Source organism: Balaenoptera musculus, chromosome 12 (assembly GCF_009873245.2).
Source record: "Balaenoptera musculus isolate JJ_BM4_2016_0621 chromosome 12, mBalMus1.pri.v3, whole genome shotgun sequence".
NCBI classification, from domain to species: Eukaryota; Metazoa; Chordata; class Mammalia; order Artiodactyla; family Balaenopteridae; genus Balaenoptera; species Balaenoptera musculus.
In genome coordinates this window covers 25,110,965-25,255,143 of record NC_045796.1, presented here as the reverse complement: position 1 = coordinate 25,255,143, position 144,179 = coordinate 25,110,965, and the positions used below count along the sequence as shown (strand labels likewise).

Below are 144,179 nucleotides of genomic sequence, written 5' to 3'. Positions count from 1 at the left end.
AGAGAGAGAATTGCTTCCTGTGCCTTCCTCATAGTTCTAGGGATCCACACACACTCTCTCTGTGGCCCAGATTGGGTTGCTGTGCCCAGCCCATCCTTCAGCCAGTCACTGCTGATGAGGAGTGGTGAGGGGTAGGGTGGGGGAATAGTAGCAAAACAAGCAGTTTGGCCTAGGTCCCACTCCTGAGTAAAGTGGAGAGAGTTTTCCTGCACACGTGGAGAGGGGGTGAGATGGTTCACTCACAGGAAAATTGGGATACTGTTTCCACCATAAGGGAGAGTGAATGCTCTCGGCAAAAGAACAAATATCCACTGTAAGTTAGAACGTGGATGTTCCAGTGGCAGAGCTGGCCAGAGCTCGAGGTCAATGGGCTTGAAAGCCTCTTTATGAACCCCTTCTTCTGATCTAGGTCTTTAGGAATGAAGGGTATACAAATTCATTGAGAGATTAAATATTGTTGTATCATGTTCAGGAAATGAATGAGTGAAAGAACTTCTCTTAATAGCCCAAATATTCTTGTGGAGTACAGTTATCCTGGAAAAGGTCATCCAGTGTTTCTATGGTGAAAACTTTCATATGTAAACTTTCCTTCAGCGCTTTAACATGTTTTTTCACATCATCTGACAATGGTATTGCACAACCCAATCTGTAACTTGCGGACAACCACAAAGCATCTTGATTTAGAAGTATATACACCACATGTTTATATTGACAGCACTATCTAATCATTTAGAATTATATTTTATGAGAAAACTAAAGGTCTCACATTTTGGCCGTTTTGCCAACAGTCTCTGTCTGAAGCAGTTCACTGATGGGGAGAGAGATTTATTTTTCAGTATCAAGTTTGTGACATGAAGCATTTGTTTTACAGACAATATTTACCAGTTATTTTTCTGTCTTTAATTCTCGGACCCCAGATACCAAGGACAAATTGAATAACACAGTTAAATCAGCTGATTCTGCATAAGCCCAGAAAGAAGAGTTCTATTTTAGAAAAATAACTGAATTCTAAATCTGTGTCTGAAGAAATGTCATGTATAGGTTTTAGCTGTGAAACTGTTCTAAGAATGTAGAGCGGTATTCCCTATGGTTTTGATTGTGTTTGTCCTGAAAAGTTTCAATTTAATCGTAGAAAGGTTTGGGTCTTTTGAAAACAGCAAGAAAATCAATTATCAGGGTTTCAATTTTCTCCAGGCAATTTTCACCATTTCAGCATGCCCAAGAGGGAAACGGCCTATAATTTTGTTATGCTGAAGAATTTGGCAAGCTGGCTAATGGTCTTACTAAAAGTAAAGAAATCCCTTCGGTGGCATATGCAGGAAGTTATGTCTGAATCATTTAGAACCGTTGTAGAGAAGCTTTTGTTCCTGAAGAGATCCGTGGGGGATTTTCCTGGGAAGAAAAGGTGTCTGAATATTCTTAAACCTTGGACAGATTTATCAAACTCGCTGTTTCACTTAAACCTTTGCCAAATGTGACTCATCTTCCATCAAGTAGACCTCTCCCCAGGCATCTTCATCTTCAAAAAATCAACACCCAACACCACCTTATATTTCTTTCACTGATGCAATGATGAAATCTGTCTCAAAAGAAAAATATTTGTATTGATTTTATAATCTTAGAGGCTCTAACATTCGAGTGAGGCTGTTATTTAGAAGCATACTCCAAAAACTTTTTTGAAGAGTTTTTGTTTGTTTGTTTGTTTTGGCTGTGGGGGACATGGAGGGGAGGGAAGCTGGATGATAAGTGAAATGGCCTGAAAGCATGAGTCAAGGTGAAAAACAAGAATAAGTCAAAGGGAAATCATTGAACACTGGTGAATATAAAAAAAGAAATTAGATCAGACTACAGAGGAAAATGCATAAATTTAGTACCCAGAAATATTCTTCACGGGGGGGTCTATTTGTCTCCCAGCAGAGGTCGGTGAAGTGATAGTCTCCAAAAGGTGGGGCCGTTAGCTCTGTACGCATTTAGAACTGGTCCGAACAAAGCACCTTCGAGCTTTAGGTGGGGAATGACACACTGTAGACAGGAGCTGGATAAGCAGGTATAAAGACTCTTTGACTCCCTCTGACTTCCAGCTAATCATGTATAGGCAGTTCAAAAATTCTACTGCCTCTTTCCTGCCAATTTGGATGCAAATTCTCCTTGGCCAGAAAACTGATCATTAGGTATGAAAGCCTCTCTTTTTGTTGGCTCCTCAGGTTCTTCACATTATCACCTGGCATTCTGCTCAATAAATAGTTATAACTTTAAATGCAATGTGTAATGTCAGAGATTTACAGACGCTATATCATACTTCAAGGTCACTGCACTCTCCTCTCTTGCATAAGAGGCAGTGATGCCCAGACACCAAGCTGGTGAGCTGGATTTCTAGCCCTGGGCTACCTCTTCAGAGAAGGAAAGAGAGCCTGGGTTTAGATGCAAACAAACTTAGGTGGGAATTCTGGCTTAGATTCCCATTTCTGTCCCAAAGCCTTCAACCGGTTTGTACCATAACCTCCTTTATCCTTGCAGTGGAATTATTTGAAATTCTAGTTTGAATCTCTGTCTAGGAGCTTGTACAATTCACTCCGTCATTGTCTGAGTGAGATCATCCAGAGCCTGGTTCCTCCTCCTACTAGGAATTAATGCTTTTTAGTGGATGTAATATATCTGTGACCTAACTGTGCATTAAAATTGAACTTAAAAAATTTTTTATAACCAAATTTGCTTTCTATTATAAATGTTACTTTCTACCTGGTAATGAAAAATTTAATTTTTCTAATTCAGAATAAACCTCATCAAATCAGGATTTAAAAAATATCACTTCAAAGTAAACTCATTCATTTTAGACTTCTTCCCTTAAATTTCAATTTTACTTAAGTGGCATCTAACTTTAGGGAGGTGTTGTGGATTATGTAACCCCAGGTTGTGTGCATGTTTCCCTCATCTGAGAAAGGAAGCAGCAAGGTATAGTGTTAGAACAATAGCTAGTAATTTACAAAGTAAATTACAAATAGTTTTACTTACTATCTTACAGGATGTAAGCCAGTTGAAGTGCCAAAACTGTATAGCATTACCTCCAAGAAAGAGCCTGAAACTGTGCCAGCAAAAGGCACTGGGAATTTGGCAGTGACTGCTATAGCCTTGAGGCAAGGTAGGTCTGCCTCTAGATCAAAAGAGAGACTGTAATAAGCTATGGTTTTTTGGTGCTTTCCTTATAATTAAAGCTTTTATAGAATCAGAATTTTGCTTAGAAACTTCTCTATACCAATCAAAAAAGAGAGTACATTTGACATTAGGAAATTGACTGCCCATTTGCTCTAAGATGACTCTAAGATGGACAATTTTGGAAATACCTAGAGTTCATCTAAAGTGGCCACTGTGATTCCAAATTACCCTGGGTGAAATAGCGCCATTTTGTGAGATGTGTGCAAGAATTCGAGAAACAATGATACTACACATAAGAAGCAGGTGTCTGGCTTCACAGAAGTGCAAACTTGGATTGAATGGACTGCATCTGGAGAAATGATCATGGTCAATCTAATGTGTTGATTCTATAGCTCATATCTTGAGCCCCTAGCCAGTGGTTGGCTATCTTTGACAACAGACTCGATAATTTTTGGCCCTCACCAGATAGAGTTTGTGGAGATTTGTTTCCCAAATTAAACTCTCAGGGTTGTAAACACAGAAAAGAGTTAAAATAGGCCTTGTAAGGTTTTTGGGTGGTGACCCAAAGTACATTTCATCCAGTGAGGAACAGTAGCTTGTAAGATTTTTATTAACAACTTTTTGGAGGTTAAGCTCATATACAATAAAATGCACATAATTAAAGCATGAGATTTGAGAAGTTTTGACATGTGTATACACTCATAAACCAATCCACAATCAAGATAATGAAAATACCCATCACTTCCAGAAGGTTCCTCATGCCCCTTGGTAATACCTCCTTTCTGCTTTTTTCCAGTTTCTCTCCACCACTGGGTCTGCAGGCAACCTCTGATCTGTTTCTTCTAACTATAGATTAGTTGATGTTTTCTAGAACTTAATATACGTGGAATATAGTATGTATTCTTTTCTCTCTGGATTCGTTCATTCAGCGTGAGTATTTTGAGATTCATCCGTGTTGTTGTGCGTCAATAGTTCATTTGTTTTTAATCGTTGATGTGTATTCTATTACATGGGTATACCACCAGTTGTTTATCCATCACCTGTGCTTCAACATTGGAGTGTTTTCCAGGTTTTTGTTATTACAAATACAGCTGCTGTGTACATTCATGTATCAATCTTTATGCGGACATATGCTTTGTTTTCCATTGAGTAAATATCTAAGTGTGGAAGAGTTGCATCATCTGTTAGGTATATGCTCGGCTTTTTAAGAAACTGCCAAACTGTTTTCCAAAGTGTTTGTACCACTTCATATTTTCTTCAGCAGTGTATGAGAGTTCTAATTCCTCCATATACTCACCAACACTTGTATGGTCGATGTTTTTGATTTTAGCCACTTCATTAGGTGTGCGGTGGTACCTCATTGCGGTTTTAATTTGCATTTTCCTAATGACTAATGATATTGAACATCCTTTGTGCTTACTTACCATCTGTGTATTTTTTGTTGTTGTTGTTTTGGGTTTTTGGGTTTTTCTGGTGCTGTGTCTGTTCAGTCAAGTCTTTTGCCCATTTTTAAATTGGGTTGTTAGAGTTCTTTATATAACCTGAATGTAGGTTCTTTTTCAGATATACAATTTGCAAATATTTTTTCTCAGTCTGTGGCTTCTCATTCACTTAGTGTTTTTCAAAGAGCAGAATTTCTTAACTAGTTTTTAAAAAAATATTGCACTTTTGTAGTTATGGCTAAGAAATTTTTGCCTAACCTAAGGTCGCAAATATTTTGCTATGTTTTCTTCTAGAAGTCACACGCTTGTTAAGATTTACATTTAGATCTATGATCCCATTAGGGTTAATTTATTATCTTTTTAATTATTTTTTAATTTTTAAATTTTTTAAAATTTAATTTTTTTTGGCTGCATTGGGTCTTCATTGCTGCGCGCAGGGGCTACTCTAGTTGCGGCGAGCAGGAGCTACTCTTCGTTGTGGTATGCAGGCTTCTCAATGAGGTGGCTCCTCTTCTTGCAGAGCATGAGCTCTAGGCACATGGGCTCAGTAGTTGCGGCACATGGGCCCTAGAGTGCAGGCTCAGCAGTTGTGGCGCATGGGCTTAGTTGCTCCACGGCATGTGAGATCTTCCTGGACCAGGGATCGAACCCGTGTCCCCTGCATTGGCAGGCGCATTCTTAACCACTGTGCCACCAGGGAAGTCCCGAGTTAATTTTTGTATATGGTGAGATATATGGGTCAAAGTTCATATTTTTGTATATGGGTATCCAATTATTTCAGCATATTTGTTGAAAAGATTATACTTTCTCCTTTGTATCTGTGTTGAAATCAGTTTTCCATATATTTGCAGGTCTATTTCTGGACTCCATTCTGTTCCATTAATGTAGTTGTCTGTCTTTGTGCCAAACACATACCATCTTGATTACTGTAGCTTTATACTAGGTCTTAAAATATGGTTGTGAGAGTCCTCCAACTTCATGCTTTTTTTCAAACTCGTTTTGGCTGTTCTGGTTCCTTTATACTTCCTCTAAACTTTGTATTTGAACTTTAAAATCAACTTGTCAATTTCCACAAAAATGCCTGCTGGGATTTTGATAGGAGTTGCATTGACTCTATAGATCAATTTAAGAAGAATTGGCATCTTAACAATATTGAGTCTTCCAACCCAAGAACATGATATTATCCTTTCATGTATTTAGTTCTATTATTTATCTCTCAGCAATGTTTTGTAGTTTTCATTGTGTCTTTCACATCTTTTGCCAGACTTATCCCTATTTCACATTTTTGGTGCTATTGTAAATGGTATTGCTTTTTAAAAATTCAGATTGCTTGTTACTAATAAATAGAACTTCAGTTGATTTTTGTATATTGACCATGTGTCCTGAACCTTGTTAAACTCATTTATTTGTTCTAGTAGCTTTTAAATCAATTCTATAGGATTTTCTATATAGATAATCATGTCATCTGCAAATAAGAGTTTTACTTCCTCTCTAATCTGGGTGTCTTTTATTTATTCATTTTCCTCTTTACCCTTTGCACTGGCTAGAGTGCTGGTAAAGTGGTAAAGTGGTGGATAAAACTGGTGAGGGTGGATACCCTTGTCTTGTTTCTGATCTTAGGGGGAAAGCATTTGTTTTTCATTAAGAATGATGTTAGCCGTAGGTATTTCATAGATGAACTTTTTCCCTTTCTTTGGATGAGAAAGTTCCCTTGCTGAGAATTTTTATCAGGAATGGAAGTTGGATTTTTGTTAAATGCTTTTTCTGCATTTATTTAGATTACCATGTGTTTTTTTCTTTTTCGTTTGTTGATATGGTTACATTAATTGATTTTTGAATGTTAAATAATTGTTGCATTCATGGGATAAACCCCCTCTTGGTCACGATGGCCTTTTATGTGTTTTTGTTTGTTTTTAATAAGCAATTTATTTTATTTTTAAAAAAATATTTATTTACTTATTTGTTTACTCATTTGGGCTGCTCTGGGTCTCAGTTGCGGCACGTGGGATCTTCGTTGCGGCATGTGTGTGGGATCTAGTTCCCTGACCAGGGATTGAACCTGGGCACCCTGCATTGGGAGGGCAGATTCTTACCCACTGGACGGACCACCAGGGAAGTCCCCCTTTTACATATTTTTGGATTCAATTTGCTAAAATTTGTGTTTAGGGCTTCCCTGGTGGCTCAGTGGTCAAGAATCTGCCTGCCAATGCAGGGGACACGGGTTCGAGCCCTGGTCCAGGAAGATCCCATATGCCGCGGAGCAACTAAGCCCTCCAGCCACAACTACTGAAGCCCTAGAGCCCGTGCTCCACAACAAGAGAAGCCACCGCAATGAGAAGCCTGCGCACCGCAACAAAGAGTAGGCCCCGCTCGCTGCAACCAGAGAAAACCCGTATGCAGCAACAAAGACCTTGCGCAGCCAAAAATAAATAAATAAATAAATTTATTAAAAAAGAAAAAATCTGTGTTTAGTAATTTTACATCTATGTCATGAGAGGTATTGATCTGTAGTGTTCTTTTCTTGTACTATTTCATATTGGTATAGGATAATGCTTGTCTCACTGAATGACTTGGGAAGTACTCCTTTAATTTGCTGCAATGTTTTGTGTATAATTGGCATAATTTCTTTCTTAGATGTTTGGTAAAATTTACCGGTAAAAATATCTGGGCCTGAAGTTTTCTCTATGGGAAAGTTTTTAACTCCAAGTTCAATTTCTTTGAGAGATATAGGGCTATTCAGGTTATCTATTTCTTGAAGTTTATGTGTCTCAAGGATTTGTTTCCATTTCATCTAAGTTGTCAACTTTATTGGCATAAAATTTTTAATAATATTCCTTTATTTTCCTTTTAATATCTGTAGAATTTGGACTGTTATCACTTCTCATTGTGGATATTGATAGTTTGTGAACGCTTTCTTTCTTTTTTTTTTCCTGACTAATCTGGCTAGAGATTTTGCCAGTCTTTTGATCTTCTCAAAGCTTTTGGTTTCATTGATTTTTCTCTATTGGTTTTGTGTTTCTATTTTATTGCTTTCTGATCTGATCTTTATTATTTTCTTCCTCTGCTACTTGGATTTCACTTTGTAATACTATCAATTTTCCCTAAATGCTGTTTTAGACACATCCCACAAATTTGGAAATAGTTTCTTTTTATTTTTACTCAGTTTAAACTACTTTGAAATTTTCCTATTGATTTATTATTTGATTCATGGGTTATTTAGAAATGTGTCATTTAGTTTCCGAATATTTGAAGCTTTTCTAGTGATCTTCCAGTAATCTTCTAATTTCTAATAACTCTATTATGGTCGGAGATAATCTTTGGTATGACTTAATTCTTTTAAATTTATTGAGACATTTTTTATAGCCCAGAATATGGTCTATCTTGGGTAAATTTTTCATGCACACTTAAAGAGAATGCATATTCTGCTTTTGTTAGATGGAGTGTTCTATAAGTATCAATTAAGTTGGTTGATTATGTTAATTCTTCTATGTCTTTACAGACTTTCTGTATATTCTATCAACTATTGAGTGTGGAATATTTAAATCTCTAACTATTATGGATTTATCTACTACTCCTGTACTTCTATCAGTTTATACTTTATGTATTTTGTTATTGGGTACATAAATTTAGATATTTAATGCCTTCTTGATGAGTTAGCCCCTTTATTATTACGAAATAACCTTTAAAAAGTTCCTGATAATATTCTTTGCTTTGAAATCTATTGTGTCTTATACTAATACAGTCACTTCAACTTTCTTTTAATTAGGGTTAACATGGTACATATTTTTCTCTCCTTTTATTTCATTATAAATATAAGTATGGGTTGGCCAAAAAGTGCATTCAGGTCTTCCATAACATCTTACAGAAAAACCCAAAAGAACTTTTTGGCCAACCCAATACATGCACACACATGCACTAGATAGACAGATAGATAGATAGGTATCATATAGTTGGGCCTTACATTTAAAAAATCTAATTTGACAGTCTCTGCCTTTTAATTGGGATGTTTTAGCAGTTAATATTTAAGTGATTATTGACATAGTTAGGTTTAAGTCTATCATTTTGCCATTTGTCATAGTTAGGTTTAAGTCTATCATTTTGCCATTTGTTTTCTATTTGTTCCATGTTTCTTTTTATCCCTTTTTTCCTCACTTGTTTGCCCGAAGAACTTCCTTTAACATTTCTTCTAGAGCAGGTCTGTTGGTGATGAATTTTTTTTCAGCCTTTGTACATCTTAAAGAGTCTTTATTTCACCTTAGTTCTTAAAAGACATTTTGCTTGGTATAGAATTCTAGGTTGGCAGATTTTTGGAGTTTAAGATATTGCTTCACTGTTTTCTCACTTGCATTTTTCTTATAAGAAATCTGCCATCATCCTTATCTTTGCTCTCTGTACTTAATATGATGTTTTTCTCTGGCTATTGGGAATAGGCACTGTTCCCAGTCCTGGGTGAGCACCAACTATTGTTAGCTCTAATCCTTTTGGGTGGTTGTTTCCCAGCAGCAATCACCAGTGCTCTCTCCTGTGAACTCTAGCCTCCTTATTTTTCTCAGACTCTTAGCTCCATCTCCTCAACTCAGAGAGTCAGCCAGGCTTCTCCAGGACTCCTTTTCTATCTGTCTGGGGCCTGAAAACTCTCTCAAAGCTGTAAGCTGAGGCAATCACGGGATTCACTTTGTTTCCCCTTTCTCAGTGACCAGTGTTCTTCATGGCCTGATGCCCAGTATCTTGAAATCTGTTGTTTCATATATTTTGTCCATTCGTTTTGGTTGTTCAGACAAGAGGGTAAATCTAGCTCCTGTTATTCCATCTTGGTCATTAGCAGAAGTCCTTGGAGCTGGTTTTTGTCATGGACTTAGACTTACTGGAACTCTATCTGTTGATCATTGGATGTTGTTTTCCCTCTTATTGACAAATGTTTATGAGAAGACAGAGTAAGATAAAGTTGAGGTTAGGTGGAGAACACAGTATTACCAAGAATTTTTAGCAAAACAAGTCTGATCAGAAAGTTCAATACATAAATAAGTAAAATATAATTTTCTCAGGAAAGAGAAAAAGAAATTCAGGGTTGAAAGCTTCAGTGAAATTGTATTTTAGACCTGGTATATGGTTCACCTCTCCACCATAGGCCAGGAACCTCAAGCAGAAGAGACCCACAGGGCCCACAGGAATGCACACAGAAGTTGTCAGGCTCATGGGTCCTGGTCTGTGGCAGGAAGGTCAGAGCTGAATCTTAGTAGGTCCTCCAAAATGTGGAGAGCCTCCTCTTCAAATAAAGAAACCTGTTACAATATAAACAAATGAACTTTATAAACATATAGAAACAAGGGAGAAAATTTCAATTTTGAAATGGCATCTCATTAGGAGAAATGACTGTACAGTTTTTATTGTTCATTATTTGGTTTTAGGATATCACACGTGGGAAAAATCTGTGGATCGTTGTTGATTTCTTAAACTGAGGGTTGATACAAGTGACCTGAAGTTCTGAATGAAGAAAGAAATGTTATGCGAGTCCTAAGACATTGTGAAGTTGGAGTTGGAGGTAGTTCTTCCAGATCTCAATTTTGTGTGATTGATGGAGGTGGCTGTTCTGGTTCTGACCTGTTAACACAGGTAAACCCTGCGTAATGTTAGCTATTACCATATATTTAGACAATGATGACTAGCTCAGCAGAGTGTAATGTGCATTCATGGCAGTGCACATTTGTGTGGCACGCCCCAAATGCTCCCCAGAACGCCATTCTGAGTTGAGTTGTCTATGTGTTACAACATGGTAGTTTTCTTTTCTGTGACTTCTCATTATGTTGTTTATTTTGTGCATGAAAAATATATTTGATGACAGGATTTGAGAAAAGTGAAGCAAAAGAACTTCATGCTGGGTATTAAAATGCAAGTTTTACATTGAATAGAGGCATCTTCAAAGAAAGAGTTGTGGAACTAGTCAGTTAGAGATTGGTGGCAGTCTACTGTGAAGTATACTTCAAACATAAGCTCAACTGGGGAGGACTGACCAGAAGTTAAACAAATTGGGCTGGGAAAAACATGTTCCAGAGGCATGTCATGGGGAGATTTGAGAACGGGAGAGTGAGCACCAACTTACAACACTGGTGAATGCATCCCCATGGGGGCCATGTTATAATGATATCAGACACAGTGGATGTAATCAACACTCATTTCTAGATGCACATCCCTTCTCTAAACAAAGTATATTTACTTGATTCAGTCACACTTTTGACCTTTAAACTCCCTGTTTAAGACAGGATAGGTTGGGTTATACTAGAAATAAATAATCCGACATTCTCTGCAGTTGAACACAGTAAAGATTTATTTCTTATCAATGCAAAGTCTGCTGTGTGCCCAGGTGACTCTCCAGAGCCACTGCTATCCATGTGGTGACTCAGTGATTGAGGCCTATACCCTCTAAACACATGGCCTCCTCAATTAAAGGTCAGGGAAGGAGAGCCTGCTTTAGCCTGGAAATGCTGATGTCACTCCTGCTCATGTTTTAGTGGACGGAATTAGTCACGTGGCTCTCCCCAGTTACAAGGGCACTGACTCAGCCCTCAGCTTGGTTTCACTAACACCCATTAACCTTTCTGGCTTCAGGTTAAATAATTATTTGCTTCACATTTGTCTCTCCTGTTAGACTGTAAACTCTGCATTACTTATTCTCTCTTGTTTCCCCAGCCTTTGGCATACTCAGTACCTAGTATTTAGTTAGTCAGACATTTATAAATAAATAACTACTTTGGATAATAATAGGCATCTGGAAGTTCTTTTTCTTGATATTGTCAGTAATTTCGGTTTTACTAGCTATAGAAACATTCAAAAGTTATAGACAGTCTGATTTCATAAGTGGCAGACAGCAAGCTGGGAGACATTTACAAACCCATAGATTGTCAACAGCTATTCTAGTTTCTGACACTGCGGTAGTGCCTCATTTATTCATGACACATCATTCCTGAAGATAATATTGTTCATTTTTAAAAGGATAGATTATTTAAATTTTTCTTTTTTTCCCCAACTGTAAATGTAATATATGTACATTACAGAAAAACTGAAAAGTACATACATCAAATATAAAGAACTCTAAATTCAAAAACTGCTGTATTTTGCTATATTCATTTTCAGACTTTTATCAACACATATCTTTACCAGGTTGAGCTCAAGCGGTAAAATGGATTTTTATTCTGAATTTCTTAAAATTTTGTCACAGCATTTCTACTTTGCATTAAAGTCTGTTAATGCATCATTTCCAATGACTACATAATATTCCTTTCATGTCTAAACCATGATTTACTGAACCATCCCCTTGTAAGTGGACATTTAGATTATTTCCAAAAGGTTTTCACTACATAAAATGCTGCAACAAATATTGTAATGCATAAATGTTTCTCCATATTTTGGACTACTTTCTTAGAAGAGATTCATAGAAGGAAAACAGATAATTTAAAAGATAGGAGCATTTATACAATCATAGGGACACCTTTAAAATAGTCAGTAGTTTTAAGCAAACACAGGAAACATCTAATCTGCTTAATATTCTCCTATGAGCTCTTGGGGGGTTTAAAATGTTTTTGTCTTTTTATGTAGCAGTCAAAAAAAAAAATGAAAGTAACTTTTATATGATCAGCACTCATTGCATGGGACAATCTCATTGGGTAGGACAGTAATAACATGCCCAGCATTTCCATACTGCCGTTTATAGCAGGTCCTTTTTTTTTTTTTTTAATTAATTAATTAATTTTATTTTTGGCTGTGTTGGGTCTTCATTGCTGTGCGTGGGCTTTTTCTAGTTGCGGTGAGTGGGGGCTACTCTTCATTGCGGTGTGTGGGCTTCTCATTGCAGTGGCTTCTCTTGTTGCAGAGCACGGGCTCTAGGCATGTGGGCTTCAGTAGTTGTGGCACACAGGCTCGGTAGTTGTGGCTCGCAGGCTCTAGAGCGCAGGCTCAGTAGTTGTGGCACACGCGCTTAGTTGCTCCGCGGCATGTGGGATCTTCCCGGACCAGGGCTCAAACCCGTGTCCCCTGCATTGGCAGGCGGATTCTTAACCACTGCACCACCAGGGAAGTCCCCTGTAGTAGGTTCGTAATGTTCGAGAGAGATACATCTGAACTCATCTGGAATCCTTCAAGTTACAAAACTATTTTAACATATCGGTTATTTTCCCCAGAAATTTCCATATTTGCACTGGCTAAAGTACTTACTGAAATAGTTTCTTTAGTCACTTTTTCTTCCCTCCACATTGAATAAATATGGCAGAATCATTTGCAAAACAGAGTCACTAGTCACTGCCAAATTCAACATTCCACTCTTTAATGTATTCAAAACTTATTTTTTCTCACTAGTAATTATCACTTTCTTAGCCCTCTTTACTTTCTTTTCAGTTTTTCCAACAGCACCTGTAGATGGCTTGCTTTGAGGGGTCCATGTTTAACAAAAAAACAAAGTTTTTATTGCTCAATGTGAATTTTTGCCTATGAGAAGGGAACCACAAAGCCTGAAGAAGATACAGTTATTGGGCAGCCCAGGAGCTCAGGCACCAGCTGAGTGACTATCTTGAGTGCTGTCCTTAAACATCCGCTAATTCAAAATGACAATCTACTATCTACGTCAAGGACTTTCAGGAATTACATGTAAATGCATAACCACGAACATTAAATCCATACATTCCAGGGATCCCCTGTGATCTTTCAAAACACATTAATAAGCAGGACAGTTATAATTTTCCCTTTCGTCTAAAGGAGGAAGCTAAAGCCAGTAAGGACATAATTGTCTTGGCCAAGGTCATATAGTCCATAAATGAGGCTGCTGGGATGAGACTGAGATTCAGGAATAGAACACTTTAGAAATTGAATCTTCATTATATACATGAGCAGATGGAATGGAGCTGAGTAAGACATTATTCCTGAGAATCAGTGTGATGTAAATATAGGTGGAAACAAAAGTAGACAAGAGAATAGGAAATCAAATCATCCTACAGAGTAATCCTTACAGAATAATGTCTGCACAAGAGATGACCTCAGTTCACTCATGAAGGGAAGAGAAAGTGAACTGATATTTTTGCCATATGCTGGCTGCAAACATGTAGAGAAAATAGCAAGGTGCTATTAGTTGAAGGTGCGTCACAGGAGCTGGCGGCACAATTTCTTTTCCCATCAGTTTTCACCCCTGCCCCCACTTCTACTCCACAAGGGATCTGCCAGAGTAGACATGTAAAATAAGTGTATCGCAGTTAAGAGTAGGACGTTATGCTGTATAGCTGAGTAGAAAAGGAAAGAGGTTTCTGATAGAATCTAGTTTTTATCACTTGAGGAATTGTGTAGTTGTAAATAGTATCCTAGATAGTAGTTAAAGATTTTATTATCTAGAATGCAGTACATATTTATCTGTTCAAATATGAGTATAATTAATTGCACAAACTTCTCTCTTTCTAATTCAAGGCTTATATTCAAATGCATTATTTCTGAGTAATATATGCGATGATACAAATTCTGCTTGATTAAGCTTGATTGACTTTTACTGAGCCCAAAACTAATTGTGCTGCTAGAACTAAAAATATAAATTCTCTTATTACTAACAGAAACCATAACTCTCACTTGGGAGCATTAAGAGACAGAGCCCCATGAATAGTCTGTGTAAAACTGAAGAGTTTGTAAGGATGCTGTGGTAGTCAGAAGATTTCATTTTAATCCCACCTCTAACATATAGGACCTCTGGACTTCAGTTTCTCCATCTGTGAAAGAGGGACACAATAATATTTACTCTTCCTACCTCCCAGGATGATGTGAGGATCAAATAAGGTAAGGCTGATGTCTATAAAACACTATAGTGATGTAAGATTGTCAGTGTTGAGATGATCATTACTGACTGTAGAAAAGCCTTCTTTCTCCATAGATTATTTGTGAAATGGGAATGTGGTTGGTCCACATTGGCCATTCACAGTGTGTGAGAGATTGGATTCTGGCACATGGGAAAAGGACAAGCTTTTTTCCCTAAGAACTGTTCTAGACCAAAGCAGAATTCCTAGTAGGATCTTATATTTTTGCTTTAGTCGATTAGTCTATATTCTGATATGAAATGTAGAAGATGGTAAAGTGGGTTAATGAATAAAAGAAAAATGACAGTGATAAGTGTGGCTTGGCCTCAGATAAATTTCGTGGTCTATCTCAGTTCACCTATCCCTTCCTATTCATTCACTCACTCATTTATTCATTGAATGAATATTTATGAATCATACCCTCTATGCCAATTTTGGCTTCCTTTTAGTTTTCTTCATTTGAGGGCATTGCTGAGCTATATGAAGATGACTGCTTAAGTTGCATGTCTCCAGTGAGACTGTGAGTTCCTTAAGGGTAGGAGATATGCCTTATACTTTTATTCTGTCCTCTATTATAATGCTTAGCGGAGTGCTAGGAAAATTTAAGAAGCCATTAAATAGTTATTGGGTTTTTCTTAAAACCACATAATATTTTTATGGTTTGATAATTTTTGAAAAGCACTGCCTTGCAGGTTGGGTTTCTTAGGGGGTGGCCTCTGAGTTGGAGATTAGCATCTCCACACTGGGAAGTGGCTGGAGGATGCTGTTGGAAGCAATGTCTATGGAAGCAAGGGGTAGGAAGCAGATTGGGCCGAAGAGAAGATGGGCTGCGATGCGGCCTGGATAAAGTCCTCAGCTCACCCCATGGGACGCACTGAAGCTAGGATGGCCTTTCAGAGTTGTTCTGAGTTGGGGTCAGAGAGCCATGCCTTTATCCGAGTCATTGGAGGCAGGCTGCCTGGGAAAAGGGGATGATCTTGGGCAAGGTGACCAGGAATTCTGAAAGAGCTGTGGGCCGTCTGCTGGCAGCATTCCCGGCAACTGAGGGAATAAGTTCTTCAGTCCTGAAGGGAAGCTTGGGCAGCACATCACGGTGTCCATTGCTCATTGTAATATTGGTGCAAAGGATGTTAGAAACTTTACCTGGGGAGGAAAAAGGTGAAATTTAATACTGACACATTATATACCTCATATTTTTCATGGAAAAGGTCATTCTTATGTCACTCACTAGTGTAGGTATAAAATAAAATTCCCCCAAACATGTTATTTCAATGAAACATTTAAAAAATTTTGTGTCAATGTTAGTATGCATTAGTCAGGATGATTTTGTTTCATGTGATTGAATCTAACTCAGATTAGTTCAGGGACAGGAAAATGTATTGTCTCATGTAGCTAAACTTCAGGAAAGGCAAAGTTGCAACTAGACTTCAGGGACTCAGATGAATGATAGTAGATCACTTTTTTGTCTCTGCTTCTCTCTTCATATTGTCTTTACTCTGCCAGACTAGCTCCTTTAGTACAGCTGGCACCATGGCTAACGGCAGTTTCCAGGCTCATAGTTTCATCACTAGAGAAAAATTAAAACTTGACCTCTCTATTGTTAAACTCCTTGGGAAAGGTTTTTATAGAGTCAGGTGTTATCCATGGACCAGTCAGCTGCAGCCCGGTGGATAAGTTATAATGATTAGACCAACTGAGTCTATCTGGGCAACCCTAAACAAGCATGGTCATCAAGTAAGATCATGGGAGTTCTTATGTGCATGTATTACTGGAATGGAGAAAGGGGCATTTTGTGGAAGGGTAGAGCAAGCAATGAGTAGATAGAACAAAGGATGTCATGTTGTAGATTTCTCTTTCCTCCCCCATCCCCCCGTTTCAATCTTACCAGACTAATTTTATATTCTTTTTTGGGATTGGCACATGGACCAATGCATTTTATCATGGAAATAGACCACAAAGCTGTCAGTAATCTGTTCATAAATATCAGGTTCTCTTCACTTTGCACTGAGATTAATCACCTGCCTACAGTACATGATTTTCTTGGTTCAGAGAAATTGTTGATTAATCATATTAACAAGGGAATTTTTGAAATGAAGACATAATGATTATATATTTCTTTTTAAGAGGATATTTATTTATATTAGCAAATGTCACTTTATAGAAGACATTTCAACCTTTATTAAATAAACCTGCTCTGAGTGATTTATAATATAATTTTGTTGGCGATACAGCTTTATTACATTAAAGTAGACTTATTTGAAAATATGAAAACTTTAAAAATAGTGCTTCTCAGTTCCAGCAAAAAATCCATGCCTTGAAACAAAAATTTCAGAGAGGGTCAGCTTAGCTTTTAACTCTTCTAGTGATGGAGTTGCTGGCCTACTCCACCCTGGGTGATTAGTTCAAGTCAATTGTGTTAATTCCTCCCATGGTAAAACCAATCCCAGTCGTTGGTTGCTTCACAAAAGGGAATGTGACACAGTACACTGAGGGAAGGAGTGCTTCTGTGAAGTTTTCTTTTCCCTTTATGAAAAAAGAAAGCCACAGAAAGAGACAGCCATTCTTTTGGACATTGTTGGGTCCATACATCATGTAAGTTCTGCTAATGTCACCTGTCACCAGTCTAAGGTGAGGCCAGCACTGAGGATAGCCCAGTAGAGAGATGAAAAAAACCCAAGTCCTTGTTGACATTATTAAATCAGTGAATTAACCAATCTGCCACAATGTAGGGAGGTCTCTCAGAGAGGAAGACACTTGAGATGGATTTTGAAGCGCACTTCAACAATGGGATGAAGATGAAAAGGGCCTTCCAGGCACAGGGAACAACATATGCAAAAGCACAGAGTGATTAAATAGGTGTTCAACTTAAACTCACTCAAGTTGGAAAAAATAAAGACAAGTCTGGGGATATTTCATAGGAATTATACGTAGGTGACAGCTGGGGGTGCTGGGTGCTGAATCAGGGAATTAAAAGGACAGATGTACCTCCTCTCTCCATCTGTATTTGGGGTCATATAGTCTCTTAGTATTGCTTTCTTCTGACCAGGTGTTCCACTCCCCTGGATTCATGGAATTGGCTAGTGCGGTGAGGTGAGAAGCCTGGGGAACACCAGCTCTCCTGTTGACTTCGGCAAGCTAGTTTCTCTGGTCTTCAGTATAAGTACAATATACGGCCCCGAAAGTATATCTCAGGCTCACATCAAGATAATTTCAGTTTAAGCACCACTGTGATCTGACTATAGTTTCTCTGTTGGAATTTTCCTGGTCAGCCAATGTACTAACCTTCAGACAGCTATCTGGCTGTAGTCCAGTCCACCAAAGTTTAAGGTAAGAGCAAAGGGCCTACGAAAGACATTGAACTGGACGGGCTTGAGAGGCAAGAGGAGAAACAGGAGAGAGGAATGATTTAAGCGTCAGAGGAAGGTAGGAAAAGGATTAACGACCTGCAAATATCTTTCTGACTGATGCACGCTCTTACCACTCAAAACATTCCTGTAGTTTTAAAGCTGTCCTCTCTCTAGAGTTTCTATCTTAAGGTATAAATGTCCCCAGCAGGGCAGAAAATTGAGCCACTGGTACCTAAGTGAATGGAAGGCAGGATGAGAGCACTTCAAAAAGGGAGGAGAATTAGGGTAACAAAGTGGAGGATTGCTCAAAGGCACACCTTTTGTCAGTTTGTGATTTTAGAGTGTAGTGAGCAATGGTGCCTGGGCAGGGTGTTATCGAAGTGTCCTCGGCTTGTCTTTAATTTTGAAGGTTATAATAGGTCACATGGGATATTTTATGTTTCAATAACATGAGCAGCAGTGGAGGAGGGGCAATTTCTTTAGGCATGTGACACTGTAGTCTAGCAGTTGCCCGGGAGAAAAATGCAATGGTGGACTTAACAGACCTTTAGCTACACCTAGTGGCCAAGTAGGGAAAGGAGCAAATATTTTACTGTAATATTGTATCATGGTTCTTTAGCTAAGTTACTTTTATAATCAGTTAAGAATTATTTCTTGGGTAGTTACAAATTATGCTCTACAATTCCCACTGTATAATTATTTTTGATTAGTCTATTAGTTGATCGTCTAGCTAAATAACTGATTCTCCAAACTGGAGGAATGTTGTGGGGGAAAAGAGACCGTGGGTTGGGAAGTTGAGGAAAGGGAAGTCAATGGGCGTAGCCGCGTGCCTCCTACCCCCATGGTAACTCTTAAGGACCAACTTACAGTGTTTGACACCTGCTAGATTCCTCTACTTTAGCATTATGTATAGGATTGTCTCTCTGAGAAAATAAACAACGATAACTGTGATGATGATGATGCTGATGGTGGTTCAGGAAGAGTTGTCTGAAGGAAAGAGAGGGTAAATATTTGAGAGTCTGTTATTTATGAGGTTGGAAAAATGAACTTAATCTGTAAGAAAATAGAACAGAATCTGAAATGTAGACCTGATGAAATTATTTTCAACAATGTTATATAGTCACCTGTATCTTTGCAAGTGCATGTACTAGAAATATTTTGTGGGTGGCAATTTTTTGGTGTTTGCTTACAGATAGGGAAATTTCAGTAGCCAACACTTATGGTCATTTTGACATTGAAGTGGAACATTTACAGACGCGATTCCAACCCTTGGAGAGATGACTCAGCTGGATCAGGTGTATGGCTCACCCCCAGGCTCACAGTTAGCTTGGAGAAATAACAGCAAGAAATGATATTTCGGAGGGGTTTTATAATATTTTACTCCAACTTTAATGATAGGAATGGGTTTATGTTTCCTTCATGAGAATTCGAATACAAGATGTATTAATTAAACATACACCTTCATTTTACTGATGGAGAAACTTGAGCCAATAGTGATTAAATTACCCAGCTATTTGGTTGCAGAGCTAAGGCTACAACTCAACGGTTTTTACTCCTGATCTGCTATTCTTTTTACTCCAACTATTAATGGAAGAGTTCTCCATTTCAGTAGAAGACCAAAGCAAAAGGAAGTGGGCTTACACCTACATCAAGAAAGTTTAGATAGATTGAGGGAGATTAAGTGTAAAATAACTAAATACTGTATTTTCTTTATGCTAAGATGTTTATTTTTCACATATTAATATTCTTAAATCAGCCTGAATCTTATAATTAATGTTAAATCATAGTTGCTTCCAGGCAGGGTGTGCAGTTGTGATATGGTCATCTTTACATGGAAGAATTTAGCCACTGACATTTTCACTTAATAGATTATAGAATTGACAAAGCTAAGGTGTTGGCTTAATTTCTGAAAGAAAACTATTTCCTATCCAGCAATATGTAATTCAATTAAGAAAAAAAACAAAATTAGTTTAAATCACTGGTATTGTTTGATTTGACTTCAAGTGCTAACGTGGTGAAGGTGTTAGGAAAGAATTCAGCAGACTCTTCATCCATGCTATTCTTGCACCGGCAGGGGCCACACTTAAGTTGGAAGAATCTTTATTATGGGTTTGAAAAAAAGTGTAGACCCAAATCTTGGGAATCCCAAAAGAAAGTGGTATGTAATTGTATGGATAGATACATGTCATAGTTGTGTTAGTATAGTTTACAGTTTGTGTACATATAATGTGTAGTGGGTTTTTCCCTGAAGCACTCTTATTAAGTTGTCTGATCATCTTACAATCAGTGACATCTAAGAATAGGAGTAATTTGGTTTAGAACAGCAGTGTTATGTATTAGAAAGAACACTGTCTTGGAAGCTAGATCTGTAAAACCACTCAGCCTCCTACTGGCTGTTTTGCCCTTGAGCAAATTCACTTCCTCTTTAAATATCAGTTTCCTTATCTAAAACTGAAATAATTACTTGTACCTTGCAAGAATATTGTGAGGATTAAATAAGATTATGTATGTAAAGAGCCTACCACAATGCCTGCCACGTTGCAGGTACTCAGCAAAGTCAGCCCGGCCACTGGGAACTTGAGTCAACAAAATGATTTCAGTAATGCTGGCTGAAGGGTGCATTTCTCTGATTTGGTCCCATGTAGTCTAAACAGTATTTCTCACCATTTCAAAATCCGCGCCCCATTAGTCAAGAAGATTTTTCAAAGTCTTCTACGTTACATTTTACAGAAAGTATAATGTATTTAAGCATTTTCCCCAATATATAATAGTATAGAATATATTTTTTTCAAGTTACTGCCCTCTTTTACCCTCTTCCCATTCTGATCTGCCTCCTAGAGGGGTCGCCCCAGCCAGCTAAGAGTCATTGCTCTAAAACATGGTATCAGACAGGGAGACCTAAGAAAGATTTACATATTTATTTTAGGTTCATATTAGGAGTACAGAAGTTCAATCACTTTTTCCCTCCTGGCCTCATTGTCCATATATTTGCTAAACACATTGGATAAAGAGAAGAAACGTGGAACTAGCCATCATCCTGCGTATCCTCCTTCAGAGTCAATCCAAATAAATGTAATGGGACAGTATTTACAAGATGACCTATCGATTTTTATGAACAATTTTACTACTATGTGTTTGTCAGCATGGAGATATTAACTGTCAGAAAGCCAAGGAAAAAAAATTTTTTTTTAAAAAGCTAGGATACCAGAAATAAAAAAAAGCTCTGTGGGCCAAGCTGCTTAAAGAAACACAAGGCCAAATTTTATACCAGTCCCTAGGGAGAGAAAAGCCTTCAGTAGCCCTGATCACATTTCCGTCACTCTGGGATACTGTCTCCTACGAGTGTTCACAAAATAATATCACGATCTGGAGTTGGCTGTCCTGTGACGACTTTTTCTGATTTTCTGCTAGTTGGACTTTCACTCAAGCCTAAAGCTTGCTTCCCACCCAGCCTTCAGAATGGATTCACAGGACTCCTCTAGCACTATTAACTTTCAAAGCCACTCATCTATGTGCGTATCTCCTGCAAGGCACGCCACACCAACCTGGTCTTGCCACAGGCTGCTTTGGAGCCAGAATTCCTTGTCTGCTTTGTTCAGCAACCCGAAATGTACTCAAGGAACCCCTCTACTTGAGAGGGAAGAAAGGGAAGGATTCCAGGGTGGAGCACAATGGCCAGGCCATGGGAAAATTCCAGGAATCCTGTGAGCCACTGCCCTGCCTTACTAATCTTTCGGATTAGTTCAGCCTAATGAAAACCAACAACATAATAAAGCAAGTAATGATACTCATCGTTTGTCTTTCGTCTGCTTTGTTTCATTCTGCATGCCTTGGTTTAGCCAAGCAGAATTCTCCAGAAGCCCTACCAACCAGATCCTGGGACTGACAACTTTAGTGCTCACCTTAGGGAAAGAAGTAACTGATAAGGATCCAACCACTAAAAAGTCATTGTCTGTTCACAGAAAATATGGGGCTGGGGAGGGGGGGGTTGGTTGATATTCTCTCTTTCCCGAGGACTCTGGGTTCGGTTCCTCAACACAGTAGACCCCTATTTCTCTTAACTTCTCTTTATTATGTTCACAAATAGCAAAAAACTATAGAAATTCACACCGGCAGCTCTTAGAATATTTTCAATTCATTATTTAGAATTACTTACGAAGTTAAGTCTTCCTGTGAAGGGGGAAACATTCTTTACCTCAGGTGTCAATTTTTTTCAAAAATATAGGTGGGTCTTACTATAAGGCAAACTAAAACTCTTTATGAACAGTACACTATTTGTTAGAAAATGTCCTTATATTGTTTTTTCTAATTTAAATAAGTATGGCTACCAGGAAAAAAAAAAATCATTTTTCTCCTTGCTGGATGAAAATAGGTCAAGTAATTTAAGCCAATCCATTGCAATTAAAATTCTGACATTGCCATTGTTCCTTCTATTCTGAGGGGAAAAGACAAACAGAACACATGATAATAGGGGTTCATTGGCTAAGTTACTTGATGTTACTACCTATGGGTCTCTTGCTTCAACCTGCCCGGGAGCTTCATTCTGATGATAGTAGTATAAGTACCAAAATGATGAATACCATCTCTGAGGCTGTGTCTCTCTCTTGTGCCAGTAAAACAATAGAGGAGAGGAGAAAATTGCCGATGGCTTGAGTCCTAAATTCCTTGAATTCTACATTTATTTATTTTGGGGAGATAATGTTATCTGCCAAGTTTATTTTAAAGTAAATTTTACTGAATCAATTAGGCAGCAACACTCAGTCTCATTAAACATCCTGTGGCCCTTTTCACAAGATTAGAGCCTGTGGCTTGATCACATTCCAATGTAGGTAATTTCCTTCTGCATTCCTGGAGATTCTCCTCCACCTTTCTAACCCCGTACATCAAATGCATTTTTATTTGCACTGATCCCAAATCGACAGTTCTGTTGTGAGGGTGAAAAGTGTGTCAGCTTTAACTGACAGGTTAAAAAGCATTGCTTTTAGTAAGAAAATCCCTTAGCCAATGTCTATTTTGAAATTTCAAGTATGTACATTTAATCATAAGTTAAGGTCTTTGCTAAGTAAAACGCTCTTATTTTCATAATGGGTGTTTATTCTGGAATCTTCTTTGATAGAAAATTTGTTTCTCAAGTATATGCTGTTTGCTTCAAGAGAGAAAATGAAGTCTTCAGAAATGGTAAAAAACAAACAATAAAACAAACAAAAAAACCCCTCTTGAGCAAAGAGCTTTTCTTTGACCTTCTAAATAAATTCCACAAGGGGGCGAAAACACCTAATGGTCCAGGACTGCAAGGTTTATACTTCAAAGCTGGCCACCCATAATAGATTAGTGGATTAATATTTTGCTCTAAAGGATCTGGACTTTAATGTTGACATCAATTTATTGCTATCCCAGTTTACAGTAGTAAAAGTCTTGGAGACCATAAACTTCACAATAGATGTCAGCCTTCTGGTACTAGTGCTTTAGACTAGCACCCCATAAGCAGTGGTGATTAGGTAACTGTTCTTCAAACACCCATCCATAGCTGTAACGTCTTTATCAGCTCCAGCAAGGATACTGCCACCAGGATTTGTAGCATCCCCAACAGAGGTATAAGTTTTTTATAATATGTTCTTCTTTTTCTGATGTGTTTCTATGATATTTTGCTGTGGCTTATCAGTGATCTCTTCTTGAAAATCAAGAGTGTCTATTTGTGGGCAAAGCTTAAAGAATAGAAGCTCTCTTGTACCATATTAGAACTTTTTGAAAAACGGCCAAGGTACAGAGGTCAAATTTCCCCATATGCTACAAGCAACTTAGTAGGAAGCAAGACCGCTAAAGGTTTTGCAAATGTCTGCCAGTAGCCTGGTGATCTAGGTCACTGTACAGGTTTCATTAATCAGGTTGTTCAAACAAGGAGTTATTTTTCCCTGCTTAAGAGACCTGCAGATATCACATAGAATCTGCTCAATTGTTGATCATGAAAGAGTTTTAATGAAACAGAAATCATTCGAACGAAGGGGACGGGAGAGTTTGTACTGAAGAGAAATTGTGCTTTTAACCCAGCTTTTCCTGTTGAGTCCCCTGTTCTGGCAGAGATAGGCTCAGGGTCTAATAATAGTTCCTCGGGCTCTGCACCTCCACATACGTGCTCCGGTGTTAGAGCAGCAGGAGGAATTTAGTGACAGAGCAGGTGTTGTGGCTTATTCCCTGGCAGAATAAATGGTGAAGGGTGGTGGCAAGGCAGTTCTCTTGATTCTTTCTTTATGCAAAAAAAAAAAAAAAGACAGTGCCTCCAATGGCCTTCCTTTTTTTTTTTTCTTCCTGGCACAAGTGGAAAAGAACTAGAATTGTTGTATTAATATGTATGCAAACATATTTTTTCACTTGAGCCTCTGGAAAAAAAAAAAGAAGAAAAAGGAAAAAAGAAAAACTTGCTGTGAAAATGCTTAGCCAGGAAGATTTACTGCTGATTGCAGATTTAGTATTGACATGTCTAAGTGGAAGAAAACTTCAGTTTTAACCATTAATGTGGAAAATCTGGATCAGCCTTTAAAATGGAGTAAAGAGCTTTGAACGATGTATTTTCAGAGAAATTATTTACTTACAACATAATTTTTAATAAGGAAGTATCAATTAAAAGGTATAAAAAAACCCCAGTGGAGTATGCATCTTAATTTTAATGGCCTGCCTTGGAAATAGAATTATAGAATGTAGGTGAGCTGAATTATACTGAAATCAGCTTTTATGCCAGACTCACTGCAATTTAACACTTCTATATACCCTCTTCTCCTGATTTTTTTATTATGAAATATCGGATTTAAGATTAGAATCTAAGAGTCTAAATGAAAAGCTCTTTTAAAGGATTATTTGTGAGATTTTCCACAACCTACATTTCTGTACTCCTCCAGTAGGTTATATACAAGACCGTATTTTTTCATGAGTGTACCGTGTGTTGCTCTTATAAGCTAGGAAAACATGAAAGGGAAAACAAAATTCTTTCTCCTTCTAACTGGGATCATTTGAGATTTTAACCATATTACTTTTTCCTTTGCTTGATTATATAAGGCAAAACTTGACACCTACTTGACTGTAGTTATGTCTTCTTGATAACGCATCCAGGTAAAATTAAAAAGGATCTTATCCTCATGTCCTTTGCACCCAATGCCTGTAACAGTAAAAGCTCAGAATTCTGAAAAACAGGGCATGCTTGAGAGGGAACATCTTGTAAAGATTGTAATTTGACCTTTGCGTCAACCTTGCTGAGTAAATTTTAAATATAAGAGAACAAAATAGAAAGCCTCAAGGTGGAATTCCACCCCCTCTTCTTCTTAGAACTATAAACCAGCCAGAAGCTTTTTCAGAGATTAAGCTAGAATATGTGTGCCTCTCTTTAATACTTTTGCTGAGAAATAAAATTCGTCACTAGAGATAAAGGTAGATTTATATTTAATGCCATCCTCATCAATCTTCCAGTATTTTATTCCAGTCTACCCCCACTTAAGTAGTTGAATCAGGTATAACCAGAAACACTTGATTTTTCCCCTCCCACCCTGTGAAATAATATTTATAACATTTAGTATTACAAACCTTTTAAACTCTGGAGTACACTTGAAGATGATGGCAATTAAGAAAAAAAAATGCTCTTTGACAACTTCGCAGCTTTTGATTAAACCACACCAAGAGGCATGTTACAGTGGTAACAATGAAGCATTATGCCAATTATGTTAAATCCTGCTCTCTGCTGTAAGCTCATCATGACCTGTTTTAGTGTCCTGTAATTTATCCTCTGGAATGCTTACTCTCATCAATAAAGTGTTCAAGAGAAAAAAAGAAAGCCACCAAAGGGAATAACCACCCCCAAATGACTTCTAGAAAACAAGTATTTCTTAACTTTTTATTGACATTGGCAAATTAAAATAGAATAAATTAACAAGTATTTTTTCAAAAAAATGTTTTGTACAAAAATACTGTCAAAATTTCCTAAAAAGCTTTCAACACAGTAGTATCTTTTCATGTACTGAATATAACTATTAGCACAGTGTCAAAAATGTTGAAGACAGAAACAAAATAAAAATCTGTGAAATGTTTGCCACTGATGACATTCCACACCCTATTATTGTCTGTACATATCGGGGAGGGGGACAGCCACCTTGAAAGTGAACAGTATGACTTTTCCTGATCCAGAATGGTTTGGCCCACATCTGTTTAATCTTCCAGTTTAGTATATTTTAAAAATTAGTCTGTACTCAAATGCATAGTTAAAAATATGAAGCGAGATGGCAGAGTTTGTGCAGTAATATCTGCCCTTCAAAGTTCATGCAACCAACTAATGCAATTTCTCCTTTCCCTCGTAAATCTGAATGCAGTTCAGTCATTTGGAACCATCTACAAAATCCACAAGATTAAGCAGTTTGCCAAGATTAATATCTAACAGTTGAGCACTGGAGAAAGTGAGGAAATAAGGAGTAAAAACAAACAACAAAAAAGACCAAGTTAGCTAGATATTTCAACTACATAAGGGAGGTGAATGTCAAGGCTACAAAAACGAAACAAAAACAGAAAAAAAAAAAAGTGGCAGCAATTTTTTTAAACCAATTTGTACAAGTTTATAGTTTACTTTGTTTCCAAGTTCTCAAACCTTTCACGATCTGAAAAGTGAGATACTGTGTCTAAGGGAATGTTTTTTAATTCACACCGAAGAAGCTGGGGGATTTGATTTCTTTCGCTGGGGTTTCGATCGAGTCAACAGCTTACTCTGCTGGGCTGTTGTTTGCACACGAAGTCCGTCATAAAATCAAACTCGTTTTGCCCCAGCCAGAGTTCGGGCAGCTCCTTGATGCGGTCCAAACCCATTTCTATCACTAAGGACATAAGCACTTCCTCGTCGATGAAATCAGTGTCTATGACATTGGGCGGCAGCATTGCAGCAGGGACGTGGGCCACGGAGGCGGGCATGTTGCTGCTGCCGCTGCCGCCGCTGCCGCCGCCGCTGTTGCTGCTGCCCGCGCCGCCGCCCGAGGTGCCCGCCGAGCCGCCGGGGGTGCTGCTGCCGCCCGAGCCGCCGGGGGTGCTGCTGCCGCCGCTGTGCTTGGGGTTGCAATCTCGGAAGTGCTGGTTTGTCCCGTTCATCTGGTGGCCTGCAGCAGGGTGCAAATCCGGCATGTAGTGGTTGTGGGGATAGGGGTGGTGGTTGAAATACTGGTTGTTGAGCTTCTGCAGCTGCATGCTGGCCGGCAGAGAGCCTCCCTGGCTGGCCACGGGGGGGCCCATGAACTGGGAGCTGTTAAACCTGGCCCCGGGAGCCAGCGCGCTCGGGGGGTGCCCTCCGTTCACAGTCCCCGGCCCCATCGCGTGCCTGATGCCGCTCGTGGCGTTCATGTTGCTCGCGCCGTAGTGTATGTGCTCGCCCATCAGCGCGTTGAAGGCGTGTTGGGGCTGCTGCTGGTGATGATGGGGGCTCGGGAACTGCCCCACACCCATGCGGTGGGCAGGGTGGTGGTGCAGCCCGTTAGTGCCGTCGGGGAAGCGCCCGTGGTTCATGGCCATCATATGGTCTGCCATTTCCAGTCCTGAAAGTGAAAAGGGCAGACGGTAAGCCCTGCGCCACACGTGTCGCCCACCTCAGTGCACCCCTTTTTCTCGACTCTGGCCCCCAGGCTCACCCGACGCACTTCGGCTGCGAATCATCATCCCGAGGATCCCACTAGGAGCCTGTGCACCCGGGCTCGCCACCAAGGCGGACCTGCCACCCACAACAGAGCCGCGCGCTGCACAAACAGCCCTTTCCCCTGCGATCGGGCGGGGGACCCAAGCCCACACCCCCCTCTGCTCCCCGAAGTCGCCTAATAAAGGAAGTGCCCCGTAGCTCTGCCGCGAACTTCAGGCATGAAATCAGCCCTCCTCATCCTGTTGTTGCACATCCTGTTGTTATTCCCCAGCTCCGCCTCACGCTCTTCCTCCGGGCAAACCCAGCCCTCGGAGGACTGGGCTGGCAGAAGCCCCAGCCAGCTTCGCCCGCCGCGCTTACCTTCCGTCCTTGCGATTTCTGCTCCGAAGACCGAGGGCGGGATCGTCGGGTCCAGGGCCGGCTCAGCAGCACATAGAGGGGGCCTTTCTGGCGTGCAAGGCGCTCGCTGTCGCGAAGTCGGCGCCGAAGTCTTGCAGCGGCCGCTGGGGCAGAATCGGAGCCGTTCCCTTTTATTTCCCCTCTGCTGCCCTCACAGCTCGGCGAGACCGCCCGGCAGCTGCCAACAATGAGCTGTGTTTCTTAGGGCTTTGGCCACAGTTAATATAAGGGATTTCAGGAAGGGCGGAGCGAGAGCCTCCGGGGAGGGCGGCGGGAAAACGCGGATTCCGGAACATCGGGCACACCGGACCGGGTCGGGCAGCCGAGTCCCCACTGCCGGAGGCACGTGCGCAGAGGCTGCGGGCCCAGGCGCAGCCCCGCTGACCCCGGATGCCGGCTTCTTCCCGGCCCACAAATACCAGACCAGGCCGCCCCCGGAGCAAGGACAGAATCCTCCCTGGACTCTCAGACCGAAGGTAGCGCCTGCCCGGAGAGCAGCGAGGAAAACTCACCGCCCCCCTCTGGCCGGATTCCCCACCCCGAGCTCACCTAGCGATCTGTGCTGCTTTCTGTGGGAAAACGGGTTTCACCCGGCGCCCCGTCCATAGTGCCCTTCTACCTCCCCGGCTTTGCAAAAGCCTACCCAGGTTGCAAAGAATGGCTGTGTTTACCCGTGTGGGTTTTTAAGCCCCGGGCAAATAATGCCCCCTCCCCTGTGCGCGCTTTCCTGGGCTGTGCCTTTGTGTTTTTATAGGGGCAGTAGGTGAACCCGATCTAGACATTCTGCGTGTAGATGCATTTTTTCCCCACTCCTTTCAAGGACAGGAGCTGGGGGCGGGGAGCGGCAGCAGCTGCAGGTGGACTGAGCGCGCTCGCGGGCCCGACCGCCTCCGCTCCAGCGCCCGGGAATCCGGTCCGTGCTTTCGGGGCCGCTCGCCGCTCCCGGGGTACGTGTGCTTCTGCTAAGTTTGCGTTTGCAGCTCTTGGTAGCTTTGGCATCCGAGCTGAGGCGTCTCTGCTCTGTAAACAAACTCAGCGATCCTCGTCCCCAGATCCACCTTTTTGCACATACACAGTTTCTTGCTTCTGCTGTTGCCCTTGATCCGGGAGGTGGGGGTGTGTGCAAACTTGCATAGCCTCCCTCCGGGCTCTGCCTGACGGTTTGGGGTTGATTTAGAAGCGAACGGGTTTATAATTAAGAAATTCGGGGGCTGAGTAAGGCTGCTGTAGCTGGAAAAGGAAAACAAATAGATAACATGGTAATCGCTTTGTAAGTAAAGTCATTCTGGAGGTGGGCACGTAGCTGCACGTCCCGTATGGCACCGTGGCACACACTGCTGGGACTCTTCCTTTTCAGTGAAATTGCTCAGTGGGGTAATAGGCGATAATAATAACCTTGCTTCCCTGAACGCGGCACAACTAGCCTGGTCGTCCATTTGGCTCACTGACTTGCAAATAAAAGCCCTAACGCCCGTCTGGGCCACTACCCAGTCGGAGCTCTCTTGCTTTTTCAAATGGGGAAGCCGAGTTGTTTCCCCAACACCATGGTGAGGCTGCTCGGAGCTTTTATATTGCTCTTTATGTGGTAAAAGTGAGTTTAGCGCTCCGAATAAGGACTTCTGTTCAGAGTTGTTTCTTCATAACTCGATATCCATTGACGACTTCCTGCTGCGAAGAGCAAGTCCCCCGCCCCCCTCTTTTTTTCTCCCTTCTTGCTCACAGGACTTCTTTAGGCCCTTCTTGAGGACTGGAAATTCTGATATATCTCCCCTTTCAGGAATTTGCAGAAGAGAGCGAATCCTGATTATTTGAATCGATTACCCCTCTGTCTTCCTCTACTTATAATATATGTATAGAATATTTAATATATATATTTAAACATTGTTACTGTCTTCCTCTTTTCCTTTCTTGCCTTTTGCACACTCTCCAGCATTTGCAACCGTGTATGCAATAATTTTTAAAGCTCAGAAATACTTGCTTTTTGGATACTTGTGCACAGAATACATCGCAGTTTTGGTTGCAACAATCGCCTCCTCTCCTGTCCACCCACCACTTTTACCTGTAGGTCATGGACTTGCAGCTACAGAATCAGAGGCTTGGAAGAGACCTGCCACTTCCTATCAAAAAATAGACTCGAAAGTATTGGTCAACCCCAGACTCAAAAATTGCCAGATAGATTGTTTACTTCCCTTCCTTGTACTGCAGTGTCTTGCGACACAAAGACCAGCTCTTGAATGTTTAATCTAAATTCCTCTTGCAACCATTAAGGAAAGGTGCAGCTCCATCCTGCTCCAGTGGTTCCACATACTATTGGGAAATCCCTTGAAAGGTCACCTCCCCATCCTCCACCCCTTAGAGGGAAAAGAAATTCCTTCTGGGTCCAGCTGGTTAGAACCTGGTATGCTTTGTTCATTTATTCATTCATCCAGTGAATATTTACCAGGTGCCAGGCACTTTTCCTAGCTCCTGGAGAGACAACCAAGACAGGAACTCATGGTCAAACTGTGCAGCTGGACAAACAAGCCTCGGACACACTTTGATAAGTGTCACGACAGCATTACACACAAGCACTTCCAGGGTCACACAGGAGGGACACCTAAGCTAGTTTTCGGGCCTTGGGAAAGCTTCCCAGTGGGGTGGTGATAAGTTGAGGCCTGACTATGAGTAGAAGTTAGGCCATCCCAGGCGTGGGGGGAGAGAAACAAGGTTGGAGATGTAAAGGGGCTGGATCCTATGGGCACTGGTCCCCAAGCTGAGAAATTTGGGTTGTATCTTGAAGATAATGAGAAGTGAGTGAAGGCTTGTGAACCAGTGAGATGATCAAATTTTCATTTTAGAGAGATCAGGACAATACTGTGGAGAATGGATTGTGAAAGTAAGACCGGGGACAGGGAGTCCAGTTAGGGGGCTGTTAACAGTCATCCAGGGGTAGCCAAAGCCCAGTGTAACCAGGGGTTTATCCTGTGAACCGGGGTGAGGCAGTGGTCTGCACGTGGCCCTGACGGTGCTAGATGGTTGTATTAGTTTCCCAGGGCTGCCGTGACAAAGTACCACAGACTTCCTTTACACTTCTCAGGCGTAAACAAAAGAAAATTATTGTCTCACAGTTCTGGAGGCTAGAAGTCCAAGATCAAGGTGTTGGCAGGGTAGGTTCTGAGGGCTGTGAGGGAAAATCTGTTCCATGCCCCTCTTCTAGATTTGGTGGTTTGCTGGCCATCTTTGGTGTTTCTTGGCTTGTACAGGTATCACCCCAATCTCCGTCTTAATCCTCACGTGGTGTTTTTCCCTGTGTGTGTCTCAGTGTCCACATTTCCCCTTTTCTATAAGGGCACCAGTCATATTGGACTAGGACCTATCCTAATGACCTCATTTTAACTTGATTACCTCTGTAAAGACCCTATCTCTAAATAACGTCCTTTCTGAGGTACTAGAGGTTAGAATTCCAACAGTTTTGGAGGGACACAATTCAACCCATAGCAGTGGTGGAGAAACTGAATAACACAAGACCCCCGCCATTATGGAAGAAAGACATAGCCTGGAACTTTCTTCCCAACTCTCCTGCTGGCCTACACTTTCATTTCTTCATGTTTCTGCTGCTCAGACACCACCTCTATGAGGTCTTCCTGATTATCCTTCCCAACTAGCAATATCCCTCTTTGTTTTCTTACACTGTTTTGTTTACTCTCTTAGCATTTATCCCCACCTGACTTGTTGCATATTGAATTTTCACTGTCTTCCCCCCTGGAGTGGCAGCTCCAGGAGAGGAGGGACCTTGCCTGTTTGTTTATTCAGTGTCTAAAGCAAGTCTTTTACTGATTAGATTAATGAGACGATGGATGGATGGATGGATGGATGGATGGATGGATGGATGGATGGAAGGAATATAGCAGAAGTACCAAGGGAACCCAAATAAAGGGCTTCCGGGCCGGTGGTCAGGAAAGATTTTCTGGAGAATGTTACTTTTAATGCTGGCAGTAGAGAAATCTAGTGGAAAGGAGAACAGCAGCTTACCACTGTCTGCGTTGTGGCCTGTTACGGACTTGAGGAAAACTGATATGTTTGGGAGGGATCCCTGGCTGCTGAGTATGGAGGAAGGTCCCCACTGGTGTGAAATTTTGATTGAAACAGCTTTTGGAGGTAAGCCTTGGGCTTCAGCTAAACTGAGTTGAGGAAAGGCTGACTGAAGGGCCCAGCTTCAAAAAATATATGAAAGAGTTCATACCTGTGTGGTGGAGCTAGGGTGAGGCTGGGGCGCAGTGTGGGGTCTAATAATGGGTTTTTTTTTGTGCTTTACCTAAATGATCTCACCTAATCCTCACCTTAGCAAGTAGGGATTACTTTCATCACTTCAGAAAGGAGGACTTTGAGAGTTAACAAAACAACCCCACCCCAGCCCCCAAACCCATCTTCTCAGAGGGATTAGGGAAAAGGGGAGAGAAAGAATCAGTCAGAGCCAGACACTGGTTGGGCCCATTCTCCTCTTCCCCTCCTCCCAAGACCTTGACTCCAGGTCTTAGCTGGTGAGAAAACCACTGCTGCTGCTCTGTTCTACCATCCACTTGGCCGCCATAATGACACAGGACCTCTGTCTGAGCATGAAGTGTGGCAACAATCCCTATTTCTGCCCTTCTCCTTCGCTCTCCTATTCTCCGTCATTCACAGGATGGAATATTCTGATATTTTACTGGTCTGTGGAATAACTGGGGGTAGGAAGTGTCAGTGGATCCAGATCCAGAAACTGCGGATGGACTTTAGTGGCAGGGTGAGGACACATGGTTAGTAAAGAGGCAGAAGCCCTATATACAACCTTGCATTATCTGCAAGTTGAAGAAATAATGTCTTCCATGTATGTGTATATGTCAAAATAAGAAATTCATATAATTTTTAAACCTATGGATTTGGTTCAATTAATAAAGTGCAAATTTACTGGAAATCATTACTAAACTCAGAATAGTTTTTTCTGTCTTTATGTATTTTCACATTTGATAAGAAATATAGTTATTACCATGGAGGGGGGAGGACAGTGAAGTGTTTTTGTTAAAAAGGGGCTTTAAACTTGATGGAGTTGATTCTATCTCACCTGAGAAGATGGTTGAAGATTCTAGAGCATCATCTCTGATTCAGCAGATTGGGAGTGGGGACTGAGGATCTACATGTCTTTAAACAATCTTCCAGTTAGTTCTGATGTTCAGTCAAGTTTGCAAACTACCAATCTTGTCCGTAGGTGGGTGACAACTGGCGTCGTTGTAAAAGTGATCACGGGTGTGGGGTAAGCCTGGTTTATGCTCATGAAGTCCTGTTCCCCTGGATTGCTGCCTCTCCCCCCACCCCCCATGATTGAAATTTTGCCCATCTTTGAAGGTCCAGTTCAACTGACGTCTCCTCTTTCAAGCCTTCCCTGATCCCCCAGATAGAAAGAATTCTGGCTCCCTCGGTGCTCCCAAGGCATTTTGCTCAGATCTTCCTTTATGACTTATTCTGGCTTGAGTTACGGGCATTTGTGCCCTCCTGTAGCCTTCTCTGTAATGGCAGAGGTTCCTTGGTGAGCCCCCAGGGACTACGCAATGCCATGCATAGAGTAGCTTTTATTAGTCTGCCCGGGATGCCTTAACAAAATACTACAGACTGGGTGGCTCAAACAACAGACTTTATTTTCTCATAGTTCTGGAGGCTAGAAGTCCAATATCAAGGTGTCAGCAGGGTTGGTTTCTTCTGAGGCCTCTCTCCTTGGCTTGCGGATGTCCGATTTCTTGCTGTGTCGTCACCTGGTCTTTTCTGTGTTTCCTCTGTGCTGAAGTCCCGGGTGTCTCTTTGCATGTCATGAATCAGATTGGATTAGGACTCACCTATATGGCCTCATTTTAATTTAATCACCTCTTTAAAGACCTTATAACTAAATACAGTTACATTCTGAGATGCTGGGTGTTAAGACGTCAACATATGAATTTTGGGGGACGCAATTTAGCCCGTAACATACCTCACGCATGTTCCGATAAATGACATTTTACTAGTCTACAACTTTAACAATAAACTAGACAATACTTATTTGGGTTATAAAGTTGGATGAGGTATGTTGGAAAGCAGAAGAAGAATTGAGTGACCTTAACTAGATAAATATGCCATCAAAATCAGGATTGTATTCAATAGGAAAAATTTCAAAGGTCCCAGAGGACAGTAACAAACTGCACGGGTATTGGATGGGAAATTACTGACTAGGTATAACCAATTCAGCCAAAAAAAAAATTGTGAGTCAAACTGAGCTATTGGTTGAATGGAAGGCAGCAATGCAATTCTGTTATTAAAAAGGAAACAACTTGGTGTGTGTTAGGAGTGAGAAAATCAAATGATAGAGCTGGAAGTAGTCCTTTTGCTACACTTGGCTCTTCTTCAGAAATTGTGGTTGGTTTTTAACTTTACATTTTAATAAAGAGTTACAGAAACTAAATAAGGTTCATTTAAAAAAAAGGGAAATATATTTTAAAGGGATGGGAAATGGGACTTATAATGGCTATTTAATCTGGAGAAGAAAAAGCTGACAGGTGACTTAATCCATATGTTCTGGTGTACGCATAGGGAAACTAATATGGTGGATCCTTTCCAGATGTTTTCCTTTTCCACTGAGACAAAGAAGAAAGGAAAGCATTTTTTAAAAAAGAGCTTTAGATCAGTGCTTTTCAAATTGTGTTCTACAGACCTTGAGTGTTCTTAGCTTCACTTTTACGTGCTTTATATATAAAGGATTTCTTGTTCGAATTTGTTTTAAAACATTGTTCTGATGTTAAACAGTTATGAAAACTAAAGCTTCGGATAATACAAAAATCACAGAATTCTAATTTGGGGTGGGACTTTAAAAATAATCTTATCCAAACTCCCTGATTTTCTAGATGAGAAATCTGAAGTCCTGAGAAGTTAAATGACTGCTCATAAAGGACTTCCTAAACATCAGGATTTTAAAACACCAGAGCAGATTATCAGAGGGAACTAAGTCTTTATGAAGACTTCAGTGAAATAGGATAGAGATGCGTTGAATGGTTGCGATCAGCTTTTCCCAACTGACCTTCTGTGTTATGGGTGGGAGGGTTGTAAAAGGCAGTAACAGAATCTGTATCAATTTCTACTTTTTAAAAAGTGGGAAGTAAAATCATTTAAAAGTATTTTTTGCAGTTCAAAATGGAAGTTTGAGAGTTTCTGAGAGTGTGCTGAGTGAGCCTACTAAGCTGGTAATAGACATCGAACATCAACAGCAGGCGCTTAACTCAGTTACTCACTTGCTAAATACCTCAGTCAGAGGGGAGGTTTTTACTGTTTTGCTACTTGAAGTTGTTTTGATTCTCATTCACATATGAATTTTTTTAAGATAGAAAGCAAATAGTCCCAAATAAAATAAACCAATGAGAAACGTCATTGTGATAATTATCTTGCAAATGACTTATGACGATGCTCACCCGGTGCAGGGGTTACCTTCATATAATGAAAATTCTTATATAACATAAATACCTAACTCTAGAACTCAAAAATCAGTGCTAGAAAGAGAAAGCATAGTGATGACTACACCCAGATTGGCCTTCAATTTGTTAGAAACAAAGATTCAACTGCCACATGGAAAAATAGTGAAGTTATGTTTACAAATAATGGCCTGAAACTATTCCTTTTATCTAATTAGTTATAAATAACACAAAAATTATTTTTTAGAAACCTAGTTGGTTTTTAAGCACAAAATGCAAGAACTAAAAACATGGAGAAATGAAAGTATTTTGTGTCAATTTCTGATATCATTCTATGTAGTTATATTTCAATCTAGGTTAAATACACATTTGGCACAAAATCCAAAGAGAATATATTGCCTATTTTAAATTTGTCAAGAAAATATGCTTTTCCTTAAGATTTCATTCAAAAGAAGTCATACAACAGAAGTCCAGTACATAAGAAAAAAAATTTGTTTTTATATTTTTGTGTAATAAATATTATTAAAAATCAGGTTAAAATAAACTCCTCAAAATAAACTTCAATAATATATTTATCTAAAATATAATATTTCATGTGAACTCTCTTCTTTCTATATGCCATACAAAAATTTTAAAGTGACTTAAAAATGCCTAAATGGTTTGTGAAATAATAGTGACGGAGACTCACGGAATAGAAATATTGAAAAATGCTGGCTCTCAAGAGTAATATATAGACCCCTTTCAAAAGAAAAACATCTCTAAGGAAGGCCTCAAATGCTTACTTACATTATTTTTATTACATTTCTTAAGTATGGAACAGTAGAAAATGATATGTGACACACTTACGTTTATAGCTCCTATACAGCTGTAATACTAGAACACATTTGCATGCTAAATAAAAAATGAAACTAGAGAATCAATAAAAATAGAAATTAACAGCATTTACATGGCAGATTTTGTCAAGATTAAGTCATCCTTTGCAGGGTGAATCTAGCAAAAAGAATCACAACACGAGTTTTTTTCCTATCAAGTTCGGCTAGCTGATGCTATAGCTTGCTGTTCAATGAAATTCTCTATTTGAACCATTGCAAAACTTTATGTACAGTGCACCATGACTTTTGGTTTTCACATGGTGTGAAGCTATCACTTATATATTAAATCCACGTCTATTCTTGTCTTAACTAGTATTTAACAACTAAAGTAATGCCGTTTGGCACCTCCACGATTGTAATCACAAATCCAGATATTGAAAGATGGTCCATTTGAATGATCCATAATATGCTTGTAATAATTTATTAAAAATTAACAACAAAGTGAAAACATAAAGTTAAAGAGGTCTTGAAGAGAAAAAGAGACCCCTTCCCCCCCTAATCTTTTAAGGACTATGAAAGATCCATGAGCCCTAGTTGAATAAAAACTGATTTTGGTGGTGTCCAGTCTCTATTATTATAAATAATTTGGATCATATAATTATTATAATAAATAATTTGGATCAATGGCTGAGTCAGGGCAGGGAATGGAGAGTTTAATCTACTGGGAAGTCTGAATGTTAACAAATTCCTTTTAAAAATATAGGTTTCTTTCTAATATCAAATAAATATATGACCCCAAAGTTGTCTGTGGGTTCAGTCTTCTTTCACTTGTTGATTCATTAGTTCCTTCTTTCATTCATTCAGATGCCTGTGTAATAACTAGATAAGAATGACTTGTATTGAGTGTGTGAATTATTTGTATTTTAAGTGGTATTTTCTGGAGTGCTTGTAGGTGCTTCAGTTCTTTTAAGTAATTTAAACAATTTTGTTTACACCATCAATTTGTAGTGAGCAAGGGATTTCTAAGCTAATTTGCTGTGCAGCCTAGCTTCTGGAATCGGTATGTAGGGGTATCAGAGAAGCAGCCTCAGATTAACTTTGAGATAAGATTATCTTCTAGGAGTGAAAGAAAAGAGCATAAATGTGTTCAAGATAAGATCAGCATTCTTAGCAGGAAAGCCCCAGCTTCTTAGGCCTCCTGGGTTCCCTTGAGATTTAGTAGCCACATGAATTCCAGGCACTAGAAGCGCATACTTCCCTGATGTAAATTAATAACCTGCTCTTCATCAATCTCTTGTGGTCTAATGAGTGTGGGAGCCAGTTCAGCTCTGGATGGATGGACCAGCCAAGCTGAGGACCAGGCCTTGGTCTGTGGTGTCTTCACCAAAGGAAAGACATAAGTGCAATGACCGATCCTTCGGCCTCCCTCTCTTCCTATTATCTCTGAGCGACAACTACAGTGGTCTGCTGAAATAATTTGAAATTCTGAATCATTAGAATCCTACTTACTGGTAGCTTGTAATACCTTGCCATCCTATGAAGCTTTACTGTGATTTTGCTCCAGACGGGTTAGGACCTCCATTATTGCCACATTATATATAATGCCTCGTGATTTTCCTTCATAGTCCTTCTTGCAATGTGTAGTTACACATTTATTTTGTGACTCTTTAATTACTGTCTCCATGATGGTAGGGACCACACTTATCCCAGTGTCACAGCATCATATCCCCAGCGCAAAAACAGTACCTGGCTCAGAGGCAGTGATCATAAAGCTAAAAATTCTAATTCCTTTAACCCTTACAGTTAAGCCGTTGAGATCTAATTTAAAACCTTCTTTAAAAAAAATTTAAAATATTTTCCAATATTCTAGTTTGCTTCTCTGTGGACTCTGTAAAAGTTTTCTCTATAAGTGTTAATCTATGCTAAATAATTTAGGAAGAGCATTCATAAAATTAATTATTATTTATGTTTTCAAAACTTCTTTAGCTCTTCTTGCATTTACCACCTTCTTGAGATTCCACATTCTCCCCAGTAATTAAACTCTTCTCTAGGCCACTGTTCCTGTATTTTTTTTTATTGGCTTTGTGGATCCTTCATAACGTATTACCAAGAGGAAGAAAATTCTAAGGAAGAATCGATTCTCTGCCTGGAGGTAGGGGCTCCTCATCCATGTTTCTTTCTACATTTAAGAGGATATTTTGGAAGTGGATCCAGCAGAAGATGAACCCACATGCAATGTGTTCGTGAGTTCCCATATTATCTGGTGCAATAGTGGAGCATAAGGATGCTTTTTATGAAATATTAATTTAGATGTAAGTTCCAGAGCATCATAACACCAACAAGGAGTGCTTTCTGTGGTCTTTGTTGCTTAATAGGTAGACCTCCTTGCAGAGGAGACAGGAAAAGCTAGTGCAGTTATAAAGAAAGAAGTCCAGAGTTCATGAGGCTAGAGGACTCTGCTATCTGAGATCTTAGGTGATTAGATAAAAGGTGAAAGATTGGAACCCGCAAAGTGAAACTCATTCAGCTAGCTCTAACAGAGCATGGTTTTCCTACATGTCACCCCCTTTCTGTCATTGCTACCACCACAAACTCCTCCAAGCTGGGGACCATAACTTATTTTTCTTTGTGTCCTAATACTTGGCACAGTGTGAATTCGTAATATGGTTTGTATGACACTGCAACCTATTTCCTTTTCACTTTACTTGGCCTATAGAGAGTTATTAATTTGGGGGGAAGAGATTTGGATAAGTAAAATTGTTCTCAGGCAATAAAAACAGGCTCAAAAATAGATCAGAATAGATTTAATCTATTTAAATATAGACTTTAAATGGAGAACGGAAACTATGTTCTGATATATATTAATTTGGTAAACAACAAACTGGACTAATTGGCTTTACAAAACTCGTAAAGAGTTTTTTTTGGAGGAGGTGACTAAGTTACAAAGTATGCTTAGATACTAAGGAAGTTCACTGAGGTTTGAGTCTGTGCCTTGATCTGGTGTTCTCTGATCATCAACATTGGTGGTTCTCTTTTGGATCCCCCTCTTTACCACCAAGAGTGTACAACTGAATCATGATGGTAGTGATTTAACTTGATGTAGCTGTGCTTCTAAAAGTGAGAGGGCCTGGGCAGCTAGAGCTAGAAAGGTTTAGTTTTCTTTAAATGCATCAAGTTACCAACATCATCAAAATCTTTACCTGAGTGTCCACTGATGGATGCATGGATAAAAAAGAAGAAAATGTTGCCATTTCTGACAACATGGATGGACCTTGAGGGTATTATGCTAAGTGAAATAAGTCAAACAGAGAAAGACAAGATCTCACTTGTATGTGGAATCTAAAAAAACAAAGCAAAAAACTCCAACTCATAGATCCAGAGAACAGATTGGTGGTTGCCAGAGGTGGTGGTGGTGTTGGTGGTGAAAATGGGTGAAGGGGGTCGAAAGGTACAAGCTTCCAGTTATAAACCAAAATAAATCTGGGGATGTAACTTACAGCATGGTGACTCTAGTTAAAAATACTGTATTACGTATTTGAAAGTTGCTAAAAAAAAAAAAAAGTTGCTAAGAGAGGACATCTTAAAAGTTCTTATCACAAGAAAAAAATATTTGTAACTAAGTGTGGTGATGGCTGTTAACTAGACTTGTGGTGGTGATCGTTTCACAATATATACAAATATCAAATCATTATGTTGTACACCTGAAACTAATATGTGATATGTCAAGTATTTCTCAATTAAAAAAAAATCTAGTTGTTGCACAAACTGTGACTAGAGAATAGTAGGGAAGCGTTCATAAGCCGTATGCAAAACTGTGCCTGATTCTAGCCACACCTTGAAAGATGCTGGAGTTTCTGAAGTAAACTCATAAGAGTCATGAATCAGTATAAATTACAGATGGGGGGGGCCCATAAAAACCATCTAGTCCAACTATTTCATTTGGAGATTACAGAGATTCAGGCTAAGGGAAGTGAAATGACTTGCCCAAGGACACAGAGGGAATCAAGAGCAAGCCAGAAAGAGTTGTACAAGGTGATATGAACTGTTCTGCGGAGTTCATGCCCTGTTGTCTATGCCTTGCCGACAAACTTGAGAAGATCAACTGCACACCAGCTGGCACTACAGAGAAGCTACAGGTAGCTGAAGGCTGCCCTCCCAGTAGAGGCCAAAGACCGTCATGATGAGACTGCCAGGGTTGTTCTTAGCTTCTGGAATTGCTAGACAGGCAAGCCCCTATGAGAACTCATGCCGGGGAGAACATGTAGGTTGTGCTGGTAGCCAGGAGTGTGCTCTGAAGCAGATGAAAGAAAAAGGACCCCTGTTCAAAGGTGCAGAACCAGTTCCCTGATAACAGCTTGATGTTCTGCTTTCAGATTATTTCACGAGAACCATTTATGACAGGCGGAGCACTGGTTTGAAGAATACCAGAGGCAAACGTGGTAGAAATCAGCGTTTATAACTAGGATTCTGGAACACCTAGAGGCCATGGTGCAGTTCTGACTTGGGTGAAGACTGCTCAGTGGCCAAATAGAATCTGAAAAAGAAAAGTGCCTGATATGGTTTTTAGTGACAAATTAATTGTGTCCCTTTATCAGTGCTAGAGAGACCACTTGATCACCTTTCTTTCCAAACACGGTGGTTTATTACAAAGTTCTTTTAATTTTCAGAACACAGAGATGAGATAAGGCATCACTGGAATTTTGAAGTGTAAACAGACATGAGGTTTGCCCTCTGAAAGTGAGAAAACTAGAAAGGACCACACATAATGGGTGAGATTAGCTGTCCAGAGAAGTAACTCACAAGACTGTCTATGTGGGTTTGATTGGGGAGAACAGGGATCACCCGTATCTAACCAAGACGACCAGGCTATGAGTCTCAGGGAGGTGCTCCCATGACAATAGAGCAATGAAACCACTTTGGAAAAGCCCCAAAGCAACATAAATGATTAGAATCAACTATGAACGCCAAAGTCTAATGAGTTGTCTAGGGGAAGAGGTGTTAACTGAAGGCAGATGGTCAGCGTGGCACCTAGATGAAATGGAATCTAAAGAGTAAGAATTTGGCTGTGATTATCGGCACTGGACAAACAAGACACAAGTTTTGGTCCCTGAGAAGTGTCCTCTGCTACATGGGGGTGTTTGCTCACTGGCTTTACCATGGCCTTTGTCAGCTGTCTTCCATGATCAATCTTCTTGCTCTGACTGCATGTCCACCAAGGAAATTTCTAATAAATAATTCAAGTTGTAAGAACCAGAAGAAAACATAGGGAATAATGTTAAGATTTTACGGTAGGGAAAAACTTCTGAAGCAATATACAAAAAAAGCATAAGTTATACACGAAAAGACTGCTTCTGAATGACAAATGAGATAATAATGTTAAAAGACAAATAGTGGACTAGAATAATATATTATATGATAGGAAAAGGATTATTACCCAAAATGTGTAAAATATGTAAATTTGTAAAAATATGTTTAAAAATGCTATCAAGCTAAAAAAAAAAAAAAAAAAAATAACCAGATGAAACCACCCAATAAGAAACTGGACAAAAAAATGAACAAGCAACTCATAGTAAACCACAGGGAACCAAATGATTAATGAATATATGAGATGGTGCTCATAAATTCAACAGTAGCCAGGGAAATTCAAAATAAAATGCCAATGGGATTTAATTTCACTTTCATAAATTTGGAGAAATTAAAAAGTCTAATACTATTTGTTGTTCAGAATGTGGGGAAGCAAACCAACATGGCTGCTAGGGTGTGAATAGGTATAATCATATCAGAAGGCCCATATCCTGTAAATCAGCAATTCTGCCTCCAGGTGTATACTTTAGAGAATCTCTTGTATGTGTGTACAAGAAGGGAATGGATAAAATACACTATAGCCATACTATAGAACACTATATAGCAGTTGAAAGAAATAAGCTAGGTAGGTCTATGTAAATCTACATAAATCATTCTCAAAAAAGTGTTTTTTCTTTCAGCTTTGTTTATGTATAATTGAGAAAATGATAAGATATTAAAAAGAAAAGAATCAGGATAGGGTGATAAATGTAAGAAGATAATCAACTTGGTGGACCTAAGTATTTCAGCCACTGAAAAAGCATGTTCCTTTCCTATTAAAAATTAATAAATCTGGGGATGAATATATATTTTATCTTAATTTTGGTTAGGACATATCAGACTATAGAGTCTGCTAAGCACTTAAAAAATTGAGTTTCTGTACCTGAAAGCTAAGAATCATATTCTGCAATATGGTGACGCCCACCCCCGCCCCCCAACCAAGTATTGTCATCTGATGGCTAAATGGACACCCTCTCGGGCATGGAGAGACAGTTCATTCTCTATGAAGACCACATCTCTTGATTCTGATGCCCTTGGTGTTAGTTTATCTCAAGCCTGGTAGATTTCATCAGAAATAGCTGCCACATCAGCCACCATCCTAGTGATGCCCCACTGGAAGCTTCCAGACTCCTACAAGTCAGCCAGGTAGTGAGATAAGCATTCTAGTGCCTTTCAATACTTCTGAAGCCTGTAGGCCATCAAGCTGCTCAAGCTATTTAAAACGTTCAGCGGGTTTTGCTTTTGACTTGAATTATTTAAAATAATATCAGTAACAATAAGAACCTCAAGTTGATCAGAAACTCTAATTGGCAATAATATATTATTATACTTAACAGAGTAAGAAAGTTAATAATTAACTTATCCAATTGGCTAGTGATCCCTCTTATCCCCCCCCCACCCCCGCCCACACCCCCAAAATAGTCTCTAAGGGAGAAAAACAATAAAAGAAGTCTTTGGTGATGGCTTTTGGCTATCATCAACTGCCACACTGAATTCTCCTCCTTAGACAACACTATGTCTAATGTCTTAGAAATAGAAAAAGAGTGTGCCCTCGGGGAAAATAAAAGAAAGAAAGAAAGGAGGGAGACGACACTTGCTGAGGTGCCTGCTGTGTGCCATATAATATGCCATTTGCTTCTGTATACATTGTCTTATTTAATTTCAATATCAACTCTGCTAAAAAAGTATTATTATCTGAGGCCCAGAGAGTAAAGTGATTCGACTGAAGCCACTCAGCTGCCAAGGGGCAGAGCTGGGGTTTCAAATGAAGTCTGCTTGACTTCACAGGTGAAAGACTTTCTATCATTGTCTATTACCTTTAAAAGGCAGTGGAACACGACTTCAGACCAAAGTTACCTTTTGCAAAGCAAGGGTTGTGTTGATTGTTTCTCCAAATCCAGAAAAATGGCTTCAAAGTTCATTGTCCTTTCATCCCTTTTTTTCTCCACTTTGAGCAAAGGGCGCTGTCCTAGATGGAAAGGAAGAAAATGCTTATCCTTTTCTTTCTCCTACTGTTCACCTCCCAACTTTGAATGAGATAACAGCTTTTCAAAAGACACAGTAAGATAGAAGGACCTTCACACAAGAATAGAACAGCAAAAGATAAACGTCAAAGGAGGAAGAAAAATGGATAATGGGATCGGTAAATCCTGAGGGAAGCAAATTTTCTCAGAGCTTCCTGGTAGCCAAGGCAAAGGGAGAAATATGCTGGGTTATATGGTTTCAGTGTCAAATAAGGAAAGGACTACTTGTTCATTAGGAAAGATAAACTTTTTTCTTTGTAGTTACTCTTAGTTCTGAAGGGAATTTATCATGTGAGTTATCCTGAAAGGGATATTCAATGACATAAGAAAATAGTAGAGAATAGTTTTATTTAAAAAAAAAAAAAAAAAAACTAATTTTTTTGTCCACTACAGATGTCCAGAGGTGAATTTTTATGTTCTTCGTTGTTTATTCAATATGGCACAAAAACATTTGATAGGTTGATCATAAGAAGTCTTTCCTTGAAAATCTTCAATAGTTTCCTTCGATGATATCACTCAGAATATTTCTCCCAGAAGTTTTTTAGTGTCGGTCTCTTTATTCTTTCCCTGCCACATTTTAGACTGAAAATCCTTGAAGAAGGACCATGCTGGCTCCTTGTGCTTTGTATAACACACACACACACACACACACACACACACACACAGAGTATACAGCATATAAAGGATCTTTCCATGGGGGCTAGATTTTTATAATGTTTTATACTTTAAAAAAATCTACTATCAATATCTACTTGGGAAACATAGCAGTCGTGCCAGACATCTGAGTTTTATTCATTAAACCATATCTTTTACATCTGACCTATGACCCACTGATGTGTTTGTTTTTCTCCTTGTTAAAGCTCCTAACAAGCCAGACTGAACCATTCGCAAGTCTTTCTCTCTTTCTGCTTTATTTCTTGTTGCACATGCCAGAAATCAAAACTTTCTACAGACTACAATGGATAATTTTGGACTTGAATAATCCATTTCTTCTTTCCCGTCTTTATTAGAATCATAACAATTTTTAGTTATTTTCCAACTTTTTCCTATTCATAACAGTTTTTCAGTTGCATTTCTACGCATTCTTTCTTTGATTCTGCATCCATAGATTTTGTGTACCTCTGGCATTATACAGGTATATAACTTTTTAAAAATTTTGCATGTGGATTAAGCTTCACTGAAGTTTGAGGCAGACCAGGGGGGAGATTATACTGTAACAGCACAATACATTTACAGCTGATTTCTAATAAATTCTGTATGACTGTTATGAAAGCAACTGATTCAAACACATTATAGATGAGTAAAATTATAGAAAAATTAATTTTCCATTATAGAAAAATAACTTTCATGGAAAATACAAAAAGATATTTTTTAAAAGTGACACAAAAATTGCTAGTTTTCCTAAAGTTGACATTTTAGGAATTTTTCTTACGGTACTTTTCAGAAGGATTTTCCAAGGACTCCAGATGGGTTTGGGGTGAAAGTACAGGACACTCTCCAGCAGTATTGCTTGCAAAGCTATGTACCTTGACCTTGCACGTGACTGGAATTGCTCTGTGGGTTGTGTCTAACTCCCTGAGCTGCAGGCAGCTAGCTTGCCTTTATACATGCCACTAAGGTAAGTTCAGAACCAAGTTATCACATCAGGGTGGTCTTGATTATAGGAAAGAGCCTCAGCTGTTAGTTAACAGGCTGTGAAGAAACCATTTGGGCAAAACATAGTACGTTCAAATGTGGCACTTTGCTTTCAGCTCTAAGTTCCTTTTCTTCCCTCTAAATACTCTCTTATTTCCCCACCCCCTTGCCTAAGAACTTTTATTTAAAGCTGTTGGGCTTTCCCTTTCTACATATCTATCCAGAACAATTTTTTTTTTTTTTTTTTTTTTTTTAGTGGTACACACTTTTAGCATAAGGAGAACACTGACCGTAGAGTTGTATTCCTGGTGGGCAGAACTCCTTTTGCAGCATTTCCTCAAGATCCCCTAACTTTGGTGGTCTCTTTTTTCTGGCTCACAGCTCTCAAGCTCCTCATCTCCCTTGGAGGCCTGGTGTTAGCCTGAGGTTGGAGATTTCTGGCAAAAGGTGGTTTGCAACATGTACTCTTCTCAAAGCCCAGCTGCTAGGGGGTGGAGATCAAGCTGTGAAGACCCTGCTTTGTTGGTGTTCTTGCCTGGCTTGCAGAATTGTCAAGTGGGGATGGGGGAGAGGGAAACCATTTTTTTCAAGATGCTTGTGCATATCAAATGCGACTTCCTAGAGGCTCCTTCTATGCTGCTTCTGCATTTCAAAGAGGGTTTATTTATGCCATTAGTTAAGTCATCACATTTAAGGCAAAGAGGCTTTTTACAGGTGTGGAACTCTTTAGAAAGGACTTTCTATACGTCCCCCTGTGTTGAGCTGACAAGAAGTTCCCACATGCGTTGCTGTGCTAATTCAAAAGATGCTTTGTTGCTCTAAGGAGAAAAGCAAACACTTCAGGAAGAGAAGGTTTCACAGAATATTGCAGATCTAGTGTGAGTGAATGTAACTAATATTTTTCTTCCCTTAGCAGATTCATCTTGGCAATCACAGTTATAACTATTACCATTTAGTGACACTAAGCTTATTTGGTGCCATTGTGAGAAGTCTCCTAGTTATCCCTATGCCTCCGAGTCTCCCATTTCTCCACAATGCATTCTACACACTACAGCTAAAGTGATCTTTCTAACAAAAATCATGTCATGTTACTCCTTACTCCCCACGTAAAATCCTTCAAGGATCCACAGAAGGCAATGCTGCCTGTTTAGTATAGCAGAGAAATCCTTCAGGCCCTAGTTCCTGCCATCCTGCCCAAATCTGCTCTCCCACAATCAGTATGCTTTCTAAGAGCAACAGAGAAACGGCACGTATAAGCACTAGTTATTAAGTACCAAGCTTGGAGCTAAATGCTTTGTGTGCACTTTGATCCTCTTAATGACTCCAAAAATTAGATGTCCCTATTTTACAGAGAAAACAGAGGCTTAGAGAGGTTAAGTAGCTTGTGGGAAGTCATCAACTTGTGAGTGGTGGAGGGTAGAGTCCCTTCCAGGTGGTTTGTCAACACAGTCTGTGAGTTTAACAAGTGTACTATACTGTCTCTCCTGCTGAATTGCTAGTTGTTTCTGTTCCCACTTCCTGGAAAGGCTTATCCCATTTGTTCAGCTGGCTGGCTGGCTTCTCCACCGTAACATGGCTCAGTTGCTAACTCCTCTGGAAGCCATCCCAGGCTCCCCAAGGCAGAGTTGGGAAATGATACCTCTACAGCCATAGCATGAAATTAGTGTGTGCAGTCGAACCCTTATGAAATTGTATTGAGTCCGTTTACATCTCTATGTCTCTGACTAGACTGTGAGCTTTTTGAGGGCAAGGAATTTTGTCTTTGTATCTCCAATGTCTACTTCAGTGCCTAGTGCATGACTAGTTGGTGTGCAATAAACTCTTGTCAAACAGAATGAATGTATAGGAGTTGGGGGAGTATGGTGCATGTTGGATTTGCTTATTCTCAATCACCCTTTAAAGTCTATTCTCTGGTGCACAAGTTTCCTGTCAAAAGGTTTCTACATCCCTCAGGGTCCTTGAAGATTTTAATGGACTCCTTGAGGTATTTTCAATATTTCAAAAATGCTAACAGAAACCATTTATTAACCTGAGATAAGTCCCTACAGGCTAAATAAAATGTCAAGTTTCTTTGCTTTTGGCTAAAATCATATCAACTTGGTGTGATAACAGAGATTTTCTCCTAATGATCAGAAACTTTGGCAGGAAAGTCTTACGTGTGAATAATAAAACAATAAGAAAATAAGTTATCTGTAACTAAAATGCTGCTTGTTTAGTGGAAGAAATTTCTCAAAAATTGGAATCATAAGGGGGGAAACTCTAACAAAAGTGATTCTTTATGGTGATTCCTTGTGATCCTTCACAAATATGGGGAAGTCTCTGCCTTAGTTAATGGACTCATGTAGACCACAATCTTCTTATCTGCACAGAATCCCCTTTTTCAGAAAGCTGAGGAAATTGTCTTATGTTTGTGCAAATAAGGCTTTTTTACTGAACATTTTTTAAACCTCTCTGTTGACCATTGAATGTTAGAGTGATCTAGTTTCTTTAACTGCCATCCATTGACCATCATATGTAATATACAGTTGAAGTTATGTTCTTTTCACAAATTTTGTCATTACTGTTTTCCAAAAGGAAAGAGAGAGAGAGAGAGAGAGAGAGCGCTGATATCTGCAGCACTGAATTCTGTTCCATTTGAAGTGCAGCCATCATCTATCTCCTTGCTCTAGTTCATCCTCCACAGAGAAGCTGGAGTTTTCAATTCAAAAGCCAAATTGGCTCCTATGGGTCCTCTGATTAGAAATCTTTGAAGGCTCCTTATTGCTGACATTTTCAGCTCCAAATTCCTTGATGTGATATTCTAGGCCCTTGACAATTCATCTTAAAGGCTAACTTTTCAGCTTCATCTGCCACCAGAGCCACTGAGGTTCTTTTCTGTCCGACCACCTTGGATGCCCTCTTTTCTCCAACATGGTATGACCTTTCATGCCTAGAGTGTTTTGTGTTCATGTTCAATTCCCACTCATTCTCTAAAACTCTGTTCAAATGTCATCACTTCTGGGTGTGTATATCATTCTTATGTTATAGCATATATCACCTTTTGATTTGTACTATAATTATCTCTTTTCCTGTCTGCCTCTTCCATTTTTGTGAACTCTTTGAGGGCAGGAGTCAGGTTGTATTTATATTTGGATCCCTAGGGCCAATAGCTTCCAACCACTGGGAAGACCATAAAACTTACGAATCAATTTGGGACACTTTTGAGGGTGTAAGGGGCACCTTACACCCTCAATAATTAATAATTAATAATTATGTTGGGGCCATAGTTATAAGCCAGATTTGCCTGGGCAATACAGGGTGTGTTGTTACCCTACCAATCACTCCAAGCCTTTCAATGTCCCTGCCTTCACCCACTTTCCCGTTCTATCTTTGCCCGATCTCCTTCCCTGCCACCACCCAGTACAGATGCTTCTTCACACTAGTGTCACCAAACTATCTTGTGTTCCATGATGGTCTCTGCCATCACTATCCCTCTGCCATGTCCACCTGGAAGATTCCTCTTCGCCTTTCAGGATTCTCTTGTGGACTCGGAGAATTGGACTAGGAGCTCATTCTGGGACCCTTGCCAGCAATAAGCACGGCAATACTACTTTGTATTACACCAGTTTGCTTCTTCATTGCTTTGTGCAGCTAGGTTGGAACTTTGTGAGGCAAAGCTTGCATCTTATTCATCTCTGTTTTCCAGTCAGTCTGTACTATTTTAATAAATGTCAATTGAATTAAGCATAACTTTGGAATTGCCATAGTTTTTAGGTGGCAAATCCATTAAATCTTTTGGAACATCCCCTTTACTGTTTATTTAACATATGTTTCTGGGACTGAAATTGTTTTTACATTTTAATAAATGTTACATTACTGTTTGTTGAAATTTATACATCTGATACTAAATACCAAATTATGGTTTTTATTTGAAATGTAACTGATTTTTGGTTCTTTTGAACCATTTTAAAAAATAACTCTCGGACCTATAATCCTCTAACTAGCATTCTGGCTTTAAAAAAATTTTGAGGTGATGTCCAGGATCGATTTTTTCGAAAAGTGTCAATTCCACATGAAATATCTTGGGAATTTGGGGGAAAATTCTGTGTTCATATGTGACTGAATTAGAAAACAAAATGAAATTTCTCCTTACCTCGTAATATCAGCCAGCCTTCCTAAATCCTGAGCACTTGAGTAACTGAATTTCATAAAGAATGCTTGAAGTAAGGTGAAAAACGGAGAAACCAGTGTCCCATGTGAAGCACTTATGAATCACATCCATACACCTTTTTCCTGGGAAAAGACACCCAAGTCATCTACTCCTCCTCTTCTCTCACTTCAATCCATGGCCAGGAAGTGACACCCTTGGTACAGAGAAACAGTAAGAAACAGGTCTGATGTGTTACCAGGCTCAGAAAAAGGGTATTTAGAGAGTGGCTGATGGCTTGTCCCATTTTATCCTCATGGACTGTGGTTTCTCTCAACCTATGGGAACAAGAAGAATTACTGAAATTAGTCACAATCTTTGAGCACCTAGCATTGTGTTTGTCACACTCTGACCTGCCCACAAATATTGAATGAAAAAGGAACGAAAACATACTTGGCAATTTTTGTCATGAATTACATCTGGTTGAGGTTTTTGGAGTTCACAAATCTTAGCCAAAAGATGAGGAGAGTAGGAGAGAGAAGAAAAACTGAGTCAGGGTAATATATCCAAAAAGAATGAATATTGGCTTTAAAAGAAATTTCCAGAACTTTAGTTACATTGTAATTGCTTTAATATAGTCCCTTAGATTCTTCAAGATGTTGCTTCTGCTCTGGTCTCTTGCACCATCCTGTTCTTTTGTTCAGTTTATTGGGAAATACTTGAAAAGTGTTCATTGTGCCTAGGGCATCACCAGAGGCTCTGGGAAGACAGGTAAAAGATAGGACCCTGCTGCTTTGGAGCCTACATTCTGTTTATCCAGACACCTGGTTAGTGACATTTTCCATTACAGGTCTTGCCTCAGTGTAAGTGGTTCCAGTGCAGGTGATCCTGGCTGTCCTGGATATTTTATGAGCTCCTTTATCCCAGATAATAGTGATAAACCCACAAAGCCCAATTAGTCGCAAGACTAGTATATCCTAGGTGATGTCCTAAGTACAGTACAAACCTTCTTTCATTTAACCCTCATATCAAGCTGAGGTAAGGATTGTTTTTAGATGAAGAAACTGAAGTTGAGAGATGCTAACTGACTCGTGTAAGTCACTAGGAAGCTAGTAAGAGTGCTGCTGGCGGAGCTGGGCTTCTCGGTCTCTGAAGCCAGTTTCTCAGCCATTATGCTGTTCAAGTTGCATCTTCTTCTGCCTGCCTCTGGCAGAAAGTATTTAAAACATTCCCCACCACGCTGCCCCTGAACTTATGACTTGCCTCTTATTGGAAATCTCAGATGAGGACTCAAGAGAGTGAAGACCTTTCTTCTGAACACTCTGAATAGGTGATGCACCAACAGCCAAAGGCTTTGAGAATTCCTGTTACCCATGGGGCTGTTCTATTCTAGATCCCTACGCACTCCCTTCTGCTGTGTGGCTGTCGTTGGCTTGATGCAGGTGTTCCATTGCACTCAATTGACTGCCCTGCTCACTGTCCTAAAAAGAGTCAAAAACGGCTTCCCCCTGGGCAACTGGACAAACATACGTGACTGCGTCATATAGGCTGGTAGCCAGTCTTCAAAGGAAATCCCATAAGAGTTAGTATAAAAACAGATTTCCATTATACAGCCTCAGATGGAAACAATGTAATGTAGATTTTGGCAGGATATTATTATTTTTGACTAATTCTCAAACCCACAGTTTAGGTCAAAATTCATTTCTTTACCCCTAACCTACTCTGCTTGCTTTTATAAGAACTCTGGACATCATGAATTATTTTAGAAAATTGGGGGATATTCTGTGTTACTATGTGCAACAGGTTCCCAGGAGATGACTCCAAAGTATAACTCAAGCGAAGAACAAGTTTTACTTGGATGTCAAGCAACCTCCTCAACCAGTGCACATCATAACGCTTCTGTGGTATCTGAACATCTCACCACCTACAGTATTGAGATTATAAACAATTGAACAGCGCTTACAATAGCTGTATCTGCTCATTCTCAGACAATGCTTCATGCTGAGGTTTTTGAAAAGGTGTTATAGATATGATGCTTTTAAGTTCCAGGTCATGGGTTCAAATGCAACCCAGATTATTGACTATCATGAGACATTTATCTCTGTAAAATGAACCAGTGTTCTAACTCGAAATCTAAGATGTGGAAATACACATGTTAAATACGGCCACCACCTCTGACACCTTATTGGCCGTCATAGCAGAAAGACCAGTCTTAGTGAGCTGGGGTAAAATAAACATAAAATATTAATCTTCAAATAATAAAAGAAAAGTGTTCAAATTTTATTAGACCAAATCATCATCTTAAATGAAACACACACACACACATACACACATACACACACACACACGCACAAGATGGTTTCTTTTTGGCTTTTATAATTGCATGTACTAATAAGAAATGTTCTATATAAATGAAAAATATCAACGGTTACATAATTTTTATAATCTACACCATTTTGAAGACTGTAATATAATATTTTCTATATATAAAGGCATTGTTTTTTTTGGTTTTATAATGTTAACATTTACTTTTCTCACTGAGAATTTATGAGATGTTAAGGTTTTTTTTTTCCTTTATCAGTTTTTATTTTCTCATGGAATAGTCTCTCCTTGGAAATAGCCTTCCAAGGTAGAAAGCAACTTTTGTAGGTAAAGATCAAATTTACTTTAAACATGTTCCTTAATCATTCCTTCATGAATTAAGCAACTATTAACTCAGCCCCTACTATGAACACAGTACTTGCTGAACTGGGTGCTAAAGGAAGATATGAAACCATTTAACACATAATCCTCACCTTCAAAGAGCTTACAGTCTAGTGGGAATGTAGTGCAGACACAGTAAATGTTAAATGGTGAGTCAGCAGTACCTTAGGTGTCACAAGGCTGTGTGTAACTGTGTATCAAATGAATGCCATGAATGCTCTGAGTTCCTGGGAAGGAGAAATCACTGTGCAAGGAGAGGTTAGACCAGCTACATGAGAGATGGGACGGTATCCGGCCTTGAAATGTAGGAAGTTCTCAGGAAGTTGATGAAAGGACATATTACGCATTCCATACAGAGGGCAAGGTTTGAGCAAAAACCCAGTGATGGGAAAGGAACAAAGTGTAAATTTAGGGAATCAGGCTGCATCCCACTCAGAGGTGGCAAAGAGCTTGGGCTTTGTAGTTTCTCCAAAACTCAATATTACCTGCAAAGACCATCCCTGAAACAGTGTGGCAAAGAATCTGAGCAATGCAGTGTTTGGACCTGGAGAAGCATAGGTGGGAAATGGTGCCATATGGTCTCAAATGGAGAAGTGAGAGTCTTGAAACATAGTGGACATTCCTTCTCCTTCCTTCCCTCCCACCACTTACCTTTTAAAAGGGGAAAAAACAGATAAACAGGAAATACAAGGTTTTTGCTTTTGTTTTTATTTTCACCTGTATAGTCTTTTGTCTATACATAAAGCTGTTCCCAAATTTGGGGAAAGGCCAATTCTTTGAAGTTTTCAGAGAAGGACCTCTGATTCCATTGCAAAGCACTCTGGTTTCCACAGCTTTCTTTGCTAGGAAGATTTTCTAATATCTTTGCAACCGATATCCTTCCATCGTTTTTCCTCTTTCTAGGCTTGAAAGTGGTTTAGTACTTTCCTCCACCTTTTCTAAGTCAATACTTTTATCATTACAGTTGTTTCTCTAAGGGCTGTTTCTGTAACTTGTAATCAGTAAGTAAATTTTATTTCCTCTTAAAAGCCCCCATATTCTCCATATCCTACTTTAAAATATGGGGCTAAAGACATCACAGAGTATTCTAGTATAGCCTGTATCTGTACTGAGCATGAGGGAAAGGACTCCTGGTTTTCTTTTACTAAATCAATCATGTGTTTTAAGGTTAAAGCACAAACACCAATAGTTTCTGTTGACTCTGACCTCCAGATTGTTTTCTTTATGACATCACAAAATGAATCCTGCAATCCTGTGGTTCGTTTTTCTTCCCAAGTGAATTACACTACAGAACCTCAATCTGTTTACGTCCACCCACTTCTCCAACTCATCAAGGTCATTTGCACTTTTATCTAGTTTTCCAAAGCAGAATGTACCACACCCAGTTTGATGTCATCCTGAACTTAATAACCATATTCTCTACCATCCTCTAAGTCACTACTAAAAATAGCACCAGGTTAAGACCAGTCTCTTTGGAATCCCATGAAGTGTGCATCTCTGGGCTGACACTGGACCATTAATAATTACTTACTGAGAAAGGCCTTCTAATCACTTATGAATCCTCCTGATGAGAAGAGGATTTCAGGATGTAATACTTTAATTGCCTGATGTCAAGCAAGACAAAACTTAAAACTATACAATAGTCAAAACTATTTCATATCTTTACCTTCTATCTTGGTTTTACCAGATTTGTCATGCTCCTGAGGCATAGTGTTTGACTAATGTGGTAGGATTTCTTTTTTAAACAAAACTGCCTTGATCTTATCTAGCATGCTACTGTGTGTGTGTGTGTGTGTGTGTGTGTGTGTGTGTGTGTTTATAAGATTGTAATATTTTTTCTGGATCTGAGTGTTAAGGTGTTGAATCTAATTTTCTGAGTTTTCCTATTTCTCTTTTTAAGACACAAGTATGCATTTCTCTCTTTCAGCCCATAGACACCTCACCTTAAGTTTGCAAAGATAATTGCTAGTGATTCTGTGATGACTTCATTGAAATGCCATACCATGGTGTTTGCCAGTAATTGTTTATTCATTCTGCCATCTGAGCGTGCAGGTCATCATTAGCATATGCATTTGTATATAATAATGATTTTCAGTTTATTGAGTAGAGTCATCACCTGAAGCACTGTAAAAAAAAAAAACAAGTGTAAACGCAATTCCTACCTCAGATGTTTGTCGCTTCACTGGGACATGACCACTAAGAAATCAAAACATGGAAGAAGGAAAGGTCACTCGTATTGCCGAGACGTTGTTGCTGGCAGCTGGCTGAATCTTTCTTTGGGCAGCCTTTGGACTGCAGCCCTGTTGATTTAGAGGAGCCCCATTGTAGGAAGAGCCTTCCTGGAATGTGAGAATTTTGACAAGAGGTCTGAAAAAGAAAAGGGAACTAGCTCGGATAGTTGGAGGGAGACCATAGGTTCATATAAAAGCAAGTGGATTGTTCTCATCCCTCTGTTCTGTGAAAGGGATTTTCAGTGGCTTCAAAGGGAATTCTGTGTAGGAAGGGTATGTGGGGGAAGGGAGATTGTTTAAAGGAGTCAACCCTTGTTTTACCTGGCTACCAGACAAAAGAACCTTCCAGCCGTATGAAATTGGTTGCACAACTCACAACATCTTGGTTATGATAAGAGCTGTTGCTAGAGACTGGTGTTTCTGGTGCTTGAATTCTAAAAGGTAGTTTTCTACAAGCCGTCTACTTTGATGGGTGTTGTGACTCAAATGTTGATTGTGGTTAATCTGCACAGATGTGAGAATGGAAACATCCCTAGGGAAGGCTGGCTGGGTTTCTGCTCAGCTATCTGCACACTGTTAAGGAATACGCATACTGATAAGGCCAGGTCTCACCGCACTTATTCCTTACTGTAGCCATCTCCATCCCAGTGGCCAGGGACGAAGCCTGACATGGTGTCGTCCTTTCTCATAGCCTGCGCTGAAATCCTCATCCCTGGGATCGCTCTTGGGATGAGTCAATAAAAAAGTAGCCATTACTTCCAGGAGACCCCAGGTAGCAGTTTGAACGTACCTACAGGAGGCAGGAGGGTGAGTGGTATCATCTACTTTAGTCTTTTCCCATTAGCTTATTAAACTAGTTTATTGTATTTCCTAACAACCAAAAGCCTGGTCCCAAGGACATGAGATTCCAGATGGCTGGCCTGCAAAGTGGAGCATGAGGGGAGTGGGGGGAGCAGGAAGAGAGCATGGCATGAGGAAAGTTGCGTTAGAGCGCCATCATGCCCAGGAAGGCAGTGCTAGCTATGAATGGGCAGAGGGTGGATGTGGTTGCCAGTAATGTGGGCTGTGGAAAGGGGCGGCTGGGAGGCATCCAGCCTTTGCCCATTGCTGCTTTCCTCTTGTCTTTTCTCCCCTTATTCCCCTACATGTCTACTACTAAGCCTATAATAATGGCAATATTGCATGTCAAAGCATTCTGCTTTTTAGCAAAGATCTCTGAATGAGGCTGCTGTTTATTGTCTTCTTTGTTGAGTGAAGGGTTAGAAGAAAAGTGCATGTATTGGACTTCCCTGGTGGCGCAGTGGTTAAGAATCCGCCTGCCAATGCAAGGGACACGGGTTCGAGCCCTGGTCCGGGAAGATCCCATATGCCGCGGAGCAACTAAGCCCGTGTGCTACAACTACTGAGCCTGCGCTCTAGAGCCCGCAAGCCACAACTACTGAGCCCACGTGCCACAACTACCGAAGCCTGTACGCCTAGAGCCCGTGCTCCGCAACAAGAGAAGCCACCGCAATGAGAAGCCCGTGCACCGCAACGAAGAGGAGCCCCCGCTCGCTGCAACTAGAGAAAGCCCGCGCGTAGCAACGAAGACCCAACGCAGCCAAAAATAAATAAATTAATTAAAAAAAAAAAAAAGGAGCACTAGAAGCATTAAAAAAAAAGTGCATTTTTTTTTATTCAGTTCATTCAGGTTTAATATAGGGAAGATCAAAATACAATGAAGAGTACTGTACATTAATGGTCTCAGTTTCTTGAAGGTATTGAGAGAATATAGCTCTGTGTTCTTGCCGTGAGTTAAAAGTAGACTTCCAAAGCCTTGACTGATATCTTCGTTTTTTTTTGTAGTATTGAAGCCTTGTGTACAGTGGTGTGTGGTGAGGTTTGGGCCTTGGCTGATATAGAAATAATTACCAAAGCGTGGTTGCTGAATTATAAATCCTGCTTACCTAACAGGCACACAATAATGGAGTAATATATTCCACAGTGGGTGCCAGGGAGGGCAAAGGCAATGTATTATACTGTGGTAGATCAACCCATCTCTTTGATTCTGGCTGGAAACAAAAGTTGAAACTTGCCACTGATTGCATAAGTGATTCCGTCCATGCGCTTTGTCTAATTACAGATTTTTAAGTATAGTGATTTAGCTTCTGGGTAGAGAATTTGGTGTTTAATTTGAATAGAATCCTGGTAATGTCCAGTCCAAAGATACACTTACTCTGCTTCCAAAGATTGTGGTTAGGTGCTACCTTGGTTTCTGATGCACAGTGCAAGCAGGGGGCATATTGTTATATGACAGTACGACATATATTGTATGATATATGCTGAAATGGAATTTCCTGCAGTTTGCCATAAGGCTGTTTGTTGAGGTGTGTTAACGTGCTGACTTTGCATGTGTGAATGCACGAACTGGGGGTCTGTGGAACTGGTGTAGTGAGAGTCCCATGCCCGGCCCTGGCAGGGGTTGTCCTGGGCAGGAGCTCCTGCTGCTTGCGAAGCTGGAAGGGACTATCTCTAGATTACTCAGAGCCACTTTCTACTGCTTGGGGTGCTGGGAAGATTTGTTTGCAAATTCCTGCTTGACTTTGGGCTTATCACTGAACCCACCTCTGCCTGTTTGTCTCCGGTGAAGCTGCAGTTAGCCTTTTCTGATTCTGAATACCTCTGCATTAAACCTCACTTGCCCATGGATGGATGTCAAGGGCTGTGGTGTTCCTAATGAGTAAAATTTCAAAATAATGGATGACTCTTCTTCAGAAGTGCCTTTTAACTCAATTTAAAATTTGTTTTTGACTAACATCTTAAAATGAGGGATCAATTTAGTATACTAGGAAGAACTGTGGTTGGAAAGACCAGAATGACATTTCCTAGCTGGGTCTCCCTGGGCAAGTTTATAAAACCTTTCTGAGCCTCAGTTTACTTTGAGGATGAGCACATTTCTTCTTAAAGATTGTTGAAAGCAGTAAATGAGGTTATAATGTATGTAAAGAGACTAACACAGTGCCTAGTTTATACCAGTCACACATCAAGCTGTGGTGTGTCCAAGCTGACTTCTACTGGCTCGTGAACCGATGGTTAAAATTTCAGGAAGCTCTTGTGCTAGTTGATAGCCTGAAATCAGTTATGGTGGAAGTACAAACCAGACCTTTCCTTCTCCCTGGAGAGTTGGTTGCTAAACATTTAAGAGCACACAGTTGATGGCAAGTGTTAATCCCCATCACCACAGCTCCAAAATATATTATAAACCTCCCAGCCTTTGTAAACAGTCCATAGAGAATTAAAAATGGGCCTTTAAAGAAAATTTAAGGTAATCACAGTAAACTTCAGTCACTTTTCATATTGTAACACAGATTCTGTCGGGGCTCATTGAAACTGTCGTCTCCATCCTGTATGATTGGAGAATGTTCTGCTTTTTGAGGTTTTATGTTTGCTTTTTAGAGTATTTTTTTTTCTCTTGTTATATCATGTTAGCTAGTATATCTGTCTCTAATAGCTCCTTCCCATTTATTATTTGCTGTTTCTCATGATTTCTCAACTAAAAGATCAGCTGTTAAAATAATGTGTAATGTAAAAGTAAGCTGGCTCCCAGTTAAAAAATGGGCAAAGGATATGAACTGATATTTCTCTGAGGGAGATATACAAATGGCCAATAAGCACATGAAAAAACTCTTGACATCATTAGTCATCAGAGAAATGCAAATCAAAACCATAAGTAATAATGAGATACTACTTCGTATGCGTTGGAATGGCTACAGTCAAACATCCACTAATAACAAGTGTTGATGAGGATGTGGAGAAATTGGAACCCTCATACACTTGGTGGGAATGTAAAATGGTGCAGCTGCTTTGGAAAACAGTCTGGTAGTTTGTCAAATGATTAAAAAGAGACCCATAGATCCCTCTCATATGACCCAGCAAGTTCACTCCTAGTTTTATATCCAAGAGAAATGAAAACATTTGTCCACACAGAAGCTTGTACAAGAATGTTTAGCGTAACATTGATTCATAATAGCCAAAAGGTGGATGGGTATTCATCAGTTGACAAATAGATAAGTAAAATGTGGTATGTCCATACAACAGAATATTGTTGGGCCAGAAAAAGGAACGAATAATGATACATGCTACAATATGAATAGACCTTGAAAACATTATGCTTAGTCAAAGAAGCCGGGGACAGAAAGACCACGCATTATATGATTCCATTCATATGGAAGCCCAGAACAGGGGAAGCTATAGAGACAGAAAGTGTATTAACCCTATTAGCTTAGGGCTAGGGTAGGGATAGGGACAGGGGAATAGGGGAGTGATGCTAAATGTTATGGGGTTTCTTTTTGAGATGAAAATGTTCTAAAATGGATTGTGGTGATGATTGTGCATATCTGTGAGTGTACTAAAAACATTGAATTATATACTTTAAATGGATGAATTGCATGCTATATGAATTATATCTCAATAAAGCTGTTAAAACTATTTAAAATACATTATCATGAAGTAAGGTTTAATTCATAGACGGCAAGAATGATCTAAACCTAAGAAAATATTGTTATATAATCAATACATTAATTAACTTAAAAAGAAAAAGCAAACTGGCTTAGAGAGACATCCTGAGAGGCTCATCTAAAAGGGAAGTGTGTGGATTTTTGACATCTGTTTTGGCTGTTAAGAAGCTCTTTTTTCCTTTTGGCTGTATTCTGGAGAGTTACTGTCTCAGGTAAGTAATGCCATCTATTTGAATGAGTTGTTTACCGTACAAGCATTTTAAAAAAAAAGATTTATTTATTATTTATTTATTTTAGGCTGTGTCGGGTCTTAGTTGTGGCACGTGGCATCTTCGTTGAGGCATGCAGGATCTTTCTTTGTGGATCGCGGGCTTCTCTCCAGTTGTGGCGTGCGGGTTTTCTCTTCTCTAGTTGTGGCGCGCAGGCTCCAGGGTGCGTGGGCTCTGTAGTTTGCTGCATGCTGGCTCTCTAGTTGAGGCACTAGAGCCCAGTAGTTGCGGCATGCGGGCTTAGTTGCCCTGCGGCATGTGGGATCTTAGTTCCCTGACCAGGGATCGAACCCCTGTCTCCTGCATTGTAAGGTGGATTCTTTACCACTGGACCATCAGGGAAGTCCCACACAGCATTTTAATTCCCCTTTTAGTTGTCAAATACAGAGGGGACTGAATAAATCTCTCTCTCTCTCCATTTGTATGTTTAAGTTCAATATTTTTGGATGACCATAGTGATATTGCATTTCACAAATGATACTTTAATCCCTGGCTTCTGTAGAGACTGGGGGAGAGTGAAGTGAGGAGTAGGGATGGCAATGATATCTATGAGTATCATGGTAGAATGAAGATAAATGATGAGTAGAGGTAGCCTAAAAATAGCGAACTCTTCAACAGCTCTGTGTGTGTGTGTGTGTGTGTGTGTGTGTGTGTGTTTCTTTTGAAAAGAAACTTGTAAAATATTTTGGTGCAAAGAGTGTAGAGGTGAAAATACTTATGTAAACACCCAGCCATGCCAGTAACTTTCCACTTGATAGAATGCTCTTGCGTTATACCAACTCCCAGCAAAATGTTCTTTCATACTTTGCAGAATTGCTGTGAAAATGTTACCTTATGCCCTTTTTAGAAATAATCTACATATTTGAAGGGAAAAATATCTGTGTCACTTGAAATGTTTTATTAAAGCATTCAAATGCCTGTAGGAAAAAAATATATCATTTCTTAAGGAAAATCTGATCCCTTACAGAATATTTGCACTCCACTTGCAAGATTAAAAAAAACATGCTATGTTGTGACTTTTCTGTGGTGAAATTCAATTTTCAGCTCTATTAATGCTATTTTTACTTTAATATTTGGTTTGTTCTTGCTCATGTTTTATTGCTAGTCATTCTTAGTTTATTTTTGTTTACCACAGTGCTCAGGGATTAGATTTCAGGAAGAGAAACAAACAAGGAGAAGTACTTCTGAAGTTCCATACCACATCAATTGCCTCAACACAGTAAGTACAGGCGAAGAAACACCAAGACTCCAATAGCTCAGCCCTAATTTTCTGGTGAAGTCTAAATGCTCCAGGAAGGGAATTAGCCAATAACCGTACCCCGCATCGTTCCCTGCCCTCCATGCACCTGCCCAATTGTGCAGTCCTTAGCTTGAGTGTGAGGATGTCATTTTCTCAACAAGCACTGGCTCAATTTTAAAGTACTTGGACCTTGTGGGAGGGCATTTCTTTCTGATCTCTGTCAGCAGAGGCTCGATCTCTAGAAGCCTCAGGATTGATTATCTCCTGGTAACAACACTTGCCAATCTCAGTTAAACATTTGGGGAGAGGGAGAGGGCAGAGGGGTGGGCAGTCTTACTGGTCCTGGTGGGCAGATCCAGGGATAAATTGCCTCCTGGGGAAAAGGGAAAAATGAGAGTGTGTAATGATTTGTGTATCCAGGAACTTTACAAGGTCAGGCGAACGCAACAATTTAACTGTTGGCTCTACCTGATGCTTGCCTTTATTTATTAGCGTTGATACACAATATCAGTATGAAATCTTTGTGCATCTTTCTGGGCTTGAAAGAAGAGATATATGATTTGTAAATGGTATTTGAAGTAATATTTATGAAACTTTATAATACATTAACTTTCTTATTTCCCATCTTAGAATAAATGCAAAATGGCAACTAATGGGTTGGGTATCATTAGGGAGAATTGAGGTCCCGATCAGCTCATAGCATCTCATATCAGAAGAAAATTCTGTTTCCTTTAATGCCATTTATAGACAATTTCTAGTCTACCTACAATCTAAGTTGCAAAAATATTAATATAGGTTTGTACCTTTATGGAAAACTTATATGCCACTTATGTTCATCTTTCCTTCATTCAAATTATTAACTAGTTGCTAGCTTTAAAAACTTCCCATCAGAAATTGTTTCTGTCTTTTCCCACTGCTTCTAATGAGTTTCCTGGGTGTTATCAGATGTTTCTTTCTATTTTTACCATCTTCCTTTGGAAATAAGGCAATTTTAACTGAATGTAGAACAAGAGTGCACCACTGATTTCTGTAATGGCACTGGAATATACTCTCTTTCATTCTTACAGCAATTTAACAGCGTATTTGCTTTCTCCCTCTCTTTTTAAAACTCTGCTGAGCATCATGCATACATCTTCATTAAGATGTCTTCCGTGAGCCTAAATCTTTTCCCTGTAAGTTTAGAACTAATTCAGAACTCACCCCAGTGTATGAGTAATTTAAATTGCTACTTACAACATGCATTACTTTGCAGTTGTCTGCTCTGAGTTTCGTCTGCCTGTTTTGCCCAGTTACCGAGTTTGGATTCTGTGTTTCTCACATCCATCTGTATAGACTTAGAGAACCAAAATAGTTTTGTTTAGTCAGCAAATTTCAGCACCTCATTATTTAGTCCATTTTTTTTTTTTATAAATTTATTTATTTATTTTATTTATGGCTGTGTTGGGTCTTCGTTTCTGTGCAAGGGCTTTCCCTAGTTGCGGCAAGCGGGGGCCACTCCTCATCGCGGTGCGCGGGCCTCTCACTATCGCGGCCTCTCTTGTTGCGGAGCACAGGCTCCAGACGCGCAGGCTCAGCAGTTGTGGCTCACGGGCTTAGTTGCTCCGCGGCATGTGGGATCCTCCCCGGACCAGGGCTCGAACCCGTGTCCCCTGCATTGGCAGGCGGATTCTCAACCACTGCGCCACCAGGGAAGCCCTATTTAGTCCATTTTTAAGGGTGTGAATAAATATCCTGGAGGACACTACTCTTGTTCCGATTGCTGGCACCCCACCATTAACTCTTTTCCATGCTGAGAGCTGGTCATTTATTCTCCTTCTATCACTTAACTCACTTTTAACCCATGATTGACAGATCTTTACCTCCTGCCTCGTGGTTGGCAAGTTTCCTTAATAGTCTCTTGTGTAGGATTTCATCAAAAGCCCTTTGAGAGCCTAAATAAATTACATCCTCTAGTTTTCCTTTACCCACTATTTTGTTGCCTCCATAAAATTTTGCATTAAACATACCAAAGGCACATAAGTAAAGCAACAAATTCTAAGTGTTCTAAAAACCTCTTTTCCCCCTTTTGGATATGTGCCTTTATCATAGCATCTAATGCTGCCTTTTTTTTTTTTTTCTTTCCCTTAATAATAACTTTTTCTTTGTATCATCCCCACCGAACCTCTGCAAACCAAAGACATATTCCTACCTCATGTTAATGTTGTTTAGAGCTACTTTACAAAGTAAAAACGTCCCACTGCATGGCCCCTTCAGAACTGTAAGAATCATGGCTTGCTAACTCACTCATTCACGAACTTGTCAGAAATTTCAAGAAAGCAATTATTCTCTTTGGTAGTTAACATTCCAATATTTTGGTTTTAGGGGCATGACCACTTGTCAGGACTTTATTCTGTAAAGATATTTATTTGGGCTATATTGACCCTATTCCAATAATTCCTCACCTTACACACAAAATTTTTTTTTTTTTTGGAATTAAAGAAAGGAAATTGGAAAGTGTGTAATAAGTAGTCCGTCAAAAGCTCTCCTTTGTTAAAGCTCGAAGTCTGACCCTGACGATGTTTGCCAGCAGTGGCTGTTCCTCATTTTGATGAGAACTTGAAGGTGTGGTGCGGAGGGCGAGAGGGAATAGTGGAGTGGGGAGGCTACACTACACGCTGGCATTTGCATTTACATATCTTCTGAGCCTCACAACAACCTGACGAGTCCTGTAAGGGAAGTATCATTATTATAAAATTGTAGAATAAATTAACACATAGGAGGTACATTATTTGCCCAAGGTTGTGGGCCACTGTAATGACCCCGGACTAGAACCTAAGTTTTCAGATCCTTCGTCCAAAATCCCTTCTATGCTGCCATAGTGATCTCTTCTATTCCTTTGAGTTGAATATGTTAAAACATTTAAGCCATTTTAAAAATTACTTGTAGCTGCTTATATGCTATTTATTTCAAAGTCTTCTCAGGAGTCATGCCGTTCCAAATGTGGAGGGGACATATCCTTGCCCTCTTATATCTTATATCTGCCAAATCTTACCGTTTAGAAGTGAAGGGCATTTTCATTTTGGATCAATATTAAAATGACATAAAAAAGCATCTTGCTCTCTGATGTCAGCTTTTCTTCAGTGTTCAACAAACATTTTATCATTTTTTTCATATAAAAAAAAGTCCCCCTTATTTAAATTGTCACAGCTTGGGAGCCCTGCCTGGAATACATAATAATTGCTTGTAACACTTAAAATGAAAACAAATTTACCAAGGATGGTGGAACGACAGCAAAGAGCAAGAAAAATATAAGTACATGGAAACAGTCTCTCCTACACAGATATTTTCAGCACTAAGTATTTTTATTGAAATTGTTGTTTCCTGTTCTCCTAGCTCCTCTTCATCTGAATTTTTTTTTTTTTTTTTTTGGTGGAAAGGGCTTTAAAAATCTAAAGATCTGAAGGGAGAGAGACATGAGTCTTTAGAATTGTTATTTGATTTCTTGGGTTTAGCAAAAAATGATGAGGTAATACTGAATCTGAGCAGAACACTGATTGACAGGTAGCAGGAGAACAAGCCTTCTCAGCCTTGGTACCATTGACATTTGGGACTGGATACTGTTTTGTAAGGTGGAGGGCTGTTCTGTGTATTGTAGGGTGTTTCACAGCATCCCTGGCCTCTATGCACTAGACGCCAACAGTACCCCCACCCCTCCCCAGTTATGACAACAAATAATGTCTTCAGACATTGCCCAAAGTCTCCTGACTTAGAGGCATAGTTCTTGGGAACGCATTTCAGGACTCTAGTAGGGGCTTTGACAAATCTCCCACTCCCTCCTGTGGGCAATCTCTTCCTATCCAGGTACAGACTGGTTTTGATGCCTGGAAATAAATTTACCTCCAGTGAGGCCTGCTTGCTTACCCAGACTCTGCTTACATTTTTTGCCCAGTGATTCTGAAAGATCCATTTACTCTCTTGTGCTAAAACTAGCTAGAGTTGACAAAAACATTTTGAGAGCTTCCCTCTTGGTTGGGTGGAACTCATGATATTTCCTGAAAATTCCGTGCTCCTCTCTGGTCTTACCCTGTTACTCCTCTCTTTTTCCACCCAGCGTGAAAACTGATAAAATGAGAATCCGACTAGGAAGCAGCAGACCTCACTGACCTTGGGCAAGACAGTCCCTCCCTGTTCTCGGCTCTTGATTTCTCAACCATGCTTTGACATAGTTGGGCTAGATAACACATCTTCATGGCCTTTCAGCTCTAGAATATTATTGTCTGAACATTTAAAATTTTTTTGGCCTCTTGAGTCTACCAATTCAGACTTTAGAAGCAACCCCTATTCCCTCAATGACACCAATTTATAAAACTGTTTTTGCAAAAATGTTTGTTTGGAGTTGTTTATCCACTTTATTTCATCTATACCCTTTTTCCTCCAGAGCCTAACTTTTATTAACCCATAATGAGAATTTAGACACTCATTTGTTATAATGATTACATCAAGAAGTTTTGAGTTCAATCACATCTTATAAGACTACATTGTGGACTGAGATTGTAGCAGCAAAGTGTGGGAATGAAAACCACATTTCACATAGATTAGGGAGAACAGGTTATTCAAAGCAAACTGCTGGGAAACCTGTTGAAAAAAAGTACTTTTTAAAAAAAAAATAAGTAACTACTACTGGATTTATCTGGATATAGGCATTTCAAAAATTATGAAAATCTGATTCATTCCTCCAAATGCATGCAACCTTTTGCTGCTGCTCTTATGACACTGCTGGTGTTTACTCTTGGGAAGTAAGAGTGTCTGACTTTCCCCAGATATTCCTGGTACTGCAGGGAATGGTGAGGTTAAGGTGGGAAAGGCCTCCCTGCCTCCCACTTGCTGGTTGTGTGACCTTCGGCAAGTCACGTTCCCCTCTCTGGGCTTCAGTTTCTTGGCTTCTGAAACTAGGGAGTTGAATTTGATTTCTAAGTTCTCTTATAGATCTAAAATCTAATGAGTGAAATCAGAAATGTTGGTTTGGAGCAAGGCTTTGGAACACAGACTTCTTCAGCAGGGCTGGAAAGCAGGATCCCAGGGAGACTGGCTCCCCCAGAATGGCAAACCGTGACTCTTCCCTCCCCGAAGGGAGAGGTGGGCTCCCTCCCTTTGTTGAGATGTCTGGAGGGCTGCACCCAACAACCGGCTCCCTGCCCCCCAGCACAGTGCCTGTTGATAATAGGCAGCAGTTCTAGGAAAATGGGTGGGAGCCTGCTGAGAAAAATGAGTCAACAGCCCCAGGGGGAGAAAGAGGAAGACCTGCGGGGGCATTGGACCTTCTTCTAATCAAGGAGCAAAGAGGAGGTGTTATCAGTGCTCTGTGAGCTTGCCCTGCCCGAGGGGGAGGAGGAGAAGATGGCGTGAACCGGTGTGACTGAGGTGTCCTCCCTGCAAAGATTCACAGTGAGACATGCTGCAGCGCCATTCAGAAAGCACAATTGCAGCTCCTGAAGGTCTGCCTAAGCCCAGAGCAATCCCAAGTTCCTCGTGATCACAAAGCCCTGAGTGAAAGGCTGCAGCCGCCTGGTTTTCCTAGGAGTGTTTGTTAAGGAAATGGCTGAGAGAAATTTGTTCCATCAGTCTTTCTTGAATGGTACACTGGTAATGGGAATGTGCCTTGCATCATTAGCACATTATATATTCACTCATTAAAGTATATTTACTGAGTCATTATTACGTGCTGCATGTGCTGCATGATTGGGGTGTATCAGTAAACCAACTGCTTAATATCCCTGCCCTCAGGGAGCATACTGCCTAGCAGGAGAGACAGATGACACACAATAAAGATAAGTAAGTTAAACTGCGTGTTAGAAGGTGATAGAACCAAGGAATAAAAAGAAATGAAAAGAAAAGATGCCATTTATTTTAATCTTCCTCCTTTGCTTTTCCTCTACCTCTAGCGTTCATAATATCCCCCAGTATTTTCCCTCACTACAATTTCTTGTTCTTTAGTTATTTTTTCACTACCAGCATGACTGGAGTATTATTTGAGACTAATTTCACACAATAGCATAACAATGTTACGAGTTGATGTTAAAATGCCTTGTACCTGTTCAGTGACACAGTTTCTAAATTTTCCTTTCAATACTTCTGTGAGGTAGACAGAGAGGGTATTTTCACCCACATTTTACAGATGAGGAAACTGAGGTTAAAAGACTCAGTTTCAAAGCTTGGTGTCATGACTTTTTCTCAGTATTCTTCTGTAGACTTTTGTAGGAAATATTTTTTGTCATTTTTCTTTGTAGGAAAAAGTGTTCGAAATTTCAAACAATTGACTTCAAGCAAATATTTGGAACAAACCTGGTTATTCATTGGGCACTTCTTATATGGTGATTACTTTAGTTGGATAAATACATGTGCGTTTGATGGTCACCACTGTACTTCCTGATATCAGGGTTATCCCAGAGGCCACAAGATTTCCTTAGAGAGCCGGTGAGCTGCCCCGCCCATGACGGTGGGGGGATTATTTTCCCACAGCCTAAAGTTGGTGATGTGCAAAATCTTTTTTTTTTGTTCTTCCCTAGGCTCTAGTGATATCAGTGAATATTGGCAAACTCTGCTGCAGTTCTTGTTGTCTGTCTTGAGGTTTAACATCAACTGCATCTTCTGGAAATGGGTCATATCCTTGGATGTAATCCAGGTAAGACTTCTTAAGAGTACAAATGGGACACACGCACACACACACATAGGATTTCCTGAAGTCCCTGGGGAATTTGCCTGCGTCCATGTACCTTCAAAGGTTATAATTTGACAGGCTATAAAGGTGAAAATCTTATTTCTGAATTCTTTTGCTGTGTTCCTCCTCCCCCTCATCAATTCCCCCACCTCTGCACAGGGCATTTTTCTTCCTGCCATAGGAATTTATGGTAAAGTTTTCATTTCCAGACTGAAAAAGCTCTTGGGTACCTTTTCGTCAGTTGCTACATGCTCAGCGCCCACGGTCTAATTTCAGTATTAGTACAACCAGAACATATTAAAAATATTAAGGAAGGTAAATTTACTTCTGCTGCTGTTGCAAAAAATATGATTATGTAATGCGTTCTAACACCAACTGTAAATGACGTTTGTTTTATACCATATCCTCAATAATCTGGAGCACTGCTCTTACCAGTAATGTGAAAAACTGGGGGATTTCTAGTTTCATGTCTTTACCACCCTCTTCTCTTTTTTAGAATATACTTCTATTTAATTAAATACAACAGGTTAAAATTAGGCAGTGTGGTTCCTTGGAGGGAAGATGGGATTTCATTTAAGGGAGTCTTGGGTTTGGAACCTGACATGCTGTTTTATTAGTGTGTGACTTTGAACTATTTAGTTTACTTTTCTGAAATTTAAATTCTTTTTTTTTTCTGTAAAATGGAGGGAAATTTCCTCTTACAAGTTTTTTAGGGATTAAAAAGGGATAACAAAGAAAGTGCCTGGCATTTAGATAGAACATACTCAGAAAAATGTCAGTTTCCGTCTTTTTTTCCTACCCTCTCCCTCTTAGTTCGGTAATAAAGCTTTCTTGGGAATGAAGTTTTTATGTGACAGGTTTATTTGTCCATTAGGACTTCATACATTATGAATGGGTTTGCAGTGCATCTTGGAAGTGTTGGCTCCCCATGTGTGGTGTGGTGGGAAATGTATTCTCTTTACCACTGCACTGAATACAAGACACACTTATTTAAACTGGTGGCTGAAAGTGACAGAACCTGCCTTGAGGCTGATCTCTTTCAGTGTTCTGGTGTGACGGTTTCCTCTTTAAAATCCACTGGTTTGGGAATTAGGTGATCAGCTGTGCTCACCCAACTTGCTAGTGTGCTGGAGAAACAACAGATACTCTTCTGGCTTCGTCTTTCATGGATCTCTTCTTCAGTCTGGGCTGCTGTGCCACAAATTTCTTTGCCATCACCACCACAGAGCGAGTTTCTGGCCAGTGACACAGATGTTGGTCAAGTGCTTCTCTCTCAATTTGATGGCTGGGAAGAGCACACTGACTTGCTCACTGAGGAGACAAAGCCACAGTTTGGAAAACTAGGGACAATTTGAGAAAGTATAATGGTCCCACCAAGACGAGATCCCACATCTTTGTTCTGAATCAGGTGGAAAGGACAGTACTTGATATCACTAGACAAGAGCTTCTCCAGCTGACAGATACAAATTACTCTTCTTATTCTTGTAATCTGAGCAGTCAGCACCTGCTCCAGAACAAGGGCTCTGGCATCAGAGAACACTCCAAAACCACATCTAATACTCCACACGTTACCTCCTTAATGAAATGAAGAACGGCTCTGCGAAAGAAAACAGAGGTGAGGAAAGCTCACAAATAATTAGGAAAAGTAAGATGGGGGTCAGATTCAACATGCTGTACTGTCAAAAACATAATAAGAAACAGCTCCATTAATTTGGTGTGAATAACTAGGTGAATATACTCTTAGGACTTAAATCACAAGTGAAGTGGAAATTGCCCAAAGAAGTTAATAATTTCTTGATAGAGTCTTTTATAAATAATCATGATTTGTCTCTGCTGGTTATTTTATGTTTAAACTGTCATCAGAATAGTTTCCATTTTAGCAACAAGGCATGGGATTGTGTTTTTATGATATATAAGAAAAAGCTAAGTACTTAATAACATCCCCTTAGAATTATTCCTTAAATTCCATTTTGCATTAAAAATACATGGAGGAGGGACTTCCCTGGTGGCGCAGTGGTTAAGAATCTGCCTGCCAATGCAGGGGACAGGGGTTCAATCCCTGGTCTAGGAAGATCCCACATGCCGCAGAGCAACTAAGCCAGTGTGGCACAATTACTGAGCCTGCGCTCTAGAGCCCGTGCTCTGTAACAAGAGAAGCCACCGCAATGAGAAGCCTGCACACCACAACGAAGAGTAGCCCCCGCTCACCGCAACTAGAGAAAGCCCATGCGCGGCAACAAAGATCCAACGCAGCCAAAAATAAATAAAATAAATAAATTGAAAAAAAAAATACATGGAGGAAACCCAGTAAAGCAAACAAAAACCAAACAGAAACAAAATCAAAAATAATTGTGAGGACTTGTGCACTTGCAGTGATAATAATGACCCTTTTACACAGAAGGTGAGCTTTCCATGTGTCATGAACAGGTGAGAGGAAGTCTCTAAGGCAAAAGATGATCTGGTCTGATAGGCCTACAAAGCCGTCGAAGGTTTCTGTTTTCATCACCTTCATCACATCACCTTTTTTCATCACATCAAAGGTCTTCCTCTACTTCACGCTCAGTGAGCTGGGTACAGCAAAGGGGGTGAGCTTCCTTGGACAGGAGGTGAGAGAACTCCATAAGGTTATCCAGGTGCCTTTGGGCCCAGAGGTACCACCCTTGGCCTCTAAATCTAATGGAATGTGTCCAGCGAGGGTGGGTGGATCCCCTACAGTGGAGAATTGCTGCTGTGGAGAGTATATATATGCTCAGGAATAAGTACTTGCTGGATACATGACTGGCCAGTTGTCGATTTGCACGTGTGATTATTTCTTCAAGTGGCAAAAAAGAAAAAAAGTACATATGCAAATATACTCATTTCAGCTCTCTCCCTGGCTCCAATTCATTTTTGACAGCCATTCAAAAGCCTTTCCTTTGAAAAGCAGATCTGCAAGGTTCGAAAGGCCCCAGGAGTCCAGGCCAGTCTTGCTGGATGTTCAAGCCGTCCCCAATCCCCAGCCCCGCCTCAGCTCAGCAGCCGCCACAGCCCGGGCCGAGCCCAGCTCCCCGCCACGCCCTGTTCTTCTCTCTCTGAGCTGCCTCTGTTTACGCTGGGCCTGGAGAGCCCTCCTCCTCTCAAGATCCTGCTGTCTTTCCAAGACCCAGAAGGGATGACCCCTCTTCTGGGAGGAAACTCATGGCAGCCCTGGAGATTAGAGCTCTCTGCTCCTGCTGCCTTTTCCTTGTATTTAGCTTTTGGCACTTCCCATATTAAGGCTTGTATTTTAGTTACCTGCCAGCCTCTCCCACCAGGTACAAACTCCTCAAGGGCCAGGACTTGTCTTATTCATCTTTGTGAGGGAGTGCCGCAGGCTCCAGGGGAGTTTTTCAGCATGGGCACGGCAAGGTAAATGCTGGCTGATACACCTTTTCCTCTTTATTTAGATTTTGGTGATTCACAGTGTGAAAATTGGAGTTAGCCTTTTAATGTTCAAACTCCTTGCCACTCTTGAGTTTTTGCTGAGGCATCATATCGTATCCTGGTCTCAGCTTCCAAAAAGTGGTTATGCTTCTTTCCTATAAGAATTTAGGCCCTGGAAGCTTGGGCAGTATTGTGTCTTTCATTTCAAATCCTGTCCATCAGATTATATGTTCCACTTCGGCTTTTCCTTTACAGCCAAAACTAATCCTCAGCGTGTTCAGATTCAGTGTTGAGCTAGTAAGAAGGGCCCCCTTTGTGCAGTAGGCCCTGGACTGGATTCCAGATTTGTCACCGCTCAGGACTGGCCTTTTGGTTGGTGCCTGGAGAGGGTGGTTGCCCCTGCCAGCCAAGGACCCTGCCGGAGAACTTGCCAGGGGAAGTGTTTGCTCTTCTTAGGATTTTTACGAATGGATTTTTCTATGGTTCAGAGTGGATCAGTAATTTTCCACAGCCAGAGTGCCTCTGCCAGATGGGTAGTTTCCCTTAGGTTGGTAGAATGCCTTCCGATAAGATTCAAGCGCACATAAATTGTTTATTCATTATGGACCTTTGGGTCCCAGCCATAGAAGAGGAGAGGGGGCCTAGGGTGCAGCAGAGACCTTGAGAGAGCTGAAGAATCCAGAGAGATAGATGAAATCAGGGTTCTAACCAATAAGATACTCAAGCAACACCTAGGGACCTTTGGTTACTATACACACTAATGTTCTAATTCATCATATGAAGGAATGTGGGTTCACTGAAAACCTAACTATCTACTGAGGTTAGGGTGATCTTGTTGGTGTACTTCCTAGCAGAGCAATACGTCTTAAAGATAGCAAATATACATACATACATAATTATAGCTCAGGTTTTTTGAGCTCTTTCCAGGTAAGATGCTTTCTGCTTTACATTAGAGATGCCTTTCAGTCTTCCCAACAACCCTTAGGTGATAAATATAATTACCTCCACTTTATAAATAGCCAAAATGAGGCTTAAGGAGGTTACATATCTTACTTGCATACCAAAATTTTAACTGATGGTTTTTCCAAGTTGTTCTTTTTCCTTTGCTTTGCCCAAGACTGGAAGAAATGAAGCAGATCAACAGTTTTTATTTCCCCCGTTGACCAAGGACAAGGGTGTTTAAGAGGTTTGCTAGAGAAAAACATATCAGTTGGGAGGGTGATGTGGGAGGGTGAGCAACGATATTTTCTCTAAGCAGGAGCTGATATTTTAGGATGCAAAAGGTACAAATTAGGTTGACAGTAATTCCCCCCAGTGTCCATATCTGTATCAACTCTTTGCTCTTGATCATTAGCTGACTGGTCCAGAAATACTTGACCCAAGCTCTCTCTTGTGAGTGCTGAATAAACTCATAGCACGCAAGAGGGTAGGTTTTAAACTGCCTGCTCCTGAGACTTTGATAGATATCTATTTCTCTCCCTATGTGGATGCCTCGTACTTCTGGTGTTTACAGATTCTTAGCTGGGCTGGGAGTACACTGACAAGCACCCATGTGTCATCTGGGCAAGGCATGTACAGCTCTGCTATTTTGATCTTTCTTTTGCCTTGAATTCAAAGTCTGCAGGAAGAGGCAGAAATCTAGTCCATCTTTGTGGGTTGTGGGGTGGACCCAGAGGCCATAGTCTCCTAAACTTATTCTCATTACTATGATACTTGCTCGGCAACCACCAGCTCCCCTTTCCTATCTGCTGTTATCCAGTCCTGAAGTTGAAAGGGGTGGGTAGTGAGGCTGAAAGCAGTAGATGGTTCTGACCAAAGGTTGCAGGGTGGGGCTGTTCTCTCCACTGCTCCTTGTTGGGTATGAAAGGAGGAAGAGGAAGGCCAGTACACTGCAGGAGAGAGTATGTCCATATGGAGTGTGGCAGGGGGAGGGGGGAAGCTCTAAGTACAGAAAAGCTCATCTCCACCTGTGGAAAACTGAATAAACACCTGAGAATAAAGAAGAGATGATTAGTCAGAAACACCTTGTAAAAATATCTGCTCATGAAAAGTAGGTCTCTGAAATGTAAATGCCCTGAAAATCTGCAAGTCTGGAAGATAAACTTCCTGAGTTTATCACCCTTAAAAATGCACACTGGAGCTAGGAGCAGATTCAGGAAAAAGTTTGCAAAAGCTGGAAAAAGAGTAGAAATGACCTCCTGGTAAATTAGATATGATGATTTCGCAAGAGAATATAAGAAAAATTGAAGGAAACACGAATAGTACAGAACACCTGTGATAATGTAATCAAGAGCAATAAATAATATAGATTTTGAAATGATAAATTATGATAAGTCAAATTGGTGGATATAGGAAGACTTACAGGACTAGGAATTGAGTCCAGCCAAGCAGATGTTAAATGTTTAGAATTTAGGAAAGCACTTAGGGTGAGCTCTCAAAACATTGTACTTGCAAAGTTAGTTCAGATTGATTTGGATATGAACATGCTGGAAATCAGACAACAAACATGGGCTCTGGAGAGATACAAGGTGCCCAATAGCAGAAAGGGAGATAGGAGGAGGAGGAAATAGTCTTTTATGTATTTGATTTCTCTAGGAAATAAGTTTTTTATATAGGAAATAATTATATATATATCTTTCTTCATAACTATAAGGAGCTGATTAGTTTTTTTTTTTTTAAACTGTGAGGGCATAAAATAAAACAGAAATAAGGATATGCCAAGAAAAAGAAATAAGCATATTAGATTCTATTAAAAAAAAACAATCTGGGAATTTCTTGGCGGTCTAGTGGTTAGTACTCTGTGCTTCCATTGCAGGGGACACGGGTTTGATCCCTGGTCGGGGAACTAAGATCCTGCAAGCCATGCAGAGTGGCCAAAAAACAAAACAACAAAAAACTCTGAATCTGGATCTTTTCCACATTGAAGAGAATTATGGGATGCAGTGAAGTAATCCTAACCACTCACTTGTTCCACGAGCACATGTTCCCCATCTCCTTTAGGCTGGGCACTGTTCTGGTACTGGGTGAAGGCAAACTAAACACAGTCCCTGCCCTGGGTACAGACCAACTAAACTTGGTGTTGAGGGAACCTCAGGAGGGTGGCCTGGAGGGTCCAGGGAGGGACTCCTAGAATTGGTGGGAACTGAATTGAGTCTTAAGTTATAATAACTGCTCATGCTGTATAATATTCTGTAGTTTAGAAAGTACCCACACCTACAGGACCTTATTTGGTTTTCATTATAGCTCTGTGGCGTGGTGCAGAGAGACTTAACAATTTTGGGGTCTGTTTCATGTGATCTCTCTACCATGTTTGACACCATTGGCCATGTCCTCCTCTTTGACATTCTCTCCTCTTCTGGCCTCTGTAAGATTTTGTGCTAATAGTTTTCTTTCCATCTCCCTGGATGCTCCTCAGGATCTGTTGTCACTCTTTTCTTTCAGCCCATCCCTTAAATGTCAGTGTCCCTAAAGGTGTTGTCTCCTGCTTTTCTCTGCTTCCTTCATATGATGGTGGTAATGATTTACTAGACTCATGGCTGACACCCTCAAGAATTGGAGCGGGGTGCAGGGGGGTAGGAGGAAAGGCATTGGAGAATTTCACGGGGATGGTATGTGTAGTTGGAAAAATCTCCCCGTGTAATTCTGACAGCCCTTCTTTCTTTCTGTTTTGAGTCCCACTTACATATATATGCTGATTGTTATATTCCTAGCCAAACTCTCTGTTGAACTCTGGATCTTCTGTTCGGTTTTCCACAGGACTTTACACTTGGCTGTTTCGCCACAACTTTCCTTAAATGTCCCAAACCAAACCTGCTAGTGCCTGCTCCCCCGCTGTGGCCTCTATTTCTATTTCTCCCTCTAGCCTCTATTTCTCCCTCTCCACTCACATTCCACACTCCACACAGCCTACAGTCAATCTCCAAGCCCTTCAAATTATAACTTTTTAAAATGTCTAGAACATGCCCACTTCTCTCTGGTCCCATTGCTGCTGCCATAAGTCAGGATACCGTCATCACTTTCCTAAATTACTGCAGTGGGCTCCTAACTTGTTTGCATGCTTCCAGTCTTAGCTCTTGATACACATTCTCCTATAGCCATTATAATAATTTTCCAGAATAAAAGTCTGGCTATACATCTCATGGCCAGTGGGTAAACCGAGAGGATGGCCTGTGAAGTTGACAGCAGGACCCTGCTTACTTGCCAGCCTCATCTCTTGCCCTTCCCACCCTGTCTTCCCCTTGAACCCTGTGCTTCAGTCATACTACACATCTTCTTCAGATGTGTGGTGCCTTCCCTCATCTGCCTGCCCAGCCCTGGTCCCTGCTTGCCTAACTCTTCCTCTACCTGCGCCTTCGAATTTCAAGCGTCCATCTGGCAAGTTTATCCTGACCCACTTCCAGGCACGAGTTCATTGTCCCCTTCCCCATTCGCCTCCATATCCCTTGGGTGTAAGTTCTCTTACACTTCTCTACTAGAGTGTAAAAGCTCTTTGAGGAACAAGACAATTGATCGACATCATTTTACTCTCAGAGTCTGGAATGTAGCAGACATCCAGTTAATGTTTGTTAGATAAATGATGAGTGCATAATGAATTGCTATTTCTCAGAAGAAGAAATAGAGGTTAACTCACATGTCTAAGAGTGACACAGTGAGTCTTCTAATCTAGGATTATTTCCGATAAATCATCTATCTGTGGCTAGAGAGACCCTATAGATATAGACAAATTGGGATTGAATCTTTATAGCATGAGATATTGTTTTACAGGCTTTTCTGTTTTTCTGTTTCACCACAGATTGGTAGTGCTCAGTGATGGCAAGGGAATGAAGAGCCAACGTGGCTCACAATCCAGGGATGATACAGGGAGAAGTGGACTGGAAATCAGGGCCTCACCGCCAGCTCTCTATGTGCTTTTCTTTCAGCACGTAGCTCCTCTCAGGCTCGGCCTCCCGCTCCATAGATATGCGGGTAGAATAGGTGGTGTTCAATGTTCTGTCTAGCTCTGTAACTCTATTATACTGCATGTGTCACAGTGCCCGTTAAGCTACTTCCTCCTTCAAAAGCTCAGTGAGCAACCAGTGAAATGTACCGGGAAGTTTGGTGTGTCCTGAAGCTTGGCACAAAAATCTCTGGGCACACATCTCCTGGATGGCATGCAACCGAGGCGCATGCCTGGCTGGTCTCAGATCCAGAGGTTTCCTCCAACTCCTGGCCTTTCATCGGCAGTGAGGACTCCTAGTGCCATTAATCCCTATCTAAACACGCAACCACCTAACGGTGTGGAGGACCCTCTTGGAGGACCTAGTTTGAAGCGTGGGAAGTTCACTGGTGTCTCCCACAGCCAGCCTATCTCAAGGGTCTGGACTAGATAGTTTATCACTATACCTGTCTACAGGAAATTCCCCGATCACATCTTCTAACGAGGAAAGCATGCCCAGGCAGGGGTATATTCATTTCCATGGAGGAGTCCCTTACCCTCTTTGCCACCAGCTGCAGCTGTTTGGATTGTGCGGCATCTGTCACAAGCACAACCAAACTGTAGGCTGGTTACAAACCCGTGGCATGACCTCATACAAAAAACATTAGCTGCAATCAGGCTCTTGAACTGGGAAATACTGCAAGAACGGGGCAACCAACTCCATTCATTCCAGTGGTAGAAACAGTAGCTGAAAACGCACAAGAGGAGCCCTGAGGTAAGGTTAGAACCATGAGGGGTCACGGCAACCTGAAGTGATGAGGAGGCAGAAACTGGAGTTTGCAAAAATTAAGAGGCTATACTTACACATAGGAGTCCCTGAGGGATGAGATAGACGATCTGGAGTAAAGAGTAAGCAGGTGAGAAAAAAGAGAACAGAATGGACAAGGAGAGAAAGACCACTGGCGTCAAGCCCACATGTTCCTGCTGCTGTGGTCTGGAAGGCTGTCTCAGACCTGCACAATCTTCTGGTCCAGTTTCACACTCAGAAAGGTCTGGGCCACCCGCAGTTCCTGTTCTTGTTTCTGAGAGGTTCTTTCTCCAGTGTGTATCTTTCCAACAACCACCCCTTCCTCATTTCTTTTCGGTAACTAGAAGAGTGTAACACAGACGCCCTTATGGTAGGACTCCTGAACTCTGACTCACTGCTCTGGCATTGGTAGGGCTTTCCTGTGTTCAAGTGTCCAGGTCACTCTTTCTCCACGTTCATGTCATGTTTTCATTTACAGCTCCTTAATTAGACAACAATTAAATTCCCATACATTGATCCTTAATGAAATACGTAAATTGGACTTCCATAATTTGGGGCTTATGAACCACAAGGGAAACTCTGGATGGTCTTCAAGGAGGTCTGCAGAATCCCTGAAACTGTAATTAGTGAAAGAGTGTGTGTGTGTGTGTGTGTGCATTTTTCTGAGGAGAGTTTCCATAACTTTAACCAGATTCTCAGTGATTCGTAACCTCCTAAAAGTTAAGGACCACTAGTTTATCGCTAGCATAGCTGGGTTGCCAAGAGCTCAGACTCTAGAATCAGAATTGTAGCTGAAATCCCCTATGTACCACTTACCATTGGGTGGGCTTAAATATTTGCTTTACCTCTACATCTTATGTTTTTCATGCATGAAATGCGCCTAATACCAATAGTACCTACAGATAGGAGCGTTATGAGGATTAAAAGAGCTAACAGACGTAATGCGCTTGTAATAGAGCGCTGCGGTGCGCAGCCCTTAGCACTCAGCCACTGCTGCCAGCTGTTACCTGCCCCCCACGCACCCTGTTACCCGGCAAGGTTACCGGGAGACCATTAATGCCGCATGGTTAGAGCCACCTTAGAGGTCCTGCTCAGCCATTGGTCGGCGCCACAGGGGGCTCCATTCAGCCATTGGTCGGCGCCGCAGTGGGCCCCTCCCCCAAGCGAGCAGCTGTCAATGGGTGGGCGATCGTTAGAGGGGCATTTTTGAGCCAAGCATCAGCGTACTGGTGGTCATCGGGTGGAGAGTGAGGTTAAGTGGCAGATCCCGGCCTTCTCCCCGGGGCCCTCCAGCTCACCTGGCCTCGGGCTGGCGGGTGAGCTGCGGGGGCCCAGGGAACAGGCTGGGGGTGTGTCCTGCAGGGCTCCGGAGTCCTTGCCAAGACTGCCCACTGGCCGGGCCCAGGCCTTGAGGCAGCGGTGAACCTCTTCCCCCTCCCTGCCTCTGAGACCTAATAATGGCAGCGGAAGTCTGCATGGGACACAGCCTGGGGGACCTGGCCCCCACCATTTGGGCAGCCTGAGGAGCCTGAGGGCCAGCTGGGTCCTGGGCGCCTGGCTCCCTCAGCGATGACAACGGGGCAGGGTCTGGGGACCTGGCCCTGAGGGAGCCACCAACTGAGATCTGCCTCTTCAGCCGGGCCTGGGCACTGCCGGGAGGAGCCAGCCTGGGTGCCAGACGGACGCTCCGGGGCAGGGTAACCCCCCCACTCCCCGCCAGGGTTCCCCTTCTCTGAGCCAGGCCTGGACCTCAAAGGGTGAAAGTTGTGCCTTGGGACCTTCCCCTTTCTTGTCAGAACAGAGAGAGTAACATTTGTTTGGTGGAGATTTACAGGAACATCTTTACCTGACCTTGACCTGATCTCAAGAACAAAGGATCTGACACCGAGAAGTTTGCAACAGCTACCCACGCCCCTCCCTCACCTTTCCTATAAGAGGGCTTTGCTGAAAGCTTTCAGGGAGTTTGGGGTTCTTTTTAAGGCATGAGCCAGCCCTCTCCTTGCGTGGCCCTGCAATAAACATTTCTCTGTTCCAGGCTCAGGCGTTTTGGTATTGTTTGGCCTCACAGTGCGTCAGGCACACGGACTTGTGTTTCGGTAACATGCTTAGCACAGCTCCTGGCATACAGCAAATTTTTTTTTTTAATTTTATTTTTTTTTATACATCAGGTTCTTATTAGTTATCCATTTTATACATAGCAGTGCATACATGTCAATCCCAATCTCCCAGTTCATCCCACCACCCCCCCCCCCCCCCGCGCCACTTTACCCCCTTGGTGTCCATACGTTTGTTCTCTACATCATGCAGCGAATTTTTAGTGATGGTATAACATTTGTATTATACTGAAGAAATACAAGTGCAATCATTTCTTCATTGTCATGTTTTCAAATTCTGAATATTTATGTTTTATTATTGAGGGCAATATATATATAATTTTTGTGTCAGAATTTTGAGACTAGAGAACAGGACGAATAAACAAATACAATTTTTCAAAAATAGAATTTTTATTCTCTAGTGAAGCATAGCAGAAAATGCTATTAAATAGGTACTCATATTTTATAAAATTTATGAAGGTATGAAGTCCTGATGAACTAAATGGATCTATTTTATACTGATGAGCACAGTTTTATATATCATCATAATCACTAATAAAAATTAGATGAATTTAAAAGTCAGCTGCTTGTAGGTTAGTGAAATATTGAAATGACTGGAGTTTTCACTTAACCTGAAGAATTGTTACCACTTAATATACACACATTTAATACCTATTGGTTTGTCACGGAGGAATAACGGAGAAACCAAGTTTATTGACTAGAGTTTATATGAATGTTTCAATACAGCTGCTTTCACTTGATTGTATTTCTTTAATGCCTACTAAAAATCCATTATTAGGCACATTTTTGGCGTTACCAATTAATTTATATAGGACAATGTGTGATCCACAGCAGGTCAAGCTTCTGACTAGCTGTTTTAGAATAAAAGCGGATAGTCAAATAAACCTAATTGAGGTTAATAGGATAGATGTTATTGTGACACTCTGTATCCAAATGGGAGAGATATGAGACCATTTTCTCAACTTGAATATCCCCCAGTGGAGTCAGACTTCCCAGGTACCTGCCTGGACTCTAAGAAGTGGTGAAAAGGACAGTGGTGGCAATTGTGAGCATGCAGTCAGCTGTGGCGATCCAGCTGGTTCTAACAGGAACTCCTTATGAGCCCTCTGTGGTGGAGAAAATAAATCCTCAAAATTCCTGACGGGAGGCCCTTGACTTTTAATTTGACAGATGGTTAATCAGGTGTATGTGAATAATCATTATACAGGAAACAACCCCAGCAAAACAAAACCCAACCCAACTCACGAATGTAAAAAATGTCATGTTTCCAAAATAATGATGTTCAGCCTGCCTGTTGGAAAGGGAAGAGGCACAGCAGTGGTCTTTACCAGTGCAGCACAGTGTTCTTATTCTACCAGGTGGGAGAAACAAAAGTAGAGAGTTCTCTGGCCCTCATCCGGTCACTCAGCCACTGTGCAGAGGTCTGTGACTTGAAGTTGCTCTACCCCACATAGGTATTTGGCTGGACTGCATGTCTCTGTAGAAAGACAGAAGTCCTGCTATTTGCAGTAGTTATGGCAGTGATGATGAGAGTGATGATGAAGATGAAGATGCTTACAGTTGGGCACATAATTTTCAGTCTAAAGGTCTCAGGTGCACTCTGGTGGTGGGGCTTCTGCAGGGGTTGTCTCTGAGAGAAGGCTCCTGGTGTCAGTTGTCTGCACCTGCCCTTGGCCAAGCCCAGGCTCAGGGCCAGTGGCCAGCATTTTGCTTAGGTGCGAGACTCTTGCCTAGCAGCTCTCTATTCAAACATATTGAGAACTGATTTGACCTTTGTCCCAATCCTCCCCTAAGACACCCCACGTAGGATGCTGTATGAGCACAGTGTCTAGCCCATGAGAGGAACTAGTTAGGTACTCTGTAGATGTTTGGCTGCAGCTTCTTGTAATTATGTATACACAAATGGTTTCTTCATGCAGAGAGCAACTTGCTCCTTCTCACCTTGATTCTCTGTGGGTTGCTTTGGTTTTTATTTTTTTGGCAGGGGGCGGGTGAGTAACAGGGAAGATTAAGGCATTTGGAAAATTCCTTAGTACATTACTGGTAGTTGCTCTTTATGCAATAGAAGACATTAGTGGAATTTCAAATAGTTCCCAGTTTGAATCCTTGATCTCTATCCTTTTTTCTATAAGGATCTCCCTTTGTGTTGACTTCTCCATCCCTACATTTGGGTATAAGTGTGAGTCCTTTTAGAGAATCTTTTGGAAATTCCAGGGTCTTGAGATTAGGTGCCAAGCCTAGGATTAAATTGAATTTAGAATTACTATAGCAGTTGTTTCTACAGACTCATTCTAGGGAGGGAAATGGAGAGATCTATTGTGTGGCTTTATTCAGTTTGGTAAACTGGAACAATGTTTCCCATAGTCTCTTTCCCTATATGGCTCCAGGTTACTACTGAGCACAAGATAAATTTAAACAAGATTTGGAAGGTGAAAGTGAAGCAGCAGCCGTTGTTTACCCGTGGAAGGTGGGTGTAGAACTCCGGGCACAATGGTGGGTCGTGCCTTTTGATGCTGATCTGCTAACTCACCTTATGGACGCCCCCCCCCCCCCACACACACCAAGGCCACAGCTCCCACGGCAACCACCAGACCCTCCTTCAGCCTCTCTGAGTCCTGAGCCAGATTTACACGCAACTCCATAGTAACTTGCTGGTCTTACCGTGCAGACCGCCTCATCACTGAGAAGGGAGCAGTGAAAGACAGGTATGAGCTCCAGTTTGTCCTCATGGGCCTCAGGTTCTAGTTTGTCCTTGCTCTCCCCTCCTTCCTGTCCAGCTGACCTTCCCGATCACTGGCCCAGGTCCACAGCGACTCCATGACCGATGCCAGTCACAGACACAACTTCCATAGACTTCCTTTTCCACCAGCTCCCATACTTGTGTCAAGTTTAGCCCTGATAATAATCCCTCTTCAATGTCACTCGTGGTAGTTCTGCTTCTCTAATTGAACCTTGATTGGTACACTGTTCTTATCCTAAATGAATACAAGCATTTTTTATAGAAACAGTGGCCCTGAAGTTCAGATGTTCTTTGTACTGTCTTGGGGGACACCAACTCTAGTGGGGGAAAGCATGAAGAGTCTTTTCTGTAATTCATGTGGTATGTTGGCTGAACTTGTAATCTTGAACTTGTTTTCTGTAACTCAAGTATTATACTATCCATGGGAGGGGAGTTGCTAAGGTTTATAGGGAAAAAATAGACAGTCCTTTGCCATGATAGATCCTGAATGGATAGGTCAAGCGTATACACCTAAGGCACAGATATTAAAGGGCTTAATATCATGTCACCTGAGGACATGAGAGAAGTGAAGAAAAGATGAAGGTGGGATGGAGCAAACAAAGGTAAATGAAAATTACCTGCACAGTAAACAGTTACTGAATGAATGTATAAGAGGTGTTTTGACATTTTTAATTAAAAAAATCAAACAAAACAAATCAAACAAGAATATAGAATTATTTTTTAATCTACTTTCACAATATCTCAAAACAACTGTTTTCATCTTTAGGTATTATTTTTCATATTTATATACATTTGCTATATAGTTGGAATCACAGTGCAATAGCTTTTTATATTTTCTTTGTTCTTCACCACTCATTTTTCATATATATTTTTTTCATTGACCCGGATCTCAAGGGAGACTGTGAGTACTTTTAAGGAGATTTTTAAGCCTCTGTTCAAAAATGTGTTAAGTTTTATCCTTCATCTCCTGCTTAGAATGTTTGGTTCTGAGAGGTCTATGAGCGGTTTTAGAAATCAGTCTGACAGACGATTGCTAAAGCAGCGTGTAGCCAAGGTGAGTCCTAAAAAGTAAGAGCTAAGGAAACTTCTAGAGAGACGTTTAGGGTATAAACTTTGCTATCATATTCAAATTTCTTGCTACGGTCCTGGCTTCCTGGACTTGAACATTTGAACAGCTCCAGTCAAGACAGAAATGGTGTAGGGGTGATGGGCGTGGTCTGGCAGAGGGCACGGTCAGAAGAGACTGCAGGGCTGCTGGAGAGCAGGGAAGGTAATGGCTCATGCCTGCTGACCTGAGAGAGAACTTTCTGGACTCAGGGATCTATAAATTTGAGTGAGAACTAGCTTACTATTGGGAAAGGCCATCCCTATGCCTCTGCCAATGTCCGTATCTACCAGGGGGCAAGTGTTTTTTAAGCGGAGCACAACCTATATATGTGTGTATATTTAAGTACAAAATTAAAATGAAACCTTACATTGAACTCCAGTGCATTCGGTTGATAAAAATCAAGCTCCTTTGGTTGAGTTTCGAATTAGGTGACTGAGAATTTCTCTCCCTTAACCTTCACCTCACCCTTACCTCCACCTTTACTTCTTTTTTATTGCAGTCCCCGAGACCCATGTGGTTATAAGAAGAACAGCTTGAAAAATGCTGGTTTGGAACCACTTTAGTTCATACTTTGTCTTATAAGGAAATCTGAAGTTTTCATGTTTGAATCAGATATTTTGCATCTTTTTAATTTTCATTAATCTCTTTGTGATAATAATGATCTATAATAGCAAAATCTATAATTGCAAAATCATAGTGCCTACAAGGTGTCAGGCTCTGTTCTAAGCACTTTACATATATCAACTCATTTAGTCTTTCCAACAACCCTATGAGGAAGGTACAACCATAATTCATTGATTCTAAAACATATTTTCTCTCACATTTTAGAATCTGTGAAACTGGAATGTGTCTTACTTTTGATGGCATGTAAGTTTAATTGGCAACATTTCAAAATTTCTTAATGGAACATAAAATATTTGTATGTTTTGCAATGGAGGATAGCTTAGATTCCGTGAAATACAACATTACTATCCTCATTTTACAAATGAAGAACTTTGAGCATAGAGAGGTCAGGTAACTTGCCCAATATCACAAACCTTGGCATTCAAACTTCAGAGTTTGTACTCTTAGCTACTTTGTGCCCTTCCTGGCATTCAGCATGGCTTTCCTTTGTCCCTGCTTTTACTGCCACCAAGGGTGTACCCTTAGCATGGGGGGACCCCTGCCATTTCTGATAGTGGACTTCATCCACTGAGTTGAGGCCCTCTTCCAGGAGCCCCCATGACAAGGCAGACACCACTTCCAGGGTTTACCCATCGAGCCTTTTTCATGCAGCCATTAACATTCTGCTGGGATTTACTTATCTTATTGCTTTTCCAAATGAGAGACAATTCCAAAACAGTCTTTGGGAGATGAGACACAGAACAAGTTTTGATAAAAGACTGGAAGGATAAACGATATACTAGAACTGGTTCTGACTGGCTTGTGAGAGCTCTTGCCTGCTGGTTGGTGGAAGTATTTACATCACAGAAATCAGCAAACACAAAAGAATAAAATACCTAGGAATAAACCTATCTAAGAAGGTAAAAGACCTGTACTCAGAAAACTGTTAAGACACTGATGAAGGAAATCAAAGATGATACAAACAGATGGAGAGATATACCATGTTCTTGGATTGGAAGAATCAGTATTGTGAAAATGACTGTACTACCCAAAGCAATCTACAGATTCAATGCAATCCCTATCAAATTACCAATGGCATTTTTTACAGAACTAGAACAAAAAATCTTAAAATTTGTATGGAGATACAAAAGACCCCGAATAGCCAAAGCAATCTTGAGGGAAAAAAATGGAGCTGGAGGAATCAGCCTCCCTGACTTCAGACTATACTACAAAGCTACAGTAATCAAGATAACATGGTACTGGCACAAAAACAGAAATATAGATCAATGGAACAGGATAGAAAGCCCAGAGATAAACCCACGCACCTATGGTCAACTAATCTATGACAAAGGAGACAAGAATATACAATGGAGAAAAGACAGTCTCTTCAATAAGTGATGCTGGGAAAACTGGACAGCTACATGTCAAAGAATGAAATTAGAACACTCCCTAACACCATACACAAAAATAAACTCAAAGTGGATTAAAGACCTAAATGTAAGACCAGACACTTTATAGGAAAACATAGGAAGAACACCCTTTGACATAAATCACAGCAAGATCTCTTTTGACCCACCTCCTAGAGTAATGGAATTAAAAACAAAAGTAAAAAAATGGGACCTAATGAAACTTAAAAGCTTTTGCACAGCAAAGGAAACTGTAAACAAGATGAAAAGACAACCCACCGAATGGGAGAAAATATTTGCTAACGAATCCATAGACAAAGGATTAATCTCCAAAATATATAAACAGCTCATGCAGCTCAATATTAAAAAAACAAACAACCCAATCAAAAAATGGGCAGAAGACCTAAATAGACATCTCTCCAAAGAAGACATACAGATGGCCAAGAGGCACATGTAAAGCTGCTCCACATCACTAATTATTAGAGAAATGCAAATCAAAACTACAGTGTGAGGTATCACCTCACACCGGTTAGAATGAGCATCATCAGAAAATCTACAAACAATAAATGCTGGAGAGGGTGTGGAGAAAAGGGAACCCTCCTGCACTGTTGGTGGGAACGTAAATTGATGCAGCCACTATGATGAACAGTATGGAGGTTCCTTAAGAAACTAAAAATAGAAATACCATACGACCCAGCAATCCCACTACTGGGCATATACCAGAGAAAACCATAATTCAAAAAGACACATGCACCCCAGTGTTCATTGCAGCACTATTTACAATAGCCAGGTCATGGAAGCAACCTAAATGCCCATCTACAGACAAATGGATAAAGAAGATGTGGTACATATATGTGATGGAATATTACTCAGCCATAAAAAGGAACGAAACTGGATCATTTGTAGAGACGTGGATGGACTTAGAGACTGTCATACAGAGTGAAGTAAGTCAGAGAAAAATATCATATATTAACGCATATATGTGGAACCTAGAAAAATGGTACAGGTGAACCGGTTTGCAGGGCAGAAATAGAGACACAGATGTAGAGAACAAACGTATGGACACCAAGGGGGGAAAGCAGCGGCGGGTGGGGGTGGTGGTGGGATTAAAAAAAAAAGAACCAGCAAACACTGTGTGTGAATCAGGGCGTTCTGTTTGTTTGTCCTTTTCAGAGAGCCAGTTTATGATCCTATCACTGGAGAGTTGCTAACTTATTGGATTTTAGGAAAAAGACCTCATTGGTCAAAACACAATAGTAGGAGGGAAACAGGCAGGGTGAGTATGAGTATGAGCAGATATTCTGAAGTTTTCACAATAGTCTCAATGGCAAAGAATTCTACTCTAATTACATCTTGTGTGTGTATGTTTTAATTTAGTTTATGTCATGATCTTAATATCTATAGGGTAGGAGACCAATGACACATATGCTATCCACCTGAAGAGCTGAGAAACCCAACTACCCAAGGAGCGAGCACTGTCCAGTTTTTATTTTGCCCTCCTTGTTGAGAGAAGGAGAGGTTAGTCAGCTATTTGCCGAGGGAAGTGAGTGGGCAACAGGACTTCCAAGATCATCCCAGAAACAATAGCTATTAGATCCTAGAGGGCAGTGCTCAACATGTAAGAAGTGATCAATAAATGGGTTATTGTTGAACTAAGCAATTATTAAGAGTTCTTGTATAGTCCACATCCCTTCCATGTGGGTCTTTGGTTATTTTCTCTCTTTTTTTTCCTCGGTGATTCTCAGTAATACCCACAAAACAAAAAATGGCTTGTGGGCTTACCATTAGGAGGAGGAAGGAATTGGCTGCTGTGTAGACTGCCTCAGCCTGAAGAGAGAAAACTGCAGGAAATTAAGTAGATTGCAGCAAGGTTAAAAGGAAACCCAACACTGGCCAACGCCTCGAGGGTTTGGCACAGAGGAAAGAAGATCAGAGGAGCAGGCTGGAGTCTGAGGAGAAGCTCTTTGGGGCTGGAGTGAGGGACAGGAGCTTGAGTTTCCAAAACAGGGCTCTTTGGTCACTTTGGGGCCACAGAAGACATGTATGAGACATTGGTTGTGGGAGAGAGGCCAAGAGAAGGGAGACCGACTCTCAAGGGCAGAGCGGACTTGGAGGTGGGGATTATGGCAGCTTTACATGTTGCAAAGGACCTGCCCATTTCTTATTTCCAAATGGTCTGCTTTAGAAAAAAAAAAAAAAAAACACCTTTGTGATTCTTCTCTATTTAAAACTACCATGGATTCAGCTCAGGAAATGGACCTTCATGGGTTGTAGGATGACGATTTTAGCAGCTGGACTCTCGGCTAACTCAGAGAGAGAGTATGGGCTTCACAGGGGTATGGTATGAAGCTGAATAGCAATTTCTAAAATGACTTCCCAATATCTTTCCCCACACACAGAAAAGGCCTTGTGCACAATCTATTAACAAATCTGCCTCTCATTTTATAATCTTTGAACTGTCAGAGCAATTCCTACTGATTGAAAGTAATTATCAATCTCTCCAAATGATTTTTAAACAGCATATTTAGATTTTCCATTTAATTCATCATTTTGACCTGAATGATGTGTATGTGTGTGGACTGTGTATCTATACACAAGGTATCTTCTTCAACGTTATAATAAATACTCGATGACAAAAGAGTTCTGCCTAATTGACTCAGCATAAAAGGAAAAACAAGAAGTCTAGGGCGGGTAAGCCAAAGAACAAATTGGGACCTAAATAACATGATTGAAAGACAGACTGTGGCAGAGATAAAGTTTCAAGAGACATAAGTGATAAACACATAGAAAAATACTTGTGACGTTCCTAGCATAGCATCTGAAGATTGAAAATTCTGGTCAGCATCAGCAAACAAGCAGTGTAATTAATGTGGAACAGAAAGAATACCACAGATGTTTAAAATTATTTTTTTTTCTACTGACTCAGTCTCCTGCATATTTACAAATTGAAGGTTGTAGATTGATAGCCCCTGAGATTCATGCCCAATGGGCCCTGCTCCAGGTTTGTGTTTGCACTCAGTGACATCCTGTTGGGTTCAAACTATTTCCCCCAATTAGAATATAAGAAAAATTACCACCAAAACCTGCTTTGTCTCACATTGGTCTCCCACGTGTGTTCTGTTAAGGAGTCACTCAACAGGAATAACAAACAAAAACTCCCACCAGAAACCGCAGCATCTCACAGAGGGGGTGCAGGCTGCTCTTCTTCACTAAGATAACTCAGTTTGGTACAGCCTCATTCATAACACAATAATAGCAGTTCGTTTCCACTGGGTTCATTTGAATCTGATTTTGCTACATGTCCCCATCTGGATTAGCTCACAGACTTTAAATGCTAGAGAAAGATTATGCAAATGTGGAAAGTTCATAACACTCTGAAGAGATTTTCTTTGCAACCCCAAGGACTAGGCAGATGTTTCACGAGGAGGTAAACTAAGTCACCAAGATGTTTTGCTGGTGTGTAAGGTCTCCCGGCATGTCAGAGGCAAAACACCAGAATCTTGGCCAGAGTTTTAAAATTCTGCAGGTTAGTGTTAGAGCGTGCTCATCTTCCAGGTGGTGGGGTTTTTTTTGTTGTTGTTGTTGTTTGTTGTTTGTTTTCACTTTTTTTTTTTTTTTCCTGTGCTTGTTAAACATGAAATTTTTCTGAAAGGGCAGTCACAGACAAAGTAGCCCAAATGGTTTGAAAAGAGCCAGCTCTACAGAGGAAGGCCCTACATCTTATACCTGGGAGCCTTTCCTTCAAAGCGTGCTGGCTGATAGGACGCCAAGAGAATTTCAGTCATGGATTGTGGTGATCTCTGAGCATCTCAGGTGGTTTAAAGGGCAGCAGGAACATGGCAAATCCTTTGTAACCTGGAGGAGTCAGCCCACTTCTCTGGTTTGAGACAGACACCAAGTCTCATGTGGGGGTCTGTGCATGTGTCAGCCGTTGTTCCATAAACACTGAAATCAGATATAATTTGCCAAATAGTGTGTTCCTAGATAAGACCTTCTACTTTGCTTTGAAGTTGATCAAAAGCCAATCCTTAGTTCTTTTTCTATGAAAGAAATTAGCAAAATAGAATATGGTGAGAATAGATTAAAAGGTACTAAAAATAAAATGTTCTCATCTCTAAAAATTATATATTCACAATTTAAATGTTCTCTTGACTTAGGAGTTTTGTCCACATTTACTTCAAGATGCAAAAGGTATTCTAACACACATACTCATAACACAAAGAAAAAGGTACTCAAAGAGACTCTGAGAAATCATCTGTCCACTTAGTAACCAGAATAGAAACAGAAATAGAAACCAGGCATAAAAATAATTTCTCAGAGTCTCTGGCCTACAAAAGATACATTTGGTTGTGGCATGTAAACTGGTCCTTTCCCCCTTGCCTCTGTGTCCCCTTTTAACAGTTTCCATCTCCTTTTATTCTTCCCCAAGTCACAGGGTTAGGAGAATATTAGCAATTATCTTTGACAGACTCACTTAGGTTATGTTTACATAACAATAAGAAAATGTTTCAGGAAGGAATTCACTATTGCACTGGGGTGTAGGCATTAATTTCTTCATGTAAGAACCAGTTCTTCTTTACAGAATGTTTCATCAAAATGTTTATTTCAAGCCAGTGGGTTCAGCCTAGTTAAGGGGTGTTTTCCACATAAAAGCCTCGTGGTTGGATAAGAACTGGCCTCACCCAGGGTGTCCTAAAACTGTCTTATCTTTTAACACATTTTCTAACTCCTTTTAGACAAAAGAAGGAAACCAAAACCAAATTGGGGCTAACAATATGGTTAGGAAGATAGGGCATCAGCATTGTGCTAGGGACACATATTCCTGTGAAAATGAAGGAAGTGCAAAGGAGAGAATCATGAAATTTCACAATGTTCAGAGCTGGAGGGACTTAAAACTAATCTAATCTTCCTTCTTCTACAGATGTGGGAACTGGGAACCACAGAGCAAAGCGACTGATTATATTTTCTAAAAACACTTGGCCTGTGATCCAAGAGCGGATTGAAACATTTCAAGGCAGATTTTTCTAGATATTCTAGAAAAAAAAAAATCCAGTGTTCTCTTTTATTCCAAAATCCAATCATTCATATGCCTGGAAGTCTTTTCCTGTCCTTCTCTCAATCTCTCATGCTTATTTATGACAAGCACGGTTTACTTTTTGGCAAACTGCCTTAGGTGGACGAATATTCCGAGACAGGATCTGGAGCCTGGCTCTGGTTAAAGGGGGCCCTAACTCTGGCTAGAGACAGATCTCTGTCGCTGCCGCTGTGGGCCTTGATGTTCGGCTGTCCGCCCATAACTGAGAACTGAGGACTCTTTAGCATACAGGAGTCAGAACAATTCTAACAGGGACCGGGTTCTCTGCTGACCCTATGTGTCCCTGGCTCAGTCTGAGGGATAGAGAGGAGTGCTTTTTGGTTTTGATCACTTTCTTTTGGGGCAGTTTAAGTTTGCCTCTCGCTCTTTCAACAGATCCATAAGATTGTGTTTACTCTCTTCTCTTTCCTGTTTTTTGGAATTTTAATTTCCTAGTCATTGAAAGTTGTCTGTTTTCCAACTTTCACCCCCTCCACCCCTTACCCCGACCTTTATTCTAATCCCCTAATCCCATTTTAGCAAAGTATTGAGTTGTTGTTGTTGTTTTTTTTTTTTTTTCTCCCTGTAGTTTTCTGGCTGCCTCGGGAAGTTTACCCAGCCCCCACCCCCCCCCCCACTCCTTTTTTTTTATCCAAAAGTGAATTTTGCTTATTTGGACATTTAAAAATTAATGTCTTCTAGTTTCTGTGAGACTGGTTTCTCTCACTTTTTTAATCATTAGACTTCTTGAAAGAGGTCTATACTTAGTCAATACTTAGTGTCGTCACATCTCATTAATTCCTCAACCCATTACAGTCGGGCTTACACCAACACCGTGCAATTAAAAATGCTTTCTCACCAGTATCCTCCCAATTGGCCAGTTCAGTGGCCCCACTCTTCCTTGTCACCCTGCTTGACATTTATGCAACATTTGACACGGTTGACCAGCCACTCCTTATTGAAACTCTTTCCCTTCTCAGGCTCTTTTATTTCATAGCCTCTTGCCTCTCTAAGCTTTCTTCATGGGCTTCCTTTTCTGGTTCCTCCTGCCTTTTGATGTTGTTTTTCTAGGGGATCTATTTACAGTTTGCTCACACCATACACCCTTACTCTGCTTTATTGCTCTCAGTAACCCCAAATGCATTGATGAAGTTCTCTGGCTTATAATTTCTCAGCTGAACTCCGGTTCATAGTTCCTAGAGCCTTTAGGACATTTTCAACTGTTTTCTCTGAATGTGATGGATGATGACTATTATTCTCGTTATCGTCATTATTAAATTCTCTATGCCTTTGCTCATGCTGTTTTCTTGGTTCCTCCTTCACCTTCCCTGCTTGGAGCACTCCTGCTAGTTATTCAAGACCAGCCCCCCTGCTGCTACCTCCTCTTCAGAACATTCTCTGTCACTCTGAAGAGGAGTTTTTGTTATTTCCTTTTTTCTTTTGGAGCATTTTGATAGTGATAATGACTAACATTCATCGAATTCTTAGATGCTAGTCTCTGATTTAAGTTCTCATGGATGATCTCATTCAATCTGCACAGAAACCTCTGACAGGTACTTTTATCATCCACTGATTTTGCTTGAGAAACCTGACTCAATGTAATAACTTGTAGGTTCTCACAATAAAGTTTCAAATCCAGGTAGCCTGAGTCCCTCCCCAAATAACTGGAGCTAACTTTTACTGACTGCCTACTTTGTTCATAAATTTCTGTATTATCCTCCTTTAGTCCCCAGAACACTGTTACAAAGTGTTACAAAGTACAATTATTATATCTATTTCGTGAATGAGGAGACTGAGACACAAATAAACTAAGCAACTTGCTCAAAAGCTGCCTAGCCCCCAAAGTAGCCAAGTCAGGATGCACTTTTATTTACCTCTGTTATAGAACTTCCCAAATTGTTCTATAGTTAACTACCTAGGACATCTTTCACTCTTCTGTCTGCTCTGTGAGGGCCCGGATGATGTTCCTTCCAACTTTTTATCCCCTATATCTAGTCACAAAATAGAAGTTCAATAAATGTGGAGAGAGAGACTGATAAACAGATTGGTTACTGTTGTCTTTGGGTCATTTTTCTAGGACAATTGATATGGATCCATTTTGTTCTGTTTTCCATGGCCAATCATTTCTGTGTGTGTAGCATTGTGAAGCCAAATGTGAAAATGCTGTCTCTGCAAACTTTCTTTCTGAGTAAAAATAGTTTCAGTTCCCAAAGGTAAAATAATTGCTGCCCTGACAGCCTGTATCTTCTTCCCTCTCCCTTTAGCAGTTTTTAGCTGTTGTGTCCAGATGGAAGGTTTAGTTGAAGAGACCCTTAATCTATTCAGAGATAAATACCACATTTCACAGAATATAAGCCTAAGACAAACTTAAGTCATGTTGCGGTTTGAAAGAGGCCATTTTCTGTTGAGTGAGGTAGTATCTGTCCATCTCAGGTACTTGCTAGCTCTATTACCCGACCCCTTCCTTCCTTCCCTCTTTCCTCCCTCCCTCCCTCCCTCTCCTCCCTCCCTTCCTCCTTCCTATAGCTGGACTTTACTTCATGCTGAAGATGTCACATAAAATTCTATCTCTCCACTCTCTCCAAAGCAGGTTGGTTTTGTAATTTTTCAACCATAAAATACAGTACTTTGCATCAATACAGTGCAATATATATATTCATTTTTCTTGTTTTGTTTGTTTATAAAATTACAGGAGTACTGGTATACCTTGTTTTGTTGCACCTCTCTTTATTGCCCTTCAAATGTATTGCAGTTTTTACAAATTGAAGTTTTGTGGCAGCCCTGCGTCGAGCAAGTCTGTTGGTACTACTTTTCCAACAGCATTTGCTCATTTTGTGTCCCTGTGTCACAGTTTGGTAATTCTCACAATATTTCACACTTTTCAATTATTATTATATTTGTTATGGTGATCTGTGACCAGTGATCTTTGATGTTACTATGATGCCCTCCTGAAGGCTCAGATGATGGTTAGCATTTTTTAGCAATAAAGTATTTTTAATTAAGTTAGGTACCTTGTTTTTTTTTAGACACAATGCTACTGGACACTTAATAGACTACAGTATAGTGTAAACGTAACTTTTAAATGCACTGGAAAACCCCAAAATTCGTGCGACTCGCTTTACTGAGATATTTGCCTTATTGCAGTGGTCTGGAACCAAACCTGCAATATCTCTGAGGTATGCTGGTAATACATGTTTATTGTAGAAAATATTCAGAATGTAAAGTTATATGTAGTAAAATTTTAAGTTTCCTAAACTGAGATCACATCATACATACTATCTTCAGCACATTTTTCATGTAATAATATATCTTTCCATGTCTGTGTTAATAAATCTACTTCAGTCTTTTAATGGTGACATCGTGTTCCATGTTAAGGAGTATGTATCTTATAAGCTAATTCCCCTTAGAAGAACATGTGGATTGGGCTCCAAAATGCTAAGTATACACATATCTTTGTGCCCAGGTGCAAGAATTCTGTAGCTAATTTCCTAGAAATAAAGTTGCTGGGTCAGGGAGCATGTATTATTATTTTGATAGAGTCTTCTGTGGTATATGATCTCCAACGATGGCCTCCCACATTCACATCCTTAGATGGAACCTCACATTAAATCTGGGCTACCTACCCTTACAATTTTAATTTTAATTTAACTAATAAACATAGTTAAATCTATATACTTTAACTGACATTGAGAATTAATCTGAATCTATTAACTCCTTCCTCCCCCTGAACATGGCAAGACTGGTAACATGCTTTTACTTTTCCCTTTCCTCCCCATCTTTATTTTGACTAGATCATTTGGAATTTTCTAGACTTGCTAATTTTTAAAATGCTATTCCTCTATTTCTTATGACATTTCCTAATAACTGAATTGAGCCTCACAGCCACATTATTAAAAATAATTTAGAGTTAACTATAAGTGCTAGTGGGCTTTGTTTCTCATCCCCTTGTAGCATGTTATACTTTTTGAAAATTCTTCTTTTATTTTAAATTTCTTTTTTGTACTTTGTATTTTTTTCCCAAAAGAGATGCCTGGGTGGTAAAGTTTATAAATCATTGTGTATATAACAATATCTTTATTTTTTCCCTCATACTGGATTGATATTTTATCTGGTTATGAAATTCTAGGTTCAAGGTAATTTTTTCTTAGCTTTTTGAAAGCATTTCTCTGTTATCCTTGAGTACTCCATCATTGATATAAAATATGATGGCAAACTGATTTTTGTTCTTTAGGTAACCCTTTTTTTTTTTTTTTTCTCCTTGGAAAATTTTTAGATTTTCTCTTTGTCCTTGGAATTTAATAATTTTACTAAGATTTGTTTGTGTTTTTATTTGTTTGCTTTTTAAAATTTTCTGATGCAACACTTCGTTGGCCATTTTCAGAAGGAACATTCAGAATGTCAGATCCTAAAGCTCTCCTAGCAAGAAGATTCTGAATTTTCTTTATTCATGGTTTCTTGCTTTTTATTCTTAAAGAAGAAAACAACCCCAAAAAACAAACAGGCTGTGAAAACACCAAACAGTAGACAGAAAAAGGAGAAACAACATTTGCAGTCCATAATTTAAAAAGAATCTTCTCAACAGTTATTAATCAATAGTTTATTATTTTTACCATTTTTTTCCTATTGAAATAGACCTGAATATCTAGAAATAATGCTATCATTCTTTTACAGCCAGACTCAAGAAACTAGATTATAGAATTGATGTATTCTGTGGGGAAAAATTTGCTCTCTGTACCCCAAAGCCTCACTCATTTTCTTAATAAAATTGAAGATGGGCTTGTCCTGAAGATTAATTTGGCCTCATTCATTATAAAATCATTTTCAACAATTTAACAAGTGAATTTAGATTACATATCTAGATTGTACGATTTCTGAAAAATATTTAATAATACATAACATGCAAAATATCAACAAGAAATCCCTAGCTAAATAAATAGCTTAAATGTATAAAGGAAAAAAGTAGGTCTGACTGAATATCCATGGGCTAATCTTTACTGAATGTTGCTCTGTGCCAGGCTCCTCTCTCTACTATTTTTATAAGCATACCGTCCTTTAATTCTCACATTAGTCGATGAGGCAAGCGTTGCCATTACCCTAATTTTACGTAGGAGGAACTAAAATTGGTAGAGCTTGCATGGGGCCACACAATTAACAAATGTGCAAATTAGCAAAGCCAGGACTTGAATCCAAGTTGCCTCATTCCTTGGGAGTGTTTGCTTAAGGTACACGGTGGTAGGGAAAGTGTTAGGGAGCTTGATCTCTGCACCCCATAATCAGAGAAGATATTCTGGAGGCTGTGGTTCCTGAAGGGATTAGCCAGGTGAGGAAGAGAAGGGCATATCAGAAAAGGACAATTTTTACAATGACACGGAAGAGCGAAGAATGTGGCTCACTGGGGAGAACTGTATATTGTTGGGTGTGGATGTATGTGTCTCTCTGTGGCTGTCAACTTTTCTGAGACATGCTGGATTTGATTCTTTGGGTTTTGTCAACAAAATGTCTGCACAGTTGTCCAGCAATTCACATCAATGGTGAAGGTGGTTGAAATAACAGAGCTGATGGAGACCTGGTTATTTCAATCATATAAACATAGCGTTAAGATTTGGTTTCATCTATTTAGATTGGGGGCTTAAATTACCGTGGATTTCAGATGAAATTTATCATAAAACACACTGTGGTCCAGTCATGTTTGCTCATCAGAATAATTGACAGTAAAGTTCAGGACAACAGTATCAGACCTGCATGATTCTGGCCCATAAGCATTTCAAATAGGCTGTCCACTTATGAGTAGGCCCCTATCAGGAAGAGTGAGAATGCACACCAGAGGAAAAATGTTAGTAAGTAGAGTACTTTCAATTTTAAGCTTTCAGAGCATTTCTATGCACATAAATGAATCAAGAGCCAGTTGAATAGTTAAGAAAATGCTTTGCACAGAGCTCTTTAAAATTTAACAGGTGTCAGAGAAATTCTACCAAAGAAGCTGAAGTGCACTTTGAGTGTGTTTTATGTTCAGCGTTATTGCCTGACACAAGGACAGAATGTGAGACCGAGTATCTTCATCTGGGAATGCTTAAATTCTACTCAGTTTAGATTTCATCATGTGCCAGAAATATCTTGGATGATTCTATCAATTCCGTATAAAATAATGCACCAGTTCTTACACATCTCGTACCCATAGAGCATAATGAAAAACTTGCAATGATGAGTTGGATTGTGATTTTATTAAGTCATCTACTATGACTGCTCTGTGTCATGTTTATCTGTGGGAGCCAATGCAATGTGTGTGTTAGGTTAAATTCCTTCTGTAATTTGAACCCCTCTCCATTGGAGTGATCTCTGACCACTTTTAAGGCCTTGGTATTCCTTCAAAAACAAAGGCCTTATCTCTTCAGATCGCACCCTGAATTCCATTTGCCTCTGAATTCCAATCAAAGAAAACTGAATAATCCAATTCCCTTTGAAATTTTTGATGCAATCTGATGTTGACAAGGATCTCCAGAGTAGTCTATGTGAAAAGTATGCTCTCCTGCTGGATCATTGCCCACATTGGTTTTTTTGTATCTGATTCAAAGCTGTTTAAAACAAGGTTTCTCTAAAGTCTCTTACATTATCACAGCTTGGATACATTGACTTTAGTGGAAAACATCTTGACATATCAGCTTCATGAATTTAGAAAACGTAAGGCTTTTGTCAGAGAAAAGTGTGGTATGATTAAACCTTGATATGGTTAAAAAAAGTGATTTGAAACAAAGCTTTGTTCAGGAGATGGGCGAAATTTCTAAGGACTGACTTACAGTCTGAGACTGGCTGACCTGTAGGATTTGTGATTCTCATGCAACATCCAAGAGGGGATGGAGGCTACAAGGATAAATTTACAAGTCACAACATGTTTTCTGGGGCATGAACATTCTCTCCTCTCCTCTGGCCCCTACAGTTTATCCTTCAGTGGCCTTCTATTACAGCAGTTCTCTGAACCTCTCAAACGGCACTTAATCGCTTTATTCTTTTGTCTTGTTTTCAAGTTGTTCATGTGTTATCTTGCCTCCACAACCAGACTGAAAGTTCCTGGAGATCAAGGGCCATGTTTTTTTTTTTTTTTTTTTTTTAGGCACGCTGGCTTCAGTAGTTTGGCATGTGGGCTCAGTAGTTGTGGCTTGCAGACTCTAGAGCGCAAGCTCAGTAGTTGTGGCGCACGGGCTTAGTTGCTCCGCGGCATGTGGGATCCTCCCCGACCAGGACTCGAACCGGTGTCCCCTGCACTGGCAGGCGGACTCTCAAGCGCTGCGCCACCAGGGAAGCCCAAGGGCCATGTTTTATACTGCTTTTGTGACTATCACAGTATCTAATAGTATGCTGAGTTCACAGGAGACCCATCAATCCTAGTAAAGTGGAACCAAATTGAATAAGTAGCCTTGGTAATCTTGACCCAGGGCCAGGCAGAATCCACAAAACCTATTGGTCCTCATTGGCAGCCACATCGCATTTCATTTCTGTGCCCAAGTAATCTCCTGCCTTAGCTATCCACATACCATCTTCTCCTCAAAAGGCATCTTCTTTTTTGGAAAATTTCTAGGTTTTTCTCATCTGTAGTCCCTTTTCATCTTGAATGCCAGGTCTAGGGTATATGGCATTAAATGTATTTTTTGGTCAATATTAACAAATTAATAAATTATACCTGTGTGGTTGCCTAATCTCATAGGATTTAATAGTAAATATATGCTTACAGTCCTTGTAAGCGGTTCTTAGTATATCAATTTAATTTTATTGAGCGTGGCAAAACTATCATTTTTGTTGGAGTTCACGTTGCTTCCAGAACCCAAGCTATTTATTTATTTTTTTGTTCCTCTTTTCTCTTAAAATGTGTATTTCCTTGATTCTAAAATCAATAAGTAGTTATGTAAGATTTTGGCAAATACAGGACAACAAGAAAATCAAATCCATCCATAATCCCATCGCCTAGAGATAATGTTTTTAAGATAATTTCCTGCCATACTCTTCCCATGTATATGTGTATGCATGACCCTCAGTCTGTTAGCTTGGATGTATAAGACATATTTTTTTATCATCTTCTTAAATCCGAATGAAGTCTGACCTTATCCTTCAGCCATCCTTCCAGAGGATATTATAATCACCTTGCCAACTGTGAGGAAATTTCACTTATATTTTTATTATAATTGATTGGGAAATTATAATCCATCCTGAAAAGTAGATATTTTTATAATATCAGTCTCCCATCTAAGAATATGGTGTATAACCTTTGTTCAAGTTTTCTTTTGTCTTCTGGTAAAATGTTGTAGGTTTCCCCCACCCCCCCCCGTGGGTACAGAAGTTCTACTCTTTTCTAAGTAATTTCTAGGTGTTTAACTTTTTTTATTGCAATTGTGAAAAGACTCTTTTTATACTTACATGTACTGTTATTAATGATATTATTTAAGAAAATTGCTGATTTTTTCATATTTACTTTTTCTTCATATTAGTAAATTTTCTTATTAGTTATATTAATTTTCAGTTTACTTCTTGGAAATTTTTAGCAGATCATAGCACCACTGGCAAATGATAACAGTTGTACCTCTTATTTCCATTTCATGTCTTATTACATTGACTAAAATGTCAAGAATAAGATTAATAGGGGAATTCCCTGGCGGTCCAGTGGTTAGGACTCAGCACTTTCACTACCGGGCCCGGTTTGAACCCTGGTTGGGGAACTAAGATTCTGCAAGCCACTTGGTGTGGCCAAAAAAAAAAAAAAAAGAATAAGATTAATAACACTGATATCTCTATATCTCTATTTTAAAGAGATGTGTCCAGTGTTTTATAGATTTATATCATGTTATCTGCTGTTTTGAGATAGGTGCTCCTTTTTATGCTGAGTAATTAATAGTTACTTTTAAAAATTATTCTTTGAAGGAGACTTTCTAAAGAATTTTGTAGCTATCTGTTTAAAAGACTATTGTGTAGAGAGTAAAAGTGTCAACATGGGCATAATTTACTAATTTATTGGTCATTAATGGATAGTGGTATGGTAATTATAATAATAATTAGCATTTGTAACATTTGTTTACATTATTTCACTTAGTTAGACTTTATTATCCATTATATTTTTGTTATTATCACTTGTATTGCATTTTTTCCTTCTTCCACTGCTCGTATCTTCTTAAGGAATCATATTATTCCTTTGTAACATCTTACAGTGTCTTCTAAAGTGTTCACATTCCAGGGATACTTGTTGTGATGACCTACTAACCGAGTATTGATCATAATAACAACAATAATAGTGACCCTGTTTATTTATTTATTGGACTATTTACTATATACCCAGGCAGTTCCAAGAACCTTATATGCTACCTTTTTAATACACACAATAATCCTTTAAGGTTGATATTATTATTATACCCTTTTTTCTGTTTGAGGAAACTGAGGGACTGAGAGAGGTTAAGCAGGTTGCCTTGGGTGCACACCTAGGAAATGATAGAGCATGGAATTGAATCCAGCATCCTAATCCCAGAGCTATGTTCCCTTCCAAGATGGTCATGTTTTGTGTAAGTCATGCTGGTAAAACTTCCTTAAATGAAATTACATCCTCCTTTATAACTATGAAACCTGGTACAACCAGTAGAATGGGGTAAGACTTGAAATGTGTTTTTCTGGAATAGCAATTAATTTTTGGTTTTTTTTTTTTTTTTACTTCTCAGGATAGAACTGTTGATTCTTCTATGTGAAATCACCCTAAGAATGTTTTATTCAGTAATCTTTATAGCTTTTCCTAGGCAGCATAACTTTGGTTATCTCTTAAATTTTTGTTTTGCAAAATTCTTTATTTTTGTTGAAAACAAAGATTATTTTATCACTTGTGGCAGAATAAATTGTCACCATTAGTAAAGTTACAATGATGATGCACATGTCCTTGGAATAGTTTATCCTCAAGAGAGTTTTAACTGGTTAAACTTTCTGTATTCTGTTGGGTGGAGGGTGGTGGACTCACCAGAGCCTGGAAGGAAAGAAAATGGGTCTCTGGTCCAGCTTGGCACTAGTCATATGTGAGGCCACTGGAAAACCAGAGAAGTGTTTTTATCCATAAAAAGGGTATGTAAAACTAAGTAAAATATGATTCAGTTTTCTTCTAGGGCTAGAAGTTTATTATCAATGTAAAATTTATTATCAATATTAATTCAGAAATTGTAAGAATATATTTTTGATAAATACCAAAGCATCAAGCCCATTAAACTTTTTTTTTTTTGCCATTTGAAAACTCTCAACATCTTGTTTAATTAATATAAAATACATTATTTGAAAATCTTAAAAATTACCAATTTAATGTATAAATTATATATCTTCAATTTTAAGTGATAGAATTATCATTTTTATGATCCCTTAGAAAATAACTTAATTGACTCTTGTAGATACACTTTAACTGCAATCATATTTATGTTCCCTCTTTTTACCCCATATGTTCACAACAATTAAAATAATAACAAAACAATAGTCACCTCTGGATTCCACTATAAAAACAGTGCTTTAGACAGAGCATATTTCAGGTTATCAACACTATTCATTCCATAGTTTCAGGTCTACCAATAAAAAACCTATCTTTCCATAATTTTATTTCTACTAGCTTAGATTATAAATAGCTCTTAGACTTGATATTTTTCAACAATTGTCATGCTTCTTTATTGAAAAAGAACTTTTTCTCACATTCATTTTGTATCTCCCAGTTGTGTCTACCTTTAGTGTTTTAATTACAGGTTCTTTTGGGCTATCGGCATAAAAATGAATTAGTTTGGAAATCAAATTTCATTACTCGTACTGCAAATATAGATCCAATAACAGATGCAACAAATTTTAACTATCATTTCCGTCAGAATCACAGATGGTATTGATGTGGAAGACATCTGTGGCACAGGCCAGAGGAGAGACGGTTGGCTTTCTCTTAAAGTTAGGGCAAAGGATGTGGCAAAAAGAGATCTAAGGATGCCATGAGGAATTTCAGCACTGCTCTTGTGTGCACTCAGGTCATGGTAAATCAATTATAACAGATTCAGAGGCCATCTATGGGGAACCCAGGTGCACAATGGGTACTGGGTGTTCCAGGGTTTTCCTACTTTGTTCCTGGCAGAATCTAGAATAGAGAATAGGTGTTATAAATTGTTTGCGCTTAAAAAGTAGATAGAAAAACTCTAAGTGGGAGAAATGCTTTATCAAGTGGGAATATGGTCACAGCAAGTTTGAATCCCCTTATACTATTGCTGAGGAAACTTAAATTTGTCAGATACATGAAGCAGCAAGGTGAATAGATAAAACCTATATTAGAAAGATGAAAAGGTAAAAAATGGGGCAGCACTGTACTGTAAATTGAGTGTATTGACCACAGGATATAAATATGGGCTTAGATGATCCATTTATTACTTTAACAAATATTGTCAAATACGTATTATGTGCTAGAAACTGTGACAGTTGCTGAGAGACAATGATATGTAATTTAAACATGGTCCCTGCCTTCCCAGAGTTTATAGTCTTGTGGGAGAGCCTTTGTGCATATTAAAACACTAGCACAAGTGTAAAAGATAAATATATAGTTGAACAACGTTTTTGTTTCTATTATTCTCAAGGTTTGTATTTGTACTATTTTTTCCACTATCATAAGCTATAAATGCTGGTGTAGCAATAAACATTTTACATGTATTAATTCATTTAATCCGCACACCACTCTGTCTCAGGTGTCCCTATTTTACAAGTTAAAGCACTTAGGCATAGAAAGATGGCAGTGATTCACCCAGGGTAGAACAGCTTCTAAGCTGGAGAGCTGGGAACCGAACCCTCGCAGTGTCGATCCAGAGTCCATGGTCTTCATCATGACTACGTATATTGCAATGATGCAATTGTTTGTGCTAAACTTAATGTAAATCTTTGTCCAGAGCATTAGTACTTATACATCTCCCTTTTATTGGGTCATAATGTCCCTGTGGGCCATGTCATTGATGTTTTCCGGAGTGCTCTGCGTACAACGAAGCTTTGGAATGTGTTATTGATAACTGACCTCACCAATCAGGCAGAGAAGGTCATCTTGTTGCATAAATGATGTTGGCAAACTTCCTAAAATGCAGTTTTAATCCTGCTTTAATCCTGATAGCTATTATCAGGTGACTTCAGTTAACAGGTTTTTAAATAAGAATAAACCCTGGGAACATAAGGAGGACATAAGACTATCTTAGCTCACACACAGGCCAGAAAGTTCCAGGTGTTTGGGATACAGTGATGCTCCAGGGAGGCTGGCAGCACAGCTGGTGACCCAACAGCATCTCTTAGAGGAGGCTGTCCTTGGGATAACACTTGTCTGCCTGCTTTTTCTGCACAGTTCAGTTCCCTCTCCACGTTTATCCTTTTTTTCTTCCACATTTATTCTTGATAGCACACACCTTCTTATTACGCTCTGCTTCCACTGCTTCATGACATCTACTGCACGTTTATTTCCATAGTGCTCTATGTTTGCTGACATAGTTGCAAGCCTCAGATTTACATTCCCCGTGAGACAGTATCCGATGGGATCTGGTTTAAGGCACCTGGTTAGGGCAGATGTTTGGCGTTGGTCCCGCATGAGCTGATGGCCAGTCTGGAGCCAGTTGCCCTTGACTCAGGAGCTGACCCCTGTCTCCTAATTTATGGTCAGGTTGTGATGATACTTAGCATTTGATATATCGGAAGCCTTCTGCAGGAAGTTCTGGGCATGTCAGGCACTCTGAGAATCTGAGAAGGGTGTAGTGAAACTGTCAGACAAAGTTGCATAGCTCTCCCAGTATAAACATATTATTGATTTATTTCTACATTGAATGCCTATGTGACCCAAGTCAGTAATTTGTGACGCTGGTGGGTTGGGGAACAGAGAAAGAATCTGCTTGTTAGAATAGAAAGAGAATGAGGGGCTAAGGATCATGAAACTGTTAGGATATTATGAATATTAACATTTAAAGACATTTCTAAAAACAGAGTTGTCAGTTATGTGGTTAATTGTGAAGTTGTTGATAGCAAAGTGATAGGGCAGAAAGGAACCTCAAGAGATTATCTAGATCATTTTCGTACTACAAAAGATTAAACGAGGTGGTTGTCAACCATTTAAACATTTGTATCTAAGGAAAAACTCCCTAAAATCTGTAGAGTAACGTACTCTTGAGAAGGCACTAAGATAGAAAGCCTCTCCTCTTTTCCCCATTGTCTCTGTCCATTTCTCTGCTTTATTTTCCTTCTTAGCTTCTATTACTACCTGCATACTAGATATTTATGTTTTTATTTGTTTGTCATTGTCTACCCTGCGAGAATATGAACTTCACGTAGCATCTTGGTCTCGTTCTTCCTCCGTCATATCTCCTATGCTTAGAAAGTGCCTGGCTTATGGTAGGTGCTTATAAATATTTGTTGAATAAATGAAACAATTAATATATGTATTGAAAAGTGTCTGGATGAATAGACACCAAATTGTTAACAATACCCATCTCTGGGGAATACAATTAGCAAAGCTGGGAGAGAATTGGAGGAAAGAGGTAGACTGGTGGGCTTTTATAAACCTCAGTGTTGTTTACATTTTGCATTACTTAACAAAACTATATTTGACTTATGTTTAACTTTTTAAGAATGCACCTATTGCATAAGCAAGTGAAGGCATATGTAGATATTATGTTGTAACGCAAACGTATGTTTACTTATGTCCTATGGCCTTTTTCAGTGAATATGTCCAATTTTCTGTAGTGAGGTGGTAAGTTCCTTTTCAGGGGGGGCTCATATTTTTTAAATCTATTTTTACTATTTCATATGTGGTTAGAAATTAATATGTAATTATTGACCAAACTTCTGGGGCAAAACAAAACAACATTAATACCAATTTTTAAAATAAGAGTATCTTCCAAATGTCTGGAAACAGCCTTTCACCAGTATTCAGCAAAATAATAGAATTTCTAGTAAGAATACTTGCAACCACTTAAGAAGCAATTGATCATAAACAATAAATAGAATCATTTTATAAGGATAAAAATTATGCCAATACACATAATAGCTTTTTTTAAAAGACTATAAAATTGCAGAATTAAAGATGAAGAGTATATTAGTCAGGAAGACAGAATTTGAACCACATTTATTTCAGTAAACACATTTATTATGGGGAAATAATTACAAAAGGCGTTAGGAGTGCCTGAAAGTCAGACGGAGAAGGAAGGCAGCCAGAGGTTAGCAATAGCAGGAATCCTCTATCACCTTTAGAGCTGGAGGAACTAAGGCAGAAAGTAGTGTCACCTGGGTCCTGAGGCCAGCACCACTGGGTAGGAACTGGGACTGCTCAGAGGCAAAGGGAGGGGCTATCTATTAGGGGCTAGAACCACAAGGAGAGACTCTCTGATTGGTCTATGTAAGAGATATAGTTACTACCCGAAGGAGAAAGAGGAGAAGAAATACTCTGGCTTCTTCCTTCTCCCTACCCTCAATCTCCCACTGGTGCCTGCCATTGGCCAAACCTATCAGGAAGTCATTCTGAAAGGGATCCTGGGAAATGTAGTTTACAGAGTTTGTCCCTTGAAATACAGTGCAGATCAGGTAAAATCAGGAACGGTTTTGAGAACAGGCAAATAACCTGAACAAATGGCATAATAAAGGAAAAAATATATTCTATTCATGCAATAGTCGAGTTTTATACAAAATATTTTTAGATATACTTAGTCATGTGAATTACTTTCTACAACATTTATTTATATATTTGGGTAAGAATATCAGTGTGGTTTGAAGAACAGCATTAATTATTTCTCAGCCTTTTTAGTCAAGAATCCTTTTCACAGTAATAGATAATATTGTCAATCACCTTACTGATTCTTTACTCCTGTATTATTTTAATAGTGTATTATGGCATCAAAAATAAACACACGTTTCTTTCTCACTTCATGGAAGGAATCTTTGTCATTGTGCTAAATTTTTCAATGTTTAAAAAACATTTTTTTTCTGATTTGTTTCTAAATGGCAAACTAAGAGAGAGACTTGGAGGCTACATTTATAAGCATTTCTCATGAAAAATCTTTTCCCCACCAATAAATTAAAAGCCAAATTAGACATAACTGACATTATATTTTCTCTTCTTAACTTTGGCTTTTGAAATATTGGAGACATTTCACTGTGCAGTGTAGGAATTTAAATTAAATGAATGCACCTTATGGATCTTTTGAGGATCATCTTGTGGTGAATTTGCAGAATTATTATCATTTATTGCTTTTCACCGACTATATAATTGAGAAGATTCTCCCAGTGATTTATACCACCATTAATACTTTCTATTAATTATGATTTGGAAGATGTAGTAAGTATAATGTTAATGAATGTGTTGAATGATGTTGGATTAATTGGAATGACGAAAACGCCTTAAGCAAAGAGAGATAGTTTGAGACTATCGGCAAATCCAAAGATAAAGCTGTTATTTACTTTGTGTCCTGCCCTGTCCTTAGAAATCTGACTTGTCCAGAGCAAGAAGTTAGGTCAAATATGACGGGTTCAGAGCAAGAAGTTAAATTCAATCTTCAATTGTCATTCCTGGTATTTGGGAAAAAAACTTTTTTTTTAATTGTAGAAATTTGAAACATACACAGCAATAACTCCGAGTACAATTCACCCAGCTCTGACCAGTGTCCACTCATGACCAGTCTTGGTCTATATATTCCCTTTCCTCTCTCCTTGAATGCCACTGGATTATTTTAAAGACAACCGCAGATATCATATCACTTCATCCCTTGTTTTCACAAGCCTTTTCTAGGGGGTGGGGGTGGGGTGTCTGGTTGCTTTCCATCTACTAGCGTAGTAGGAGCATCAACGTAAAATCCGTCTGTTTCCCAAGAATGGCTGTCATTCGTGTGCCCTGATGTTGGAAATTACCAGGAAATTATGTATCCTTTGGTGTATTGTTCTAAATTTAGGCACTAGGTAAACAATCTTGTAAAATTCACACGTACTTCTTAGGATGGGAAATGTTAATTTTCAGAAATCATTAGTATGCCTTTTAAAATCAGATTCGTGTACAATCTATCCTATCCAAGGCAGAACCATAATGAAGTAGGATTTTGGACAGAAATATTCTAGAGATAATTGGAGATGTCACAAAAAAATTCCAGAACCTAGAACTTGCTCTTCACCAGTCATGGCCCTGGAAATTTTGTGATAGGGCAGTGGAAGAAGGAGGGGAAGACTGTGGAGAAACAAGCAGAGGAAGGATTCTCTTCCCACTTTACACAACTTCCTTGGAAAATAATATCTCTGTTCATGACGTCAGTTATTCCCTGTGTTGATGACTTCCAGATCTGTATTTCTGCATCTCTCCTTAGCTCAGGTTCAAACACCTAGTAGATATTTCTACATACTACCTGTGTGCCAAGCTCCTCCTTATCCAATTAAGTATCTAAGTCAGACACTTGAAAATCATGCTCCTCAGACCAGTCAACCATCAGTTCTTATCCTGTCTGCCTCTGAAAAGCCTTTCAATGTCTCTCTCTCTCTCTTCCACTGTCCCTGCCTTAGTTTAGATTTTTTTTTTTACCAGAACTAGTGAACTTATCTTAGACCCAATTCATTCTCCATTCTTCTATTAGAGATGCATTGAATATGCAAATTGAATATCTCTCCAGTCTCAAGTTCTTAAAGTTACCCTTGTGTATGGCAATATGATCCTTTGTGAGCTAGGCTTGTGCTACTTGTTCGGCTCATCTCCTACCATTCCTTAGTGACTTAGCACCTAACTGATGGAAGTATGTGTAGTTCTCCAAACATGCCAAAATGCTGAGTCTGATTTAGAAAACCTGATTCAGATGGGGCCTAAGAATTTGTATTTCTAATAAGATTCCAGCTGATGCTGCTGACCACAGACTAGACTTTAGTAGCAAGGCTCCAGGAACTATTCTTACCCTATTCCTTAGTTATTTAACGGTCAGAGTTGTTTCTTTTCCTTGCCATCCATTTGGTGTTAACTGTGCTGTATCTTCGGCCGTTTTATTTTTCAGAACAGAACCGGTCAGATTCTCTCCCTAAATCACATACTTGGCCAAATCCTTTTTACCCTTCAAGTCTCAGCTCAAATGCAAATTTCATTTAGAAAACTGCTCTGAATCCCATGGGAAGATTTGGGCACCTCTTCTCCTACGTACATTGCATTTCTTATTTTCTTCTATATGGCCCTAGTGTTAAACACATTACACTGTAGATTCTTGTTTGTCTATATCCTGATTCAAAGTGTTCCCAGCATTACTCGCAGTGCCAGGGACATGGGAGAAACAGAAAATATTTTTTGAAAAAGAGAGAGATGAACAGCGCCCCCTGCACCGCCCCCCCCCTGCCCCCGCCGCCTCCCCGGCAACTTTATGATCGTCTTTTGATATCCCCATGGCATTTCCAGAACTGTATGAGTAACAAACAGTTCTAAGGAGTTTTAAAGGTTTATGGACCACAGACTTCAGAGATGAATTACAATCCCATGTTAATAATAATATGGTCACCAGAGGCTAAGGGCCCAGGAGTGTCTCTGGACAAGCTTACTAAAGCAGCCTTTTGGGCTTTGATTAAGTGGTCATGGTCTGTCTAGCCCCTGGGCTTTTAGGCCCAGAAAGATGATTTGTCAGGATCTTGACTGAGTGTCCCTTTCTCACGGGCAGACTCACATTAACCCAGGTTTTAAGATTGATGTATAATTTAGAAAGTCAACCCATTCATTCACTGTGAGAAGTTATGGCATTAAGAACCTGAATAGGACTTCCCTGGTGGTGCAGTGGTTAAATATCCGCCTGCCAATGCAGGGGGCATGGGTTCGAGCCCTGGTCTGGGAAGATCTCACATGCCACGGAGCAACTAAGCCTGTGCTCCACAACCACTGAGCCTGTGCTCTGGAGCCCAGGAGCCACAACTACTGAGCCTGCGTGCCACAACTACTGCAGCCCATGTGCCTAGAGCCCATACCCTGCAACAAGAGAAGCCACGGCAATGAGAAGCCCTCACACCACGACGAAGAGTAGCCCCCACTCGCCGCAACTAGAGAAAGCCCACGCGCAGCAACAAAGACCCAACACAGCCAAAAATAATAAATAAATAAGAAGAAGAAAATAAAAAAGAACCTGAGTAGTAGAATCCACATGATTACCCCTTTCCTTGCTATGATCAAGCTTTAAGGAAAGTCAAGTATTAATTCAATTTTTTTTGGTAGGGCAGAATCTGAAAAATAGGATTTAGAGAAATTGGGTGACTCTCACCATCAGTAAGTTAGCTTGAAACATCCAAACCATATTAGGAATAACTTTGTGAATGGGATCAGAAATAGTCTGTGGTCAAACGTTTTGCCTCCATCTCCACCATAAGGATGGATTTTCAGTGGGGCTGGAAATGCTCACATGCAAAATCTGATGATGGAGGGTGGCTGTCCCAGAGTGCTTGGATGGGCCCTGCCACTGTTCGCTTCTGGGACTCTTCCTTTACTGTGCTTCCATGGCAATGAACTCCCTTTCGGATTGACTCATCTTTCCATAGAGCAATTCTCTCTCTCTCTCTTTCTTTTTCTTTTTTTTAGGTGACTTTGCATAACTCTGGCCTGGTTCTTCACTTGTTTTTTTCCATCACTTCTAAGTTCTAGAAGGCACTTTCCAGTAGAACCCCAAGTGACTCCAGACCCCACCCCCCACCCTTCCCCTCTGTCGCGAGGAAAGGACTGGCCTTAGAAAGAGGGCTGATGACTCTCGGGTGTGATATAGTGGTTCAACATCCCCAGCACAACTTAGCATAAAAAGGAAAAAATAAATGTTCATCGCCTTTACCAAATACTCTATATGCAGTAAGTTCTTTCGAGTTGAATGAAAAAGACTCTGGGGGGTGGGTAACGCTACTTTCCCCCTTCTCCCTCTTTGTGAGCTGATTTCACTGGGAGTGGAGGGTGGAGTGCCCATCACAGGATTAATGATGTCTCTTCCAAATCCCACATTTTATAAATTTATTTATTTTTATTTTATTTTTTATTTATTTTTGGCTGTGTAGGGTCTTCGTTGCTGCGTGCGGGCTCTCTCTAGTTGCGGCGAGCGGGGGCTACCCTTCGTTGCGGTACACGGGCTTCTCATTGCGGTCGCCTCTCTTTGTTGTGGAGCATGGGCTCTAGGCACACGGGCTTCAGTAGTTGCAGCACGCGGGCTTCAGTAGTTGTGGCTCGCAGGCTCTAGAGCGCAGGCTCAGCAGTTGTGGCACACGGGCCTAGCTGCTCCACGGCATGTGGGATCTTCCCGGACCAGGGCTCGAACCCGTGTCCCCTGCATTGGCAGGCGGATTCTTAACCACTGTGCCACCAGGGAAGTCCCCAAATCCCACATTTTAGACTGTAGTTTTCTTGCATTGCCATGAACTTATTTGGAGAGAGGGAATCTGCAGATAAAGAAAAGAAAATCCTAGTAAATTATGAGAAGGGTAGTAAATGACAGGGTGAGGATGAGTATAACTGCATCGTGATTGCTAAGGCTAATAGTTCTTGAAATATGTTATCAAGGGAAGTTATAATTTTTCTCCTTATTGGATATAAATGTTTAAATTTTCGACCACTTTCTTTAGTTTTCTGGTGGCAGGAGACTGACACAAGGCAGTGTTTCTCTATCCTTAACGCCTCTGAATCCTCTAGGGGTCTTGTTAAAATGCAGATTCTGATTCAGTAGGTTTGAATCCAAGTGAGTCCTGAGTTTCTGCATTTCTGACAAGATCCCAGCTGATGCTGTTGGTCCACATGTCACAGGGTGAGTAAAAAAGGTGCTACAAGATTCCTGGAGGCCTCTTCCCACCCCCTCACTTAATTATCAGCTCAGTCAAAACTCTTCCTTTTCCCTGCCATTTGCTCTATTTTACCTGCTTTCTGGCTGCAGCCATTTCGTTTTGCAGAATCAACCACGTCACGCGGTAGGAAACCCTTCTTAGTCCTGTGGGTTTGCATGGACTTGGAAACATTCAGTCATTGGGAAGTGTTAAACAATAAGGAAAAATGAGTGGAGGGAGAGGGTCCTGTGTGGGTGGAGGAGGAGAGTGGGGTGTGTGTGTGTGTGTGCATGGCGGGGAGTGGGGTGGGGTAGGGAGGAAAAGGATATAATAGGTCTCATTGGAATGTGGAAATGTGTGTATGTAAGAGACCTGTTAACTCATGTCTAAAACAGCATAACACCCCAGCATGGTTGGGCAAGTACAGTAGCAAGATGGAAAAAAAAAATCTAGGGAAGGTCCAAGAATATTTTGGAATAATATAACACTCATGGTTTCTTTCCTTTTTTCTGTTGCAAGTTGGATGTAGTTCTCTGCCGTTCAGCGTTCACTCTGTTCCCTATCCTGTCTTGCAAAGATGAGGTGAAAGGTATTACAAAGGGAGAAATTTCTACTGTTTGTGGCCAAACAGTACTCAGGATGTCATTATTCCAGTTTCACCTAAATCTTCTTTCCAAAGTGTCATTATATAATTTCTCTGCAGAAATCCCACTTAACACCCTGACCTTCCTGACTTTGCTCTTTTACTCTTTTTAAACCTTGTCTTTGTAAAAATTACATATCAATGTGGAGAATTACTTTCTTCCCTTAAAAATAAAGCGGCACCAAATTTCTGTTGTCAGTTTTTCATTTTAACTACCCCCTCCCCACTTCAATTCTCTTCAGTGAGGAATTCCATATGTATTTTATACTATTGTTAGTTTTCTCTTATTTATCAAAGTGTCTCCTACAAAAATACTTACTATTATCAGGCTTTAGAGAATGAAGACGTTTTAAAATAATGCAAATAATCGAAATCTCCAATGATCAAATGGCAGTAAAACACTTCAAAGAATTTTCCCTTGGAGAAGCTTTTTGAAGACCCAATCTTTCACCAGAAGATTCAGAAAGTATTTGGTAGGCCTGTCTGTCAAATAGTTTTCTGTGATTTTTTTTTTTTTCCTCATGATGGGAAGAAAACCAAAACGCAATATGCAGTAACTTAAAAAATCAAAAAAGAAGAAGACTGCTAGATGTATTGTGATTGTGATAAAATTCCAACTTTCAAATACACATTTAGTTATAGTGCTCTGTTTTTCTATCAAGTTTACATTTTATGTCTGTCTATGCAGTACTGTAGTTAAGGCATCTCTGTGGAAAATTTGTACTTTTTCAGAAGAAATTGGCTTTCTTGGAGATGTCACTGGGAAATGCTACTTTTTATTGCTTGGACTATTTAGGATTTTATATGTGTAAAGTGCTATACAATCCCATCAGTGGTTATTCCCATAAATAATTTCATGACTTGGTTTATTCTTGCTATATCCATTTTATAGATGGTAATACAGAGGAGTGGATTACAGGGGAGTTGAAATTAGATCCTACAATCACAGAAGTTTCCTAGGCTGTTGTTTAAACTGTAGACTGCAAATGTGTCTCCATGTGTTAAGTATCTGATAAAAAAATGAAATATGTGGGGACTTGGCATCTCTGGGGCTGTGTCTGGGTTTGTTAAAGGAAAAATGAGGAGATGTGAGTCAATTACATAATATTACAGAGAAAAAATCCCTTGTAGTAAAGGAAACCATGGGTCCTATTGGCCCAGTGGTTTTCCCTGGCAGCATGAAGTCCACTGGACCATTGCTCAACTCGAGTGTGTTTTCATAAACATCACTATCCTGTCCATCATGGTGCCAGAAATAGCTGCCTTGCACATTCTTCTTGTAATTATAATTCCAATCTTGAAAATGTGTCCCTCCGATTCTCAAAGGTCATCTTAAGATTATACTGCTGCGGCCTCAGAGAACCAGGTTTGGACAAGAGCATCTATCTCTAGAAAACGTCCAATGAACTGAGTGGAGGTATCTTGACCATCTTGTTCCATTTGCTTCTGGCTATGAGCATTGGCTTTAGAAAGTTTATTTTAAAGTGAATGAGCTGGTGGGATCAGAGTGTATTCACAAGCAGAAGGTGGGAGGGATCCCTCATACCCTTCCATCAGATGGTGCAGTCCCAGAGGTTCCCAACAAGATTGGCGTGTAGCTTCAATGGGGCTTGTGCCATGCCCTAATGTGATGTAGGGCCCTCAATTCTTCCTCTCTGTGGGGAAGAAGCCCCCATGTTTCTAACCCTGTGAAACCCATTTTGTATTTTTGACCACCAGAACTATAGGATAATGATACCGAGTTTGTCCTAATTTGTTACAACAGCAACAGGAAACTAATAAAAGCACTTTTGCCTTCATGGCTCTTTCCTCCATTAAAAAAAATGTTAAAAATTACATTCTATGATTATGTTAATACAAAGATGAATATATTAATATTATAAATTGAAACATTCTTTGACTTAAAAGTTTCCTTTCTTTTCTGATTTTAAAAGAAATTAGAACATTTTCGTAGGTACCTAAAAGTATCCTGGGCTCTGGGCATGGCGCCAAGTGTGCCTATTGGACAAGTGGGCTCTGCCTATGGGCATCTCTATCCAAATCTTCCCCATCGTTCACCACTTTGGAGTCAGTATAGCCACGTGTATGCCAACTGAGGGATTTCAGAGATACTGGCTTCTTGCTTTGTTGTCTAACCTCTTGGTGTTTGAATGGGGGGATGTTTTCCATTGGTGAGAATACATATTTCAAGCAGGAGGCTGTTATTCAAAGTGCCTCTCAAGTCCCATGGCATCAGTATACACGATGAACCCATAATACCCTCACTGTATACACTAAAATAAACACACAATAAATACTAGTTGAGTGAAGAATTGTGACAAGACTTGTCTTTTAATCCTGTTTCCTGGTATATTTTGCCTGATCAATTTACCTTTCTTTACCTTTGTTGCAAATAAAAGAATAGATTATGGTTAAAATTTGAAAACAAATGTCATGATATGGATATCCTTTATGTCTAAATAGAATCTACAGTTTGCAACACACTTTCATGTACATCATCTCTTTTGATGACCTGTAAAGAAATTTTATGATCTTAGGAGGAAAATATTTTATCACAAACTTATATAAAAATATTAATAGTGACAGTGGTTTTAATTTTAGACACGTTATCTGTCATTTATAATACTAAGAAAGAATAGTTATATATGTGACTTTGGTCACTTTATAATTTGGCCCATGTGCTCATAGGGAGGCAAAAACGCAAAACAAAATTTGTATTCCTTCGTCTTATATATTACTTTCCACACTTTGCCTCTGTGAAAAATGATACATCTCAAGCTGATAATGATAAGCATTAATGCTGTGAATTGGAAATTACAACATACCTCATTAACTATTTTCACTTCTCTGACATTTAGAAGCCAGGAAGGCGTAATTTCCAGCTTAAAAGCAAAGTTAGGTTGAGGGAAGTTCAGAGACATGTTGAAGGAATCTGCGGCTATTGGGCCTTGATGCTTATGGAGCTCACAGGGGTAAAAATAGCCACATTCCTGAATTATGATCCTAATTCAGGATTTGCAGAGTGTATGCCAATTTGGCAGTGTTCTGGAAAAGGCTACATGGATAAAGATTTGTTTCTAGAGATATTCAGGAAAGTAGCCAATTCAAACTGCTCAATGCCATGACATCATTCCTGGCTGGTAGCAAGTTCTTTCTGTCATCATGGGGCTTGCTTGAGAATGAAGAAGCATGTCTTCATACCTGCTGCTTCTGAATTCATACACATGCTCCCCACACATACGCACCAGCACCCACATCTTTAGACCTGCCTTTCACACTAAGTGTGTGAACTTATCCACAAACCTTCAAGTGTCCTAGTCAGACCTGTTCAGTCCAGTTCTGGAGAAACAGGTAAGATAGACTGATACATTCCATCAAATTAATTCCTCATTTCACAGTTGAAGTTTTGACAGGATGTCTGGCCTCCAATTGCAAGGAGAAGGTCTTGCACTCCATTCAAGGGCAACCAAAGGAAGTGGCCGACTCCTGCATTAAGGAAATTGAGTGGCTGTTGAAGAGATCCTCCCTTCCATTGTCCTCCCATCTTGATTCCCTCCCAGCCTGCCTACGGTTAGGTGCCTTTTAGAAAGTTGTCCTCATTCAAGTTACACCCTGCCACACCTCCAGGCCCCAGGATGCTTGTGTCTGAGTTCCCAGCAGTCTTAAAGCCTTGCCAACAGCAGACGGAGGCATCCCACTGAGCCCTGGGTGAAGAGAAGGCCTGGAGTTGCACAAGAGTGACCCACTTGGCACAGGGGATGAGCCATCCTGACGGGCCCCAGGGACTCCTTCCTCATCCACGTCTGTCCCCTGGGATCGTCCCTTAGAGAACTCTCACAGACACACTCACCCAGCCACAGTCGGGGGACATCAACAGAAACCCATGGAAACAAGGAAGGCCTTGCCCCTGTGGCATTCTGAGTCAGCCCTGTAGTGTGATTTACCAGCTGACTGAAAAAAGAAAATACTGCTAGGACCTGGGCCGGGACCACGAGGTGTAAAGGTGTCGAGTTGAAAAAACAGGGTGGATCTAAATCTCCCCCCTCCCCTACTTCCCTGCCTGAGAAAATTATTCCAGCGTAAACATCTCTCTTTAAATTTAGGATATCTTTGTGTAAGAAAAACTACTTTATTACTCAACATTAGTGACACTCACTTTGAACCTTCATTCTGAAAACCACAGAATTTAAAAAATGCTGTAAATAGCTGACGTGGGTATTTTTCCCCCGCTTTCAAAGGAATTGTTTTTGTAATTACTGAGGGGGGGAGCTGAATTGTCCCCGCAACCTGCACCCCGTCCCCCCAAACACAGTGAACAGGAGAGGGTAATGAAGTATCTCAACTAAAAACATTCATCATAGTCAGATGAATTAATGGTGGAAAAGTTTCAGTGCATTCCTAATGCTTTTGTATAATCTTTTATGTTTTAAGTAGTTAGGTCTCTATTCTAGTTCTGAGTACAAATAAATGCCTGACATAGGGTCTAAGCCAAATTCCACAATGTAGCAAAAACAGTGCCTGCATATTTGGCAGGAATTGAAACCAGTTCAGGTCAGTGTCTGTTTCTGTCCAAAGAAGAGTTTCTGCATTTACACTGGGCTAGGAAAACAACACAGGAAAACATGGGGAACAACAAGTAATACTGTCAGCTCCAGTGCCCGCCTGGCCAAAGGAGACTGTTTAGAGGAAGTCCGGAATCACCGCTTAAGCTCCAGGTTGGGTTGGCATAAGGTTTTGGGGGGGCAGTGAGCAAGAGAAAGAGAGGGTATGGATGGCATTGTTGTAGCAAAATTGACTTCTCCCGTCTCAGGCTCTCACCTTGCAAATCACCCTCTCTTAGCAAAAGCACATCTTACTTGTTAACTCCTCCCTTGCTCGCTAACCTTTTCAATCATCCCCCTTCTTCATTTTAGAATGGCCTTCGGAACAAAGCAGCGTTTTAAAGCCTTTCCCACTAAAAGTTCGCCCCTCCCCCCCCTTTAAAGAGGCAGTGTGGGCGTGATTTTCTTTTCTTTCTTTTTAATTTGTTTTTCTACAATCTCCTCTTGTGAAGCCGTCATTGTTTGGGGGCTGATGGATATTTCCTCAGAGATACCATCATATCGCTTGTTATTGTAACACTTATTGGTGATAAAGTTCAGACTAAAAATTAAGCAGCTGCAATGTAGCAGCACAAATTAGTTTAATGTAAGCAGTCAGGAGCAGCTGTCTGGCTCAGGACTCGAATTTAGCTGTGGGGGGAAGGGTTCTGTGACGCTGACAGTGTTTTTTTCCTCTACATAAACATTTTTGGCTGTTGCAGCTTTTGTGCTGATCATGTGACACTGTCCCTAGGCAGATAATTTATTTCTGTGGCTTTCATGAGCAATCATTAACCTTCAGACATCGAGTTTGCTTTTTGCTTTGTGGCATTTGTTATTATTATTATTATTTTTTGTATACTAACTAGTTTAACTCAGAAAGTGTCAGGAGAAAATTACAACCAATTTATAATAGACTGCAATGGCTAATACTTAACGTTTCTATTAAAGCAGACCTTGCTTACAAGACCATTCTTACAGCTTAGCTGGTGTTTGTGGATCAGAATAATTATTTTCAGTGTGGCTGTTACGGGGATGCTCCCTTCGTGTCTCCTTCTGATTGCAAGGCCACTGCAAGCTGGCCTTGCAGAAACTCAATTTGGAGATCAACTTTTGGCCGTCTTCACTTACTCCCTAGGAGGGCTGGAACCCCAAGAGCCTCCATGGGGCTGGGAATGAGGCTTTGGGAGGTGGGCTCGCTCTGGTTCCTTCTTCCTTTAACAACTGACACCCCAGCCTTCTGTAAACAGTGTGGCCATTTGTAATGAGTAACTGGAGCTAGAATAGATTGAGATTGAAAAACAAAGGAAATCAGAAACTGTGTCCTACATAAATCTGAGGGGCGGTGGGGGACAGAAAAATATCATTTCTGACATCTACTAATCATGCCCACTGGTTTTCTGAATTTAGCTGTTACGTCCTCCTCGGCTCGGTTTGTATCGCTCAGACATTTCTGCCAACCAGTAATTCAGGAGTAAAACGCACAGGGTCACTCTTTGGTGTCTATCATACATGATATCTTCAGACACTTTCAGCATGCCGATTATCTCGTGGGTATTGTGTGGGCCCTCTTAGATATTCATTTATTCATTCTCTCAGGGTGCAGGGTTGGTGGGGGAAACACTCAGGACTACTTGCACAGAAGGATATGATAAAGTGTATTTATAAACCCCAGTGGATTGTGTTCAGTGCAAAATAAGAGGAAGGAATAACCCCTTTTTTTTCCTACTCGTTTAAAATATTTCAGTGATGAGAGCTGTTCTTAATTGATCCTAATATTTTGTAAGAATAGATGTATAGGTTTTAGGACACAGCATGAAAATTCCGTTCTTCTAAATTTATGATTCAAGAGCTCAAAACATAGGGAAAATTGATACTGTCATTTTTTTAAAGCATCTTGAGACAGCATCAGTGAGCTAGGCATTGCACAGGCTGACAGTGAGGAAGAGCTTGAGCAGATGATAGAAATGAGGATGCCGAAGTGTTTGGGTCATCTCTGATGTTGCATGAAAATGACTGAATGGGTCCCCCAGGTGTAATGAATGTGGTTGGATACAGAGTTGCACCCTTGCTGAGGTGGGGTAGGGGTTGAGGGAGTGGGCAGAATCTGGCATCTTCGTCCTCACCCCAAAGAGAGAGATTTCTTCCCCAAACGTAGGACCCTAGTGTTCTGGACTTTATTTCTTTCTAACTTTTCTTGTTCACTGATTCCCGCTCACATGATTGGCAGGGCTGCATTACGACTTTGGTGCTTTATCTAGAAAGTAGTTCACTCACTAAGATGAGGACTTTTGCCTTTGAAGGCCCCTTCCTCCATATTGATGGTCGTAGTTTACGACTGTGTTGATATAAAGAGGCGTATAGGGGCTTCCCTTCCCTGGTGGCGCAGTGGTTGAGAATCTGCCTGCCAATGCAGGGGACACGGGTTCGAGCCCTGGTCTGGGAAGGTCCCACATGCCGCGGAGCAACTAGGCCCGTGAGCCACAACTACTGAGCCTGCGCGTCTGGAGCCTGTGCTCCGCAACAAGAGAGGCCGCGATAGTGAGAGGCCCGCGCACCGCGATGAAGAGTGGCCCCCGCTTGCCGCAACTAGAGAAAGCCCTCGCACAGAAACGAGGAACCAACACAGCCATAACTAAATAAATAAATAAATTTAAAAAGAAACAAAAGGATGCATATAATCCAGGGTGGATTTCTTTTTATGTATTCATTATTATTATGTACTTTTTTTCTTCCGATTTGAAAAGTAATGAGAATGAAAATATTTTCATGGACCACTGAAGGCATCACGGACCCTGGGCACCGTGTTTCCTCTGCCTAACGGAGAAGCTGGCCCCAAGTGTGGGCACAAGCACACAGCTGACCTTTGCCCAAAGGGAAGATAACTTAGGTGAAGGAACCAAGTGCAAGTGAGAAATACCACAGGGGTACTCCTTTCCTCAGATCAAAGCAATGACAGTTTTTTTTTTCAGACACTCCTTTGTCAGAGGGTCCCCTGCCGCATTTAGCTCTTGGGGGTGGGGCTCACTTGGGGGAGCTCTTACCTGCTCATATTGTTGAACCCCTTTCTGGCCCTTCTTGCTCTCTTTTTAGCCCTATGTGCCTTATCTGAACCAATATGCCCTTGGACCCTGTTGTAGAATGAACTCTCCTTTGTTGTACTGCTTATCCCTTCGTTCCAAGCCTTGCACAGCCAGGATCACTTCATCCTACAGTGATCGCTGTCTGTGCAGTTTTCCCCCTTGTACGGATAAGACCCAACAGGACTGTCTCCGAGACCCTCCCCTTTGAGTCAGCTCCTCCTGTTACTCCCATTTCAACTTTGTCATTTTACCATTTGAAACCCTCAACTTTCCACTACTTCAAGACTGCCTCTCAATTTATCTCCGTGTGATCTTGGATAGTTTATTCTTTAGCATCAGTTTTCTTATCTCTACAGAATAGATTAATAATAGCCAACTATGTGTTGAGTATGCGCTATGGGCCAGGCATTGTGCTAAGGAATTTGCTAAGGGTTTGGTATGCATTATCCCTTTTAATCAGGACAAAAGACCTATGTGATATGTGCTTTCATTAATCCCATTTTATAGACGGGGAAGCTGAGGCATAAAGAGATTTAATAACTCAAGGTTTCTCAGGTAGAATGTGATCACATCAGGATTACAGCCCAGGCAGTTGGATCCCAGAACATTAGTCTCAATAATTATGTTGTACTGCTCCTATGCTATTGTCACACGTACCTCACAGAGTTATTGTGATTCACTTTCTTAGCAAACATCTGCTTCACATCTTCTGTATGTTAGGCACGCACTGATAACCTGCTCTCAAGAATCTCCATGGCTGCTCAGGAGACAGGTGTAGAGACAGGTCAGCAGACCTAGAAGGATAATTAAAATTAAGCACCAGATCGCATGTACTAAGAACCTCTCAAGGAGAATAGAAGATAAGGTAGTCAGAGGTTGGGGGTGGATGGGAGGGTAGCTGGAAAGGCTTTTTAGAGAAGAAGAAGTTTAGACCTTGAAGGTTACATTGTAGATAATAGAGAAAAGGGGGATGGAGTTTCCTGGTCAAAGCAAAGGTTAGGCCGGAGACCAGGTATTTTTCTGGTTTCAACCATAAGCTTTAAAATAGTCAACACCTGGCAGTTACAGTTTTGCCTAGAAACCTCTGCCCTTCTCTGAGTGAGTAGTTATCAAATTATAATTACTTTAAGCAGGTAGAGAGCTGAGACCAGGATGAGATTCACATAAGACACAGGAGAGTAAGTCAAAGTGAGATCGGTGGGAATAATGTCATTTATTCATTCACTTATTCATTTTTCATCGTTACTTACTGAATACCATATTCTGAGCAGTATAGGAAACTTCCTGTGGATCATACGTGAAAAAGCAGTTCCTGTCCTCAAGGAGCTCAGTCTCGTAGGGCAAAGGAATAGGAAAATATAAACAATTACCGCTGAATATCATCAAGGCCCTTAGCAAAGTACGTACCAGATGCAGAGGTAGCCCTAAGCAAGGAGCTCCTGCCTCTTCCTGTGTTTGGATCAGAGAACACTTCATGTTGGAGGTGCCATTTGAGTTGTGTCTCAAAAGATGAGTAGGTGTCATTGACTTAAAAAGGTAAGGAAAGGCATCCCAAGCAGAGAGATCAACATATGGAAAGGAGTAGAGGTGGGGAGCCTGACAAATGCAGAGACCCCCAACAGTTTGTTATCACAGGAGCTTCAAGTGCTTCCTTGGAATTTGGAGATGAGGTGTGGCTACAGGCTTGGTGAGATCTCAGAGGTGGGGTTTTAAGCAGGGGAGGGTCACAGTCAGTTCACATGGGCAGTGGGTGGGGGGGTGGGGAACTGCAAGGGGAAAGACAAGTTAGCAGCCCTTTGTGACCATTTTGGTACTAGATGATGAGGATGTGATCCCAAGTAGAGGGGCAGAGGAGGAGAGAATGCGCTCACTGAGGCTGAGGACTGATGGGGTGTGGATGCAGAGGGGGAAGCTTAACCCCAGGTTTCTGGGACATTAACTGAGCTTGTGGGTAAGGTAGAGATTTAAGATGAGGTAAAGAGAGAATGACAGTCAATTCTCTATTCACCGTAGTTCTGTTCTGTAAAGTTCCTACAAACACTGAATTAGTGAATCTTGAACCCTTGCTTCTAGAGGAAATACAGGGTTACATGCATGTGAGCTCCTGGTCACAACATTTTCGTCACCTGGTTAATACATATCCTTGTTTTAGGTGTGTTTCTGTTTAAAGACACTGTATTGGTCAGAGCTGTCCAAAGAATATATATGTATATAGAGAATATATATATATTTATATATAGTATATATAGTAATATATATATTATATATATATATAGAATGTATATACTAATAAATAAACATATACATGGAAATTCTTTACAAGGAATTAGCTCTTGTGATTACAGAGCCTGAGAAGTTTCATGAGTTGCCATAAGCAAGCTGGAAATTCAGGAAAGTTGGTGGTGTAATTCCAGTCTGAGTCTAAAAGCCTGAGAAGCAGGGGAGCCGATGGTGTAAATCCCGGTCCAGGGGCAGAAGACCTAGCTCAATGCAGGCAGGAGGAAAAAGTGGCAAATCCCTCCTCCTTCTGCCTTTTGTTCTATTGAGGCCCTCAGAGGAGTGGGTGATGCCTGCCCACACTGGGGAAGGCAATCAACTTGACTGATTCAAATGCATATCTCATCAGAAAACACCCTCACAGACACACCCCCAAATAATGTTTAATCTGGGTACCCCAAGGAGCAGTAAAGTTGACACACAGAATTAACGGTCACAGACAACTTGATCAATATATACTTTTGATCCACTAACATTGATCTCACAGCCAGTAACAGCCTGAGCAAAGCGTACCTGACACAGGTATTTCCTCTGTAAGTGCATCTCTTGTCTTCTTGTGCTTAGGGACATTACGCAGCCCTTCAGCAGTACGCTTGCTGTCTTCATTTTGAAAGTGAAATTCCAAACAAAACACACAAAAATGTGAAAAAGGTGGCACTAAACAGACTACAGAAAGAACACTTGTTTACTGTAGGAGAGCCTTAACGAGAAGGCAGAGCACTGCCTTGCTCCCCCTCACTGGGAATGTGCGGGTCCAACATCTCAAATTCTTCCCCGTTCAGCACGCCTGTGAATGACCGTGGAAACATTGTGTGTATTGATTTGGGGGTTACAAATACATTTTAATGAGCAGGCAAAATTTGCAATTTGGAATCCACGAATAATGAGGGTGGATTGCATTCATTTAAGATTAGAAAATTTTGCTTATGAGGTGCCTTTAAGACATGAAAGTCAAGCGAGATGTTGGACCAGAAAATAGGTACTTGAGATAACATTAGTATTTAAATGGCTAAACCACGCTGACTGTATAAGAGACTGTTACGGGCTGTAAGGGATTATTTTCGTTGTGTAAGTACATGCATGGTGTAAGGATCAAGAGGGAAGGACGGTGGCTGTTGTGATGTCGGGGCCAGGGCTGGTTGAATATGTCAGAGCACTGGAGGAACTCTGGATCTCTGTGAGGTGAGCTTCTATCTGTATTATTTCCCTCTGTATCCCACAGTGGAATTTGATGTAAGTTGGGCTCTGGGTGACATCCCCGAGAGGGATCCAGGAGACTGGGTTCAAGATCTTCACTTTCAAGTCACTTTCAGGGTTAATGCTTCAAGGAGGTCTAAAGTCTCATGGGAGGGGGTCTGAACTTGGCAGAGAGCTCTGATTAAGAATCCATGCCCCACCCTTTGGGCTGCTGTCTTGAGGAAAAGGAGCTTATTAGCTGCTCTGTCCTGGATCCCTTGTATCCCCTTCACACTCACACCACACAACTTCTTTGAGACATGTGACTTCAGAGAGCCATACTTTGGGGCCAGACATCCTACCCTGATGTTCATTCTTCAGTTACAAGCTTCTGATACTTCCTTCCAACCCTATCCTTCTCTTCAAGCCCCATAGCCTGCTCCCCCATGTGTCTGGTGGTCCTTTTGTCTGAGACTTTTCTCCACCATAACCCCCTTCTCACAGACCCACCTACACGAACTAAAATAGTTAAGACTTTAAAAAAAAATGAGTTAGATTCAGGATTCAACCATTAAATATTCCTTCCTTCTTTCTTTCCTTCCCTCTGTGCTAGAAGCTGCATATGTAGAGACAAATGAATGAGGCATGGTCTTTGCACTCTCACAGCTTACTGTGTAGGAAATGTAATACAGTGAGAGGCAGGCTGGGGCCAAGACACTGAGCTTCAGGTCTCATTTGTGTCACCATCTATTGATGTGGCATTGGACAAGTCACCTTAGCTCTTAGAAACCCTTCCCTCCTTTGTTAAACACTGGGTTTTGATTTCTAGATTCTTTTCCGGCCCTTTACATTTCATGATTCTATAAAGCACAATACTTTCACGCTGTGGTACCGGGTGGTGGTAAATGTTACCAAACTTGATTGTTGTAGGGAAGCAAGACTTTATTAAGATCATCTAAACTGCTGACAGCTTTGAGCCACCTACACTGTGTATGTACATCCTCTGCAGAAAGTATAAGGGGGATTGTCAGTGCTTACCAGGCAGCAGTTTAACCCGGGGGTATTTGGATTCTGTGGAGGGATTTACTGATTGGAAGGGAAGATGCCAGCCTTGGGAAAAGGACTTGGTAATATCTTGCACGTTTGAACACCAGCTGGAGAGTAGCTCCTCTGCTTGCCATTGTTATGCTCGGGTTTAACAGGGTGGCTCCGTCTGAAAGCCACCGCTGTGCCCTTGTGAGCAGTAGCAGGAGCTCATGTATTGTTCTGGGTCCCCAGGAGCACCTGAAAGAGACCAGGAGACCACATCTGAAATACAAAAGTTGAGTTACTTTACCAGAGGTAAACATAGTGCCGAATCTTGCATGTGCAGTAATTTCTGGAAATCAACTCCCTGCCTGCTCAGATACAGATCTCTTGAAAGCATGAAGTGAAGCATGAATCCAAATAAAAATTGTTTTTCAAATAAGTATTAGGTAACACCCCAGTGGGGGTGGATGGTTCTTCTACCGTGCAATGCACGTGTGTGGTTCAGTGTTTCAGTATTAGCAGAAAGAAGCTTAGAGAGATGTTATAAATGTTTACTACATTCTATTAAATTTAGGGTAAACAGATACCTTCTCCAAAGGGTGTTCTTTTTTTTTTTTAAGGAAAAAAATTATACCCATCACCAAAAAAATCCTCTTTTGTTTATTTTATGGCTAAAGGATGACTCTATTTAAATTAATAACCCATCGTGATTCAGTGAGGGAGGCAGGTTGAATCCACAGGGTAAGGCATGGCACCTGGTCTTGGCATTGCCCTTGATTGCCCTTAGACATTAGAACACATTTCTCTGGCACTTATTCTGAATGCAAAGTGCAGATAGCAGCAACCTCTGTCTCTTTTTCTTACCATGTATGTTGATTGATCATGGTAAAGCATATGGAGTTCTTCAGGAGAAAGTTTTGCTTTTAGCACAGGCCTACTGAGGAGTATTTATTGAGTCCACAAGCGTATTTGGAGCTGTGACTAGAACTGAGTTGAGTTACTAAAAAATGCAAGACATTTAGACTCCTGGGATTACCTGATCATTATAAAATGTGGCCAAAATTGTAAAGAAACAGCTGCTAAGACTTTTCTGACCTTAGAAAATCTGGTAACATACATGAAAAAGAGGGCATTCAAGTTCCTTGGCATTCTCTTCCTCTGTTTTCTGTAGTCAACTGTTCTCTTTTGTTCTTTCTGGTCCTCTTGCTTCCTCCCTCTGGTTTTCCGCTTCCTCCATCCAGCTTCTTTTTCTTCTCTACTCATTTCTCTCTTACTCAGAAGTGTGCAGAATCCACACTTAAATACTTAGGGCCCAGGGAGGCTGAGGAGTCTGGTGACAGTCTTTTGTTGGGAATGACAGAAAGATTATATTACAATGTTCTAGTTCCCCAAGGAAGAGAGGCTTCTGCCATTCAACAGTTTAGCTGATTAAGGAAGAGCGAGTACAGAAGGTCATGTCTGAAGAGATAACAAACAAAACCCCAAAATGAATGCCATCTAAGATGCCAAGACATTGTAAAGAGTCTACTATCAAAGCCACAACACTCAGGAAATGCCCAGATAATGTGGTTTTCATTATTAGTATTCGTATTATTTTTAAAATGTATGGGGTACATGTGATAAAGTCCACATGTAAAACTGGCTCTCTTGTGATTTGGCAAATGATATCTGCTAAATTTAAGAAGAAGTTTGTTTGAAACATAAACAGTGGGTAAGTGCAAAGAAAGCACAGTGTTACTGAGTTGAGAAAAACAGTGAATAGTAAATAACTGAGTGAAATAATACTTGGATTTGCTTTTAAAGTAGTATGGATTTTTTTTTTTTTTTTTGCTGCGTCGGGTCTTAATTGCAACACGCGGGATCTTTCCTTGCAGTGTGCATGCTTCTCTCTAGCTGTGGCGCGTGGGCTCCAGAGTGCGTGGGCTGTGTAGCTGCGGCATGTGGACTCTCTAGTTGTGGTGCGCAGGCTCAGTAGTTGTGGCACACGGGCTTAGTTGCCCCGTGGCATGTGGGATCTTAGTTCCCTGACCAGGGATTGAACCGGCATCCCCTGCCTTGCAAGACAGATTCTTAACCACTGGACCACCAGGGAAGTCCCAGTATGGAATTATTTTTTCATGAATTAATTTAATTTTAAATATAATATAATTTATTTCACTTCTTTAAAAAAAAGAAAAGAAAAAAAACTTTTGAGGTTTCAAATTCAAGTGTTTAGCCCCTTCAAATGTACCCTCATATTTCTATCTTCTTTCAAGGCTTCTCTCTGGGGTCAAGGCCTCTTTTCAGGCATCCCAAACTTTGCAGGCAGGCTAGTCCTCTCCCATGAGGGACCCTGAGCTTTTTGCTCAGCCTGCTACTGTGGCAATAGCTACATCTCCTATTGAAGCACATCTCCAGTTATATGCTACTTCCTGTCAGGAGGCTCTCTTTGAATTTAATGGCCCCTTCTGGGTTGTCTTATCTCCCTGTACTAGCCCCTTCCCAGCACTTGCCCCTCTTAGTATCATTGTTGGCCTCTCCTGGATGAACAGTGAGCTCTTGGAGGACTAACACCATCTTGTTCACCCTATATTCTTAACACTTACCTTGATGGTTGATCCTTAGTGTAATATATATTTCACTATCAAACCAAAAATGTGCTTTCTTAAATTGGTTTTGAGGTAAACAAATTTTCAAAAACTTGCATGTCAAGTTTTCAATCAAATTTATCTCTGAATTGCATTCTAAATTGTAAATGGTTCTTTCCATTTGCCAATGGTAACATTGAAGATTCCTCCATTTACTTACATATGATATGCCCTCCGCCTGGAATCTTCCAGCCATCAGACTGTTAGCTAACTCCTACTCATCCTTTCCATCTCACCTTGAACTCTGCTTCTTTTCCTGGCATCTCCCTCTCTTCCCTTGCCCACCGAATCTGAAACAACTTCCCTGAAAATAATCACTCATCATACCCTTTATTTTCCCTCCATCATTTATCAAAAGTATCAATGATAGATTTTTTTTAATGGTTTGTCTCTCCTACTAGACTGTTATATGTGAGTTATATGTGAGTAGAGAATTTGTGTACTTATTTCAGTATTATATTTCTAGCACCTAGTACAGTGTCTGGTATGAACCAAGTATGCAATAAATCTTTGTAAAATGATGAAATTTTTTTTGCATTTTCCGTTGTATAAAAGGTACCGTAGGAATACACAGATAAATAGGATATTGTCTTTAGCCTTAAAGGGATTCTAGTGTCTCCGATGCCTTCAGGTTGAAAAAGACACATAGTGTATGAGATGAGGAGGAATGTAAAGGTCTAGAGATTGTGTATGGGAATATTTTCTCACCATAAAATATATAATAGTTGTACATTTATGAAACATTGATTAAGAAAGTTCATGATGACAGAAAACTATATATTTATTCAGTAATGCTATTAAATAAGTTTACAAGTGAATCAGAGTATTACGTTGTTTTGAAGGATAGTGGTATATATGGCAAGAGATATAGACTATCAAGTTTTGCTAAATTTAAAGTTTGGTGGCTGCATACCTATAGCAGATCCCTTGCAATAACAGCCCCAGGGTCCCCAGACTTTGATTGCTGGGTGTCTAGGGCTCAGGATGAGGAAATCAGTGCCTCAGGAATAATGCCGAGAGGCAAGAAAAAGCCCAGAGTGCAGCTGGAAGGGTATCCATTCAGGGATTTACCAATTTGTGGTCTTTGTGGCATTTAAGAATGCCCCTAAGTTTGTAGTTGTTTTTACAGTTTCATCGTCCTCTTCAAAACTGTTTGTATTGGGACTTCCCTGGTGGTCCAGTGGGTAAGACTCCATGCTCCCAATGCAGGGGGCTCAGCTTCAATCCCTGGTCAGGGAACTAGATCCCGCATGCATGCTGCAATTAAGAAGTCCGCATGCCGCAACCAAGAAGTCTGCATACCGCAACTAAGATCCCGCGTGCTGCAACTAAGACCCCGCACAGCCTAAATAAATAAATAAATATTTAAAAAAAAAAGAAAAGAAAACCAAAAAACCCCCAAAACTATCTGTATTCATTTACTCCTTAAATAACCAGCAGTTGCTCTGGTGTGTGTTTAGGGATGACCATGTTTAGTTAAGAAGACACTGTTCTCCTCTCTTTGCTTTAAGCTGTGATAGACAGTATGGAAATAAACACTTGAAGGTACAACAAGCCACAGCATTATGTAATAGGTAGAAGCAAAACCCAAAAATAATCAAATGAATGCGTAAATATTTACAGAGTTTAGCTGCTTAGGGAATTGAAATAAAAAGAAATACTGTCACCCTTCTTATAAAATTTTAGTCAGCAAGCCTTCAGGTAAAGCAGAGACCTTTTGGCAATAAAACTGATGTAATAGCTAACATTTATCTTGAGCTAAAATATGCCGGGTACCATCCTAAGTGATTTATAGATATTAATTCATTTAATTTTTATGTCAACTGTAGTTAGTGGATGCTGTGATGTGTTAGACAGAATCCCCCCCTACAGGACTAAGACATTCATTCCCTCATTTCCTGAAGTGTTGTCTGCTGACAGCTTTTAGCTAAATCCCTCCCTAGAAATTCCCCTTGGCAGAAAGGAGCTGCCTTGCCCAAGGCTGCATACCTTTCCAGGGATAGCCTGCATCCAGTGATGGTCAATCCAGGGGTACACAGTTCTGGTTGACTTGCCTCAGTTCAGGGTATCTCTACAGGACCATTCCAGATTCTGTGCTCTTTGTGGGATCAGCTGAGGCTCTGTTGCAACTATTTCCCAGTTCAACTTCATCCTCTCCTGCAACTGGCTTCCCTCATGGCCTTTCTGATGTTTTTCCTCAGAGAACTCTCTACCCAAATTTCTATCTCAGAATCTATTTCCTAGGGAATCAGATAATCACACCAACTTCATTACCATTCTCATTTGATAGGTAAGGAAACTGTGCATAGAGATGGGTAATCAGTCACAGTTACACAGTCAGGATTCAGACCCCACTTCTCTAGCTCCAGAATGAACGCTTTCAGCCACGATGCTCTGTCTTAAAGTAGGACGAGGAAAACAGATGGGCTCTGCCTGTTGTGACTCTGCCTTCCTCTCAGGCTTAATCTTTCTCGGTGTCCTCTCACCTTCTCCTGTTTCAGTCACACTGGCCTTCCTTCAGTCCCTTTTACTGGCCATGAATGACTGAGTGAATTACTAAGGGTACAGGCAGTGGGTTGGAATATTAGAATCTAGTCTGGAGATGATTAGAATCTAGGGGAAGAATCTGACCACAGCAAAAGAGAAGAAAGAATGAAATGTAACTGATATTATGGTTAGTAAGTAATAATTTATGAAATGTAAATCTGAAGTTCTCAGCTTGGGGGCAAAACATTCTGTGCTCAGCACAGTACTAAGTTCTTATTGTGAGGCATATAGGAAATAATGTCTGCATCCTATGGAAATTTATAATCATTTGGGGAAGAGAAAAACACTATATAAGGAAGAACAAAAGAATATCAGAGGGTAATATGTAATCAAGAGCAAGATAATGTGACATTTTCTAAATATATTCAATATTTGTGAGAATATGTAAATGAAATTAAGTAACTACACAAAATATTACGGTAAGATAAAGTTAATTACTAAAGGGTTAGTGTTGAGTTTGTGTGGCATCTTCATAAATTGAAAGGAGACAGAAGATCATTTTTGACAGAGGAAACAGAGGGAAGTCATGTGAAGAGAGGCATTGTCTCATTTAATCTCACAATATTTCGCTGAGATGACTGCTATTATCAGGATTTATGAGAAAGCTGGGGTGCAGAGAGGTGAAGTAACTTGCTGGAACTAGCCAAATCGGTGAGCCATGGAACCAGGAGCTGAACCTAGACGAGCTGCTTACAGAGTGCATGACCTTAACACCACCCTCTGGGGCACAAGGTTTGTGGTGATGGAGTAGATCAGGTGGGCCAGGTGATGAGGCTGTGAAAATTGCAGGCTGGGAGAGTGTAGATAGATCCATTAGGTGATCGGAATCCTCCATGATCAGGGAAAGCATGGGCTTGCAGGTCAAACTGATGAGCCTTTTGATTCAGCTCTGGTCCTTACTGGAAGAGTTGCTTCTTCATTTTAAGGCTCAGTTTTCTCTTATTATAAAATGGAAATAACAAAAATAGCAAAAACAAAACTTTTAGGATTGTAGTGAGGATTATACATAATGTATGTAAAGCCATTTGTATAGCACTTGGTATGCTTGTTGCGGGTACTCAGCTAATGGATGGTTGCTGTTGATTTAGTGTAGATGATTAAACTTGGGTGAAGACTTCTGTAAAAGGTGGGAACCAAGGGCAAAATACTGAAAATGGAATTTTGGGACGATAGAGATGGCTGCATGTGGTATAATGGACTAAAAAAGGATGGGATGGGCTTCCCTGGTGGCTCAGTGGTTGAGAATCTGCCTGCCAATGCAGGGGGCACGGGTTCGAGCCCTGGCCTGGGAGGATCCCACATGCCGCGAGGCGGCTGGGCCCGTAAGCCACAGCTACTGAGCCTGCACGTCTGGAGCCCGTGCTCCGCAACAAGAGAGGCCGCGATGGTGAGAGGCCCGCGCACCGCGATGAAGAGTGGCCCCCACTTGCCGCAGCTAGAGAAAGCCCTCGCACAGAAACGAAGACCCAACACAGCCAAAAATAAAATAAATAAATAATTAATTAATTTAAAAAAAAAGAAAAGAATAGCTTTACTGCTTTAAAAAAAAAAAAAAGGATGGGATGGAGGGGCTAGATATGGGTAAATTGAGTACCACAAATTAGGATTTTCCAGTAATATAAGGATATATGATAAAGAGTGTCTGGAGTGGGCCAGTGGCAGTAGAAACATACAGGAAGGAGTAGACCTGAGGAGGAAGAATTGACAAGATACTGTACATAGAAGCCAAGAGAAGAGGCAGTGAAAAACAGCTAGATGTTCTGAAGATCAAAAGGCTAAGATAAAGGTAATACCATTGAGGAAAAACCTGGGGAAACTGAGAGAGACGTAGTTCTTGGGTGCATGGTGACAAATTCTGTTGTTGAAATGAAGAGAACTAAGAGTTGTGAAAAAGATTGAGAAGAATTTAAACAGTGGAATTGAAATAATTTTTTAAGCCAGTGATTCCATTGATTTTGATCTTGAGAGGATGGAATTTTTGGCTGTAGCTTTTCTGCTAAAATTTTGAGGGAAAGGAGAGCCAAGAAATACGGCTGCCTAGACCTAGTGCCATCTTTGTATTAAAAGGAGCTGAAGTCATAGGAATGGGTAAGATTGGGTTTACAAAGAAAAGAAACAAGATATTGGGTTGGCCAAAAAGTTTGTTTGGGTTTTTCCGTAAGATGTTAGATTCACATATGGAGATCACATAGGGGTAGATCCGGTCTGCTTACAAACCAAATCCCTTCCTATATGGGTTCAATGGTATTCTTCCTCTGAAGCCTACCAATTCTGAGACTGACTCAATGATTTTTCAGATTTTCACTTTTGGGGTTTATTTTAGAATAAAATTTTAAGGCCATTGTGTTTCTTCTGTTCTTTTGCTTCAAGAGTAACAGGATAGAATGCCTTGCCAACACCAAAGGGTTCAGGAGAACTATTTCTGTTTTTCCAAAGGGCCTAATAAGGAAGCAACTTATTCTCTCTGAGGAAAATGACACTTCACAGAGGCCAAATATGTTTCTGTAGATTGTAAAGGATAATAATATTGTTCCAATTAAGCTCTTCCTGCTCACAGTATAGAGGCCAATCTGACCTTATACAGATAGGACAGTAGGAGAAAAAAGATGCTATTGCCAAAAATGCTGTCACCTGAAAGATAAATGTCACAAATAAGCAGTTGCCAAAAAACTCTAGAGAAGCTAGAAGCATCATTTTATTTTTTCAAAGAGATGAATAGATGAATTTGTAAATTGAGAAACTATAGGGAGCTAGAATCAGGGAATTTGAAAGTATCCGCCATGCTGAGCCAAGTGACCTTTCTCAGACTCTAGAGTTTCTTATTTTCCAATAACAAAGCGTAAAGCCCTCAGGCAAACAGTCCTAGAAAAATTTTTTTATTATCAGCTCATAAGATGAAGTTAACCCTGAACTCTTAAAATGTATTTGGTTTACTATTAGTGATGGCTTCTAGAAGGTTTCCCCAGAATTTACCTGCCCTAAAAATGGTCAAGGCCAGGTTCTAATTAAGGTCCATGTTTTCCCCTTTCTTGCAGACTTATAAAGAAAGATGGAGAACAAAAACCCCAGGAGAAGCCTTTCTTTAGTTCATCTGTGAACTATAGTGTTGTCTATTTATGTGTTTTTAAAATATGCAGTGAAAAATTATTTCTACAGTCAATGAAATATGTCAGAGGTGGGAAGGAAGAGGAAGTCACCACCATACTTAAAATTCACTTAGCTTGGCTGCAGGCTTGGCGTAAGATTAGCTTGCATAGTGATGTTTTTCTCTCCTTAAATGCTCAAATTTTATTCTCGACCATTAATGTAAATGTTCACGGTGAAGGAGCAGTAAATGCCCTGGAAACTTTTTTTTTTTTAATTAAAGAAATTTTGCCTGTTTAAGGAAACAAATGTACTTGGGAAAGAAATATAGTACAATTTCATACCCATTGATCAGGCATATACTCATGCTACCTGTGGCTCTTTTGGAAAACTCTCTCATTGGAGATTCCTAATTTCTATTCTGTGATATATTATACAGTGATATAATATATTGACTTTAGAGGGCAGATTGTAGCTGTATGGCTTCTTTGGTTGATGACTGCCAAGTATGTCAGTCACGTCTATGGTGGTAAAAACCCTTGATCCAGCATCCTACAGGGGCATTTTCCCAAGTGACATCCTCACACTGCAGTGGTTTCTCATGGAGATTTACCCCTTCAACTCTCTTTTCCTTCCAGGAAAAAGGTTCCAAAACGGCTCTTTCAGTTGTCTAGATTTTCTTATACTTGGGTTGATTGGGAATCTATCAGTCCAAATGTTCAATCCACAGAATTCTTTTTTTTTTTTTTTTAATTAATTAATTTATTTATTTTTGGCTGTGTTGGGTCCTCGTCTCTGTGCGAGGGCTTTCTCTAGTTGCAGCAAGCGGGGGCCACTCTTCATCGCGGTGCGCGGGCCTCTCACTATCGCGGCCTCTCTTGTTGCGGAGCACGGGCTCCAGACGCGCAGGCTCAGTAGCTGCGGCACACGGGCCTAGCTGCTCCACGGCATGTGGGATCTTCCCAGACCAGGGCTCGAACCCATGTCCCCTGCATTGGCAGGCAGACTCCCAACCACTGCGCCACCAGGGAAGCCCCCACAGAATTCTTTTTAAAAGTAACATCTTACAGGGCCCCATGGAAAAAGGAGCTTCTGGGAGGTGGTGCTGGGGAGGGATGCAGGTGCAAGGAGATGGGAATGACAGTGTTAAACCATTTCTGACTCTAACACCCAATTCTAATGATGTGCTGTCCTGTATTGCTGCTATCTGTGAGAAAGAGATGAGAAATAGCACCCCAGTTCTTCTTACCTCATGAGTTTCTGTTCATGAAACAAGAAGAATGATTTCAACTCAGAGAACAGCCTTTGCCTCTCAGGCATTATGCTAGGAATGGGTGCTAGCTCTTGTTCCTCCATCTACCCATGCATGCCCTGAATCTCTTATTCTTGCAATAAATGAACAGCAATCCTTGTCTTTATTCTTTGCCCAACACTGTACAAAACATAACCTGCTCTTGTAGAGAATTACTAAGCTAACATGGATGTTGTATTCCTTCTTTGGAGGAAATAAAAACATATTTCTTATTAAAGGGCCAATATTTCTGAAAAGGTTCAATAGGAGGTTACTATAAAAAAAATTCTAGCTGCTTAAATATAGGGTGCTGAAAAGAGTCAAACCCAAGAAGATTCCTTTGCTCTGTGCTTATTTATTTTCACCATACTGTGAATTAGATAGCTTTGTTTGCTTCAAGCTTTTGTATTTTATTTTGTTTTTCTGACTTGGTTCTTTGATTTCATAAGTTATGTCAAACCTGATGACTCTCCTTTTTTACATGTTCTCTTTCATTTGCATCATTGCTGGCTTAAAAGCGGGCTCATTCTCACAGATATTTGTTACTTATTTATGTACTTACTTAGCAATTTGGTTAAGAAATGTTGATCTTTTCTTATGTTGGTTTGCCTCTTCTATCACTTATCTGGTCTATTTTAATTTTATTTATTTATAGGCTTGCACTTTCTTGTTGACACTAATTTTTTAAAAAATATTTATTTACTTATTTATTTTGGCTCCGCTGGGTCTTAGTTGAGGCATGTTTAGTTGTGGCATGTGGACATCTTAGTTGCGGCATGCATGTGGGATCTAGTTCCCCGACCAGGGATTGAACCCGGGCCCCCTGCATTGGGAGGGCGGAGTCTTACCCACTGGACCACCAGAGAAGTCCCTTGTTGACACTTCTTTTAAAATGAAAATGTTCAAATTACAAATTGTATGACCTTTTTTCTAGTTCTTAGATTTATGAGGGTTTTATAAAAAGAATTTATTGTTAAAAAAATATTGGTTTGAAAAATTAGCAAAACAGTAATTACCTGTTGAAAAAAGTTGGAAAAAATACAAAGGTGGAAGAAAGGGCACAGAGTGAAACTTTTTTTATATTCCCTTAATTCTGCTCCCCAGACGCAATCACTGTAAACAGTTTGGTATATACACTTCCAGATATTTTTCTATGTCTAAACAAATTTATCTCTATCTCTATCTACCTATCATATATTTTTTAAAACAAATGGAACATACTATATGCAGTCAGTTCTCATTATCTGTGATAGTTACAGTCTATAAAGTTGCTGTGAATACTGTATTAGTGAACGACTGCTCCTAGGGAAAATACAGGGTTAGGTTCCTAGGAGTCTCTGGTCGCAACATGTTTGTTAGCTGATCAATAAATAATCTTGTTTTATATGTATTTCTATTTAAAGATACCTTAGTCAATATATATATTGTTAATTCACTAACCTTGAACTCATGGCCAACAGCACTGACTCATGCCTGAACGAAGCTCATCTAACATATGTATTTTCTTTGTAAAACACAGAATTCTTGTGCTTAAGAACACTAGGCATCACTTTTACACTATGTTAGGGGGCCATTTAAACAGCAAAATCAAATGCAAAAAACGTGGCACTAAGTAGACCATGAGAAGGACACACGTTTATAGTATGAGAGCTGAAATAAGAAGACAGAGAGTCACCTTGTTCAGCCTCAGATGAAGATGCACATTGGGTGACTCAGATTTTTTTGCTGCTCTGTGCATACCAGTGAATGATTGTCAAAGTGCGGCAAGTGTTGATTATGGGGTTACAGATAAATTTTAATGAGTAGGCAATTTGCAAATACAGAATCTGTGGATAATGAGGCTTGACTGAGTATCTTTCTGCAGTGTGTTTTTCGTTCCTTATAATAATTGATGGACACCCTTCCATGTCATTGCACATGGTGTTTAGTTCATTCACCCCATGTTTGTTGAGCACCTCCCAGGTACTGTGCTTAGTGCTGGGATACTGTGCTGAACAAAACAGAACAGAATCTGTGTTCATAGAGCTTACATTCATTATGAATAGATAATATAATGCTAGGTAGTGCTCTGAAGAGAAATAGAACAATGTTAAGGGTAGAGAATGACAAAAAGGGTGATTAGCTCGAGTGGTTAGAGAAGGCCTTTCTGATGAGGTGACATTTGAACAAGATTTGAATGAGCCAAGCAGATCAAGAAACTAATGATTATGTTTTAGGGCTCCTTACCCTGTAGCCCTGGAAAGGGTTCTAGTGGTGGCCTTATGTCTTTGTAAAATTGCAAAATAATATATTTTTACTGCAGTCAGTTACGACCACTGCCTTTTTTCCTCTCCTACTTCCCCTCTGGCATCTTTCTCCTTGTATTGCTGGCTGTGAGCATTTTTGGGACTAGGCTAAGGCAGTGGTGTGCTGGTAAATGTTTAACAACTGATGCTTAGGAAACAAAAGCCCTAGTTTGTAGCACTTGTCATTTTCTGTGGTGTAGATACTCCTATTATGGACAATTTCAAGCTATCAGCGTGAGGTCACAGAAAGCAGATTCGGCAAGAGATGTCCAGTAGAATGTCATTATGTAGTTTTATGTAGTATTTCCATCATACAGATACAATAGATGTAACTTCAGGAACATAAATTAACATGTTCCTGTGAACTTTGAGTTTTCTGTAACGTGGCAGTTAGATCTAGAGACTAGAGACTTGATCAGATTAAGGTTTGAGTTTTTTTTTTTTTTTTTTTTTTGGACCAGACTATGTCATTGGTAGTATCAGTCTAGCACACATGTCCGTCGGTAGATCTATAGTATATAATAGTCTTGCCTTAAATATTTACCAGCCTTAAAGTCAAAGGGCAGTTATAAATGATCTGTTGAACATTTTTCTGGAACAATGAGTCTATAAAAACAGATAAATCTAGTTTGCATTTGTAGGGATGTTATATTATGACCATAATCTTCTCAAGAAGTAGCATGACTGACCAAAGTGATTCTGATTCTGGAATCTTGGCCATACAGGTAGAGGAGATTATGTCATTTCTAGTCACTGGTGAACAAGTAGAACAATCTAAAGTCTTTTGTGTTGCTCAGTGTTGAGGTTAAGGGATTGAAGCTATTTCTTATAGATACCTTGATTTTTAAGGTAAAGGAAATAGTACCACATTTCCTTGTTGCTATACAGCAGGAAAAACTGATAAGGCTATGAGGGATGCTTTTTGAACAGTGTTTCCACCTTTTTGGGTGCCTATGGGATCTCCTCTATGGCTCGGCCTTGGTGTCTTCATGACTATAATTTTTGGCTCGGCCCTTTCTGTTCTGGGAGTCTCCGTCTCCCTTCCTCCCTTGCACTCCTGAGGTATTATTGCGCAGTCCATCTATGGCTCTGCTCTGGTTGGTAACTCTTAAATTTGACAATCTTTTCTCCTTTGCCTTCCAGTATTGACACCACCACCCTCTCCCTATCCCTCAACGAATACACACAAACCAGCATATTCTCATTCTTCTGCTGTAATCATGGATTACCCTAACTTCTAATACAAAAGTTCCACGGGTCTGCAGTGAGGCACTGCTGATATAATAGGAGACAATGAAGGTCAGGAACAGCATCCAGCTTCAAGGGATGGATATGGAAGGAATGAAGAAATCTGAGTGTCTGGGGAACAGGTTTGGGATCATCCAGCACCCATGACTGGGCCCCAGATAGAGAGTAAACATCCAAGAGACACAGAAAGAAGAATGACCAAGTAAGCCAAGTGCCTTTTCCCTTACTGACTTTGAGGTCAAGTTTAGGGAAACTTTACGCCAATTTTATGAAAATGTTTAGGGTTCTGTAAACTTCCTGGCATTTTACCCATAGGACATGATGACACATCTCCCTTGCTGGTTGGGAATGTTGGAGAGAGGCAGAGAGAGTAGTGATGCAGAGTCTGTCAACCTGGGCTCTCAGTGGCTCTGAGGCTAGCAGTGCACTCTGCATGACCACTACGGGCCACAGGCATAGGGGAGAGGTGGTACCGTGCACCTTTTGGCCCAGTGTTGTCCATGTCTGAGTCAGCTCTCAGAAGCCCTGTCTGCCAGTGGCTTAGCTCTACTACATTTTGAAGTTGAAAGTAATTTGCAAGGTGCACACTAATGATCTGTAGCATGCTCACAAGGGCTAGGCCCATGGACGTCCTCCCAAATTATTCCTTACTGATAATTAAACCCAGAGTCTGGAGTATAGGTGTGAGGTGGATGTTACTGGTACTCTGCCCAGAGCTCTGCAGAACACTTTTAACTGTCTACGTGTTCCTCTCCTGAGTTCTGTGTTATTTTGCTTTGACAAGCCCACACTTGAAACTGTCTTCAGAGGCCAACTCTCGGGCCACCAGTGCCATTTTGGCCACAAGTACAAAAAGCTGCAAGTGTCTGGGAGCTTAGGTTCCTCAGGGGAAGCCCGAAGCTAGGGAAGCTAGGGAGAGTCTGCTGTAGGAGCAGAAAAGCCCAGCTTACTTACCTCTAGTTGGGACAAACTCTGGGGCAAAATACAGTCTCCAGGAGCTGTGTAGGATCCAGCTGAATCTACCTTCTGGGACTTTGCCTGCAGTGGCACCCTTGTTTGGCTGCTACTACTTCTTTTTCTTCCCTGTTGCTGTTTCCTTCATTCTCTTCTTGGCTTGTCCTGGGAGAATTTTTTAATAAGTCACCCATACAGGAATTCTTGTGTCAGGGTGTGGTTCTGGGGAAACAGTGTAAGATAAAGGGCCATACTCAGCCCTCAAACAGCTGCTATGGTGCAGGACCCCCTGTCTCCATCCTTCATGACTTAGGCCTCAGGACTGGGCTCTGACTTTAATAATGCCATGGTCTCCTTACTTCTCCGGGTTGGGGCCACAGACCCTTCAGGTCTAGGACCCTGCTCGTATGACTGAAACCCAATATCCTTTCTTATTCTTGCCAGTTTCCCTTCCTAGGGTTAGAATTTTTTTCCTCTATTCCTCAACTGCTTAGGAAAATTCTTCCACGGATGGACAGAGTTCAGGGAAACCCTTTTGCTCCCAGCTGGTTCCCACATATTTGACCATCACGCAGAGTCACCACAGCTGAGACCTGCTTCTTGATTTGGACCTTCTAAAGCTGATGATTTCTAGAATCATGCCTGAGTTGGTGACATACTCCATGGTGGCCATTGCTGAGCTGACCTCAGAGGACAGATCTATCTGCTTAGCCCCCATCCTGCCCCACTTGGCATCTTCTGCCTCCCAGCCAGCTGTGTGGTAGACTTCTGTGCATGGCCCCTGGTTAGTAAACTTGTGAGGACAGCAGCTGTATCTATTATCTATTTTAACCATTAAATCCCTAGTATTTATTGCAGATCCAAATTAGTAAATAAGTATTGCATGAATGAATAAATGAATGTTCACCTAAGTTACGGTATAAGATTCTATTAACTCCCACATTTCTTTCTTGGCATGTCTGAAACTCTGCTGCTGATACTTTAATATAATTTAGGATGTTCCCAACAGGGTGGACAAAGTAGCTTTGGCAGAGAGTACTCAAAAATGATGCACATATACATACGCAAGTGCCATCCTCAAGGCAGCATCGTGTGGGATGATGGGCTCTGGGTCAGCCAAACCTTAGACTCTATGGCAGCTCTATCTCTTTTTTTTTTTTTTTTCTATCTCTTTTTAATAATAAGCACTAATATTTACACTGTGTCACTATGTACCAGGGAGTGTCCTAAGCACTTTAAATAATTCATTGTTTAACCCTCACTACAACCCTATGAGGTAGATAATATTACTGTCATTCCCATTTTAGAGATAAGGAAATTAAGGCTAATTGGCTCAACAGGTGGTGGCAGAATGGAGATTTGAACCTGGGAGGTCTGACACCAGGGGATATGCGCTTGATCTCTGTAATACCCACCGCAAAATGATGTGACTTCTGAGGACTGCCTGGGGTAATACAGGTAAAGGTTTTAGCAGAAAGTGGTTCATGGTAGGAATTCAATTAATGCTGGGGAGAAAAGCAGGGCATCTGCCTCCTTCTACTTTTTTTCTCCCAGGCTGTCTTTTAAAAATTTTTTCAATTAATCTTTTATTTTGGAAAAAGTCAAATATCTAATTGTTTTCAATAGTAAAGAGATTAGTATAATGTAGCTTCATATAACTTCAATAAATATGAGTTCTTGGACACTCTTGTTCCATCTATACCTCTTTTTACATTATTTTGAAGTAAATCCCCCTCATCATATTATTTCATCCGTAAATATTTCAGTGTACATTTCTAAAAGATAAGAACTCTTTAAAAACACATAATCAAAATACCATTATATCTAAAAACAATGAAAAATAATTCCTCAACATTATTGATCATCCCAGCCACGTTTACATTTCCCAGTTGTTGCTCATACACTTCTTTTTCCCCACGAGTTCATTTGTATGAAGTAGGATTACAAATAAGGTCCATAAATTGCAATAGGTTGCTAGGTCTTTTAAGTTTCTTTTAATTTATAGCTCTCCTCCACAATTTTCCCTCTAGTAATTTGATTGGGAAAGAACTGGATTGTTTGTCCTGTGGGTTTCCCAGGAAACTCTTCCCTTGTGTGGATGACTGCATCTTCACGATGATGTTTACCTTGTTCCTCTGTTTCCTGTTTTTCTTATACTTCGATAGATCTAGGAGCTTGGTCAGATTCAGGTTTTTGTTTGTTTGTTTTTGGCAAGACTACTTCATAGATGGTGATGTCTACTTCCTGCAGGAGGTACAAGCTTTCTGATGTTTCTTTTTTTAGCATGTTGGTTGTCATTGATAATTATGCCTAGACCGATTCATTCATTAGGGGTTATAAATGGTGTGACTCCACTCCCTTTATTATACAGAAGACTTCTATGTAGGGAAACTTCCCCAATTAACTCTTTGTTTACTACGATTTACAGTTCTTTTAGGGAAGACAGAATAAATGCTTGATTTCTCCCCTTTACTAGTTTTCAAGTAATGTATTGTTTCTTGATTATGGATTCAAATAAGTCCATTTTCAACACTTTTTTAAAAAAGATAAAACACTTCAAATTTGTAGAAAAGTTGACGTAGTATGCCCCTTACCTAGATGTGCTAGTTGTTAAAATTTTGCCACATCTATTTCATCTATCCCTCTATATATGTAGAAGCTCCTGAAAGTAAGTTGTAGACATCGTGACAGCTCAGCCTTAAATACGTCAACATATATTTCCTAGAAATAAGAACACTTTTCTACATAACCACAATACTATTTTTATAAGAAAGAAATTTAACATAAATATACTATGTAACAATTAATCCATATCCTGTCGTCCCAATAATGTCCTTTAAAACTCTCTTTCAAAAATCCAAGAACCAATGAAAGATCGTGCATAATATTTCATCATGTCCGTTTAGTCTTTTTTACGCCCTTAGATATTTCCTCTTGGGGAGATAGTAACCAAAGTGGGCCTGACCCAGAGCCTGTAATCCTGCATTGTGCTGCCTGGGGGCGTCGTACATGTATATTACATAAGTGACGCTGTATACTTCCCATTGCATCCTATCAGGAGTCCTGTAACGTCAGTTTGTCCCAACCCTGGTGATGTAAAACTTGATTCTTTGGTTAAGTTGAAGTGTGCTTAATGGCACACTTCAAAGTGAAATTTGAATAGCCCAATAGGAAAAGACACTTCAAAGTGGATTTGAATAGCGCAGTAGCAAAGGGAATTTCTTCTTTGTGACTAAGAAGTAATATATGGGATAGCATTTTTAGATTGTTTGGGCCTTCTGCCTTCCCCAAAGGTGTTAGCATCCACTTCTGATCTTGCCTGAATCAGTTATTACATTGGTGGTTGCAAAATGGTGATTTTCTAACGTTGATATGTCTCCTGTAGCTGATATTCTTCTGTGGAAAAGAGCTTTCTCTACTCCCCCATTTTTTGGAGTAACACTATTGGCTCACAGATTCTTTTTTGATTCAATGCATTGTAAACCATTAACATTGTTATTCTTTTTTCATGTTTAAATTGTTCCAAATTGGGCCTACGTGAGCTCCTTCAAGATGGCTCCTGTGTTCTTTGAAATATATCCCCATTGGTCTTCGAGCCCTTCCTTGCTTCCTGGCACAGCTAGATATTCTGGCTCACCTTGTCCCCCAGTGCTTGAGTCAGCAGCTTCTCCAAGGAGCCCTAGTTCTCCTCTGTGAACAGTGGTCTTTAGAAACTCTGATCTGGGTGCCAAGCCTGCTTATTGCTATTGAAGTGTTGTTACTTCAGGCCCTTTCAGTAGGAAAAGCTGGGAGATACCTTTTTTCCCTTTTTGTTAAACCAGGAGATCATACTAAGCAATTCCAGGGTCCCTTACCTTTCCCTGCTCCACACTTGTATCTTCCTTCTACCACAGTGAGAACCTCGGTTCTGAACGCTATGAATAAATTTGTTCATTCTCTCTATCCCATGATATTTACAAACGTTTTTAAAGAATTATTGTGTCAATACCTCTCCCAACAACAGATCTACAGTAAAGCTCAAAATTCCTTCATAACTTTTTGGTTTTTGGTCCTCAGTCTGTCTCCCACTAAAATAGGGTTTCTCAACCTGAACACGCTCTGTGTTTGGGGCTGGATAGTCCTTTGTTGTAGGGAAGTTTAGCGCCATCCCTGGGCTCCCTAGATGTTGGATACCAATACTCCCTCCCAACCCCCAGTGGTGGCCATCAAAGATGAATGTAAACATCATCAAATGTCCCTGGCGGCCGGGTAGTGGCAAAATCACCCTCAGCTGAGAACCACTTCACAAAGAGGGTACGTGCAGCCTGAGTTCTGTTTTCAAAAGCTATTTAAATTAAGTTCATTGTGCTGTTGTATTATCAGTTTGATATACGGTTATATGATCAATTTGATACTGATTTATGTCTGTTTGTGTTCAACCTTAGCATTTTGCTTTTCTTTTATCATTTAAAAATTAAATTTAATCTTGTGAATAAATAAAACATCTACATGATTCAAAAGTAAAGACAACATAAAAAAAGATAAATGCAGTAAAGTCTCATTCCCATCCTTATCCCTGCCACTCTGTTCCTGCTCACCATCTACAGGTTAATTTCTGGTTTATCTTTCTTACACAAACTATAGCATATTACATATTCTCGTTGCAACTTGATTTCACCATTACAAAATATATCCTGGATATCACTTCAAAGCAATCCATAGAGATCTTCACTTTTTATAGCTGCTTACTACTCTGTTGGTGCCTGTTCCACAGTTTGTTCCCCTATCTCTTAGGGATGAGCATTTAGGTTGTTTCCAGTATTTTGATAATACAAATAAATTTCACAGTTAATAAGCTTGTGCACATGTTGTTTTGGATTTCTGAAGATGTGTCTCTGAGATAAATTCCTAGAAATGGAATTGTTGGATCAAAGGGTAGATGCATATGTAGTTTTGTTAAGGATTGCTAAATTCTCCTTCATGGGGTTTATCCTATTTTCCATTCCCACCAGCAAGATGTGAGAGAATGTGTTGTCAGCCTTTGAATTTGTGCCAATCTGATAGGTGAGAGAGAACATCAGTACAGAATTACTGTAGTGTTGACTCGTATTTTTTTATTTTGAGGAAAGTTGAACATCTTTGCATATGTTTATCTGTGACCCTTTCTACTTTGTGTGTGTGAACTATTTATCTTTTGCTCATTTCACCCTAAGTTTTTGTTTATTTCTTTCCTGGCATTTTCATTTTTACAGATATTAATATATTAGGTAGATTAGGTCTTTATTTGTGATATAGGCTTCAAATATTTTCTCCTTATTTGTCGTTAGTCTTTTAATTTCACTTATAAATTTTTTTTGGCCAAGTTATTTTTGGAAAAATTTATTTAGATAAGCTTATCAATGCATTTTTTCATGTATGGATTTGAATCATAATTAGAAGGTTTTCCCCACACCAGATTATAAAGATAGTCACCCATGTTTTCTTCTACTACTTGAATTATTTCATGTTTTACATTTAAATCTTTAATATATTTGAAATTTATTCTGGTGTGTGGATCTAGCTTTATCTTTTTCTAAATAGGGTCACATTTTCTTCAACACTGTTTAATAGGAAGTCTTTATTTTCCCCACTGATTTGTGACATCACGTTTATCATATATTTCATGGTTCTATTTCATGATCTGTCTCTATTCACTCTATTCATATTAGAGTATAACACTTTCTTAATTATAGAGGCCTTATAGTATGCTTTAAATCTGCTATGGCTAGTCCTCTGTCTCTACATTGCTTTTTTTTTTCCAGGGTTTTCCTAGATATTCTTGAAAGTTGATTGTCTTTTTATTTTTTTGATATAAATTTTAGAACCAACTTGACTAACTCTAGCAAAAGTTTATTGGTATTTTTATTGAGATTGCATTAAATTTATATATATTAAGTTAAGGAGAACTGATCGATATCTTTGTAATATTGAGCCATCCTATCCAAGAGAAAAGGAAATCTTTCCTTTTTTTTTTTTTTAATTTTTATTTATTTATGGCTGTGTTGGGTCTTCGTTTCTGTGCGAGGGCTTTCTCTAGTTGTGGCAAGTGGGGGCCACTCTTCATCGCGGTGCGCGGGCCTCTCACTATCGTGGACTCTCTTGTTGCGGAGCACAGGCTCCAGACGCGCAGGCTCAGTAATTGCGGCTCACGGGCCCAGTTGCTCCGCGGCATGTGGGATCTTCCCAGACCAGGGCTCGAACCCGTGTCCCCTGCATTGGCAGGCAGATTCTCAACCACTGCGCCACCAGGGAAGCCCCAATCTTTCCATTTTTTGAAGTCTATTTTCATGTCTTTCAGGAGTAATTTAAAGCTATAAAATTTTTCTCATGTAAGATTCACATATTACTTGTTAAATTTACTCCTAATTACTTTATCTTTTTTTGGTGACTCTTGCAAAACATTATATTTTCTAATTGGCTATAATTTGTATATTTGAAGGCCACTGAGTTTTATATGTTAATTTTGTATCCTGATATCTTACTGAATTATTTTATTGTTTCATCTTATCACTGAATAGCTAAGGTTTTCCAGGGATTCCATCATATCACCTACAAATAGAGATAATTTAACTTTTATTTTAAAATTTTTATGTCATGTCTATCTGGATTCATCTGTCCTTTTGTACTACTCTCCAGTGCTGTCCGTGCTGTTAATACGAACTCAAGTTATCTTTGTCTTTTCTTTTTCAGTAAGGTACCTGAATGGGCACAAGTATGATATACTGCAGGTTCTACAGCCCCCCTGGGCATGATCTTAGAGATGGCATTCCAGAAAACAAGGAATGTGCCAGTATGTCCCCAGTTGAAGCTGTCACCTTCTCCTCCAAATCAGGTCTTCCACTGCATTTCTAGGTTACTCCTGGGTGTTCCTAAGCCTTGGCTTTAGCTCTGACTTTTCTTTCTCCTTCCACCTTCACATCAGATCATCTGCCAATTCATGCAGATTTCACTTCAGCAAACTTTCTTCTTTTTTCCTGACATCCAATGGCTGGTCCACTTAATGCATACAAGGGCCCCAACCCATTGCTTCAATAGGAGACCTTTAAAGGGCCATCCCAGCTTCAGAACCTCATCTGGGATTGGCTCAAGTCCTCTAGTAGTCTAGCGACTACATTTCAGTTTAACTTTTCTCTTTGTCCAATCCTAACTTCCTCACCGCCTAAAAAGTGTTTCTGAGTGCACTCCCCAATAAACTTCCCGCATAAACGTCTCAGAGTCTCAGCATAATTCATGGGGAATTCCATCTGTGACATCTCCTTTTCATGCCTGCTGCTAGACCCAGGTATAGACCCCTACTATTTCTTAGAATATTGTAAAAGCTTTCTAACTGGCTCGTCTTCTCACTGGCACCCCTTCTATAATCAATCTACACAACTTTAGACAAATTATTTATCCTAAAGCATAGGTCAAATCTTGCTGTTTTCTTGATCAAAAACCTTAGAGGCTCCTTTTAATTTAATTTAAAAGGACCTCCTCCCTTGGCGGTCCCTTTAATTCGGTTCTTACTCCTTATTGTGACCTTCAAGGCCCTTCCCAATCTAGCCTCCACTATTTTTATCCATCATCCTCCATGCCAGTATAAGGATTCCATGCTCCATTTAAATTTGGCTGCTTGCAATTCTCTGAATCTACCATAAAAATTTCTCCTTCCTACATTTGTGTCAATTTTTCTCTCTTCTGTTATCTTTTCTTTATCAAATTCCAACCATATTTCAAAGTCCATTTCAAGCATCACATTCTCCATGAAGATTTTCTTTATACCTCAATCAAATATCATCTCTTCCTCATTAGTTGTCCCATTGCAGTTTGTACTTCTCTTTGATACTGACCTGATTATATTGACTTGTGTGCTTATTTCAGCTTTTTATCTCCCCTCTCCATTGCCACCTGCACTGATGGAATATAATCTTCAGAGCAAGGTTTTAGCTAAATCATCTTTGTATTGCTTGAAGCAACAAGCACAATCCTTACTACAGGAGTTCAATAAGTTATTAATAAATTCAATGGAGTGTAAGCTGCCAATTTGTTTGGCATTTGCACAAATGCTTTTTATCTTTCCAGCTTAAAGTTTGGGGGAGGAGGGCTTCCTACTAGGGCAATATTTAACAGAGATTAAAAAAAATGAAATCATATTTACACTATCTTTTCCAGTGCAATTTTCATTATAAGAAGATCCCTGAATTTTCCTTTTAAAAAGTTTCTAAAACTCAGTGTGGAATGGTGGCCCCATAGAGTAATGGCCATACCCTATTAGATGTAGGCAGACACTATGACTAGGAATTCCCGAGGGTGAAGAGGAGAACCATGAGACCATGTAATCAGATGATGTGACCTCAAATCCGTGGTGCAATTCAAAACACAGCTGTGGGGCAGGAATCTGGAACCAACCATAAGTCTCTTTCTCTCCTGTTTCTATTCCCCAGGTGAGGTGGTGTGCATTTTAGTTTTCTTATTCTGCATGGGCAGTTTCACCCTTATCAAGATAGAGCTTTTCTTTTTCCATGCACCTTAGCCTCATTTTTATTCACTAACATCTCTTTCTCAGCCAAA

General features: G+C 40.2%; 1 protein-coding gene across 1 annotated transcript; it reads right to left on the bottom strand.

Annotated features, from left to right (window-relative positions):
* Positions 1-25,628: 25,628 nt before the first annotated feature.
* Positions 25,629-28,028, bottom strand: CITED2 (Cbp/p300 interacting transactivator with Glu/Asp rich carboxy-terminal domain 2). Its single transcript, XM_036871060.1, has 2 exons — positions 27,776-28,028; positions 25,629-27,317 (listed from the first exon to the last, which is right to left on the bottom strand). The coding sequence occupies exon 2, from the start codon at positions 27,307-27,309 to the stop codon at positions 26,491-26,493; it is 819 nt and encodes a 272-aa protein (XP_036726955.1). The 5' UTR covers positions 27,310-27,317; positions 27,776-28,028; the 3' UTR covers positions 25,629-26,490.
* Between the last annotated feature and the right edge of the window lie 116,151 nt (positions 28,029-144,179).

What these genes read in the sequence shown, in the direction of transcription:
- CITED2 (XM_036871060.1), bottom strand. Translation starts at nt 27,309, where the DNA reads ATGGCAGACCATATGATGGCCATGAACCACGGGCGCTTCCCCGACGGC.